This window comes from Urocampus carinirostris, chromosome 3 (genome assembly GCF_059441175.1).
Source record: "Urocampus carinirostris isolate Australia breed hairy pipefish chromosome 3, RoL_Ucar_1.0, whole genome shotgun sequence".
In the NCBI taxonomy this organism is placed as follows: Eukaryota; Metazoa; Chordata; class Actinopteri; order Syngnathiformes; family Syngnathidae; genus Urocampus; species Urocampus carinirostris.
The window spans coordinates 27,405,533-27,549,711 of NC_142351.1; the positions used below are offsets into that span (position 1 = coordinate 27,405,533).

The 144,179-nt window shown below is 38.9% G+C and overlaps 1 protein-coding gene and 2 pseudogenes across 2 annotated transcripts; all 3 read left to right on the forward strand.

The window, feature by feature from the left end:
* The first annotated feature begins 915 nt into the window (after window positions 1-915).
* On the forward strand, window positions 916-59,728 carry LOC148369339 (E3 ubiquitin-protein ligase MID1-like). Of its 2 annotated transcripts, none has more exons than XM_088331324.1 (10): window positions 916-1,029; window positions 32,322-33,097; window positions 44,767-44,862; window positions 50,068-50,175; window positions 52,079-52,227; window positions 52,474-52,601; window positions 54,122-54,265; window positions 56,125-56,286; window positions 56,965-57,172; window positions 59,242-59,728. In XM_088331324.1, exons 2-10 carry the CDS (start codon window positions 32,390-32,392, stop codon window positions 59,582-59,584), a joined length of 2,046 nt encoding a protein of 681 aa, XP_088187450.1. In that variant the 5' UTR covers window positions 916-1,029; window positions 32,322-32,389; the 3' UTR covers window positions 59,585-59,728. The 2 variants fall into 2 exon arrangements, with proteins under 2 accessions (XP_088187450.1, XP_088187449.1); XM_088331323.1 differs by lacking the exon at window positions 916-1,029 and adding an exon at window positions 17,645-17,869.
* LOC148369340 (U2 spliceosomal RNA) lies at window positions 55,675-55,820 on the forward strand (annotated as a pseudogene).
* Window positions 59,729-67,092: 7,364 nt separating the features above from the next.
* On the forward strand, window positions 67,093-67,268 carry LOC148369341 (5.8S ribosomal RNA; annotated as a pseudogene).
* The last annotated feature ends 76,911 nt before the right edge of the window (window positions 67,269-144,179 follow it).

The following is a 144,179-nucleotide window of genomic DNA, read 5'->3' on the forward strand; positions in this document are numbered from 1 at the left end:
CAGGTGAAGCATATCGGTAATCATGACAGCAACTATAAAAAATCAACAGTTTTTTGCTTTATTCTCGAAAAAACAGTAATGCCATTTTCGCATGAGTGTAACGAAATATTTCTGAATAAATTCCCAAAGGGAATACTGCAAAATGACTCAAATTGGGAAATAAAAGTAATGATACTACTCATCGTCTGTCGTTTTCCAGCACAAATACGGCAAAACAAAAATGGTCTTGTTAGGTAGAATATTTGGACACAACTTTTAACCTTATCTGAGCTTTTATGAGAATTTCTTTGGGGACCTATGTAAGTCACAACCCAGCTGGAACATGAATTGAAGGAACCAAAGTTGGACCAATTTTACCTTCTTAACGCGTTTATCATTTATTCCCATCCGGATGGCAAACACGATGCATCGCTTTGAGATCTCATCCCCACCAGCAACAAATAACAAATGACTTGTTTACTGCGGCTCCAAAGAAGTGTCTATTCTCACTGCGTGTCTTATGATGCCTTCGGCGCGCTCACAAGATTCCATGACTCTGAGGAGGTAATCTTTGCCCCGGGTGACACCCCCAAAATGTTCTGTAAATGCTGATCAATAGAAGGCATGCAATAATTATCTCTGTAAATGGCAGGAAACAATGTATTTTGTTGCGTTATTACAGAGCACCGTTAATGGAAGTAGTTAGAAAATTCATAATATGTAAAACATTTTTGGGGAATTCAGAACAGTCCGAAGTAAGTAAAAGCTCGACATAACGGAAGGAAAGTGTTTCTTAAATGTTGGACAAAGCCCTCAGAGGGCTAGATGCACCCACCCCCTTCACGCTTGCCCGAGCCTGAACACACGATGGGCAAAACTGGACGGCTCCATGGGCAGGCGGGAGTGTGAACAAGAATAGGTCCTCAATGTTTAGATTTGTGTGCAAGGTAGATGCGGGACTCCTCCTTCTTTACGCTTATTGTTTCCTTCAGACCACACGACTGTGTGCCGCTCTTTCTTCTGTGTCGGTGGAACCTTTTGAAAGTAACGGTAAGTGCTCTTTTGTGTTGAAGTCACTTTGATTGTCAGCGTTTGTTTCAAGAGGGGGTCACATGCAAAATGTGCTGTCGTCCATTGGCAGGATGATGGGGGCTTTGTTGCTGGATCCAGTTTGAGTGTTGTATTGCAAAGCATGTGCATGCTGCCGCTATCATTCTTCCCCCAACATTTCTTTCAGTTTTCAACTTTGAGTTAAGTATAAGAATTCATAAGCTTGCATGGATATAATTAAATATGGCTCAAGCTCCCGTACCTCGTCTTTTCAATTTACCGATCAGGACACTTTGTAATGAGAGATCCTGATGGCTGGGGGTTGCACCTCTCAAGCAGCAGGTCCAAAGATAACTTGTATGATGGACACCACATATCAGTTAGTTGTCATGCCAATGAGAATGATTGTTATTATAATAAAAACTCTCATTTTATAGTATGCTGAAAATGTATGGAGACAGCAATGATGATAATGATGACTGTAAGATAGCGATGTTGATGATAATGATGAGAAGGTAACTGTGCATCTACAGTACCTATGTAAATATATATGAGGTGTTGTTTCATGTAAATGCACAGCAAATTATTAAGGAAGTCTAAGGTGTACCAGCTTTTCCCCCAATTCAAACCCATTTTTTATGATGCTCTTTATTGAATAGACCGGCCAGTAAGAATGGGCGATACTGGAAATTTAAGCATTGATTTCATCCAAGTAAATACATGGTAGTCTCAATCAATACCAATCCGATACTGATACTGATACTTTTTGGCTGGAAATTCATGATCATTGATTAATTGAACACTCCCTCTTTAATTGGTTTTATAGTTACGATAAACACAGAATAAATACTTTAGAAACTAAGAATGTTTCATTTTTTCTTAAAATACTACAAACTTTAACAGTACAAAAAAAAAACAATATCTATATTACAACTATTTCAAAATAAAGCGTCAAATAAAAATACAGCAAATTAATGAAAATACAAATTTATCAATGTCAACTTAAAAACTATACCTTCGATTTACATTTAGAAAATAAAGTCAGAGAGTGCAAATAGTGTAAACAGGACCTGGCCACTGTGGTCCTTGAGGGCAGCATGTCCTTCCTAATTTTTAAAGGTCTCCTTGCCAGTGCAGCTAATTCCAATCACCAGGAGTGTTAAGAAGGTGGATATCGAGCTGTTAATTTGTATCACCTGTATCACCTGTATTAGAGCATAAAAAACGCAAAAACCATGCAGGCTCTCGAGGACCGAGTGCCCAGGTCAACGGTACAATCTGAAAACCTTTAACAATACATTAAAAAAAAAAAAAACTTTACTAGTCAAGTCAAGTCATGTTTATTTGGATAGCCCTTAATCACTAAGAGTCTCAAAGGGCTGCACAGACCACAGATTATTGCAAACCACAGACTATTATTACACCATCCTCTGATCTAAAACCTACATGAGGGCAAGGAAAAACTCCAAAACCTCAACATGAGGAAAATGAAGAAATCTTGAGACGGAACCCCGCATGAGGTAATCCCCCTTCCAGGATGACCAGGCTGCAATGGATGTTGCAATAACAAATAATACACAGATATTGTCCAGATCCTACCTCTCAGATAGGACGCACTGAGTTTAATATGGTGAAATGACATCTGAGCCCTTTAGTGTTACCTGTGGTGTTCCGCAGGGTTCAGTACTTGGCCCCCTTCTTTTCAGCATTTAAATGCTTCCATAAGGTGATATTATAATTAGAGACTTTCAGCTTAGGGATGAATTGGTCCTACCTTGTTTGCAAAACAAAAATTTGATCAAACTCTTCTAAAATTGAGTCAGAATATGCGCAGACATGAATATAACTCTTCAATATGTCTTATTTTAATTCCCTCAGCCTTCATTTGCAGCGGAGTTGGAGAAGCAGAAAGGCGTTATGCGACAATTGTTACGGATCAAAAGTCAAGTGAGTCAAATAAATAATCAGCAATATAACTAAAAAGCAATTTTGCCTATTTTAGCACAGTGACAACGGATTTACAGTTTTTTGTCCAGGAACAAAAACATTTTTACATTTTTAGTTGCAGCTCATTGCTTTCTGTAGGGACATTTTTCATGTGTTGATGCAAATTTGCCACAGTGGCAGACCATTTTACCACGCAACACTTTTGCTTCCTGTGTGCCTCTGTTAGATTTAGCTTCTGATAAGAGTGAGGAGGGCCCTGTCTTATGCCTGGCAAGCAAGATACAGCAGCTGGTCAGGTAGGTAGAGGTGCTAAAAGAGTGCTTGTCAGGTTTACAAACAGGCATAAACTTGGCTAAGTGCCCTGGATGAGAGAGAATAGGACTTTGCTATCTACATATAAAGTTAGCGTTTGAGGGAATTAATGGAGGGGTGAAGTACCGATCCCAGGGCAATAATATCGATCTGAACCAAGTATCTGCTAAGTTTCGGTGATACAAATATTTGCATTGAACCATCCACCCCTACCAGCCAGATCAAACTGAAAGGGATGGGGCGCTAATGGTTGGTCACCAACCCCAAATAATTGGTATCGCTATTTTGAACTTTTTGCACTATTCCAGTTGATGACTGTTTTTGGTGCATTGTCTATTGCTGCCCACTCAACATCCACTGCACTCTGGTAGTCCAACAATAGGTCCTAGAAAGAAAATTACTGCATTACTGGCCCTTCTAAGAGTTTTCCTTATGCTTAATTTTTTTTTTTCCTTGCCCTATTTAAGTTTGAGATCAGGGTACGTTGTCTAAAAAATCCATTGTCATGGTGCTTTTTTATCTGCATTTACAGTGACAATAGATTATATTATACTATCTATTAACTGCTAGCATGTGCAGCCCATTGGGACTGTGTCAAAGGTAAAGGTCAACAAACGTTTTCATTCGTGGGCTACATAGCATTGAAAAATATGGAAGGCAAGGAGGAAAAAGCAATGACCATTGCAGTCTGCAATACATTGGCAATCCATGAGGAAACAAAGATCAGGTAAACATACCCAGATGTTTTGATATTGTTATCTCAATCTAAAGATAAGACAACTCATTTTCCATCATTTTTTGCAAACATTACATGAATTGATGACAAAGCAAATGCGATACATCTTTTTTAGAATATCAGTGACAAATAAACATGCAAACACCTACAGTTTATATTTCATTTTAATCAAATTGGATTTGGAATCCTTTGGATTTAAAGCTAAATAATAAATTGTGTCAATTTTTAAGCACTAAATTTCCCAATATGTAATGTAAAAGTCAAAACGCAAACGGACTATATTAAGTGATAAAATAAATAGCATGTAAAGAAAAATGTATGGACTGTAGTTTGCCCACCCCTTGTTTAAGGGCTATACAAATAAATGTGACTTGATGTGTTATGAAAGTATTTCAAATAATGTGGCCAAGAGTATGTGGTTATAATGTGAAAGCATGTGCAACGATTTTGACTGGAATCCTACCTGACACTGTCAATAAATAAAACAAAACGTGAATGTACACTATTATGAATAATGCAAGGTTTTGCAAAGCTCCATGTGTCTGAAAAACATGTTGCTGTGTGTGCACAATTAGCCATGACCAGCTTTCTGGTGAACCACATTTCTACCTTTTACATTTTCAGAGCATATGTGTTGAGCATTTGATTATATACAATTTGGAAAACCAAACTTATAAAAACAAATTGTAAATGCAACTAAGCTAAAGCCTGGTTAGGAATATAAAGTTGGATGAGTTTAACGGGACACTGTGTAATATTTAGTTAAAAAAACAAAACATTGAATTTAATATTGAGCAAAAGTACTTGAACAATCATACAATATTATTTTTTATAAAAACAAAATAGGTTAAAAAAAATCGGCACCATATTCTTTTGTCAGGATGCCGCTCAGCATTGCCATGTATGACTGACCCATGCTCCTACCAGACACCACTATGCCATCTAGTGATCAAATATTACACGTTCATTCTTTATATTAATACAGATCATTTTGTACTTAGGTACTTGATAAGTTTATTCTGTTTTTAGTATTGGACACCTGCAAAAGAGATTGCAGAGAATGCAGGTTCATTATTTTTAATATTATGTTTACATCATTCTCAATATCGACCAATGTTGCTGTTCTTTGATACCAACACCTTTTAGGACGGATCTGCTTTTCTCACCGAGGATATTTCATAAAAAGAAAAGACTCAGGGGAAGTATTTTAGAACCGGTTAAAATATATTTTTTTGATGTTTGGACTTTCCACTCTGTTCAAGTTCAAAATCCACTGATGCCTTCTCTCCCTTTTTGATTATCTACTATATGTTGGATGTATCAATATTTTTATGTGCATTTGAAACTTTAAAATATTAAAATTAGTTTTTAAGTTAATTAATTTATTTATTTCCCAACCGCGTTTTCTCGTGAGGCTCACGGGGTGCTGCAGCTGACTTTGAGAATTGTTCACAACTTGTATTCTCATTTTTAACTACACTACAGGTAAAACAATGATAATCCCAAATTGTTCTGTTTTACACAGTACACAGGTCCGCATAATACATCAGGATCCACTTGACACAATACCTAAAATTCCAACAAAACATTATGATATAATAACCTCTATGGCTCCTGGGATGATATTAAGGAAGTAGCATAATACACTTAAGCATTTCGAATTTTGAAAATGCCAATTTTGTGTTTGCTTTAAACCATGGGTGTTGGCATATTATTTGGAGCCCAGCAGGGTTTTTTTTTGAGTTTCAGGCACTTTGGCAGGAGTAACCGCCAGTGGGTTTAATCTTTTTTATACCTTGCCAAAGCCCTCTCCAAAGACTGCTGCTCTCGGCTGGAGATTCAAGAGCTTGGCATTCAAATGTCAGTTTTCCGGGGGGAAAACTCTGGCTCTATTATACCTCACAAAATAAGTTTTAAAATGGGTGACTTATTTGGGGGGTTATGATTAAAACATGAGCTTTATCTCAATGATATCTACAATTGAATTGAATAGATGCATTGGATCTACTAATGACCAGATGTGACACTGATCACCACCAAGACAAATAGGTGAGAACAGAAAGTCCTAGTGATGAGATAATATTTGAATGTGTTTTCCTGAAGGTCCTTTATTGTAACAGGCTGAGGAATAAAGCAATAAAGGAATAAAGACCCCAAAACAGGTTACTGGGAAATCATCAGATGTCCTGGGAACTTGTGTGAAAGCAACACATTTTGTTTGTGATCACAACTTTGATTGAAAGGGTCTTTGGATTTATTATGGGACGCTGGAATTAGGGAGCTAATTATATGTTGATGCTCTATGGAAGGTATTCGAATTTGTGTAGCAATGTCGAGAGCGTTTTTGGAAAACAAAACATTATATTAGGGTGAGTATCTTCAGGGCTGGGACTCACACGTTACAAACGAACACATTCCTGGAAGGCAATCACTCTTCACGATAATGAGAACTGTAACATTTTATTGATAACATTTTCTATCACTCCTGTCATTACAACTTCTCTACTTGCGTTAGAGCAAGATTTTTCTTCTTATATATGTGGATCATTAATTATAGTTTGCTCTTGGTTTACTTGCCCTAGTCCAGTAAGGACAATATCTGAACGGTGTTTATGTCAAATGTAGTTACTATGGAATTGCAAATTTGCTGCCTTTTATGACTAGATCTTAAACAATCGTAAGCTCTGCTCCACAATTCAAATAATTTTAAACATCACAGAACAATCCTTTTTAATTTCCTCCTAACCTTTTAATTTTGTGCTTTTTAATTCTTCTTTTGTGCTATCTGCAATCATTTATCCCCTTATCTATTCTGTTCTGTTCTGTCAGAAGACACTGACAAAGATGTCACAATATTGGGCAAGGTTTCAGAGGCATATATGTATTTTCCTGGTGTGTAAATCATGGGCAAATCTTACATTTGTATTTAATGTTTTTCTCATGTTTGATACCAATGGTTTGTGATCTGTTTCTACTTTGAATCTTTGACCTTGAACATATTGATGGAATTGTTCATATGCATACAAACTTGCTAGTAGTTCTTTTTCATTCCGAGCATACCTGGTCTCTGTCCTTGTCAACATTCTCGATGCATAAGCAACCAGTGACTTTCCACGTAGTGTTTCTGAAAAAATACAGCTCCCACACCGTATTGTGATGCATCAGTTGAGATTCTGGTGCTCTTCTCTGGATTGTAGAACATTAACACAGGCTCTTTTGTCAGAGTTTTTTTCAAGTTTATCTGCACCGCCCATCCCAGCCATCTTCGGGCATATATATATATATATATATATATATATATATATATATATATATATATATATATATATATATATATATATATATATATATATATATATATATATATATATATATATATATATATATATATATATATATATATATATATATATATATATATATATATTCAAAATCTGCAATTCAAAAGCATGTTTATGACAATATGATATTATTAAAAGTGGTTTCTGCTGCTCTGCACATACTAACACACTTATCCAACGTTTGTTCCTATTCCCTAAACAGTCTTTCTCCGATGTACCACAAACACTCGTGTCTCTCACTAGTGAGTGTCTTAGAGTGCCAAATTCACACGTTTTGCTCAGTGTGGGCACAGGTCAAATGGATCTCCTTGCTGTTGGTCATGTGTGAAAAACTTGTACATCTCGAAGGTCATATTTTGCTCGGGAACAAAGTATTCCTCAAATCTTGTCATCAACTGTGTCATAGTCAGTGCTGCTTCGTGCAGCTGCAAACTGTCATACATGTCAAGAGTGTCTTCTGTGGCATGTTGGGGATTAAATACATTAAAAAATGTAGCATTTACCAAATTATTCGAATTAGTTATCTGACTCCATTAACCAAACATAACCTTCATTCACCCAACAGTGCATGCTCTTTTCTTTTCAGGAAAATATGGGCAAAAGACTGGCATTTCCACACGGGGGCAGATTTATTTTCTTAAAGTATTTAACTAGGTGAATTCCATCGAATTAGCCGAATTATTGTCGAATTAGTCTTTATCGAGCCTCCCTCTCGATTGTCCCTCTCAATCGATCTTCTTCTGAAGTTCTTCTGCCCACGTCTTTTCACAAGCCGGCGTGTCGGTCACCCCCATGGGCGGGCCAGAAACGCCCATGTGGGCTCCACCTCGTCACCAACTCGTCTGGACCGGTGTGTCATGAAGGCCCCTCTTGCGCCGGGAAGTGCTGATTATGGAAGTGCTAATTATGAAATCAGGGCCTGGCCTTCTCTGTCAGCGTCCGGTTATCAACAGAACTAAACAAAACATTCGCATTCGGAACAGCGCAACCTGTCATTGACCTTAAGCCCTCTCTGTGAAAAATCTTCATTGCATTCGATGAATGTAACTTGTATAAAATTGTATAAAATCCTTTATCGTCAAATAAACAAAATATAAAATCCTTCGGGCGTATTAGATAATGTGTGTGTTCAGTTATTTTCCACACATGAAATGCAACTAGGTGGACTCAGTTTATCCATGACAGCACGTTGAGGTAAATGAAAGTACTTTGCCATTGGGTATTCTCCAACTCGAGCCCAAGATATTTTTCTCTTTATTTAATCTTGTCTCGCATCTTCTATGCAGTCTGCTGCCTCTTGTAACTAACTCCGCTATCAATTAGCTTCACGAATCATGTTGCTCACGTGACAGAGACTCTTCTGTCTCTCGTTCGCGCTCATTTGACTTTTCGGCGGCTGCTCATGTTCACTTCTGTCACCATGTGTTTTTCTCATGCGTTCGACGATGAGACGAGGTATGTTGCCGTGGACAGAGTGCTTACTTTTGTGTCACTCACAGGTAAACCATATTCATACAATTCTCAACATTAGAGGACACGTCATAATGTGGCATCATGGATAATGCAGTTGTAAATGAAGGCCAGTGACAAAATATATATCAAGTGTCTTGGCTAAGTGTTTGTTTGCAAACCCTCAAGAATGCAGAGGTCAAGTTGTATCTAAGGCTTTACTGCTTCCTGAAATTGGCACCTCTTTTCTTGTCTTTATATTACAATGTGACCCTCTTAAAGCAGTGTTAGGTGGTCGTTTCTATGTGAGTACCTATGGTATTTTTTAACAGAATAGATACGATTAGAGTGACACGCTACTTGTTGGTCTCAGTAATCCGGGGAATATCTGAATTACTTTTTTGCGGCAAAGGTCCCTCTTTGCCGATTCACTGCAATAATTTCGACCTCTGTGCTAACAGAAGTTAAATCAGCATAATTGCTCCCATGTCCCCGACAAAAGCCTTAGCAGCTTAGAAGTAAATTGATTCGCTCCGCTGCTCGGCTTACGACTCCTTGCCACTGTTAATTGGTTTCGTGATTAGTCAGAGCTTGGTCCTAGCATTTGGAGTGCAATTGGATTGATGAGCAGATTTTGTCGGCTTGGGAGAGCGGTGCCACAAAGTGACTGCTTAGAAAATAGAAAAAAGTGCAAATCAGACATCTACAAGTCCCATCAGAATGTTTCCAGCTCCAAAAGATGGCCACCCTCGAGAGATTTGTAATACACATTCAAATTATCAAAGTGTCCTGATTCATGTTCGAGTTTTTCATGGCAAGTTTGATGATATTGGTTCCATTTGGCCTCTAAAGGACTTTATGTTGTTAAAGCTCCAGTACCTTGGATGGAACTCACGTCGAGAAGGCCAATGACCAGTTTCCAATGGTCGATGATGTCACAAGCCATTAAGATTTAAATGGCTTGTGACATCATCGACCATTGGAAACTTTCTGGACTTGGAGGCTAAACAAGGGCTACCCGGGCTCGCTAGCCTATCAGCCTTCTCCCCGTTCTCACTCTCACCTTCATGTGACCACACCACCGGAGATTCGTTAAAGAGAGCCTCAAACTGTTTGCATCCAATGCTGTCATCTTTAGATAATCACAAGGAAAATGTTCACAATTGCCGTTTGGGTGCTGGGGTATGATTTGATCGCGCCATACAAAATCTCTGATCATTCGCTTCGTTGATCAAGTCAGGTCAAATTTATTTATATAGCCCTTAATCACAAAAATGTCTCAAAGGGCTGCACAGGATTACAATGACACAATTACCTGATCTTAAACCAGCATGCGGGGAAGGAACAACTCTAAACCTCAATTCACCATTTTTCAAAAAAACACTACGACAAAAACCACTTGCCTTCTAATCATCCAGATTTAAATAAGAAACGTGCTGTGTTTGTATTGTTGCAGTGTTTTTGTTTTATTGATTTTTTTGTACAAGTCAATCCCGTAGTTTGTTAGATCCAACAACATGTAAGTCTGTTTCGTTAACATTTTTCTTTGTATTAATAATCCTTGTCAAAATGAACTGCTGAATTGATCAATTATAAGTAGAATAACAATTTATGAACCAGGTATATCCTTCAGAAAAACGTAAGAATTTGAGACTGATTCGACATACCTGTTAAAATTATTGTGGTGGACTTCTGGCGTACTCTGTTGGAATATTTGAAAATTGAAAAGGCAGATATCCCTGCCCACAAATTACATTCTAACATGAAACAAATTGAAATCAAGCAAAACCCCTACACACATTACAGTATGCGTTAACCAGAAAGGTGATTGATTACAGAAAGAGCTCAAGGGAGGGCTTTAAAACAGGTTGGAATTCCTTATCAGGGAGTTCTGTCTTCTCCTGTTCTCTTTGCAAGATCAAAATTAATTTATGTTTTCTCTCCTTGTTTTGAGTGTCGACTAAACTTTCAATCATATCAGTTGTCATTTTCATTATTGTGTTATTTTTCATTGGTTGTCCACATTTTTCAATTTCTGAAGTGCGTACTCATAAGAGTTACATTTTGAAAAAAAAAGTAAAAACCAACATTTCTTAGGATTAGCTTCCAAGATTTCCAAAACATAAACATTCGAGGTTATTGAGTGCTTGGACTTGTCCTTTGATTAATTTTATACAATATAAAGCTATGCTTGCCTTCCTACCTGTTCAAGGTGTAACCTCCATCATTCCCTAAAACACCTGAACGTGGCTCGACCTTCACACATGGCCCTCTTGAATATATAAAATAGAAAAAGAATATTGTTTGATCTCTCTGCCATAGTGAGCTTTGCAGTGGGGACGAGTTTAGCACTTTGGTCTAACATTTCAAATATTCTGGATTAACACAACCTAATATCTGTAGTCTTCACTGGTATTCCAGATATATGCTTAAAATGATACGAGGGTGAATTAGGGGGGGTTCAGGCAGCTCAGAAGGCAAACCTTAATGGTAGTGTAAAGTCTTGGGTACTATTGTAAGTAACAAATATGGCCAGTTTTCTGAAAAATTTGAACACCCTTAAGTTAAACCATTCAATGCTAAACATGGTAAATTGAACATGTGCGAGGGCAGACTGTTCAGCCTGGAATTCTTTGAACAGTCTTGAATAAATTCACCCATGCCTGGCGATCAGCATTGCGACCTCGTAGCTCGCCTTTTAGCATTTTTATTTGACTTGCAGGGTCTTGTGAAAAAGCGCTGCTGTGCTGTAAAAACAGTTTCCAGTTGCTTCACCTTTTCACAGCGTTCATTTCCAGTTAGCTTTTGAAGTCAGCATGTTTCATCCGGCAGTGCCTTTTGATGTTATGTTCTTTGAAAACAGCCACCGTCTCCTGGCAAAATAGGCAGACGCAGGTGTTTTGGATTTTGGTAAAAAAAAATACAAACATTTCCACTTGACTGTTAGGGCCGCTGCTTCTTGGTCAACTTTTGTTTTCTTTTTTTTGTATTTATCGTCACCATGTCGGAAATGGGGTGGACTAAAATTCTCACAGAAAGCCAGGGGTATGTGGCCATCATCTGGTGATATGGGGATTTTTATCTATTTGTATTTTCTTTTACAAATGTATAATGTATCTATACTGCTGTCAACATTACTTGCTGGCCTCTGTCCACCAGAGGGTGCCTAATTGTTGTAATTAGGACAAGGGTGTCCAATCACCTCACATCTGTCCTTAATTTTTATAGTTAAATGCAGTCGTATGCAAACGTTTGGGCACCCCTGATCATTGTCAGATTTTCCTTCATAACCCATTGGTTGTTCACATCAGCAATTTCAGTTAACTATATCAAATAGCAGTCAAATACAGTAATCCCTCGGTTATCGCGGTCAATGAAAACAAAAGTGAAAATCCGCAAAGTAGCGACGCTCCTTCCAAAATGCTTAATTTTTTTAAATTATTATTTTATTTTATTATTATTATTTTTTAGACCTGCAAAGCTCTGAACCCGCAAACGTGGAACCACGAAGCAGCGAGGTCCCACTGTACAGCTATATCTGAGAAGCAAAATGAAATTTATGGGATTTACAGAAAATATGCAATAATTGCTTAAACAAAAGTAGGCGTGTGCATAAATTTGGGTACCCCAACAGAAAAGACACCAATATTTAGTAGATCCTCCTTTTGCTGAAATAACAGCCTCTAAACACTTCCTATAGCTTCCAATGAGGGTCTGGATTCTGGTTGAAAGTATTTTTGACCATTATTCCTTACAATACATCTCCACTTCAGTGTGGTTTGATGGTTTCAGAGCATGGCCAGCCTGCTCTAAAGCACACCACAGATTTTTAATAATATTCAGGTCTGTAGGTCAAGGGTCAATGAGCTTTCCAAACAAATTTTGTGTTCCAATAACTAGTGCTAAAGGTATTCAAATCAATTAAACAACAAGGGTGGCCAAATTTATGCACCTGCCTACTTTTGTTTCCGTAATTATTGCAGACTTTCTGAAATCCTATAAAGTTCATTTTACTTCTCAGATATCACTGTGTTTGTCTGCTAAATGATATTATTTAATTGAAATTGCTGATCCGAACAACCAATGATTTATAAAGGAAAATATTGAAAATGATCAGGGGTGCCCAAACTTTTGCATATGGCGGTACAACATATATTGTAGGTGGGATTTCTGTACAAATAAGTTATTGTACTTTGTGCTTGCGACGATGCCACCAGAACTGTATTGAGTTGAGCGGGCCGTAAATTTGACATACCTAATGTAAACAGTCCTTTTCATTTCTTTCTTTCTACCAAGGTGAACAGTTTGAGTTCAACAAGAAGATTTTTTGAGATTTTGTTCACAAAGATATAAACCTGGATTAAATAGATTTTTTTGTTTCAGGTTTTTTTTTTTTTAATTGTTTTACCTTTTTGCATTGTTCTTGTTTGCCATTCTATTGCTTTGGGTCTGGTCTATTCTAGATATTTTTGTCACTGAAAACTAAAAAAGACAAATTAATAAATAATGTAAAAATACATGAACCCATAATATAATTCAATAAATGGAAATGTCCCTGACTGAGCAGAAATTTAGACCTGGTTCTACTCGACAACAAGGTTGAAATGCCAACTGCTAAAGCAGGTGGCACAGTAGGACAATCATTTATTGCATGTATGATTCATGATTTTATTACATAGTACCCATTTCAACATGGCACAGGTTTCTATTTAATAAATATGTATACAGTTCGATTAATGCCACCGCATTTCCTTTTTCAACTACAGCTCGTAGTCTCTTCTGATTTACTGTTTCTAATGGTCGAGGCAAATACATCGCTTTTATAAGAGGAATGCCTTATTTTTTATGTTACACACTCAGGCAAGCTCAGAGATCCTTTCTTCCCGTTTCACAAGTGCGAGGTTGACCCTGGCACAGTAGTATACCTTCAGTGCCCTGCTGAAGCGAGAGCAGGAGCGGTCGAAGAGCCTGACGTTCTCCTATAATTTATTCATCCTCCACTTTGCACACCAAGAGGGAAAAACAGACTTTTCAAAGCTAGGTTACTCATCCAAACTGGCCACATTTGACAGTTACTTTGTGGAACTTGTAGAGTGCGATCTCCATTGAAAGCAACATATGACAACGTTAACGCTAAAGGGATCACATGACAGGGCCAAGTCAGTGAGCTCGCGGCTAGCTTTCTTCTTACTGTCAGTCTGCCATTCTTTCTTAATTTTCAATCCAATATTTACTGTATGTAGTTTTGGATAAATTAAGTGTTTTTTTTTTCAATAGATAGTTATATACATTTTTATTATAACTATAGATTATAATTATTGCTCCTGTTACCTCTGGTCTTGATTACTATAATGTCCTACTCTATGTTTTCCCAGTGTCTAGCCTCAAAAGTGTGTAGCTGGTACAAAATGCTGTAGCAAGACTTTTAACTAGGTCAGGATAGTTTGATCACATTACCCCTAATAACTGAACTGCAGTGGCTCCCTGTCGTGATTTCAAGGTTCTGTTGGATAACATAAAACATTTTTGGATAGAGATGCCAACTCATATTTTTCTGATTGAGATTTCTTCTATGTTCCTGTTTAGAACCTTTGAGAACATGTTGGTCTACCAAGTTATTCCAAGAGCCAAGATGAAAATCTGCAGGTTGAGCCTTGGTGCTGCCCCCCACTGAGATATATTCTGCAACCTTGGTGAAAGTGTTAAAATCACAGCTTATGACACAGTTGCTTTGTTGACCTCATACTCTTGTCCTCCTGTCCTTGTAGGTGTTGGTTGTTGCATTGTGCTTGCATTTCATGCCATCGTACCAGAACTAAGACCCGATGTACACTTTTATGTATAACCTGCTGGATCGTCAAGATTTTGGGGCAGGAAGCTGTCAACTCGAAATTATGTTATTACCTATATTTAATGCCAATGATGGCTGTGTATTGTCTGTTGATGCCATTGCAACATTAATTGCTGCCTGGTCATCCAGACAAGGGAACTACCTCGTGTGCGGCCACTTCTCAAGGTTTCATTATTTTCCTCGTGCTGAGCTTTTTGAGTTTTCCATGGCCCTCGTGTAGGTTTCAGATAAGGGGATGTTGTAATGGTGGTCTGTTTGCCTCTGAGACTTTACAAAAAAACGTGACTGGACATGACTTGGGTTTATACATGATTTCCAATTACTACAAATCAGGACAATATTCATACATTCTCCACTACCGATGCCTAATGCAAGAAAAGACTGCAGGTGACTGTGGCCCCATACTTAATGCAGGGTTGGCGCCATGTTCAATGGTACAGTGGCTGCAGCCATATTGCCGTACATTTGTTTTTCCCTTGCATATTACAGTGTCAGCTCACTAGAGATGGCTTTGTGTTTAGGTTTTGCTTACCTTAAAGCCATAAGTGTCAACTGTAAAAAAGAAACGTAAGCAACCTGCCAATCTCAGCTCTCGGGCTATAACCTCATTACATGCTCTGGTCTAAGCCAGCAAACTTCGACGCATTCCTCTCATTCTTTGTTTCTGAAAAGGTAGACCTCATGCAAAGTGACCTTAGAGGCTCATTTTCTCCAAAGTTCAGCTAGGGGTTTTTCCAGCTAGGCACAGAGAATGGAGTTGGAAATAAACGTAAACCACTGTGCTTAGGATCACATGATGAAGTAACCATGAAATGCAAATGATCAGCTTATATAGATTTATCTTCTGAAAATTACTTAAAATTTGGCCGGACCTAGAGTAAATCATTTCATTTTTACACAGTAAAGTAAGTTGGATTTCTTCAGTTTCATATGGACTGCCCATAGTGACAATTGTGGTCCCAGCTTCAAGCTTCAAGCTTACCTGAAACCCATCAGAAAAACACTGAAAACCAACAAAACAAAAGTAAAAAAAAAACACACACACATCGTAACCAAATATACTAAAAATAATATTCAGTTGTTTAACCCTTGAGTGACAATCACATTGGATTGTAAGATTAAAAATACCATGTGGTACCAAAACAAATATTACAAATATAAACAGTCATGGGTTGATCAGATTTCCTTCAAAATCTAGACTAGAGTTGAACAAAATGAACCTGTTTTGTTTCCAAATCATATAAATAAAAACACACAAACAACACTTTCTGATATTTTATCAGATCATATTGGTATCGGGCAATGCTCTGTTCTGCAATATCTGTACAGAATCGCAAGTTAAAGGGTTGTATCGTGACATCTCTATTTCTTAGATTCAAAACGGTAGAGTAGCGCAGTTTCTGCTCAATTTCGCCTAGCAGTGTTGGGAGTAACACTTTATAAATAACGGTGTTAAACATAAAACGAAGAAAAATAAAACAATCAAATAACAAAGTCTGCATTTGCATGGCCTTGCCATGTGAAGCGTCATCGCCCCCTTGCAAGTGCATTAGGACAATTGTATCATAGAGTGCAAAAAAGAGATACATCGATTCACAATAGGAGAGGCTGTGCTTTCCAGTCATATTAAAGCTAAATCACCGATATTAGTATCTTAACAAGGATTTTTATTTTTTGTTTGCTACATGCTACACCTAAACAGGGCACTATAAAATGTCCATTAGTGCAATGATTATCAATTATAAACATTCATTGAGGGACATGCAAAAAACTAAGGTAGCGTTTCCCAGTGGTAAATTGTATATGGGAAAACATTCCTGCAACTTAAAATGTAAGATATGTATTAAATTATATTTTTACCCAAAATCTATATGGGGCGAGATTTTTCTTAAACAAATATTTACACACGTATTGTTAAGATCCAAGTATTTTTGCGATTTGCACAAGATCTCAAAATCATATGTATTGATAAATGCACACACATTAAAAAATGCAGATGAAATGAAATGAATGAAATGATCTGCATTTATATAGCGCTTTTCAAGTCAGGACTTCCCAAAGCGCTTTACAGTGTGCTTCACATTTCCCAATAGCGGCCATGCAGCTATGTAAGGCGCTAACCTGCTTATTGGGGACTTTAGGGGTTCAGTGTCTTACCCAAGGACACTTTGCCATGTAACATGGAGGAGCCAGGATTCAAACTGCAATCTCTTGATCCCAAGACGAGCGCTCTACCTCCTGAGCCACTGCCGCCCCAGATGATGATTGCAGATTTATTTGTTGATCCGCAAAATGCATGGTTCACACCGGATTTCTTTTTTCAATGGTACTGGAAAAATAATGAAATTGGCCTTGAAAGTGCTTAAAAAGTGCTTACATTTGGCCATGAAAAATGTGTACAAACCATGTTTAAAGGTAGTAAAATTGAGTTGGACATGTGTTCTTCTGCTGTTCACCCGCTTTGGTCGTAGGGAATGCGAAACATCTAGGATGGCGGTTGCAGCTGTGGTGGTATTTGTGTGAGTGATTAAAAGGCTGACTTGCAACTTAGAGATTAACCTAAGCTTCTTTCCTTTAGGGACATTTGAAAAAGTCCTTGTTTTTGATTATCTCTTTAAACAGCTGCTTTTGATTTTTAAGTTGAGAGCAGGGCTTCATTTCTTAGGAGCGATTTTTTGAAACACCTCAGGGTAGGATTTCTGATGCCTTATGGAGGGGCATGCTCATTTAAGGTTTCCGTAGTAAAGAAATGCATCCTTATTTTGATGGCATGCTTGCCCTGACACATATGCCACAAACTTAAAGTTCTGTCCTTGACAACACCCTGAGCGGTCAAGTCATTGGCCTACATAGAGGCAGGGCAGCCCACTGGCAGTTTTGAAAAGAGAAGCAGAGTGGGTAGGCGGAGGGATGGAGGCGTCACACTTTGTAAGCTTCTCATGCTCACTTTCCCCCTCCCTCTCTTTCCAGTGTCGGGATACACTGCTGTGCTAGGGCAGGGTAGAAGGCATGTCATGAAAGGTGATGACAGCCGCCGAGCCGTGGCCACATCACCGCCGATTCTTGTTTTGGGTACCGGCAACTGTTTTTTGCCCCATTCGTTCTCTATGGTCTGTTGGACGAGAGAAACCGAAAGTTAGCTCAAGGTTTTGGCTCTCCTTTTTTCAGTTTGCTGGTGGAAATGGGATTTTAACCATGTTGAAGGTAAGAAGATCACGTAATATTGTTGTTTGTTTCTAACGCCATACTCAAAAGATTCAGAGTAATGCTGACTGTTGAGTAACATAATTGCAACTGCTACAAGTACTGACTTTACAAATAAAGGCAAAAATACATTTTTCCCCAACTTGCTCAAACAGATTTCACTCTTTTGGAAATTAGGGGTGGGCAATAAAGTGACTTTTTGTATCGATCCGATCCAAGTAAAATCATGGTAGTGTTGATCGATAAAGATACTTATTTCTTGAAAATTACGTGATCATTAGATAATTGGACCCTGAAACCCTTGATTGAGTTTATAATTACAATAAACACAGTACAAATATTTAAGGCACTAAAATGTTTTATTGCAAACTTTAGTTAAAAAAAGTACAAAAGTATAAAAAAACAGAAATATTTGTACCACAACTCTTTCTTTATAAAGGCCAAGATACTCAAACTCAAAAAAAAGCAAATAGTCAATTGTCTCTAATCGGCTTTGTTGAAACGGTAGAATCAGATTTAGAGGTTGTTGTTTATTTCAGGAACAATGTTTACATTTTGACTCCAACTAGTTGCTGTCTGCGGGGGATTTTATTTCATGTGCTTATGTAGATTTGTGGTGTTGCCACAGTAGCAGACAACTTAACTACACAAATCACACCTGTCATTGTCCTTTTCTGTAGTTAAAAATGTCCAAATCGCGCTGTGCTTCCTATTTGCCTCTGTCATTTTTAGCTTCTGGTAGTGGAAGGCGCATAGATTTTGCCCTCTCTTCAGCCTGGCAGGCAGGATGCAGCAGCAGACCAGGTAGGGAGAGGTGAAAAATGTGCCTGTCCGGTACACCCGCAGGCATAAACTTAGAGTGGCCAAGGGCACCGCATGAGAGAGAGAATGGCTGCACCATCTACATAGAGAAGTGACGCATTGAGGGGCTTGGTGGAGGGGCAAAGTATTGATCCAATCCAAGTACTATCTCAGTATCGATAATATCGATATTCGGATCAATCCCCCACCCCTGTTAGAAACTATTTTAGGTGTGACTAAGGTTAAGTTCTCTCCATTCCATTCTTCCAGGGGAGCACTTGTAGGGTTATAGGTCACATATGTTGACTCACAGTCTGTATTCAGGTTGCTCCTGAAGGTTTTTCATGGGTTGAGGTCAGTTGTCAAGCTTTTGCAGCATTTGAAGTAAGCTTTCATGCAGAAAACATTGTGTACTTGGAATAGTCATGCTGGAACAGGAAAGGGATTTTCCCAAACTGAAACAAAGGCGTAAGAGGGTGCGATGATGAACATAGTTATTAAGTAGATCATTTGTTCTGCTTTTCAGACAGTACAACATGCTTGTATTTGTTTCTGATACACAAAAAGGGCTCATGATAGGTAAATCATTATTCTGTTTATATTATCTGACACCTGCAAAGATGTTTGCTCAGGATGCCAGGGTTGTTTAGTATTTTGTCTCTCATTGCACGCAGTTGTTTGTTATTTTGGCCCACTGTCCTTTGTACTGTATTGTATCGACTTTAATTTATCATTGTCGTTTATTATTTTAACTTCTATGCGCTATTTACATCATTGTTACGACTAGCCTATCATGTTAGTGTTCTTCGATTCCCACACCCATTATAGCGGATCTGCTTTTTGTAACCCAGGAGATTTAATAGATAAAGGGCTCTGGAGAGGACCTCTCTTGTTCTTTCAAGTTCACTATCCATTGTTGTCTTCTCTACTTATTTTGAGTGTTTTGCAGTACAGTGCTGAATTTTGGCATCGGCAAATCCGCAAAGGAAGGGTCACACATGAGTGTCAGGACAGTGAGGGAATACGAATGACATATTTTAGAGCCTGACCAATGCACGCTGCAGGGCCATCTGTGACTTTGACTAAAAGCAATTTATACATTTGGTAATCTCAGAAGAACAACGACCGGAAATCAAACTTTTTTTTGAGTTCCATCTGTTCATCATATTAGAAAGAGCGTTGGTGTGTGGTTTGACCTATTTTTACTACTTGAATGCCACTTTTAATGACGGCACTTTGAAGGATGCTTGAAAGGAAATCTGAGAATGCTGATTAAACATTTTATGGTTCCGTCCATTTCAAAATGATGCCTCTGGTCATTATAAACATAAGAGAAGGTGGAGAAAAGGCGAATGAGCAACTCTTACGTGTTTGCACTTGGTCTGTGTGTGCTGAGGCATGTGAGGCACAGCTGGACAGAGACTTCCCAGCCCCCTCACCCCACTTACTCACACGCTCAACCAGCTTGGGTCATGGGGCAACAAGGATATTGACGGTGAGATGTTGTGTTGTTAATGCATGGAGGTCTTTAGTAGGTTACTTGGCTTTTGTCTGTGACCAATATAGCATCTATGTTGTTGTTACCGTTTCCTGTTTCCCACGTTTAGCGCTATTGTCAAGTTATCCAGTCCTAGGAAAAAGCATCCCAGCTGTCACATAACTAAGATACGACTAAGTATTGTGACACCATTTCCTGTGAATTGCCTTGTGCATGAATTATGGCACGAGACGTACCTAAATGAGACTTGGATTTTTTATAAACAGTCAAATTTGCTAGAGGCCTAAATATGAATATGTTTTCATTACCCTCTCTGGGCAAGTCCAATTTTATTGCCTCAATAAGCAGTCTGCCCTATTCTGTTGCATGCATGAGCGAATTTGGAAATTTCTTCCATGGTGATAAGAGTATTTTTCAGACTATCCTAAAGTTTAAGTTTATGTGGTATAAGCTAAATTTGGTTAATTTGGTTTAGACTGCGAGGTATCTTGTAAAGGGTTAGCCTCACTGTTCAAAGGTACTGGTTTCAGCAATTTTGGCGACTTTAATCGGGCATGTTTATTGACTGTACTCCCAAATCCTTTCAATTGTGGACTCCCAAATCTACTAATTGTGGACTGAGCAATTCGGAAAAACGCTGGACTGTGTAATGTAAGATCAAACATTCGGGAACTCTGTTTGACCCTCACAACAACGTCATTACACATAGTACTGTACAATTAATTTAGAGGGATTCTCATTTCAGTGTAAGAAGGGATGTAGAGAGCGGCCGGCTAGCTGCATTCTAGCAGCAGGATGACCAACAATCATGATAGTTCCCTTGATAGGTTTAAAGTTTAGTAGACACTCAAAAGGAGCGAAACCGTCAATGAATTTTGAAGTTGCAAGAAGTACAGGGGAGCCCAACCAATACAAAATTCCAACCTCTTCTAAGGACACTCTACTGAGTCTTTTCTTTTTATTACATCTCCTAGGTTACAAAAGCAGATTTACCCTAAAGGCTCTTGAGGTAAAAGAACAGCAGCATGGTTAGCTGATAGTGACAATGATGTAGACCAGGGGTGTCAAACTCAAAACAACTCGGGGGCCACACGATAGAACAAACATTCTGTCGGGGGCCGGACTAGTAGATTCAAGAGAAAGAAAACGAGAGATAAAGAAATAAGAGAAAGAGGGAGGGAAAAGGAGAGAGGGCCGGACAAAGAAAAAAAAGGGAGAGAGGGAGAGAGCTTGAGAATTAAAAGATAAAAAGTCGTGAGAGAGGGGGAAAGAAAGGGAGAGGAAGAAAGAAATCCAAAGAGAAATAGAAAGACAGAAGGAGAGAAAAGAGAAAAGAAAGGGCAAAGGGTAGAAAGAGAGAAAGAGAAAAGAGAGAAAACAAAAAAAAGGAAGTTAGAGAAAAATAAGTTAAAAAAGACACAGAGAGAGAAAGAGACAAAAAGCAACAAAAGAAGAGAAAAAGAGAGACATAGAGAGTGGGAGAAAAGGGATGGAAAAGAGGGAGAGGGAGAGGGAGAGAGAGAGAGAGAGAGAGAGAGAGAGAGAGAAAGAAATACAAGTACAGTGTCTTTGTTCAAGGCACCTCTCTTTGGCAATATCAAGTTGACATATTTCAACCTGCAGCTTGTTTTCCTCTTGCGCTTCTCTGAATGTTGTCTCGCGGGCCGGATGTAATCCCTTAGCGGGCCTGATCTGGCCCGTGGGCCGCCTGTTTGACACCTGTGATGTAGACAGTTCCTAAACGTCTGAACAAACAGCAGTGCACAATAATAATCAAGATCACAACCTGGTGTTCTATGCAATCTCCTTTTCAGGTGTCCAATATTACAGTAAAAACAGAATAACTTTATCAGGTGAGCCTCGTGTTACGTAAAACTAATAAACATTTCTTTAAAAAAATGTTTTCATGTATTTTTGTTTGTTAAATCAATATATTTATATATTTTAATTGGGTACTACTAAAACTGGCAAATAATACACAATGTTCTTTCAAATATATATTTTTTCACATAACAACATTGTTTTTCTTTTTTCAGACCCCGCCTGAAGGATATTAAACTACACATTTTCCAATACAATATACATTGAACCCTAATTTATTGTGGGGATTATGTATCAAAATAACACATGAGAGGCAAAATCTGTGGAAAAAAAAAATCCTTTTTAAATATTATTTATTCAACAAAATACTCTCTTGTACATTGAAATAAAATAACAAACTGTTTTTACAGGCCCCAAAATATATTCAACAAATAAAAGTACAGAATACTGTACCTGTAAACATTTTTTTTTTTTTTTTTTTTTTACCAATACCTTTAGTCTTCGCACAGTAATGGCAAGCATACAGGCCGCGGGCCGGATTTGGCCCATTGGATAGTTTAATATGGCCCGCCATAAATTTCAGAGTATGTGGAAAAAAAAGGTAATTTCTGCCAAAGTAAGATTTTTTTTATTTTCAAAAAAAATATATGCTCTCTGGCCACAAGAGGGTGCTATTGAATTTGTATATTGCTGTGAGTTGGTTCAGGTGTAAAACTGCATTCAGTTACTGTTATGATAAAGCACTTCTCACATTCAATACGAAATTTTAAAATGTTTTCCCCATTGTTTGTAAATAAATGCATACATGCCAACCTTTGGACATTAAAAAGCAGTAGTTTTTATTGCACACTCTATTTTTACAAACGAAAAACAATCTGTCTCCAGAATATTAAAAACAACATGTGCTTGTTTAAAACCGTAAGTGGTAAGCTTTTACCAAAACAGAAAACTTATGTGATTGTTAGATGCACAAAGACATAATCTTGCTTCAAAATAAAGCAGGCATAGACTAAAAGACTTGTCTTGAGGCAATATTTTTGTTGTTGTTGTTTACATTAGGAAAAGAGGTAGATTTTTTTTTAAAAAACATTAGGCGTTTTTAGGGGAAAGAAGATGTGGAGTTGGCAGGTATGTAAATGTGCTGTGTTTAGAAAAGATTCCTTGTCATGTAAAGTACGTTACTGATTTAGGCTTTACGATAAAGCATAATACTAAAAAACCTGAGAACAAAAATTTTAGCTTGGTCCCCAGAGCAAAAAGAGTTTGACATCCCTGGTCTTAGGGGAGGTTTATTCAATTCGAATGTAGATCACAATGCATTGTAATAGCAAAACCGTAAAAGGTGAAGCGCGTAATAGCGACTGATTGCTTTTCATAAAAATAAAAAACAGCACATGACGAATTTTGCAATGTAGAGAGGCTGCTGAATCTGGGCCAAAGTACCAAGGTTCAAAGCCAAGTCATGTCAAATATCCTAACCTACTTCCACTTCTCCTTCCCCCTTCACTTCCTCTTCATCTCCCAAACACAATAATTACTTAAAACAGCTACACACGCACATGCACACCCGTCGCCTTTGTGTAATTCCAGACACAGTTAATCCAAAATCTGTTCCTACCCACGCTGGATTGTGACCAAACGCAGCTTTTCATTTTGTGAAGTGACGGCATGATACAGGATTTGCCAGTGTCCATAAATTGAGGGTGACGTGAATCTTTGCATGTGTGTGTGTTAAATGATCCAAATTAGATATGGCAATGTTTGCAATATTAGATTCGACGTTAAGAGGAAGTAAGGCCGGGCAAGGATAACACGTTTATCATTGATGATGTCAAGAGATGCTGATGTTGTGACACATTGCCTCAGACTTAGCCACAATCCACATTAGACCTCAGCCTAAGAATATTGATTGAGTGTGACACACTTTTTGGCATCTTCCTAATAGAAAACTGCACTAAGATTAGGACAACAAACTAGAGCTCACAATAAATGATTCTTGTATCAAAATAATTAAACTTTTCTGACTGTGCCTAACAATACACAGAACTTTTGTTCATTTTTGATATTCCAAATTATACACAATCCCTGGCAAAAAGTATGGAATCACCAGTCTTAGGAAAGCCCTCACTCTGACATTTTATTCTGTAAAAAAAACTCAGATCACAAACATGAATCAATCGTAAGGTCATTCCAATGTGCAACATGTTGGCATTTAGAAACACTGAAAGGTAAAAGTAAATGTTACTTTTATAGAGCAAGTGCGGGAAATAAATATGAAATCACTTAATTGTGACTTGGAGTAGAAAATAAAGACACATGCAGTCAATTGAGCACCTGGCCCAGATAAAGTCTGCTCGTTAGTCAGCAGTTTTAGTCAGCAGTTAGTAACAGTGCAGTTATCACACCTTGGAGGGCTCCTGGACTGTGGATTGGCAAGAATCATGGCTCCAACAAGAGAGATCTCTCTTGAGACCAAAGACAGGATCGTCAAAATTCTTGGAGTGGGTAACTCTATTTGTATAGTTGCCAAAGATGTGGGCCGTTTACAGTCGGCTGTATTGAATATTTTGACCAAGTACAAACAGCATGGGAACATCAAAACAAACAACTTTAGGTTATAAGGTCTTGAAAACAGAAAATGCACAACAAGACAAATGAAGAGGAATTAGGAGAAAGTCGGAGTCAATGTACGTGACAGAACTGTGCAAATTCTCCTAAAGAAAATGGGATTTTCATATAGGAAAGGAAACCATCGTTGATGCTTAAACACAAAAGAACAAGACTGAAATGGGCTAAGGAGAGGCAATCATCGACTGTGGATGACTGGATGAAGGTTATCTTCAGTGATGAGTCACAAATCTGCATTGGACATGTTGATGATGCTGGAACTTTTGTTTGGTGGCGTTCCGGTGAGATTTACAAAGAGGACTGCCTAAAGAAAAACCTCAAAATTCCCGCGGGCCTTAATGATATGGAGCCGCATGTCAGGCAAAAGCAGTGGGAAGATGTATGAAACAACTTGAAACATTATGTGATATTTAGCACCATTAGCAGTCACAGCCCAAAGACATTAGATTATGGTTGGCGTTTAGGTCCAGACGTCTTTGTTATAACTGGTCAATATTATTCTATTTGGTGCTACGAGATAGCTACTGTCACCAATCCTTATTAGTATAATGGATCAGTATCTCTGTGTGTCATGCGGAACACTGGGGTTGATTCCCAGACATGGAAGCAGACTATGTTCTTTCTTATAGAAACTGCCCAATGGGACTTTAGTTTGAAACAACTTTGAACACCACACCTCATGTTTACAGTAGCACCACGGGTGATCACAGGCAAAAGACATTAGATTTTGGTTGGGTCTTTAGGTCATTATGTTCGGTTAATGCCATTGTGTGTTACGGTACAGCTATAGGCACAAATCCTTGTTACTATAGTGGATCAGTATCTCCATCTGTCATGTGGAAGATTGGGTTATATTCCCTGATCGGAAGGAAAACTATGTTCTTTCTTGTGAAAACCACCCTAGGGGACTCAAGTTTGAAACAATTTGAAACATCACCTCATAATTACAGTACCACCATTAGTAGTCACAGACCAAAGACATTAGAATTTTGTTGGTCTTCAGGTCTAGCTACTGGCACAATCTTCGTTAGGATAGGGGATTGCTATTTCTGCCTGTCACACAGAAATACGTTTTGTTTTAATTTGTCAGCATTATCGTGTGTTTTGGAGAAAATATTTTTCACGGTATGCCCACTGCTCGGAGATGGCTGGGATGGGCTCCAGCCCCCCCACGACCCTACTGAGGATAAGCGGTACGGCTAATGAGATGATATATATACATATATATATATATATATATATATATATCATATCTTTAATACCAAAAGGTTAAGCTTTCCAATTTCAGTGACTGTTGATATCGTGAGGACACGACTTTGTTTTAACAGTCTGAGGTTAGCACCATTATCAGTTGGTTGGTATTTAGGTTCAGATTTTGTAGTTCTACCTAGTTTAAGCTATGCTATCCTGTGTCACAATATTGCTAATAGCACCAATCCTCGTTAGTGTAGTTAATCAATCAGAATCTGAAACATTAAGTCAGATTTGGCACAATTATCAGTCACAGACCGAGTAATTTATGTTTTGGTTGGTCTGTGGGTCCTTATTTTCCTTGTTATGCCCGGTAATGCTTGGCTATTGTTTGTTACGTGATAGTTACCGGCACCAATCCTTGTTAGTATAGTATAGCAGTATATGTCACACCGAAGACCGGGGTTTGATTCTCTGACAGGGAGGAAGAGAAGAGGAAGGATGTTATTTCATGTAAGAACTGCCCTTTGGTACTCTAGTTTGAAACCACCTGATACATTACGTCATATTTGGCACCATTATCAGTCACAAACCAAAACTATTATTTTTTTGGTTGGTCTTCATCCACGTATATATTTTTTTATTCCCGTTAAATGTGATATTATTGTTTGTGACTTGATAGCTACTGGCACCAATCCTCGTTAGTACCAACATTAGCAGTCACAGCTCAAAGAGAATAATTTTTAACTTAGGGTCCAAGCTGCTGGAACTAGTTGTTTAAGGTGTAGTAGAGCGGGACTAGAGTTTGAAACCACCTGAAACATAATGTCAGATATGACACCAACAGCCATCACAGACCAAAGACTATGTGTCCAAATGTTTATGCCTGGTTAATGCTATGCTATGTTTTGTTATGTCCTCTTTAGGAAAGTGGATCAGTGTTTTCGCCTGTCCCACGGACGTCTGGGATTAGATTCCCCTATAGGGAAGCAGACTATGATCTTTCTTGTAAAAGATATCTCTTGGGACTCTCATTTGAAGCCACCTGAAGCATCCCCTCGTATTTAGCACCATTATCAGTCACAGCCCAAAAACAGTGTGTAAAAATAAATATAACACATACTTTTAAAAAGCATGTGTTTTTGTCAAATCATAAATGCATTTCACCACTGGTTTTCTAAAAATATATCTCTTTTTTTTCTCATTTTCTATTTTCATAGAGTTTTACTTTTTCTCCTCTCGGCCTTTTTTTGCCAATGTTTTTAACCCAACACTGCCTGTGACTCAAAGTTTTCCCACCCCTGATTATGTTTTTAATTCTATATTTCCATGGTGACAGGTGAAACAATGTCTCCCCCGACTGCCAGTCAATCAGGGGCGATTTTAGGTTCAGAGGTTTGGGTGTGCTGAGCACCCAGTGTCTGGCTGGTTGGTATATATATATATATATATATATATATATATATATATATATATATATATATATATATATATATATATATATATATATATATATATATATATATATATATATATATATATATATATATATATATATATATATATATATATATATATATATATATATATATATATATATATATATATATATATATATATATATATATATATATATATATGGTTAACAGACATTTGGTATTATGCCATGCCCAGTTTGTACGAATTTATTTCGAATAGAGTACACATACACATGCAGAAGAAGAAGCGTGGAACTCAATAGACAAAGATGAATTCTATTCAACGCTGAACGCTTTACGGATTAAGCTGACTTTGAGAGTTGTAAACCTGTAAAAAAACTTTAGCACAGTTCTGAGGTCATGGGATCGAATCCTCCTGTGCAGAGTTTGCATATTCTCCCAGTGCTTGCGTGAGTTGCTCCGTGCAATCCGGTTTCCTCCCACATTCCAAAAACGTGCATGTCTGGTTAATTGGTCCGTCCAAATTGTCTCTGGCTGGCAACCAATTCAGGGTGTCCCTTGCCCACTGCTCAAAGTCCAGCACCGCGCGACCCTAATGAGGATAAGCGGTGCAGATAATGGATGGATAGAAGTTTGCCTTGGCTCAAAATAGGTTGAGAAACGCTGACCTAAAAGTTATAATCCTTCAATAATTTTTACTGAAACAAATGTCGGAGAGGGTGGGGCAGCCACCAATTGGCAAAGGCTGTGACTGAGCCGGGAAGTAGGTCATCCGTGTTGACCTGGTGCATATAATCTGTATGTGTGTATACTAGTGTGTGTGTGTCACTTAAAACGCTGCAAACATACCATGCGAATATCACACCTGTCAACTTAAATGTTTTCCCTGTACTTTATACAAATATTAATTGTGTATTTTATTTTTGTCCAAGAATAAAAACAAATTTTGGTTCGACCATCTTAGCTCTAACCCGGATTGTCTCGGTCACTGGTAGCATACGGAAATGTAATTGAAGATAACTGGATAAATGCTAAAAAAACGCATATATGAATTAACTAATGCATATGGGTGATATCACATTTTATTGTTGAAAGACACAATGCTCTGCTCTGCCTTGCTCGATCCAATGCCCACAATGATAGTTTTCAGCCATGTAATGAAAGTACCGTAAAATTCGGACTATGATGATTATACATTTTTAAAGGGGAAAACAAATTGTACATACATAAGCCTTACCTGTCTATAAGCCGTATGTGCCCACATTAACACTAAGGTATTTACAAAAAAAGACAAAAAAATATATGCCTTACCTTAACCCCTTAACAATCCGACAGCCCGCCGGTGGGCCTCTGGACTTTTGATGTACAAATACGGGTCACCAGTCACTGAAATATGTCATGCCACATACTATTCGAAACCTTAAACTTTCGGGATTCAAGATATGATGACCCTTTAAAAATATACTCACCAGAGAAACATCACAATCAAATAATTTAAAAAAATAGCTTTGGGGGTGCTAAGCACCCAGAGTGTCTGAAAGGTTAATTTTTTTTCCATTTTAGATGATTTAGAATATTCAACACTGTTCAGAAATGTCACTTCTCATTTGTAAGTGTCAGATTACACTTCAAACTGATCCATTGATAAGTGCTGACAACCATATACAAATTCATTAGGAGGAGGTTTTGTGTATTTCTTTATAGTTACTGCGGGTAAAAGACTCCCACCTGAACACGGAACATTTTTAAGGGGAAAAAAGATGCAAATTTCAATGCTGGTGCTTACACATACACAACAAATAAGCTTAGCCGACCATTGTTGCATTCTATTCAACGGAGCTAAAATGGGCACTAATGTATGTTGATGATAACAAAGTCAAGGGATTGTGTGGTAACATACTCTCACTGTATTACACCGGGGCCCCCACGATTCACGAGCCGACCGAAAGAGGAGCAGGAGGGTGGCGAAAGCAGGGAGAGCGGCAAGTGCTGTGCTAGAAATCACATAAATTGAACCAGGACTGGCCCAAGCCTTCGTGGGGGCCAAAGCAAAATTAGATTTGGGGCCCCCTATTACTTGTTAATTTGCATCCATACCAGAACTCATTCCATGTTCTACTCCAGGGGTGGGCAAATATTTGGAGTTGGGGGCCGCATGTGGAATGTCACAGGCTACTTCTTTTTAAATAGATCACTTTCATCAAATTGTTTTGAAACGACCACAATGTGAGAAAAATAGTATATAAGGTCCCTGTTTTAAGCACTTAAATATTCTTTAAGTGTTTTTTTATATTTCTGGAGTCAGATTTTTATTGAAAATCTGTAGTTTTTCTTTGTTACCGTAGGTTTATTTTTGTACTATTTTCTTAGTATTTATGAAGTTATTTTATGTAGTATTTCCATAGTAGTATCGTTTTTTAGTATTTATTTGGTACTTTTATTGTATTTTGAAGTAGATGTTTTGTTGTATATCTGTAGTATTTTTGTAGTATTTTGTATTATTACAGTAGTTTTATTATTATAGTATTTTTATAGTATTTTTGTACTTTCTCTGTTCTATTGTTCTAGTATTTCCATGTTAGTTTTAAATATGTAGTATTTACAGTGTTACTGTTGTTTTTTTTTGTAGTATTTTTTTGTTGTATAGTTCCATAGTAGAATAGTTCTAGTGTCGCTATAGGTGTAATTTGCAGTATTTTGCTTGTTAGCCTCTTGTAGTAGGATTTTTTTGTAATATTCTTCTAGTAGTTATTTATAGTATAGTATTATGTGTGCAAGTGAGTTGTCTGTCCACGTGTGCCCTGCAATTGGCTGGCAACCAGTTCAGGGTGTCCCCTGCCCACTGCCCGGAGATGGCTGGGATGGGCTCCAGCCCCCACGCGACCCTAATAAGGATAAGCGGTACAGCTGATGAGATGAGTATTATGTGTTGGTATTTTTTTTTTTTAGAATTTCAGTAGAAGTATAATTGAGGTATTACCAAAGCAGCATTTTAATTGTATTTTTGTAGAATCTTTGTAGTGTTTCCATATTAGTATTTTTGGAGTAAATAATTGCTTAGTAGTATTTTATAATATGGTATTACTGAAGGAGTATTTTTGTAGTAATTCTATGTTATTTTAATTTTCAGAATGAAAGCAAATTAATTTAGGAGGTCCCTGTTATTAAACATTATACATTCTGTCGAAGTTTTTTTGAAAGGACACACAAAGTGAGAACGGGGACAATGATAGCACTAAAAAAGTTAAGCACTCTTGGGGGCCTACTAGTGGCCGCTTAGCTTGCTTATGTCTTGGGCTGGCTCTGAACTGAACCATTCCAATGCAGTTGAATTGTTCATTTTCTCTATGTATCACTTTTTCATTTTTTTATTTTGTGTTTTTTCATATATTAGCCCATACTGTCCTTTATTAAGAAAAAGAGAGTTTTAAAAATTCTATGATGTTTGGGTGGAATTTGGAAGTGCGTGAGCCCCCATAAAATGGGCCGGTTACGCTATGCTGTCGTTTAATAATCATTCACCCAGCATTTTTCTGAAGTCCAATTATTTTGCATATGTTCTTCTAAAAAAAGCACAATAGATGTTTCATTTTAACTGTACATCCTGTTGGACAAAAACAGGACCTCACCGGCGCTGCAATATAGTTGTAAGAGGAGGAAGCATCAGTGTGGTTGAAACACTTTTAAGCTTGACTGTACTGCCTCCAAGAGGTCACAAGGAACAGCTGCATGCTCGATAAATCTACCTCCATAATGCTGATGAAATTCTAAGTTTTCTTTTCATTCAGTTGGTATCCACAACTCAATTTACATGGGGGCCGCCACAGGTGGGGTTTAGGTGAGGATGGGTCAGATTTGGTTTTACACAGAAATAAAGCGCGTATTCCGCTGTTCTTTAATGCCTTTAATACAATTTTGTACAAAATAAGATCTTAATAAATAAATAAGCACGTATATGTAAATCAATCGGTAATAATTCCATAATCGCATGTGCAGAATTGAAGAGACAGTATGCGTAATTTAGTCTGTCCTATTGGTCAAAAAACTAACTTATTGATTTAAATAATAAGCAAAATGCATCAACTGTCATATAAATATGGATGTTTTAAATAAATTGTAGGTTGAGAAATTTGTTTTTCTCTGACACCAATTGAGGCTTACCTAAACAGAGCTGACTTAATTGTTGGCCATCTTGCTTCCCCTTTTTTCTTGCTTTTTTCTTATTGTCTTCTTATTTCTCCTTTTCTTGTTATTTCAACTTTTATTTTTTCCCTTTTACGTCCATTTATTTGTTTCCTTGCTTTTTTTTTCCTTTTCCCTTTTCCTCTACCATTTTCTCTTTTTTAACTGTTTTTTCTTTTCTTCTACTCATGTATCTTCTTTTTTAAAGTAATAATGTGTTTTTTGGTCACATTGAGTCTGTCGGGTTTTTTTTTTCATCTGTGCAATGTAGCACTCATTTTGGTTGCACTAAACAATACAGCGAATTTTAGGTGTCAATGAATACACTCTGTCCCTTTAACTTCCATATTAAGGTGGGGGCCTCGAACTATCATCCCGAGGGCCACAATTGACCCAGGGACTGTGGGTTGAGACCGGTCAAATACGGTTGTATAAAATAACTATGACTAAATCAATGGAAACTTTATAATTGAAGAAAGTAAATTATCATAACTAAATATGGGCAGTCACATATTAGCCATTACCCTACATACTAAAATCATCCGTGGTAATTTAACACCTATATCTATATATTCCTTTCTACAGAGTGTAAAGTATACACTAAAGGTAGAGTAACATTTTCCGGGTTGATTTTACTCTGATGATACTGTATTAATTACTTTAAATTGGACTTAGAAGTATTAGCTTTTAAGAGTCAATTTTCTTCACTCAATAGGCAATTTATTCCTAGTGCTCTTGCATTAAATGTAGAATTACTTGTGTGAACTCTATTTTTTTACCAACACCAGAGGAGTTAACACTTAGACGATGCCTATTTAACTATGGTAAATGGTAAACTATGGTAAATGTACTGTGTACTTTTTATTTCAACTGATGTTTATCTCGTCCACAGATACTTAAAGGACTTCCCCGGATTTTGCTGACGTTACATCTCATCCCGCCTGGTTTTGCCTGAGCAGGATGGACACTCTGGAGTCAGAGTTGACCTGTCCAATCTGCTTGGAGCTTTTTGAGGACCCCCTTCTGCTCCCCTGCGCCCACAGTCTCTGTTTCGGCTGCGCTCACCGCATCCTCGTCTCACACTGCGCCACCAACGAACCGGTCCAAAGCATCGGCGCCTTCCAGTGTCCCACCTGCAGATATGTCATCTCCTTGAGTCCCGACCGCGGACTCGAAGGACTTAAGAGAAACGTGACCTTGCAGAACATCATCGACAGAGTTCAGCAGGCCTCGTCTTCTGCCGGCCTTCATCTGCAGCTGCCCCAAAGCGGGCCGAGCTCACCGGCTGAAGAAGACAGCGAGCCGCTGGAACTGATACCCGCCGCCATGTCGGAACCAGGAACTCCCCCCGAACCGGTCCGGTGCCAGTTTTGCGAGCAGGACCCGCCTCTGGAGGCCATCAAGACCTGTGTGACTTGTGAGGTGTCTTACTGCAAGGAGTGCCTCAGGGCAACTCACCCCAACAAGAAACCATTCACGGGTCACAGGCTGATCGAACCCATGCCTGCTTCTCACCTGCGAGGCTTTCAGTGCTTGGAGCACGACGAGGAAAAGGTCAACATGTACTGTGTCACGGACGAGCAACTCATTTGCTCCCTCTGTAAACTGGTAGGGAGGCACAGGGACCACCAGGTGGCGGCACTTAGTGAGCGCTTTGAGAAACTCAGGGTGAGTTTTGAATCTTTCTCCACCATTGTGAAGGACTGAGCCTTTATTCATAGTAACGGCGTAGGTTTGGTCTTGGCCTTCATGGGGCCCTAAGCAAATTTAGATTTGAGGACCCCCTATCCCTTAAGTATTTGCATTCCCCACTATAACTCATTCCACGTTCTACTCTGTCATTACAAGTACACAAAATACTAGGTGTGAGATGTTTTTGTTGTAGTTAGATTGCAATCCACAGTGAACAAGGCTAGCGAAGCAGACAACAGATTTGCAAAATTGCAGAAAAAAATCAATCAAAATAATATTCAGCAAAGAATGCAACTTTTCCTCTAATGGCCACACAGTATTTCAGATTATAAAGCATTTTTACGTATGCTTTGTAATCTGAATAGGTACAAATTTTAACTACAAGAGTGGCCTGGGGTTGATATCGTAAAAGGATTCCTAAAGACATGCAGGTCATCTAAAAGGAACGAAAACAAACCAATTATTTACTGCAAACAAAATCAGCTCCATTATTTGTGTTTTAATCCAACTGCAACAACAAAAGTACAAATGTACTAAATTTAAACCCAAATACTTAAATAAATGTAAAAATACACAAAGATACCTGAAACAAAGTAACAGAAATTATTTTGTTTGATATTAATTGCAACAAGTAATGTACAACAAATAGCTGACCAAAAACACACAGTGAGCAGCCAGGCTAACCGGGAGCCAACAATAAAAAAACGGCTATGGAGACAAACACGAACCTGACTGGAAATAAACAAATGGACATGACAGGCGGGTCGGCTACCAGGACAAACAAAACACTGCTTGCTGCCAATGGAGGCTAACCGGGAGCAAACCTAAAAAGCCTTGACACTAACGGGGGAACACAAAGGAAAAGCCACAATCACCTACCTGATAGGAGGCAATGGCAAAAAAGGAATGCAGGCTGGAACAGCGGCAGGTAAACTTACAGACAAAACTGTGAGAAGGTCCCCAACAAAAGGGTAAGTTAATTTCCCATTTCCCCTGGCAGGAACAAGCAGTATAGAATCACTGTTCATTACAATTGCTGTCTGTTTCCCAACTGCCTCACATTCTGTGTTAATAGGTTTTCCCATGTTGAAAGTGATGTCTTCCTTAAATGAGGTCACAACTCAAAAGGAAAATTGCCAGATCGGTCAACTTTGAGACAAAATTTCCCGAGACTCCCCGCACATGGAATATTTTCCAACATATCTACATTAGTGTGGGGAGAAACACTACAAGTTCTGCGCCTAATTGAAAACAAAATAGTATTTGTGAATAATAACCTCCATTTTGCAAGCAGGAAGTTCACGCTTTTCTCTTGCTATAGTACAGCTACGCTCAATTAAGCCCACCTAACACATAGCAGGTGACTGGCACTCATTAACCTGCTACTTGCTTGAAAATTGCCTTGTCTCTGCGTTAATTAATTGCTTCATACAAGTGCACGCAGTGGCACAGCATATGGGGCTCAACGCGCCAGCGTGGCCTTTGTGATTGGGATAATTGCCTAATGACTCTTGAGATGCTATCAGCATTAAATGCTATGTTGACACCTGTTAATGTTATTCAAAATTCCTGCAAAAATCTTGTTGGGCTCTTTATTTCAGGAATACACTCATGTTTTAAGGTTGGTGTCACCGAAACAATTTGGTATTTTCCATGAAAAAGTCATCTCATCTCATCAGCTGCAACGCTTATGCTCAATAGGGTCGCGGGGGTGCTGGAGCCCATCCCAGCAATCATCGGGCAGTGGGCAGGGGACACCCTGAACTGGTTGCCAGCCAATCGCAGGGCACACAGGGACAGACCACTCATTCGCTCATTCACACCTAGGGACAATTTGGACCGGCCAATTCACCTGAAATGCATGTTTTTTTTGGAACGTGGGAGGAAACCGGAGTGCCCGGAGGAAACCCACGCAAGCACGGGGAGAACATACAAACTCCGCACAGGAAGTCTGGAGCTGGATTTGAACCCACGACAGGTTCCCATGACATGAACTGTGCCGCACAAGCGCTAACCACTGCGCCGCCGTGCTGCCTGAAAAAGTCATGATTATGTTTATTAAATGAGTCCGTCTTTGTTTGCCCATAGTAATATTTTCCTTTTGTTGGCCAGTCTCTGAAATTGCCTTTTTGTCTGCCACTCTGCGTTGAAGGCCAAAAGTTGCCTTTGTTTATTTTCTTCTTTGCAACAAACATCACATCATATAGTAAAAAATCACCTGAAAAAAAAATGGGACGACAGGTTGAAGCCAAAGGTTTGTAGCAGACCTGTCCCCTAAATAACATTGGACACTTCTGCTATCAATCACATAAACAAATTATCATATTATACACGTTTATAACAATCATTTGTTAACCCATTTAAAAATAATCACATTGTTTGAATCACAACATACAGTATTTTACCATTTCTGATGTTTTTTATCGTTTCCCATTCTTCTCCTCCTTACGGTCTAACAACATTACAGAAATCCCTCGGTTATTGCGGTCAAAGGGGATCTAACCCCCCATGAAATGTGAAAATCCACTAAGTGGCAACGCCTCTACATTAAAGCCCCCAAGGGTCAAACTTGTCTCAAGATGAAGTCATTTCCGACTGAGAGTATATGACATAAAACAAGTAATAACTAGATCTACAAAGAAAAACACAGAACTGCATTTAGATTAATGATATTTATTGTTACTATACAATAGTACAACAAAATAGGAGGGCTTCTCCTTTCAATGTAAGAAAGCAATTTAGAAAGTGGCTGGCTGGCTGTTCGCTGGCATTGGGTATGCTTAGATTGAGCCAGGTTTCCGAGATACTTAAAATACAACCATCACAAATGTAGCGATTTTCAACAAGTTGTGGCTCCAGGTCATTCGTTTCATGTGTAATGGATCTAGCATTGTTTGGATACATGCTTGCAGGGTTGGTTTGTTACATAGCTGTAGCAGTAGGCCAGACTTGCAGCACTGCTATTGGTTTCTCTTTTACTGCAGCTTCAGTCCCTTCCAGGACCCGATAACAATCCACGCAGCACCTGTTGGTTATCACCATTTATTCTAGTTAGATCCTGTTCTAGATTAATACGAAAGTCAGAATGTCTCTATCTGAACATTCCAAAAGTTGAATCATGCCCACAAATGTGACGTTTTAGATACTCAACTAGCTAAAATGAAGGTCAGGTAACCATGCATAAGCCTTCTAATGAAAACACAATGTACAATAAGCACATTTGAGTTGCTGTAAATTGGTCTCTTTACATTAAAAATGAGACATTTGCATCCTAAACAAACTTTTACCACCTTAACAATATATGGGGTGTATATCTGATTAGTTTCGTGTTATTGTCATTGAAAAAAATGCCTTTATTAGAATAGACTATTATTAGAAAAGCCGGTTCTTTAAAAAGAGACAGACTTTCACTACACAACTCGATCTCGTTTGACTTGATTCATTTGCCGCTTCGTGATAGTCGATATATTCCGGATGGTACCCATAATTGACTTTTTTCAGTACAGATTTTAATAATATAATAATAATTTCCTTGTATTGTCATTCTGTGTAACAATGTACACAGAACGAAATGTCGATTGCACCTGACCCGATGCAGCCGCAGCCAAGAGAGGGCGCCGCCGACCACTTTTTAAGTCTTAGGAATGACTCGGCCGGGGCGCGAACCCGAACCTCCCAGTCTCAAAGCGGGCGCCTTACCATCTAGGCTAGGGTTAGGGTTATTTTCTTGTACGTGGTACAAGTCTTAAAATGCATAATAAACGTACTTTGTACGGCAAAAACGTACAGGTTGACTGGAATGCATACTTAACCTCACTCAAAGACAAGCACCACAACAATGACGTAATCTCAAATCAACGAGATCTCGTTTGCAGAGATCGACGTGCAGACGAAAACTCGAACCGCGAGACCAAAACAACAATAGCGGATCTGCCTGGCAAAAAGTTGGAGTGCGGTAAATTATTGTTAAAAAAAGGTAATCGGGTAATAATGACAATTTCGTGTCAAAAAAGTTGCGTTGGGGACGCAGGTTGATTTGAGACAATGCGTCCCCAGCAGAAATGATGCGTCTAGGACGCAGGGACGCGGGCTAACGAGAACACTGCCTTCAGGGGACAGTTGGTCATCTAGCCATTATTCTAGTTAGAAAATATTCCCTGTATCACAGCAATTCATAATAACCACCAACATTCTTCTCAGGTCGTTTTTTATTTACTTATTTTTTTATATTTTTATTGATAGACAAAATAATTTCAACATAACAGACAGTCAGTTATTTTGTTTTTCTCCCCATTGCAAAGAAAAAACTGATAATAAAAACTTAAAAACTTGATATGCAATATTTGCAATTATACAATATACTCAATATTCATGAACATTCAAACCCCCAAACCTACAAAAACTTAAAAAACTAACGCAAACAAAAAACAAACAAAACAAAATAATAATAATAAATAATAATTAAAAAGAAGGAAAAATAAATCAAACGAAACAAAAAGAAAAAAAAAAAAAAATATATATATATATATATATATCTATCATATACACGCACATACACATACATGCATATTCCTGTAAACACACACACACATATTATATATATATATATATATATATATATATATATATATATATATATATATATATATGTATATATATATATATGCTGTGTATATAATATTAAATTGCTCCTAAACTAATCATTATAACATCATACCATTGCTGCTTATTTCCCGTTCAGCAAGTCAAACTCAAATGTTTCAGTTATCCAGCCTCGGACCGATATATGAAAGTGTAAGGCGGGGGGAGAGGGGCGCCTGATGATATTTAGAGTTAGGAGTCAACAGACCCTGACATGCAGGTCTATTATACTATGCTTTCACGTGGGGGCATTCCAAAATAGTGGCGCAAGGGTGCCCATTGAGAATAGAATTTACAGTCACATTTCCTGAGAGAAAATTTGATTATTTTTCTAATTTAAGCAAAAAGTGTATATCTTGTAGCCATGTTTTAAACGACGGTGGTTCTGAGGACTTCCACAAAAAGAGTATCTTCCAACGGGCTATCAAAAAGGCAAAGGCTAAAACGTTATCCTGAATAACAGTTGTCGGGAGTTTGTCAGGGGCCCTGCCAAAGATGGCTATGAGCGGAGATGGATTGATATATTTTCCTAAAATATCAGAAATGCATACAATATTCAGTTAGTTTAGGACACGACCAAAACATATGAGTTAGGTGACAAGGACTTTGAGAGCACCTGCTGCAACGTTCATCAATTGAATTGGGAATCAGGTTGTTTTTTTGATGGATGGTCAAGAGCTAGGTCCAAAAGACAGTCGTCGGGCAAAATTAGTAAAAGCCCTGAAAAATTCAGATCAGGAGAGACAGTTTCAAGTTGGAAAGTCCCATTTGTGGCGAAAGATTATGTGTAGCAATTGGGGAGTCCAAATAGTACCTGAGACCAAAATCACAGCTTTTATCGGCGAGACCAAGCCTGAGGTGACACAAGTTTCCGGGCTTATTTTCTTTTTCCCTCCACTTGACTTCTGGCAGCATGTGTTAGCCCTTAAAGCTACATTAAGAACCTAGGGAACTACGTAAGCAGTACGCAGACTGGAAAAGAATAAACAAAATAATTATTGTCCAGAAAAGTTAAGTCCTCTACAGATGACAACATTGTCAAAACTTTCCTTGTTGTCATGGGCCTAATTTAAATGCTAGGACACAAAACATTTACTTGGTACAAAAACATTTAGTTGATGACACACACTACACAGACTCTCTTTCAAGCTAGTATCCACACTATATTTGAATACTCTGCAGTATGCTTGCGTTGAAAATGTTGCACTGATAATTTTGCAGGAAGTGTGCACTTCACTAGATGAATGTATCTGACAGTCACTATCTTCACCAGCACAAATACCATCACAGGCTGTTAATGCTCTCGTTTTTCTCTGGTTGCTATGTATCGTCCGAGGTGAACAGTCCATGTTTCCTCAGGACAACCACTTTCAGCATTTTGACAGACACAATAACAGTGTTCTTTCTCAAAGTGTCATTTTCAACGCGCTCCAAAGTGCTATCGTTTCCTGAATACTAATCTCTTTTCATCTGTTATGTCACGAGACTCCGTAATTATGTCTCAAAGTTTCAGGACTCACTTAAAAAAATAACTTGTTTGGAACAAAAAAAAAAACTTTAAGCCAGAGGTGTCAAACATACAGCACACGGGCTGGATCAGGCCCATCAATGCATTTGACGCGAGACAATGCTAAGAGGAGCATCCCGTCAAACAATGACCTGAAGTTTATTATATGTCAGTTCAAAGTCGCCAAAGCCAGGGGTCACTCCCAAAGCAAACCAACCGCTAGAGCTATATTCGCTGACTACAATTTATCAACCAGTGAACATTGAAGGAAACAGCCATCCTGGTGTTATTGTACTGAAAATTAAAGTCACTGTTTAATGCAATAAGCTTGCACTTATATGTGGTCTCTCCTGACCACAAATTCTTATTACACTATGCTTTTTAGCCCCAATGATTGGAAATTGTCGCTTAGAAACTGGGTTAAAAATAAAAAATAAAAAATCGCATGAAATCGAACAGTAAGGTTACCAAATTCAGGTTAACATTTTTATGAAAAAAAAAGAGCACAAATACTTAAGAATCATCAAATTAATTATTGAAATAATTTGCAATTAATTCAGTATTTGTGTGTTTTTTTTCTTTTGTAGTTTACATTAGTTCCAGTCTTAAAAAAGCTGTACTGGAAATGAATTACATTTTTGTTTTACTTTTTTTACACATTCACAATTGATAAACACGACAAGATATCTAATCCTAATGAAGGAAAAAATATTAAGAAATGAAAACAGATTAGCTTTATGATCGATTATTATACCCCTTAGTCATAATCATAAATGAATTGTAAGGCTACGAAAGATGCTGAGCCCTACAACTAACGGACACTTTTTAAAAAAAAAAAAATGTACCTCTCCGGTCCCTGTGAGAGTGCTTTTTCAACCATGTGGCCCCTGAGCAAAAATAATGTTGACACGCCTGGTTTAAGTTCCTTATAATTTTTTGTGTTACTCATAACAAAAAAACAAAAACAAAAAAAATATTAATTACTTGCAAATCTGAATAAATACAGAATCTACATAAATACAAGGAAAAGTACCTGCCTGATCAGGTATTCAGGTTTTGTACTTCTGAGACTCTGCCCAAAACAACCCCCGCCCTCAGGGTTACACCCTTGCATTTATATTCTGACAAGTTACTTAAAACGAAAAAAAAAATATATATATATATATACACATATATATATATATATATATATATATATATATATATATATATATATATATATATATATATATATATATATATATATATATATATATATATATATATATATATATATATATACACATATTTACGATGCCTATAATGGCTTTTACTCATGGCTCCGATGTTCTGTGAATTTGACATATGCTCCTATTATTTCTCGTCCTCTTACATGCACGAACAAAGTAAGTGGTATAGTCTAATAAGAGCCAAAGGGGTTATTGTTGGAATACTCATCTGCTCTCAACATGAAACATGACTGACAGGTGGACAAGGATGAATTGTGTACAGTTAACCTCTTTGTTGATCAATAATCTGACACAAACAAAGGTGACACGGATAAGGCAAAATTTAACCACGCTTCTAAGAAACCATTTGTGCTGCTTCGATTGTGTCTTCCATGGTCGTATTAAGGTCATTTTTTTAAGCTCTTTGTACACCACCAAACACAAAGTACGCAAATCCCTCAAATCTGCCGTGTTTACTGGTGAGACCCGGATTAAAATGGATCTACATGAGGGAAATACTATGCAGTAATACCTTTATACATGATCTCCTCAAAATACGAGAAATGTCTGAGGCCAAGGCCCAAGAAAACAAAGAGCTTTGACGGAAGGTTATGCCCCAGGCACGTGACGATCAACTAGCGAATCAACGATCAACTAGCGAATCCGACTAGCGAGAATCCCCTCAACCCCTCCTTTAAAGCCACAGATTTCCTGCCACTGGCCACAGGTGTGCGGGGGGACGTTTTGGAAGAAAACGGCACGTCACCAAATACAATGAGTATCAATCATGTCTGATAGTTTTAGCGCCTGGTTGCCAAATTCCTCAAAGTTTGGGTCACAGAGGAAAACAGCAAGCTGCCCTTGCCCACAACACATGCACTGTAATTACAAAACTCAACAATGGCATCTGAAAACATTTATGACGTCTTCTAGTGGAAAAAAAATAAATGTTTGCCAAGACAATTCATACAATACAAAACTGGAGCAAAGCAGGACATTTTACAGTACAGACGCTGCCCTACTACGAATGAGAGATCGTTCGTAAGTTACTTCAGTGCTATTTTTTGTATGATTAAGGTTTATATAAGGATGTTTAAGGTTGTATACGTAACCTGTATTAAAAATAAAAAAAATACAGATTTCATTAAATCATATGCTCTATAAAGATAAAAAGTGAAGTTTAACCTACTTTTGGAAGATGTGCTTCAAGAGGTCCTCCACCGTGATAGGGAGTGGAAAAAAAAAGTGATTCAACCATTTTTTTAACCGCATTAAACTTTCTTATTCCACTTTCATTTTAAAATAAATGTCTGCCTCTTCTTTACACTTTACACCAACCACGGGATATTAAAGAATAAAAACGTCAAAGTTTTAGCGTGCTTGAGTATATCTACACACGAACCAGGAAGTAGAAGCAGAATTTTTTCTTTGGGGTGGATGGTGGGGGACCTCTCACAGCGACACACGGCGGAAAGACGCACTACAGTCCACACATTACAAAATCTAACTTACTGCAAAGTCCGGATATTTTTTTCGACATCCCGAAAATGGTTGAATGGTCATAAGTAATATTATTCAATATTTACTACCAACTCACAATATTTCAGTATTTTCAGACACAAATCAAGTCCACAATAATACACACCCGAAGTGAACAGAAGTTATCGTTGGAAAACTCTAGAGTTCTCTTTCTGTTTAATTCATGTAATTGTTAATCCGTAGTTTCCTTTAATCATTGGGAACGATGACGAGCAAATGCATTTTGGTCTATTATTGATGAAATGGCAGCAAAAGACAACTGACAAAGAGAAACAGCTGAAAAAGGCTTCAGCGGGGTGGGAGCATGGCACTGTTGGCGTTCTGCAGCCTAAGGCGTTGACGCCAAAATGCCCACACGGTTTGCGTCAGGCTTTCTGCGGAACAGGACATTAACCCAACCCCATGCTGCCGCTACCTCTGCACTGCCCCTGGACTTTCAAAACAGCCGCCGAGTACACAACTCCTTCAGAGATTAATTATCTTATTGCCGTATTTTTATGTTCAATCAGTGTTTTAACGTATATTTAGTGATCAGGAAGATGTGTTTCCAAGCTTTTTATGGTTAACTCGGATCTTTATGGGAGGCTAGAAACGGATTATTTTTGGTTCAGTAATTTGGTATTGGGAGGATTTGCTTAGGATACGAGCAATCCTAGATACGAACATTTTACGGAAACATATTTATCTCGTATGTAGAGGTAACACTGAATTTAATGAATTGCGAGTTTGAAATGTTGTTAAACCCCAGAGAACCCACATGTTATACTTCAGGTTTCGTACAGCTGTTTGAAAACCTTGAAAATGCATGAATATTTATGTTTTGCCTTTCAAGGCTTGTGTTATAGGTCAAGTGCTTGTAAATGCTTGAAATTGTTTCTTAGTCTGATTTGATCAGGCTTTTCCGAAGGTCTTTAAAACTTGAAATGATCTTAACTTTGATAACAGAGAAATAAGGCATTAAAAAGTTCTTACATTTTATCTACAAATCTGAAGTTTAACTTTAAAAGGTTTTAATTTTTTCCTGTCTTATCTGTGTGATTACGCTAATACCTATATAAGTAAACGAACAAAAGTATGGAATATTTTGTCTATTTTCATTTTCTTCAAATGACGTCATCGATTTCTGACCGGTAAATGCAACGTGTCGGTTGGAAAATCCAGTATTCCGCATTTTCAAGAATGCAGCATCACCTTGGAGGTTAACGTACAGTCAGTCTCTAACTGGCTGTCATCGTCGGAGTAACTTTGGGATGGGAAAGTGTAGGATTCATCCATTGTGGTTGCATTAATTATATCTGGGTTCTGGCTGTACCAGGGAATGACTGGAACGGGTCGCTCACCTGACGGCCGAAACCCTTTGCGGCAGTGGGTTAACGATGATAATTTAGTGCGGACATCCATCACGGGATCCCCCTAGCTGACGCTTGAAACCCATCACGTTGGGGGCGTTGGGTGCAGCCGGGATAACGGCAGTCGGGTGCTGACATCCGTCAACGGGTCACCTAGCTGACGAACCGGTCACGGCGGTTCTGGTTCGCCCCCACACAGTCACCGACCTCTGCGCCCGCCCACCCGGAGCCTAACAGGATCGATAGCTTGCGCGTGCTTTGGGTTTGGGGACGAGCGGTTACCTCAACGTGCCGTTGCAAACGGTCGTCATTGGATCAAATCCAGCTACCAGCATTCCTGTGCAGTTTGCATGTTCTCCCCAATCTTGCGTGGGTTTCCTCCCACATTCCAAAAATATGCATGTCAGGTTAATTGGCCAGTCCAAATTGTCCCTAGGTGTAAATGAGCGAGTGAGTTGTCTGTCTCTTTGTGCCCTGTGACTGGCTGGCAACCAGTTCAGGGTGTCCCCTGCCCACTGCCCGGAGATAGCTGGAATAGACTCCAGCATCCCTGCGACCCTGCTGAGCATAAGCGGTGCAGATAATGGATAGATGGATGGATAATAATGTATTATTTCTCATTTTAATGGGACTAGAACAATTGGAAAGTGGTCTTTGAATTTCAGAAAAAAAGAGCTTGAATTTGGCCATAAAAAAGTGTACAAACCCTAATAATTTCACAAAAAAGATTAGTGTTCTTTGGTTCTCCTGAGTTAAAAATATGCAATCTATGCTGTTGTACATGCAGCTGTTTGTGAAAAGCACTGCACAACATTCATCTTGGATTAATTCGAAGCGGGAAATGAAGTTCTGTAAGGGACACACACGGCATGAGATTCACTCAAGCTTGTTCGTATAAACAACTCAGCCATTAGAAATAAAGCAGACAGCTTGCGCCCTGGCTGACCACAAGTACAGAGATTATGTGGGTGGCTGAGGGGGATGGGGCAGGAACGGACCTAGGAAAATAAAAGATTAAAAGCAGGAGGATGGCGATGATGTGCCATTACCTGCAAGGCGGTTCGTTAGCCTCGAGCACTGCATGCATGCGCTCATGGGAGTGCAAAAAAGCTTTTGAAGCCTCATTTACCGCTTGGCCGGGTTTGCGCTTGGCTTTCTGCTCAGCCAAGTGCTGTCCCACTCGCGTCGGGTTGCTTGTGAGGCTCGAACGGGACACCATGAGAAGGCAGTGCAGGGATGAGGGTTACCATCCTCGGGCAGAGGTACCCAAAAACGGCTTGCGGATGTAAAATGTACTCTAGCTTCTGAGTACAAGGACCATACGGCGCTTTAGTTCTGTTTGAGTTCTGCTTGTCTGCTTTGCTTTTCATTCATGTTAACTCAATGGTTTTTTTCATCCAGGGCGCCTTGGATTCAAACCTGAGCAATCTGATCATGCGAAACAACGAGTTGGAGTCGCTAATGGGGAAACTGATTCAGACTTGCCAACATGTGGAGGTGAGTGATGTCATCGGTGATTAGATGCATTACGTGGCGGTCTTCGGGCCAAAGGATTAATAATGTCAAGGTAGGAAGAGAATTATTCTATTGTTATTTTTAGTTGCAGACCTAAGATAATTCGAAATGACTTTGTAGAAAATGTCATTCCTAAATGCAATTATTAAGTGCAGTCAAAGGTAAATTCCACGTTTGTGGGTGATTTTAAATCTCTTATTTTTCATGGGTTTCCACCTAGTAAAAATATTCATTTATTTGTTTATCTAATTATTTATCTCATCTCATCTCATCTCATCTCATTAGCCGTACCGCTTATCCTCAGTAGGGTCGCGGGGGGGCTGGAGCCCATCCCAGTCATTTTCGGGCAGTGGGCAGGGGACACCCTGAACTGGTTGCCAGCCAATTGCAGGGCACACGGGGACAGACAACTCACTCGCTCATTCACACCTAGGGACAATTTGGACCGGCCAATTCACCTGAAATGCATGTCTTTGGAATGTGGGAGGAAACCGGAGTGCCCGGAGGAAACCCACGCAAGCACAGGGAGAACATACAAACTCCGCACAGGAAGTCTGGAGCTGGATTTGAACCCACGCAGGAGGTTCCCATGACATGAACTGTGCCGCACAAGCGCTAACCACTGCGCCGCCGTGCTGCCTAATTATTTATGTATTACTCAAAAATATTTTACAGACTCAAGTATTTCTTTAACAGATAAAAGTACTGTACTTTATAAGGGTTTATTCAAAGAAAAAAAAAACCCTTCTGTTCTGTCAAATTTCAATTTTTAAAAATAATCTTGATTTTCAAAGCACAATTGTATGGATTGAAAACACGATTCACTTTACACGTGCCACCATCATGTGGAAGTTATGGAAACATTGCATTTACCTCCTGGTTCTGCCTTAGAGAAACAATATAGTTTACCATTATAAAACATTTTTGAAAAAGCGCCCGGCCGGTTACTACTTGGGTGCGCAACAGACCTGCATGTTGCCCCAGAGCAAGTTTAGTGAGTGGTGAGCTCCAAGTACATTGGTGAAAGAAAGCATCTTTCTCTGTTTAGCCAATCAGAATGCAGAACACAGTGCATGATGTAAATCTGCAAATTAGTGATACCACGATAATTAAACCAATATATTGCAAGGGTTTATTGTATTGGTTTTTTTTAGATTAGAAGGTTTAAAATATATGAGAGTTATTCATTCATTTGAGTATCTTTTTTTTAAATTTAGAAACAATGTAGATACCTCTTTCCTCCAGTGCACTCATAACACCATCGATCCACGTCAATCGTGACCTTCCAATTTAGAGGTTTAAATGTAGTGGAAGCTAGAGCTCTTGTTGGTGATAGGAATGAGTGGAGAGATGTTGTGAAAGGATAGAGGGATGTTTGGACGTGTTCTAAGGAATGGGCAGGGCACCTGTATGATGTGGCAGGGGTAAACCAGTGAAAGCTGTCAGGCCCTGCTGTTGAACAGAAGTGTGTGTTGTGTCACCCTGACTCAAGTGACATGGCCGCTTTCTTGTGTCCTATTTCATTTGGAGGGACAAATGCATGACCAACTTGGGTGCCATGGGCAATTTTTTTGTGTTTTTGGCTACTTTTTCCATTTTTTCTTTTCTTTGTTTTTGTGTATGCGTTTGTCTTGCTGTCTGTCACCCCTCTCGAGGGATATGACATGGGTAGATAGATAGATACATAGATACATAGACAATGTAGAACATTAATTTGAGTCGCCGTTGCCATTTGTTGGCAGCTTTGTTTTAAGCCTGCACTCTGGCATTATGTAGACAAGAGCTCAAAAATGCTGTTATTTATTTACTCAGTAATTATTATTTTATAAAAAGCAATGCCCGTGGGTTCAATGTCCAGCTAGAGCACTCTTGAGTTAATGGAGGTCGACATCTTTGCTTGACACAGCCTTTGGAAAACCAAGCATTGTGCTTTCCGTCAGATGTTTCAATGGCACTATAAGTTGGTTTTCCCTTGTTGATAAAGATTGTGGTCTATACTTTGCGGGGAAATTAAGAATTTTGAAGGGATCTGGGGACTTTAAATGCCGTCCTGGTCATAAAAAACAGCTATTAATAAGTGATGCTCTAAACAAAGGATGAAAAAAACTTTTTCCACTTCACTGTTCCCTGCAATAGCTCGAGGAGAGTGCATTTGAATTCTCTTGTGCGGGAGGGCGCTTTGATACTGGTTGGAAATGACGTGCTGTGTTATGTGGGAAATTCACTGACCTGACAGTCCCTGCAGTCCCTTTTTTTTCTCATTGGCTTTATTGCTAAGCTTAGTTCATATGCATTGTAAAATGGTTGAACGCTTGCCAGCTTATAAATCACTTGATCGCTATGCCATGTTACATTCGGTCTCATGGTCCACTAGATTTTGCCAACAGTCATTAAATACTTCACTTTTGCGTGGTGCACACACAGTGCTCTACATACCAACTATCTGGAAGCATCTGCGGCATTTTCACATGAGTAATATTTTGAAAATTGAACTCCACTTTTAGACATGCTTTATGAATATGAATGCCCTTTGGCATCCATTGAAGGACGAGATAGATGATGCAATATGTGAAGGTCATATTCAATCACTCAGCATTAAAATGACATCTGAATTTCATGCCCAAAAAGCCCAGACATTTGGTAAACATAAATTGGTAAAGTGATCCACAGGGTCCAGACCCAAAAGAGACTATTCAATCAATGAAACAAAACAGCAATAACATTTCTGGGGAGATAGTATGATAACTCGTTCACAGATATAAAACAAAGTATCTAGAAACAGAAGAACTGGCAATGGGATGATTAACTTGAATGCTATAAAATAAAAATATATTTCAGAAACATTGTCCTTGAGTGCCAAAATGTAAAAAAAAGTTTTTAAAAAAAAATGTATTTTAAGCTATTATAAATGTTTTGATGCTGCTATTTAGTATCAAGTATCTTGGAATAATTACCGAATGATAAATCACCATTAGATGACAAGAGTGGCTTTAATCAGATCTTTGTCCACACACCAAAGAAGCCGTAATTCCTAGTGTTGCTTCCTGTATCCAGCTTTTGAGGGTGTGTTGGCAGCCCCAGATGTTGAGTAGGTGTAGTGAAGCAGTGTAGTGAGAGTAGCAAATATATGAATAAGTAAATACAGTTAACACATCAACATACATTTCTTTCTTTCAAAACAATAATGACGACGAAGTAACTTCATTGTCAGGGCAGAGAGGGATGACATTTCATGCAAATATGCAGGAATGCGATCACCGTGGTGACCAAAATCGTGTGATCACATCAGCAGCTGCTGAGAAGTTCTTGCAAAATTAATGCATATGTTCCGTGTTCTTGCTCTAAAATGTAATATTGCAAACACACTTATGTAATAATCCTAGTTGTTCCACCACTCCTGGAAAGGTTTGCCACTGTTTTCTCCATTTGTGGATAATGGCTCTGACAGTGGTTCGCTGTTCGGATTTGAAGAGGTGAGCTTATTCTTTTAAATTCATCCCGCTTTTTGGGACCATCACATACATTTTTTAGATACTTTTATTAGGAAACGGATGAAAAACTTCTTACTTAATTTTAAATATTGGCTACAACACAATTTAAAGTGAATGTATTATTATTATTTTTTCAAAGTTCAACATACTTTAATCAAAACACACACTTTCAGATTTAGGGAATTTTCTTTTCTAATCATCTACAGAGGGGAGTCATATTCATTTGTTTAGCCAAACACGAATAAGAAAAAAAAAAAGTCAGAAAGAAAGAAATTCTTGGCTGACACCATTAGAATATAAAAACAACATAGTTGGCTTAGCTTTTACTCGAAGTAGAACTTCAAGCAATGGGCGTTATTGTAATTTTAAAAACTGAAACATTTTAAAACTATAGTGATTTAAAAATACTGTACTCTCAAAAGTATACAATGTCTCAAAACTTATTCACATAAATGTAACAGAGTAAACTTAACTCGTTACTACCCACCTCTGCATCAGTGTAAGGGTCACGCTAATAAACAATTCAGCAGCTGGCTTGGGATTCCGCAAAGTTTTACCTCATTACTGTGGACCTTATGCATCTAGTCAGCTACAGTTACTTTTTTCTTCAGTGGTGCAGGAATTAAAGGCTGCAGAAAGAAGTGCAGCTAAATATATAGACCGTGTTCATGAATGCAAAGAGAATGGATGAAAAGTTTGTCTCTAACCAGTCAGGGTAGCTGGAGAGGGTAGGGAAGTTGACCCAGAAGACATCCATAGCCAGGGGAATGAAATAACACAAAATGAGTGCAATGGTTCATACGTTGACTTTAGAAAAGGAGGGAGTAGTTCAGCTATAGTTGAACGATAGGATAGTGACTAAGCCATCATTGCTGAGCCACCAACTGGAGAGTGCTTTGGTTCACCGTCAAAACATCAATTGGAGGTTGGGCACCACCTGGCAACATACTCTCCTGGTTAACAGCAACAGCCATGGAGGGGTCTCTTTAAAAGATATCATGCATGTAGATGTTGCACTGATATTAAAAAAAGAACATTCCACAGCCCTAGATTGTTTTTTAGATTTTGTGTAGAACATTTTAAATGAAAATATTAAGAATTAATGCGAAAATCAACCATTCAGTCACTAATAAATGTAAGTTTCTATTGTAATGGAATCAATCCAAGGCTGTGTTTTTGCAAGGGTAGGGGACATTGGCATGGTGTACCAGACCTCCTGCCCACACAGTTTCTCATTTGTTAAAATTGCGTGTTTCTCTTCTCAACAAAGTCATTTTTTTCCAGTTGAATAAATGTTCCTTGTCATGTAAATAAACATATTTTGTCAGTATAAAACCACTTGCATTATTTGTTAGTGTGTCTCTACTATTTTCCTTCTGGACTGATCAATCATTGTCCATATCAATAAACTAAAAAATTGATAATGTAATGCTAAAATTAAAATATATTTAGAGTATTGCTTACTTCATGATGAATGCTAGCCCCAATAAGAGGTCATTTCGGTAACCATCGAATTAAATTCTGAACCAAATGCATATAATTTAAAACAATTTTCTCTAGAGTGGTGAAAAATCTCTTTTGTTTTACCCCTTTCTGGGGTACTCAAGTGTTTCCATGTCAAACGTTTACACAGCGATATACTCATCAAGGTTAGAGAACCACTTAGACGAGTGTGTCATTGCGTCTTCTGTCGCAGGTGAACGCATCCCGCCAGGAGGGCAAGCTCTTGGACGAGTGCGACACTCTGATCGACATCATCCAGCAGAGGAGACAGATAATTGGCAACAAGATTAAGGAGGGGAAGGTAAGGGGACTTCACAGTGGAAATAGGTATTGATCATTCAAACACTTGCAACTACTGAGCCTTTTTGTTAAGTCGAATGGTGTGTTTTTCTTCCTAACTGCCGACCTATTTCTATGGGGCAGCATCCAAACAGACTGCCCCAAAATAGATCGTGTCGCATCCAGAAGAGTGACTATGCATGTACTATAAACTTCATGATTCATTTAATGAGACATTCACCATCTAGAGAACCATTTTAACAAGTAGGATCCCAGGGCAGTAACAGCACATTTTTATTTGATGCAGCACCAGACAGGAGAAATGCAACCTCAAAAAACGTATGCAGTCGGAGAAGGAGTTTGTATTCCTCAGATCTAAACGGAGAGTACAATCTCATGTCAAATTGCCAAGAAAATGTCCTTGACCTAATTCATGTTTCACCTCAATCTGTCTATTAAGATCTGTGTGTAGTGACTAAGCATGGACTTGGTTGCTACATAAAGGTCTTGTTTTCAAAGCAGATATTCACAGATTGGTCTAGAATAGAGAAAGAAATGTTGGCTTGTATTTGAAAATCAATCATATCAACATACAAATTCATAACTACTGTATTTTGCTGCCTATAAGAACATTGTCTTCTTAATAATTGTTGATTTTACAAATTTGTGTACAAATAAATAAATAAAACTACTATCCGTTTTTCCATATTGAATGGCTTTCTGTGGCACATCAGTCTTACAGTTCTCGGGTCACGAGTTAAAATCCAGCTACGAGCCTCCTTGTGCGGAGTTTGCACGTTCTACCCTTTGCCTGCGTGGGTTTCTTCCGGTCACTCCAATCTCCTCGCACATCCCAAAGACATGCATGGCATGTCAATTGGCCGTTCCAAATTGTCCATAGGTATGAATGTGCATATGAATGGTTGTATGTGTCTGTGTGCCCTGCGGGTGACTGGCAACCAGTGAAGGGTGTCCCCTGCCCACAGACTGAAAACAGCTGCGATGGCCTTCAGCATCAATGCGACCCTAGTGAGGATAAGCGGGGCACAAAATGGATGGATGGTTGGATATGCTTTCATATTGGAATAGTAAATACGCAGTATGTCAACTTACTGAGTTTAATCGTACACTATGTAAAGTACAAAGGAAGTGTTGCGATTTATTTAAAAAAAGATGTTTACGATTAAGACTGTACACAGAAAAAGTTAAAGGTGTTTTTAACATACCTTAACTTTTTTTCAAAACAGTCTGTTACATGATGGCAACAAAGCAGTGAGACAGCAATAACAAAGCACCAACCAGGCACTTAAAGCTGCATCAAAAGCATTTTTTTTCTCTAGCATTTTCCACGATTAATATTCCAAACTGGCATCTAAATCGACACATTAGGTATATTCTCCCTAGACTCTCCCCCTTTGTGTTTATTGCAAGATTCTAAAGAGTGTGAAAATCAAAGATTGGTAGTGATAGTGTCATCGATGTTAACATTTCATAATAGTTAAATGACGTACAATAGTGCACAATAATAATAGTCAAAATAACCAACTGGCATCATATGCAAGCTTTTATTCAGGGGTGCAGTATTTAAGAGAATACACTTATCACAGGTTCAAACTCAAAGGACGTCTTCTCTCCTTATTTTGAGTGTCAACTATAAACTTACCATACCTGCAATTCTAAATAAAGTTGAAAATGAGTCAAAGTGGTTCGTGATTAGGATTACGATTGGACAAAATGTTCAAAGGCAATTCATCTACAAATTGTAGTTCCTTATCAAAGTACATATTTTAGGGGAGCTGAAATTGAATTTGAAAGTATGGAGAGACTGGTTAAAGGGCTTTTAAAAACTCATATCTATTTAGAATAATTACACAGAGGCATCCAGTAATTTATCCTTTTTCACCATTCCTTCCACCCCGATTTAGGCGCAAAGGCTATGCAAGCTTACACAGCAGATCTCCAACTGCCAGCAGTGCATCGAGAGATCCTCAGCGCTGATCACACAAGCTGACCAGATGCTAAAAGAGACAGACCACGCTCGCTTTCTGCAGACGGCCAAGAGCATCAATGAGAGGTCAGGCAACCACACGCTTATTGCTAAGAACTGTGGGGAGCTTTGTGTGGATGAAATGCCCACACAGGGATTACATCTACTATTTAACAGAATCCCATCACACTTGTCTGTTTAAGCTTGACTTAATCCATTCAATTGATTTAAAGGCCCATTCCCAAAAATGTGCCACCCTTAGAGGAAACACAATAGCTTGGAAAAGTCGGAGTTCCATTAACGGTTTTGAATTTTGAATTTGCTCTGTCTTAGGGTTTCCATGGCAACGGCATCAACCCAAGTCCTTATTCCTGAGATCCACCTGACAGACACCTTTGACAGCTTTGCCCTGGATTTCTCCCGAGAGAAGAAACTGCTGGAAAATCTCGATTATCTCACTGGTAAATTGGAACTGAAAGGAACTCTGGTCTTAAATGGCTCTTAAATAATCAAATCATAAGGTCCAAGGTATTTTTCTTTATGTTTATGGTTAGCAATATTATTCGTATTACTCTCGTAACCCTCATAATGGCTTTAAAAGCAAGAGATGGGTCTATATCGAATCAACCATTTTACTATTCTCAAATATCTTTTTTTCTACTCAAAATGAACTCTAAGGACAAAAAATACTGTAAAAAGGGCTAATAAGAAAATACATAAATCAGTAATAGGTGTATGATATTAGGGAACATAAAAAAGCAGATATTGCATGTGAGTAGAAAAATTCAAATTAGTCTCTCTCTGCCTCTACCTCTCTGTTTCTCTCCCTGTGTCTGTCTCTTTCCCTTCCTGGCCTCTCTGTTTCTCTCTGTCCCTCCAATTCTCTTTGGCGCTATATTTTGCTCCCAGTCCCTCTATTTTTCTATCTTTCTCTTTCTGCATATCTCTTTCTTTGTCCTTCCCTCTCCCTCTCTCTGTCTCTTTATCTATGTGTCCGTCTGTCCTTCGCTCTCTATCAGTATTTGTCTCTTGCTGTCTCTTTCTGGATTTAACTTTATCTTTTTTGACTCTGTCCCCCCTTCTGTTGGTCTGAGTTTATGTCTGTCTTTTTGTCTCTGTCTCTCTATCATTATTTGTCTGTCTGTCTCGGTCTCTCTATCTTTGTCATTCTCTCTACTTTGTCTGTCTGTCCGTCCTCCTTTTTACTTTGTCCATCTGTCGTTTTCTTTACTTTGTCTCTCTCTCTCTCCCTCTCTGTTACTTTCACTCTGTCACATGCTTTCTACAAGAGCTGTAGCCATGAACACTGATTTTCAAATACCAAGCTTAAAACACACTGCAGGTGGAACTTGCACTTTACAAGCTTGTGCTTTTTTTGATTTGACACAGTAATCGTGGCACCATTTGGGAGTGTATTGTGTCTTATTTTAAGGCCCGCCTAAATAATTACAATATAGGTAACATCCATATCAAGCTTGCAAGTGCCGCACTGATATTAAACTTTATTATTAAGGTGGAGGCCTCAAAGTGCCTTCACGGTGGCCGCAGATAACCAGCAAGCCATGGGTTTGGAACCCCCACTTCAAAGGTTAGCTTCGCAAAACTTACTTTATTTCAGAAAATTTTGAACTGTCTTCAAGCAAAACAAGCAAGCTGCAAATAGCTGAAAGGAATATGTTAGTGTAGTTGCCCTTTTGTTCAATAATAAATTAAGCCCAAACATCAATAAATATACTGCATATAGTGGGAGATTGATATATGAGGACAAACAAAAGCTTCAGATGTCAAAACCAGTCAAGTAAAATAAATAAAGATGTACAAAAACAAATAATTCAAAGACTTGTTTAGTCTGGGCTTCTTGCTCTCGTATCTCGATAGATCAGAGACCCTTGGTCCTCCATGTTCAATCGAGGCATAACTATTATTCTGGATCATTGCCAAGTTTACTAACAAAATTTTTCAATTCATCTTACTTACACAGCTCCATCTGCTCCTTGCATCAGAGAAGAGCTTTGCACAGCATCATATGACACCATAGCAGTCCACTGGACTTCTGATGATGAATTCGTAGTAGTGTCGTATGAACTCCAATACGCAATCTTTACTGGACAGTCCAATGTTGCAAGTAAGTACTGACTCTTAAGCAGGGATGGGCAAATTGCGGCCCGCGGCTCACTTTCGCCTAATGTAGCCCATTGAATCGAAAAGTAATGAACATTTTATAAATTCAATGTGTTGTTTAGTTCTTAGTAACACATAATGTAAATAATTTAATGTAATTGTTATTTTTTAAAACCATGTATTTATTTTGTGGTACAGCGTCTGAGTGGTCAGCTCGTCTGCCCCCAGGTGCAGTGGTTCAAGGTTCAAGTTCCTCCCACATTCCCAAAAAAATGCATGGCAGGTTGATTGGGATTATTAAATTGTCCCCAAGAGTTAATTAGGGTGTAAATGGTTGTGTGCCCTACAAGTAGCTGGCAACTAGTTCAGTGTGTCCCCTGCCCACAGATGCTTGGAATGGGTTCCAGCACCCCCGCAACCTTACTGAGGATAATCGGTGCAGAAAAAGGTTGGATGGATGGATTTATTCTATTTGTAAATATATTTATCAGAAAAAAATAATATCAAATCATATTAATGTTAAGTGTTTGTGATATTTTAATAAACAAATATCAGATTAAATTTGACATACACATTTATTTGTAAATGCATTAAAAAAAAATTAGATTAGCCTCCACAAACCATTTTTTTCCAATTATCATCAGAAACATGGTTACAATAAATTAAAGATCAACAGCTTTGATAAACAATTGACAAAACAGAAGAAAAAAATGGCTGAAGGGAGAAACCCAGAGCTTATCTTGGCCCCATTCCTCTTTGTCCTCATGCATTTCTCCGGTGTTGGTATCGATCTTTACTTTCTATCCTGGCTCCTGTCCCTCTGCCATTTTCCTAAACTCATGTGTCCCACTCTTCAAAAAGATTGCCCATCCCTGCCCTTTAGTTATCCTGACTCCGAACAAACAGCCTCGTCCATATGTGTTATTGAATCTTATGCATTTCTTTTTCACATATATGTATGGATTCAGGGCAGCACGGCGGCGCAGTGGTTAGCACGTTCTTAGGTTCACGACAGTTCTTAGGTTCACGACAGTTCTTAGGTCGTGAGATCGAACCTCCTGTGTGGAGTTTGCATGTACTCCCCGTGCTTGCGTGGGTTTCCTCCGTGCACTCCGGTTTCCTCCCACATTCCAAAAACATGCATATAAGGTTAATTGGCTGGTCCAAATTGTCCCTAGGTGTGACTGAGCGAGCGAATTGTCTGTCCCTGTGTCCCCTGCCCACTGCCCGAAGATAGCTGGGATGGGTTTCAGCACCCCCCGCGACCCTACTGAGGATAAGCGGTGCAGATAATGGATGGATGGATGTATGGATTCATTCTTTCGTGATTTAAGATGAGTGTAAATTGATGCTAGGTCCTTAGCTTGGCCTTGATGCTAGGTCCTTAGCTTGGCAGCAAGGCTTTGATGCTATGTCCTTAGCTTGGCCTGATGCTAAGTCCCTAGCTTGGCCATCTTGGCCTTTTGATTTTTGCATTCCGGAGATGGAATAAGAGCTTGCTCTGTCCACTCCACGCATCGGCCCGGTATTGCAGTACCTCCGGGAACGGTGCATTCGCAATGATCGCAACAAGGCTTTAGGGCTAGGACCTTAGCTTAGCCTTTTGGCTGAGAGTAAGTGTCCCGGCTCCTAGGCTTTGTAGCGTTTAATGAACTGACCGGTAACGGATAATGGATAATGAATAACGAAGATAGAACAATAACCCTTAAAAACCCCCATACGATTATAGTACACTCAATAGTCTAGTTGAAAGACTATTTCAGGGGGGAAGCACTTCTGCCTGCAGAATATGTTCTATTAAGGACAGCACCCAACCCAATCCATTTTAGTGATTATGTGCTTCATTCACTTCTTCCCTGTTAGGTCTCTGCAATTCATTGGAGAGCTGGATGATTGTGCCCAACATCAAACAGAACCAGTACACTGTTCACGGCCTGCAGAGTGGCACCAAATACATCTTTGTTGTCAAGGCCATTAACCAGGCGGGGAGTCGAAGCAGTGAACCGGCGACTCTGAAGACTAACAGTAAGTTGCTGGCTAGGCAGCACTCAAATTTACATACTGAAAATTGATCAATGTCCTTTTTAAACATGATTTTTTTACTCATATAAATATGGATACAGGCATTTTCTCCTCCGACCTTAAATTCAAAAATAAATGAGCTGTTCTTTGAGGTTACTTGTGTAACCACAAAGCCTTTCCCAACTTGCCCATTTGCTGTCTGCTAAAAACAACCCACAATACTTTGATACCAATGAAAATAAAAACCGTTCAATTCAAAATTTGCGAAGAAGTGAACCAGCGCTAACCGAAACACGGCGTAAGCTGCAACACTGTACATGCATAAACAACAGCACACACAATTCAAGCAACTTTTCAATTAAAATGCATGACAATGTTACCATAAATTATGGCTTTTTACTCAAAGACGAATCATCATTACATGCAAACCCTTTGTTCTTTTTAACCTTTTAGCCAATATGTAAAGCTATCTAAGTGTGCCATTTCCTGATAATAGCTGGGACTTGGTCATTCGGATGCCAATTTGAATGGCATAGTTCCTTCTTTTTGACATCCTGTCTGTAGCTTGAGGGGTGGGGGTGTATTCCTGGATCAAATTTGCAAAAGGGGACCACTCTACAGTTGCCTCTCATAAAACCCAATGTGGTGACGTTGCACAAATGCTATACCTGCTCCTGGCAGGTCAGCCCTTCAAGCTGGACCCCAAATCTGCTCACAAGAAGCTGAAAATCTCACACGACAACCTGACAGTAGAACGCGATGAGAGCACGTCAAAAAAAGGCCACAGCCAAGAGCGCTTCTCCAGCCAGAACAGCTACGGCGTTGTGGGTAACGTTTACATCGACAGTGGGCGCCACTACTGGGAGGCCATGATTGGGGGAAGCACATGGTGAGTTTGAGGAACAAGGATTCTATTTATGTTTGTATAAGTGAGTATAAATTGGCTTTTTTCCATTGCCTTGCTTTTGTACCAAGATATACTCCATAATCATTTATGCAATTTCAGCAAATAAGTAGTTATGCCCTAGTTTCATTTTTGCTTTTTTTTTTCCTTCAAATTTTACAGAGAGCCACCAGAGGGCACTCTTACCTATCGCATGTAAAATAGGCTGACTGAGGCGGCCCAGTAGCATGCTTTGCAGGCCTGAATAAAATTCTAATATAAGGAATAAGGAACTTAAAGGAAGAAAACTGATACCCTAAAAATGTATTTCAAATGTTTCTTGACATTTGTTTTTTCATTGTTAATGTGGAATCTTTCTGTTGTTTTGTCAATAAAATGGTGGATGAAAGGCATGGGGTCCAAGACTTGGCTTTCTATAGCCACAGTGCTCCACATTTGACCTATATTCAAGGTCATCTTTTAGTAATATTGTATTTAATTTAGATCACTTTAACACAAAAATGTAGGTGTTTTGCCCAAAGACACAAGGACACAAGACTCAAAGAAGACCTGGAAACCTGATTAGGAACTCCCCAGTTGCTGGATCACCTGCTCAAACCCTGAGCCACGGCTGCATTAAGAATGTTTTTTCCTATAAATTGCATTTTTTTGCCTAATGTTATTCATAGGCAATCCCTAAGGTTTTTTACTGGATCCCAATTCATTTCTTACAGAAATAATGTCATAAGGTGAAAACCAACCAGTCTGGTAACAGGCGACATTGGTGCGTAATAAAAGTCGTGCAGAAAAACAACACTGAAAGATGAAAAATGTCCAACTTTCTTCACTGTCTAGGAAAGCTACAACGGACGTGTGATTGATGAACAAATAATACAAAGCTTGTGGTTCTAGGGTTTATTTGGCCGGTAGTTTTCTTAAGCATTTCTTTAACATTAAAATATAATATTTCACGCTCATCTGAAGTAATTTTTCGATTAAAAGAATAGAAAATCCTCGAAAAAAAGTTATGATTTCGTTAAATCCCAAATTGCAGCAAAATTATTACCTGAAATGCAAAACTTTCTATTGTCCATTTAATTACAGCAATAATTTAAACTAAAAAAAACACAACATCAACAAAAACTTTACACTCTGCCGAGAGATTATTCTTAAGCATTTTTGAGAGACTGTGTGCCTCGAGATATTTTATCAATAGCCATTAGTTTCTATTTTGGCAAAAGTAGGCTAAGTTTACTCTGAAAAAAAAATAATAATAGCAATTTCGTATTATTCGCTCAACGGAGATATTTTTTAATCTGCAATTGGATGGAAAAGCAATAAACTGCACACATCAATTGAATAAAAACAATGCTACCTGCAAGGAGAAAAAACGTACAGGAAAAACAAAAACATTAAACAAATCTGATAAAAATCTAAATATAACTGGAAGTACATGATCAAGGCGAAGGAAATTAAAATGTATTAATGTTAAAAATTATAAAATGAATTATTCCAAATGTAAATGAGGAATTCAAAATTATGAGGATCATGTAAACATTTTCACAAATGTTCAATATGTGCATTGACTGAGACACTGCATTCATTCTACCAACCAACCCACCACCCTTGACTTTGACCTACATCCATTATTCCGTTATCTGTCAGTTGACAGAGCTGAGAGAATGGCGGACGTCAATATTTTCACAACACCTACTCATCATATTTTTCAATTTACAGTAAATATAATAAAAAAAAAATGAATAAATTCTGTTTGTCTTTGCAATTGTTTTTTCACATATTGTTGGTTAAGTCAAGTCATATTTGTATAGCCCTTAATCACAAGGAGTCTCAGAGGGCTTCACAGAATGTCAACGCCTAATGCTTAGCTTTTCAGTACTATTTTGGTTCTTGGAAAATATTTGACAATATGAAAAGAAGTTCTCGAGGGGTTGAACACTTTCACTAGGGACTGTATGTGATCTAGTCACTTATAGTCTCAATATTCTGGAGGCTTTTTTTTTTTTTTTCCTTGGTTACTCCTGTGTCAACATCTGCCGTCAATCCTGCCCCTGCAGGTACGCTGTGGGTATTGCATACAAGTCAGCGCCCAAGCACGAGTGGATCGGCAAGAACTCGTCCTCGTGGGTGCTCTGCCGCTGCAATAACTCGTGGGTGGTCCGCCACAACAGCAAGGAACTGGCCATCGAACCGTCCCCGCATCTGCGTCGAGTCGGGATCCTCCTCGATTACGACGCCGGCTACCTAACTTTCTACGACGCGGTGGGGTCGCAACACCTGCACACCTTTCACGTTTCCTTTGTCCAACCCGTGTGTCCCGTCTTCAACGTTTGGAACAAGTGTCTGACAATCCTCTCGGGCCTGCCCATCCCGGACCACCTGGAAGAACTGGAGTCCTAAGATTAAGCACGATCTTGCATAAAGATAGTTCCTTATCATATGATTTACATCTGAGCGATTTGAGTAGTAGCGGCCATGTTGTATGGGTGCATCATTTCTTATTATTTTGATTAATCTTCATATAAAGACGGTACTATGTTCAGATTCTGCATCAGTTCTTGAAAATATTACATTTTTTTACAGGAATTGTTACACGGCGTACACAACTTGAAATGATCAAAAAAACGTATAAAACACAGGGAAACATATGGTATGCAAGACATTTTTTACCAGATTTTGCTTATTGAATTAAAGTAGTAGGTAAAAAAAAAGTTCATGAGGAGTTTAAAGGTTTGATGCACCATTTGAAGTGTCCTTAAAAAGTTGAAAGTAGAATATTTTCTCTATTAAGTACGTGTTAAAAATGCCCAATTGAGGTAAAAGAACCTCCATGTTTTTTTCCCCACCACGCCTTTTTGCTTTTATCTTACTTTTAGCACCGCTGTTATGGAACTCGCAACACATTAGGAAGCATCAAGGTGGAGGGGGGTAGAGGGACAGAGAATGATTTCATGCTCGGGGTTTTGGGTAAGTGTAGTGTGAAAAGTGTAAAAGTAATAATGAGCTTGTTTCAAATACAGTTCAAACTCCAACCCAAATCGCCCAAAAGATGAAAAAACAAGAGTATATTATTACTTGAGGAATGGACTGACTGAGGCAGCTATCATGACTTTAAGCCAGGAGATGGTGCAGAGAGTAGCAAAAAAGTAGCAAAAAAGTTGTGGCACTACCTTTAAGGCTTAATATTTACAATATGTAAATGAGCATTTCTGTTTTTGACTTATGTGGAGAGATTCAAAGAAAAGTACAGATAGTTGTTACCTAGCTTCAGGAAGAGACCCAGTGCTATTAATGCTATAGCTGGCAATTAACAGGAAAAAATAAATGTCTGAAAAGTTACGTTAAGTTACCTGTCAAGGCAAAAGACAGGCAATCAGAAATTAGACTTTGTTTCCTTATCATTCATTCTAAAATGATTTTGTGTTCCTGATCACCTTCAGTTTATGACATGTTCAGAACAGATTCACATACAGATACGATTTGGGAGTTGGGTCTGCTCTACTAGGCCTCGATAAACATGTTATTTGCCCTAAGAGGTAGCAATACAAGGGAGATGTCTTACACCTTCCACTTTCTTCTGAACAGCCAATAACCAAACAGTGTAAACCCTTGATAACATCAAACCGCGTCTGTTGGACCCATCCAATATGGCCGACTGTCTACATATACATGCGTGTGTCATCACACGAGAACTATTTATTTCCACCACACCCATAATGCACTTAATATCTCCTTTTACCTCTTCTAATTTTGTTTTTAGGAAGTCTCCCTGAGAGTCTTGTTAAAGTTGCTAGTTTCATTGTATGTTATGTTGTCTTTGCGTCAGTCTCAATCTTAAAATGGAAAGAAGGTCAACCGCCAACTATTCCAATAAATAGACCGCAACAGTTATTCTTACAAAGACTTAAAGGCGTTTGCACTACAAAGTTTAAAGTAATACTTGGAATTTGGTAGCGATCCGTTCCAAGTAAATACAGCGTGATATTAACCGATACTGATCTGATAACGATACTTTTTGCTTAGAAATGTCATGGTCATTGAAAAATTGGCCACCACCCTTAAGTTAATTCATCATTTTTATGATAAAAACAGCACAAAAAATTAAGCTCTTAAAGTTTTTCGTATTTTATTGAATAAATACAACTTTAACGGTATAAAATAAGACATACTGTAAAATTCGGACTATGAGGTGCACCTGGTTATAAGCCGCAGCCAGTATATTTTTTAAGGAAAAAACATTTTGTACATACCTAAACCACACCTGACTATAAGACCCATGTGCCCACATTGACACATGAGATATTCGCAAAGAAAGACGGTACAAAAAGAGTTTTAATAATATACGCAATCTTAACTTGTGGGCTGCCTGATCTTGATATAATGTGTCTGTAAGATATCACTGAAATATGTCACACCACACATCATTGGAAAGCTTAAACTCTTTGGATTCAAGATATTCCAAAAATCCTCATCAGCGAAATATCACAATCAGTCTTAAACAAGATACCCCAAAACTATAAAGCCGTTGAACTCCCCAGTACGTCCCCTGGCCATCTTCAACTTCTTTGAATGTCCGAGCAAAGGGCGTATTACATCCAACCGTGTAAAATATTTACTCCTAAACACACAATAATGCCGACAGGTAAAAATAAATCTACCTTAAACATATGTGCTTCAGAGAATGTTGCCTCTTGTAATCCATCTGTCCGTCCGTCCGTCCGTCCGTCCGTCCGTCCGTCCGTCCGTCCGTCCGTCCGTCCGTCTGTCTATCTATCTATCTATCTATCTATCTATCTATCTATCTATCTATCTATCTATCTATCTATCTATCTAACTTGGTCATATCCCTCAAGAGGGATGACCGACAGCAAGACAACGACGTACAATAACAAAGAAAATAAAAAGGGGGAAAAAAAATCGCAAAAATCACACACAATCATTTTGGACCATGGCCAACCCAAATGCCCAAACACCCAAACAAGTTAGGCACCTCGGCAACTAAGTTGGTCATGCTTTCGTCCCTCCAGATTAAACGAGGCACAAGAAAGCGGCCATGTCACTTGGGTCAGGGTGACACAAAACACTTTTGTTCAACATCAGGGCCCGACAGCTTTCACTGCTTTACCCCTGCTGCATCATACAGGTGCCCTGCCCATCCTTTGGAACACGTCCAAACATCCCACTATCCTTTTATAACACCTCTCCACTCATTCCTATCACCAACAAGAGCTCTAGCTTCCACTATATTTAGACCTCTTTTCTGCAGTGCACTCATAACACCATCCATCCACGTCAATCGCGGCCTTCCTCTTGGTCTCCTTCCATTGACTTCTGCTCTGTAAATTAATGGCATAAAAAGTGTGCTTTAACTGTAGGGTTGGGGAATATTTGATGGCTCACAACTAAATTATGATTCGGGGATATAAGATTCGATTGTAAAATGATTATTGAGGTATTTTTTTATCAATATTTTTTCCTTCTCCAAGATGTATCCTCTTTTAATGTTTATCTCCAGTGCATTTGCAAAAAAAAAAAAAAAAAAAGAATTATTAACCACTACAGTTCTCGTGCAAACTGGAAAAAAATCAGCACACAGTCACTATTTTGAGTGCAAATGATTTAAATGATTTGAGATTTTTTTACTTTTTGTTAATGGAATTTGGAAAGTTCGATGTTAGTTTTCATATCTATTATAAAAAGGAGTAAAAACTTCCATCAACTCTTTAACAAAGACGCACAGCTGCTGATTCTTATTTTTGTATTTTGCAATCCAAATGCCAACCGATAATTTCAAAACATGTGGATGAAAAGCATGGTTTATTAGCAAATCTTGCAGTTACGATAGAATCACATGGGTGTAATTGTATTGCCTTAAATAGCGACTTCTCGTTTAAGTAAAATAACATCACGATGGGTGTTTCTCTGGTTGATAAAATTTAGTCAGCAAATACAGCTACAGGAGGGGTCTCCAACGCGGTTCCCACGGGTACCAGGGTGGCCTCTGAGGAAAAGTAAGTTGCCCGCGGAAAATCGATCACCAGTGCTATTATTTTTAGTGGTTGACTGAGTCTATTTGGCCCTACTTCCAATACTTAACCTGAAAATAAGATAGTAGCAACATGATAAGATGCTATTTTATAAATGCATATCAAACTGTGTGAACCTTTGAGCTAATTAGTAACACAAAAATGCTCTGTTTAAAAAGGTTAGAGAGCCTTGAGCTACAGTTTGTGGTCTTCTTTGGGAGTGGTGCCTCCCTTTGTTGACATCCTGTGGACATATTTAAAATTGCAGGTCATTGCTTGATGTGATGCGTCCCATTTTTCTCTAGTGCTTCTCTCAGCATTCTCTCGCGGGCTGCATTAAATCCTTTGGCAGGGTTGATCCAGCCAAGGGGACTGTATGTTTGACACCCCTGTAAAACTAAGACTTAAAGGTAAATGTTTACAGTAAAAACTGTTTTGGTAATGTTTTTTTTTTTTTTTCGAGAAACACCACATTCAGTGCCAAACAACTTTGCATTTGTTGTCGTTCTTTTTGCTTTTGTAGAATAACTTGATTTTGCTACAAAACAATTTGAAATGTCACTTTTTTGTCAAAGAAACAGAGATACATTTTAGATTCTATAACCTCCTATTTATTTTTTTCACGAGGACCACTTGTATTTGGAAATAATTGGTTCCATGTATTGATAAGGCAGTCTTGTCATAAATCCCAGTTAAATTTAAAGTGTGTGAATCCTGTGATTCCACGAAAAACGATATTGATACTCTTAAACGATTGCACTAATAATTTGACGTGTTTTGTCTGCATGTACATTGTTGGAAAATGGTTTGGGAGTGTTATCTTTTTAGTTCTCTGTAAAGTATCTTTAAGAAGATAAAAATAAACGTCAATTTGAAAATGAAAGACGGCTACAATGTTTTTCCCCCCCAAATTTAGGCTTACAAAAACATCCTGCCAGATGTCTAAAAAATGTCTAAAAAATAACTCTAGATATATGCCATATAAATATATAAACTCATACATAAATCCTGTTATACCTAAATATATGATATAAATCCAATTAATATATTCATGCATTTCATTGTGTATTTTGTCATCTATTATGCAGTGTATTATGTTATCATGTCATGTATTTAGTTGTGTACTTTGTCACAACAAAGTGGTATTCAACTAAGGGGCGGGTCAAACTAGCTGGCGTTTCACCAATTGGTTGATCAGTGTAACAGCCAATTTGTTCATCACTGATCAACTAATAAGTGAACCAATAGATCAAACTTTCTTGCTGCAGCATTTTGTACCAGGTCTTGGTTTTTAATATGGGCTAATCAGTCTACTGAGACAGCCCTGGCTATCACTGTTGCTGCTGCTGGATCTCAGTGCTGCCTTTGACACTGTGGACCACAATATCTTACTAGATCGTCTGGAAAAATGGACTGGTCTCTCAGGAACTGTTCCCTCATGGTTCCAGATCTTACCTCTTTGCAAGTACGATAGCATTCTCCATTCGGGCCCCGGTGCTGTGGAATGCTCTGGACTTAGATATTTGATCTGCAACTTCAGTGGGGGTGTCTTAATCTTGGCTTAAACATTTCTAGTTTCATTTCAAGTTGTCTTTAGGAAGCTATCAACCGAACACTCTGTTATTACTTATATTTCTTTTTTATGATGTCTATGTAATGTCTGCTGATACCCTTGCAACATCTATTGCAGCCTGGTTGTACTGGAAGGGGGGATTACCTCATGCGTGGCCCATTCTCAAGGTTTTTTTTTTTCATTTTCCTCATGTTGAGGTTTTTGAGTTTTTCCTTGCCCTCATGCATGTAGTGTACAGCCCTCACTACTTGTGATGATGGGCTGTATAAATATACATGACCTGACTTGACTTAAATACACAGCAAAATTCAAAAAATAAATAAAAAATGACAAAATGCTTAACTTAATGAATACATTTCATTGTATGTTGTACTTTTGAGTATTAAATCAAGTCAAGACATGTTTATTTGTATAGCCCTTAATCACAAAGAGTCCCAAAGGGCTGCACAGATCAAAGACTATTGCAAACTATTATGACACCAACCCCTGATCTAAAACCTACATGAAGGCAAATAATACACAGATATTGTCAACATAAAGTATAGGATATTCATATGTTATAGAATAGAAGTGTGTTTTAAGTTTAGATTTAAACCTTTCCTCTGAGGTTGCAAATCGAATCTCAGGTGGAAGAGCATTCCACAGCACCGGGGCCCGAATCGAGAATGCTCTCGAACCTGCGGATCTCTTCTTGGCTCTTGGGATCACTAGTAGACCAGCATTTTCAGAGCAAAGGCTCTGGACCATAATTTATTTATATAATCATTTTTATATCGCATAGAGTATATTTGTAAGTATATATTTTTATATATACATTGATCACTATATGGCAAGATTGGTCCTCTATATATGCATGCAAGGTTTTCCATAATTACAGTCCTGCACAATGCATTTGAAGAAGAGCAAAATAAAAAAAGGCAGTGTATTTTACACAATATACTATAAGTTCTTTTTTTTTTTTTTTACTGGGTGTGTTGCTGTGTGAAGTAGCACATTTTCAATAAATATATTTTTTGTCGTCTATTTCTAATGGCAAAAGAGACAATACTTAAAATCATATATTGCAATTGTATATTTCCACTACATAATTGTAAATTATCACTTAATTTTATTGCAGTTATTCCAAAGCTAGCACAGCTTTATTCATAATGCACGCTTAATAAACACCCATATCACATTCCATTACCAAAATAACAAACACTACAACAAAGAGATTTTCAGGTGGTCTTTGTGTTCGACCTCTGCTCACATGTGGCGCGTTCAATGACGCGCAGCTAAAGTGCAACACATTAGCATTTAAAAATGGACCCGGCAGAGCTCACAGCATCAGCCTGCTTGCCTTTTTGGCTTCAAGGAGACCTTGAGTGGAAGTTTTCTGGTCAGAACAAGGATGAAGACCCCTTGTTTGCTCACTTCCTGTGGATATTGGATCTTGAACCATTGACCTTTCAACACAAGAACACCCCTTTGTCCTCAAGGCAATCACTGAAGCCGCTGCCAGTCCAACCACGAGTTTGCACATAACAATGTCCAGCAGATGTCACTATTAAATCTCAAAACGATCAACATGGGCCCTATTAAGACACAAAGTGTTATACTGTATACATAAAACTCAGGGGCAATTTTAGGTCAAGAGCTTTGGGGCCGCCTGAGGAGTGTCACTTCCCATTTGTGAACATCACATTATAGTTTGTGGTTAGCAGAAACTCTTTAACTTTGTTTATTGCCCAGTTTTTACAAACATATTTCTAATAGAGTACACACATACATACTGAAGAAACATGGAATTTATTATACAACAGTGCTGGAGTGGCTAATCAGAAAGAATGGCCGACTCATCTTTAGGTCGATGTTGGACTAGCTAAGCGAGAAAAAATATTTCAACATGTATCTGTCGCTTGCACTATCTACCCTTATACGTGCATTAATTCTCTAGTCAGTTATTCGGCTACATTCAGCGCAACAGACGAGGTGAGTTTTACCATCTCCCATATTTGAAGTTGGAATGGCCCACTAAGAGTTTTTAAAAAATGCTACCATTATTAGGGGTGATTGGCTTGAAGCACCCCTAAAAATGTGCTGGTTGTGCCCGTGTACATAGATTAATAAGTTTTCGCCGGCCTCCGCACGGAGCGCCCGACCCGCTCGCCGCGGTGTCGTGGGTATCGCGCCCGAAAGTACCCGCGCCGCGGGTTAGGGGCTCGCTCGCTGGAGCGACCGAACGGCACCCGCGGTGCGGCGCAAGTATAAACCCTGTCGTGAATTTGTCTCCGATCGTCCCGGGCGGACGGAAAATCGCCCAGCTGTACGACTCTTAGTGGTGGATCACTCGGCACGTGCGTCGATGAAGAACGCAGCTAGCTGCGAGAACTAATGTGATTTGCAGCTGCGATTGGCTGGCAAGCAGTTCAGGGTGACCCTTGCCCACTGCCCGGAGATGACTGGGATTTTTTTTTGTTTGTTTTATTTTCTTTTTGAAGGGGCGTCGCTGCTTTGCAGATTTTTACTTTTTGTGGGTGGTTTTGGTCCCCATTAAACGGGTCTAAAAAAATAATAATTGAAAAAATTTTTTTATACATACTGTATATATATATATGTATATATATATATAAATATATATATATATATATATATATATATATATATATATATATTTATATATATATAAATATATGTATATATATATATATATATATATATATATATATATATATATATATATATATATATATATATATATATATATATATATATATATATATATATATATTTTTTTTTTTTTTTTTTTTTTTTTTAAGATGCACCGCTCCTTCGCGGATTTTCACTTTCGCGGGTGGTTTTGGTCTCCATTAACTGCGATAACCGAGGTCCCACTGTAATTGCGTTCCTTTGTAACACGTTAGCCCAACACTGCTCCAGAGTAAACCCTGACATGACCATCAATCACTGATACTACCCGTAAATAAAAAAAGAGACCGATGCAATGTAATTTGCAAGTCAGATCTGTATAATTTTCCCATTAAACTGCATATAATTCACAGTCATTTTATATGTAATTCTAATTTATCTCTCCCTGATCGTAAACTAAATTATATGCACGGCAGTAAGGGCAAAGCTGGTTTACGGGAAGATAAAACAACATTTACCTAAAGAATTAAAGTACAAAAACATCTTGAGGAGCGCTCTTCACAAGCTTTAATCCAACAGTGTGTATCGGCCAGTGAATTGCTAAACTGGCAGTTTTTGTGTTAATGGAAAAACAAAAGGATTTCAATTCTCTCTGCGCTAAGGGAGAAGCTAATGCGCAGCATCAATCTGAGGGCAATCGATGCATACTGCCTGCAGGCATCTCCAGGTAACAGCAGGGTTGTTGACTTTGTTAACCTGCAATTAGCCTGCGCACTGTTGTGTTAATTGCAGGTTAGATGCAAGTATTCCATGGTGGTCGTGCTGCTATTCCATTCAAAATTATCCGAATGCAAAAAACACTTCCATATAATGTTTTTTTACAATATAAGGCTTTTTGTCAGTTTGGTTTTTTTATGTGCAGTTTAATTGTTTCACGATTATTCAATATGTTTTTGTGCTAAAATATATTTTAAATGTCCAGAATTCTAAACTATTTAGTTTACTTAATTTTCCTAAAAAGGACAGTGTGTATTTGTAATCGCCTCCTAGTGAGAAAAAAAAAACCCACAACACATTGATTTCTGAATAACAAACAGAAGGACACAAACCGTCATTTTAATATATGTTTTTATTTGTCATAACATGAACTTAATCAAGAGGGAGCTGACATTTGTCATCGTAATGCTACGGGTAACCCCAAAAACTCAAAATGGCCAGGCAAAAAAACGACAAGTAAAATAGTGTGTTTTGGCTACTTTTATTCTCAGTACCGTATTTTCCGCACTATAGGGCGCACCCCCAAAAAATAGTTTTTGGTCCTATATCTTCCATAGATAAGGCGCACCGGATTATAAGGCGCTACAATGGGAACGTCGACAAAACAGTCAGATGATTCAGTCCAACGTCTTACCCCCTTAACATTCCCAAAGCTTGCAAAGAAGCAAATACATGTCGTAGACACGTGCGGATGCGGTGTCTGTACGATGTCACTCAAATGCATCATTTCAAATATCATTCGGAAGGTTAAAGTCTTGGGATTCAAGAAATGCCAACCATTTCTTAGTTTCTATTTTCTTTTTCGCTCGCAACTTTACTGTGCATATGACAATAAACACTTGGAATTGAGTTTACCGTATTTTCCGCAGTATAAGGCGCACCTAAAAGTCTTATTTTTTTTCAACAGCTGACCATGCGCCTTATAACACAGTGCGCCTTATATATGGCTCAATATTAAATTCGCAAGGTCTCGCAACTACAAGAAACAGCCGCCGACTCCATTTTTCGCGCTGTGCATACTGGGAAATATTAAACGATTGGTAGTTGCCGGGGCTCGTGTTGTATTTGTTTACTAAGTGGCAAAATGGCTACCCCATTAAACTGCTTAATTCATATTCAACAAATACAGTATTTGTCTGAATCCAGGGTTATGACTGGTGAAGATGTAAAGCACAATTTACCTTAAACAAACGCAGAATTATTCAGAATGTCACGTTTGACAGAGAGAGCGAGAGAGAGAGAGAGAGAGAGAGAGAGCGAGATTCTCTTTCATACGTGCATTTGTATAAAAAATGGCTCCTGTTAAGAGACACGCGTACAACGCCGAGTTTAAACTCAAAGCGATCAGTCACGCAGCACAACACGGCAATAGAGCGGCAGCGAGAGAGTTAAACTTAAATGAATCGATGGTACGGAAGTGGAGAAAGGATGAAGATAAGCTCCGCCAAGTAAGGAAAACTCAACAAAGTTTCCGTGGCAATAAAGCAAGATGGCCAGAGTTAGAGGAGACACTTGAACAGTGGGTTGTTCAACAAAGAGCGGCAAGCAGAAGTGTCAGTACGATAACTATACGTATGAAGGCAACAGCGCTGGCACAAAAACACCGGACGTGTTGGATGGCCCATTCACTGAGATATGGTCAATTCGAACACAGCAGAAGAAGAATTCGAGGGATTCGTCGATGAGGAGCTTATAGAGTGATCTTTGTTTTTCTTTTGTGTGTTTACGTTTTACATTTTACAGTTATTATGTTATTGCTTTGCACTCGTTGTTTTTGCACATTACGAGTGTCACTTTATTGCGATTGCACTAACGTTTCATTTAAAATAACAGTATCAGACGTTTTTTTCTTTGCGTGTTGACTAAATGGACAAAAAATAAAATGATATGTCGATGTTGTTCAAAGATGTCAAAGATGTGTCACGAAAATGCTTTACCTCAGAGAAAATAATAAAACGGCTGTTTATTTATTTTGGGAGTGAATGGAGTTGTGGAAAGCTTGTTTGTTAATAAAGTTTGATCTTTTTGAATGTTTTGTTGACATTCCCTTGAGCGTGGCAACATCTAGAGGTTGCATAACGTAACTACATTCTCTACTGTAGTCAAGTCGTCACATTTATTTACCGTAAATAGCCCTTAATCCCAAAAATGTCTCGAAGGACTGCACAGGATTACAATTACAAAATTGCACAATTACCTGATCTTAAACCAGCATGCACTTATAGCGCCTTATAATGGGGTGCGTCTTATGTATGGCATAAGTTTTAAAATATATCATTCATTGAAGGTGCGCCTTATAACATGGTGCGCCATATAGTGCGGAAAATACGGTAATTCTCTCAACTCATCACAGCAACATCAAGATTGTTCTAAAACAAGATACCGGGAAAATATAAAGCCGCATAGCTCACCTAAGTTCTCACGTTCAATAATGATACGCAATCATGGTCTTCTTACAACCGTGAGTGTAGTAAATCCAGGTGAGTAAATTATTTGCAAATACAGACTAATAAAACATGTTTCTTTATGGTGTACTTTAGCAAGCTTGCTAAGCTTGCTACGCCATTGCTAAACTCGGCCAATTGCAGGGTTTGTTTTGGCCATCTAGCCAATCCGAGGCTCCGAATAACTTCAGCCAATAGCGATCGATTTAACAGATGATTGACACATCTTTTTCGGCCAATTGCAGGGTTTGTTTTGGCGCTCTAGCCAATCCGAGGCTCCGAATAACTTCAGCCAATAGTGATCGATTTAACGGATGATTGACACATCTTTTTCGGCCAATTGCAGGGTTTGTTTCGGCCCTCTAGCCTATCCGAGGCTCCAAATAACTTTAGCCAATAGTGATCGATTCAAATGATGATTGACACATTGCTTAGCCAATGAAACGCCGGTATATAAATCCCAGCATACACCGCGGACTACTCCACGTTCGGGGGAAAATCGAGTCGGCGGATGTTGCGTAAGTTGCGAGACCTTGTGTTGATCCATAAATAAGACACACTGTATTATAAGGCGCACGGTCAGCTTTTGAAAAAATTTAAGACTTTTAGGTGCGCCTTATAGTGCGGAAAATACGGTAATTAGCACTTGTTTTCAGTTGCATTTCATATTAGGGAAGGGTGAAACTCAGAATCCGATCCAAGTAAATACAGGGTAGTATTGAGCAATTCTGATCCAATTCTGATATTTTTTGCTTGGAAATCTTACGGTCTTTAAATAATTGAACTCCCCCAACCCTCACAAGTTAGTTTATAATTATGATAAACATGGCACACAGACTCCAAAATGTTTTTTATTCGATAACAATTAATACCTTATTTTGTCACTTCTGGGTTCAATTTTCGTCTTAACAGCTGCAGTTACTTGTCCTGATTTCCCTCCTATCATACTTCTCCCTTCTCACTATATAAATACTCTGTACTCTTGGGTCTGTGCTAGTCTGTTGCCTTCTTTGTAATGTCCCAAGCTTCTTGTCTCAGTCTTTTGTTATTTCAGTGTACTGAACTTTGTCATCAGAATCAAATGTACTGCCATATAATCTTTTGGAATGTCGCCTACACTTTTTGGACTTACTGGAACGCAGACCCCTCGACTGCATCTTGGATCATTATTGTTGCCTTGCCTACCTAACTTCTTGTGTACTGAACACTGTCAGGGAAAAAGGTCACCGTTTGCTGAACTAATCAGTCTCCATACTCTTATTGGGGATATTTTCTAAAATCAAATGCATTTTAATTACTTTTGTAAATATCAAAGGGAAAAATATCAAGCTTAAAACCTCAATGAAGCAAAGTCACTGGCTCCAAAAAAGGTTTCTCCAACCTCAAAGCTGATCATAGTTTCCTATTGTGATTCATAGCAAGTGTCAGACAATGACAGTTACTGTTGGCAGCAATTTTCAGTCCCACTAGTTTGAGTACAGCTTAAAGGTCATACAGCAGGTTTAAAATATTTATTACGATCAAATTATAGCTTGAAAAACATTACGAGGTGAAAATAAAAGGATGAAACTCTCAGGAACATCAATCGATGTTGGGGTAAAATATGTCCTCTTGAAAATACTTTGTCGATTATTGATTTGGCTTAAATAATTGGCCCGTATTTCCCAGTGAAATTGGAAGGACAAATGACAACCGTAAAATTGTACTGGAAGTTGTCTCACAGTTCATTACAAACCATCCATCATTCCAGGCTCTGTGTGCCATTGTTGCTGTTATTGTACAATGTAAAAAAAATGTGTGTACATACAAAAGCGAATGCTTTAAACTGCTTTAAACTTCAAACATGGCGGCGCATGAATGCCTGCATGCGGCTAGTTGCTCTCCAGCTAATCTTCTATTCATTGCTGTTCTCTTGTCTTTTTTGCTTTCACTTTTGGACACTATTTACAGTAGGGACGAACTTATTCGGTTGGGTGGGCGTCTTAATTTCGACTTTTCGGGCACTTTTTATACCGCCTATGCTATACCGAGCGAACTTCAAAGAGATCCGGCATCCTTGTGGACAGCTATTCCTCCTAATAAACGACGACAACGGCGCCGTAAAGACAGAAAACAGAAGCGTGGTTGCCGTGCAGGTAGATGTGTGAAGCGTGCGAAGTCTAAGGAGCAAGAAGGACGCGAGGATGTAACTAGTTCCACCATTCATTCCTCGCCGGACAACCGACGCTTTACACTCAGCGCTCACAAACGTCCCCAACAGCGGCATCTTTTGACGATCTCTACAAAGACTACAAAGACTTCAGCTAAGTCAAATGATTCAGCAAAGCTAAAATTTGGTCTTTTAAATATTAGATCGCTTGCTCCTAAAGCTTTACTTGTTGATGACATTATTCGTGATTATAAACTAAACTGTATGGGTCTTTGTGAAACTTGGTTACGCCCGGATGAGTATTTAGCGCTAAATTATGCTTCACCCCCTCACTACGAGAGTGGCCATGTAGCACGCACATTGAAAAAGGGTGGCGGTGTCGCGCTCATTTCTGAAAAATCGCTCAAATTTAATCCTCGTACCTCTAATAATTACAAGGCGTTTGAGGCTCTTGTGATGCGGTCCTCTCTATTGTCAATTTATGTAATAACTATCTGTCGCGCACCTGGGCCATACAACACTTTCTTAGACGAATTTGCTGAACTTTTGTCTGAACTAGTAACCTATGCAGACAAAATTATAATTATGGGGGACTTTAACATTCATATGAACTCCCCACTTAGTTCACTTACTATTGCGTTTAGGTCTCTAATTGATGCATTTGGTTTTAATCAACTGGTTGATTTGCCAACCAATAAAGATGGGAACACGCTAGACTTGATTCTGACTCGAGGAGTTTTAACCTCAAACATTATGGTGTTACCGTGTACTACCGTTATCTCGGAACATTATTTAGTTACATTTGAGGTGCTAGCTAAATGTAGTGTTAAAAAAGCGGAAGGATTTAGCGGACGCAATATAAGCACTGGCACAGTTTCTGAGCTCTTTGAACTCCTTCCTGGAGCAGTTGCGTCCATTCTGTCATTCAATGGCTCGATTGACTCACTCATGAATGAATTCAATACCACCCTGACTAGTGTCCTGGATTCAATAGCGCCCATAAAGCTAAAATCACGTCCTAAAAGACGCACGCCTTGGTTTACTGATGAAACTAGAACCCTTAAACAAGAATGCAGGAAATTGGAAAGAAAATGGCGCGCTACCAAGCTTGAGGTTTTCCATCAAACCTGGTGTGACAGCTTGTTAAAGTATAAAGCGGCCCTTGCCTCTGCAAAATCGGCCTACGTTTCGAAGGTGATTGCGTCTCAAAAGAACAATCCCAAAGCCCTTTTTGACACTGTAGCATCGCTTACAAGGCAACAGACTATCGCAGATAGTTCGACACACTCTGCTCATGACTTAATGGTCTTCTTTACTAAGAAGATTCAATGCATACAGGAAGAAATTGCTAAAGAAATTATTAATACCACACGTATTAAAGGGCTGAAATCTACAGATGCACGACAGGGTGGCTGTCCTGGGAAATTGTCCGGTTTTAGTGAACTGTCACTTGATGATCTCAAACAGGTGGTGAATGCGGCCAAACCGACAACTTGCCAGTTTGACCCGCTCCCAGGTTCACTTATTAAAAGTCTTTTTGGCGTCCTTGGACCTTCAGTTCTAAATATTATAAACATATCACTCTTCTCAGGTGTAGTTCCAGCAGCTTTTAAGTCCGCCGTTATTAAACCCACACTGAAACGACCCAACCTTGATCCAGAAATCTTAAGTAATTATAGACCTGTGTCAAACCTACCTTTCCTTTCTAAAGTACTTGAAAAAGTAGTGGCACAGCAGCTGAATTATTTCATATCCGAGAATAACCTTTTTGAATCTATGCAATCAGGATTCAGGGCTAACCACTCTACTGAGACAGCTCTGATCAAGGTAACAAATGATCTTCTACTGGCAATGGATTCTGGCGCTTCATTACTTTTGCTGCTGCTGGATCTTAGTGCTGCTTTTGACACAGTGCACAACAATTTCCTACTAGAACGGTTGGAAAAAATGATTGGTCTCTCAGGAACCGTCCTCTCGTGGTTCAGATCCTACCACTCAGATAGGACGCACTGTGTTAAATATGGCGAAATGACATCTGAGCCCTTTAATGTTGTTACCTGTGGTGTTCTGCAGGGTTCAGTGCTTGCCCCCCTTCTTTTCAGCATTTACATGCTTCCATTAGGTGATATTATTCTAAGTACAATATCAGCTTCCACTGCTACGCAGACGACACTCAACTATATCTTCCGTTGGAGGAATCTCCCAAACTAAACTGTGGAAATCTGGATGTCACTCAATTTCTTGCGTCTTGACTTTGAAAAGACCGAAATGTTAGTCATTGGTCCATCTAAATGCCGTGACTTATTCTCAAAAACTGCTGTGAACATTGACAAATGTCACATCACACAGAGTGACTCAGTTAAAAATTTAGGTGTCATATTTGACCCTGATCTATCCTTTGAAATGCATGTAAAGAAAATGACTAGAACCGCTTTCTTCCATCTTCGTAACATTGCTAAAATCCGTTCAATACTGTCTCAGTCGGATGCGGAAATTATAATTCATGCATTTGTTACCTCCCGTCTCGATTACTGTAATGCACTACTCTCTGGTCTTCCGAAGTCTAGAATCAAGTCTCTTCAGCTGGTACAAAATGCCGCAGCGAGGCTTTTAACTAGGACAAAAAAGTACGATCACATAACACCGATTTTGGCTAACCTGCATTGGCTCCCAGTTAGCCTTAGATGTGATTTCAAGGTTCTCTTAGTATTATACAAAATCATACATGGACTTGCTCCCTCTCATCTTTCAGATCTGATTTGCCCCTATGTCCCGGTCCGAAGCCTACGATCTGAAAGTGCCGGTCTTCTGGTGATCCCAAGAGCAAAGAAGTGTTCTGCTGGTTCGAGAGTGTTCTCCATTCGGGCACCAGTGCTGTGGAATGCTCTTCCCCCTGAGATCCGATCTGCAACCTCAGTGGAAATGTTTAAATCTAAACTTAAAACTCACTTCTACTCTATAGCCTATGAAAAACCTACTCTTCTCGTCGGCTGAAAAATAGTCTGTGTAATATAGTGTAATAATCTGTGAAGCCCTTTGAGACTTCGTGATTTAGGGCTATACAATTAAAAATGACTTGACTTGACTTTAGTCAATCGTGGATTGTGAGGGCCTGCAAGGCCTTCTCTTCTGGCCAAGCTGGCTTCAAAAATATCTGAATCATGTAATGTTGATTGTATTTAGTCCATCAATACTTAAATAATCCAAACGATTCTGTCAGCTTTCTTCCATTGTTTCTCCCTGGTTGTACTGCTTCTATATGTGTGCTTTCATACATAAGCATTTAACTAATCACATTTCAGCCATTAGTAGTTGCAAAGTTCAGAAATCTACCCGGAAGTCCTCACCAAAAATCCTGAAGGAAACCCCAATGTTTGATGAAGCTGTTTGTTTAGCCAATCAGATTCCAAGTTGGAAAGTCAGCGCCTGCTAGCGAACATTGGAAAACGTCATCCGTTTCACAAACTATGATTGGCTAGAAGGTTGTAATTCACCAAAGCAATGGAGCAAACAGTTGTTAAGCTTGAAGAGACCAAGCTGCACAAGGAAATAGTTTGTGTTGATTTAATAGTGAAAGGTTGGACAATTTGCAAAGGAGCATGCCTTTCGTATGCGAGAAAAGGTTGTCCACCACATTCCACCGAGAAATTAGTTTTTATACGCGAGTCCAAGCCTAAATGTCAATCATTTTGTTTCGGTAGAGCCGAGCTTCACCCTCGCTAGCTTTTTTTTAATTATTATGGTAAACCCAACATGGTTCATCTTTGTCTCTGCTGATACAGTCTTGTTTAACTTTGATTTTGTTACAAAAAGGAGCCGTCAACGACCTGATCTGCTTCAGTATTTCTAAAATTATAGATTAGTAGATACTGTAAGATAAAAATAACCCTCACACTTTAAAGTTCCAATGTTCCTCGCCTAAGCCCTTCCTTTTTCATACATCTCCGGAGTCTGAAAAAAAGCCCTAATCAGTGAACAGCAACATGATTGGCTGGTAGTGACAATGATGTAAACATTGCATTATGGTCAAATTAAGTGAACAGTAATAGTAAATATACCAAACAACCTTAGTTTTTTTTAGCAATCGCCTTTGCAGGTGTCAAATATCAAAAAGAAGCAAGCAGAATACATTTAACCAATTATGACAATGTACACTTCTGATTTAAATGTAATACATAAACAAATAATATGGGAATAGTTCCTTCTTTTCCAGGCTAAAACCGGTGTGACTCTACTATTCGTCACTGATAGAATGTTCTGATGCTACAAGTAGTTATGACATTTATTCAAGCGCTAACAGTTGCAGATCGTTTTTAACAAGCAATTGTGCATTTTCCCCCAAAATGCATGAAGATAGATATAATGTAAACCAGTAATTTATCTAAATTCACCTACACATCGACTTTAATCAGGCTTGCTTAAGGACTGTACTTCCAAAATTCTTTCAACACGTTAACTGTGCAACAAGGAGGGAAAAAACTTTGGACCGCGTATACAGCAACATCACGAACGCATATGAAGCTTCCCGCCTCCCCCACATGGTCAATTCCGATCACCTATGTCTGTCCCTCACCCCCTCATACACCCCCATCCGGAGAAAAACAAAGCCTGTAACAAGGACAATACAAACATGGCCTGAGGGAGCCCTCTCTAAACTGCAGGACTGTTTTCATCTGACTTGCTGGGAATTATTTGAACACCATGACCTCCAGAAATTCACTGACACTGTTTATCCTACATTCGATACTGCACGGAGAAGTCACAGTAAATAAAAAAATCAAGGTCTACCCAAACCAAAAACCCTGGATGTCCAGCGAGGTACGCAGCCTCCTCAAACACCGCAATACCACCTTCAGGTCTGGAGACAAGGCTCTTTACAGTGTGGCCTGAGCTGACCTGAAGAGAGGCATTGAGAAAGCAAAGGCTGCCTACACGAGGAGGATCGAGCACCTCTTTGCTGGAAATGACCCGAGGAGGATGTGGCAGGGTCTTCAACACATCACTAACTTCAGAGGCCACAACCTGGCAACGGTTGAGGCTGATGCTTCACTAGCTGCGGACCTTAATCAGTGCTCGCTTTGAAGCTGGAAGGCCACAAACACCAACAACCAGCAGCAACACACTCACATTTCAGGAGCATGAAGTTAGGCGTGTGCTAAAAACTCTAAACCCCAGGAAGGCAGCTGGCCCGGATGGAGTACCAGGCAGGGTAATAAGGGACTGTTCCGATCACCTCTGGAGCATTTTTCCGTCTGCTGCTGTGCACCCAGCATACCACACCGTAATGCAGTATGTTAGAATGCTCTCCACTGTGGTTTTGTAAAAGGACACCTGCAGCTGCTGTTTTAGATGATTTTTCCTGAGCACTCTCAGGAAATGTAGTCGCTGCTGGGCCTTCCCTACCACCGCTCTAGTGTTTGCAGACCAGGAGAGGTCGTTGGTGATGTGCACACCCTTCTCTCTTCACCCATCTCCACCATCTTCACGACCATCTGCAACCAGTCCATGTCACAGGTGACCGTCCCACCCTGCTTCAAAACCTCCACCAACGTTCCCATCCCCAAAAAGTCAGCAGTGGAAAGCCTCAACGACTACAGGCCTGTTGCTCTTCCGCCTGTGGTCATGAAGTGCTTCGAGAGGTTAGTGTCCCAGTACATCAAAAACTCCCTGCCACTCACACTGGACCACCACCAGTTTGCCTACTGGGCAAACAAACCGCTCCACTGACGACGCCATAAACACAGCACTTCACACCGTGCTGAAAAACCTGGACCACCGGGGGAGCTACGTCAGAATGCTCTTTCTGGACTTCAGCTCAGCCTTCAACACCATTATCCCGGAGATCCTGGTGGAGAAACTCTCACACCTAGGACTCTCTCCCTCCATCTGCCACTGGATAATGGACTTCCTCTCAAACCGCCCACAGCCCGTGAAACTCGGTAACCACGTCCCTCCCACCCTAATACCGAGCACTGGCTCTTCCCAAAGTTGTGCACTAAGCCCCCCTGCTTTTCACCCTCTACACCTCTGACTGCTCACCGACCCACCTCAAAACACAATCATTAAGTTCGCTGACGATACCACCTTGATTGGCCTCATCTCTGAAGGGGACGAGGCGGTGTATAAGGATGAGGTGGAGTCACTTTATCTTCCCTATTAAATACATTTTACAAATCATCCTTTCCTCTTATGTCTAATGTAACAAAATCTCTTTTTTTTATTTAAATTTGAACACATGGATAGTTGGACATTGTTTGATATCATCTTGTAAATTATTCCAAAGTTTGACTCCTCACACAGACACACACATAGTTTTCCTGGTAGTTCTGACCTTTGGGATTTTGAATTTACTACACCCCCTCAAGTTATAATTTCCCTCTTTCCGAGTGAATAATTTTGGGACGTTTTCTGGCACTATGTTTTTGTTGACCTTAAATAACAGTTGTGAAGTGAACAATTTTATCAAATCATCCAATTTTAATAATTTGGACTGCGTGAATAAAATATCGGTATGATCCAGATATCCTACCCCGTGTATGGTTCTTATTGCACGTTTTTGAAGGATAAAAAGGGGCTGTAGTGAACTTTTGTAATTATTGCCCCAGACTTCTGCACAATATGTTAAATATGGCAGAACTAGATAACAATATAATAAATACAATGCATTATAATTTAAAATAAATTTGGTTTTATTAATTATTGAAATTCTTTTAGATACCTTAGTTTGTATGTGTCTGATGTGTGTTTACCAACTTAATTTATTGTCTATTATGACCCCTAAAATCGTAATTTCTGATACAATGTCTATCGCAACACCATCCATTTTTACTTCTAAATCTTGATTTGCCTTACGATTACCAAAAAAATATGACTTTTTTTTTTGTTTAAATGTAAAGATAATTTATTATATCCATCCATACTTTTAGGTTAATTATTTCACGAATAATGCAGGTTACCAAATCAATATAGTTATCATTTGAATAGAAAATGATAGTGTCCTCTGCAAATATTACGATTTTCAATAGTTTTGAAACATTAAAAATATCGTTAATATATAAATTACATAGCTTTGGTCCCAGGATAGAACCCTGTGGTACTCCACAACAGATGTCCAAGTATTCAGATGACAAGACTCCCATTTTTACATATTGCTTCCTCCCCGTCAAATAACTTTGAATCCATTGCAAAGCCACTCCCCTGATGCCATATCTCTCCATTTTTTTTAATAGTATATTATGATTAATGGTATCAAATGCTTTTTTTAAGTCAATAAATACCCCAGCTGCATATCTCTTCTTTTCTATACTATGGGTGATTTCTTCTACTGCATCAATAATTGCCATTGTTGCTGATCTGTTTGCTCTAAAACCATATTGACTTCCATTAATCAATTTATGTTTATCTACAAATTGTTCTAGTCTATTATTGTAAAGTCTCTCTAATATTTTAGAGAACTGAGGAAGCAGAGATACTCACTTAACTTTTGAGATGAAATTTTTTTACATGGCTGTTCAAGCCCAAGTTCCAGCTCTTCCCTCTTCTTCCATCAAAATCAATGTTCACTTTAATCTTCGTCAGTGTCACGTAAAGTTGGACAGACCCAACCGCAGGACCCAAATCATTTAAAACCAGTGACACAATCAAACCCCAAAAATTATGTGTTTATTTAATATTATGAAAATCACTACTGACAAGGAAGAGCAGGATTGGAACTGCTGAGGAGGGTAATCTTGGGAGATAAAATTTGAGGGGTGTATTGGGGGGGGGGAAAGTCTTGAAAAAATATTTGAGGAATATCTAAATGCAAATACCTGGAGAAGAATGTCTTGGAATAAAGAGCTTGTCTTCTTGGAGGGAATATCTTGAGATGTCTCCAATGGCGATCCAGAAATAACAGTGGGAGACTGCAGTATTCATAGGGAGGGTTCCTAATGATGATTGGGAACACCAGGACCGGGGAGTGGCGAGGGAGACTGGGAACATGGGGCAGTGCTGCCATCTCTTGGAGAAGGAGAAGGAATGCAGGTGCCAAACCATGACAGTCAGTCCTTGTCAAATTTCAATATTTTTGGGGTTGTTTTCATAAGCCTTTAGTGTAAGATCAGGCCTTAAAACAATCCAGCTTGACCCAAGCCTGCGGGTATTAAAGCCCAACCCAGCCCAAGCACGACCAACTAACTTGATTTAAGGGTCTGAGCCCTAACCAAACTTGGGAGGACTCGGGTTGAAATTTGGCAGAATCTGGCTCAGCTCCCTATAGGTGAGGCACATGATAAATAAAATAAATAAACATTTCTACACATATGGGTAGGTATTTAAAAAAATCATGTTGATATGATAGTTCATGAATCTTTGCTTATTTTTTTAATAAATAATATACATTTTTAATGGATTATGTTTTTTACCACAAGGATCCACTAAATAATACACACTGTCCCTTTAAGTGAAATATTATAACATGAGAACACTTGAATTTGAATTTATTACAATACATTTTTTTGAAACATTTAAATTTAGATGTTTGTTTTTGAAACAAAACAAAACAAAAAAAAACTGTCAAAATCCTACATAGGATACCTTTAAAAAGTGTAGTATCAGTACTATGCTAACACACAATTGCGTACACACACATGTGTATAAAAATCTATATTACAATATAATGTAATAAACAACACAAAATTTACTGCAAACTGGAAAACTAAAAACTATTCTTGAAAACAATTTTGTGTTGTTTATTTGGTTAAAAAACTAAAATTGTTTTGACAATTTTTTTGACTCTCTTGCTGTGAGTAAATAGGTGCCACATTGTATGGGTAAATGTATTATCTTTAATTATCGGGGATTGCAATCATTTATAAGGGGATCAATACGCTGAGGTTGACAGGAACGTAAGATATCTGTTAATATCTTTTTTTAGAATGAACTGTTGAAATTGTGTGTGGCATCCCCACTCCTGCAGACAATATACAGTAAATATATTGTTAAAAAGGTTTTAACTACTATAATCAACTGTGACGAATCTGGCTGACTTCAAGTGAATTTGTGTTCAAGTTCTAAGACAACGCTGCAGTTTCCACGGTTTGGCCAGCAGGGAGCAACATCTGCATTTTAGACAAGCCTTTGCAAACAATAGCTGTTCCTGAGCCAGCTTTTATCAACATTTGATAGAAGCAGAAAGGTCCATATCTGCAACATGTGAGGACCCGCATTCAGCCTCTGCCGATGCTCCCACCTCTGCTCATTGGGAGATGGAGGCTGTTACATGACATTCAACTAACAATGGCAAGGAAAGACAATGCTAAACAAGATGCTTGGGGCGCTTTCCTTGTCATATTCTTCCACCCAGTTTGTTCCTGCAGCAAAGGAGGAGACCGCCCAAGGTGGGGATTTTTGACGTGACATTCATCTTTCGGTTCTATTTATTTTTTTGAAATTCAAATCAATCAACAATTGCATACTGTACTTACTCGTTTCTGTTTCCATTTTAAAACTGGAATCAAAGCTATTTATCCTGCTATTTGGTGTACAGCAGTGTCAAACTCATTTTAGATCAGGGGCCAAATGGGAGAAAAAACACTGACAGGGCTTGGACTTGTAAATTAATTCCATAAAAAAAGTGTGCCTAAGGTCAGGTGCAGGGCTGGGTCGATCTTTCAATCGCTCACAATTAAATTACAATTATGATCCAGTGGTATAAGAATTGATAATAATACAAATGTTGCGATTTTCCCCCCTCTATATTTCTTTTCACAAGATTTTAAATCTTTTTGTAGTATTAATCAACTGTGCATTTGTCAGATAAAACAAAAATAATAAAATAACATAATGAAAAAGAAAAAAAGCTAAACAATGATTACAATACTAAAGATCAATTAAAAATCGTGCAAACTGAAAAGTGACAAAAATAACAAACAATCACATATTTTAAGTGCTAATAATTTAAAGAAAATATAACACTTCTTTCTGCTTTGTCATGGAAATATTTATCTGAATTTGGGGACTTCTGTAAGGTCTGCTGTCTGTTACAGAATGTGTAGAAGTCCAACTTTGTTAGCGATGGAAACCATCTTCCTCTGCCTTTATGTGCTTTGTCAGCCCATAGCTTTTTTTTGACATAATGTTACATCAATTTTGGCCTGGTCATTCAGGAAGGGGGATTACCCCTTGTGTGGCCCCTTCTCAAGGTTTCTTATTTTCCTCATGCTGAGGTTTTTGAGTTTTTCTTTTTCCTCATGAAAGTTTCGGATCAGAGGGTTGTGTAATGGTGGTCTGTGCAGTCCTTTGAGACATTTTATAATTTAGGGCTATACGAATAAATGTAACTTGACATGATAGCTTTTACAAAAACTTGAAATTGAAAATTATGTATGCCTACATAAAGCAGCACGGCGAATGAGTGGTTAGAGCGTCCACGGCACAGTTCTCAGGTCATGAGATCGAACCTTCCTGTGTGGAGTTTGCATGTTCTCCCCGTGCTTGCGTGGGTTTTCTCCGGGCACTCCGGTTTCCTCCCACATTCCAAAAACATGCATTTCAGGTAAATTGTCTTGTTCAAAATGTCCCTAGGTGTGAATGAGTGAGTCTGTGTCTGTGTCCTGCAACTGGCTGGCAACCTGTTCAGGGTGTCCCCTTCCCACTGCCCGAAGATGGCTGTGATGGGCTCCAGCTCGCCTGTGACCTAACTGAGGATAAGCGGTGCAGATAATGGATGGATGCATGGGTATGCCAACATAATATAGGGTCATCAAGTTGGTTTACGTACATGGACAGCTTAGACTGCAATGCTATTGACGCATAGGGAGGCACAGTCAAGAAAAGAGGCGGGGCAACAGTTTTTCCCATCAGAATGCAGAACACGTGAAGTAGCAAAACCGAAAAAAAACAACAAAAAACTGGGATATAGTGAAGGATTAGTGTAATTTCCGCAGGTTTAGTGAACATGAGTAGAATGTATATACAAAGGTGGATGTTGATTGGACAAAGCACTTAACCTGCGTTCCATTTGCCCTACTTGGATAGTAGTGGTTTGAACCCCATAGTCTTCAAGTTAAATATAAATAACCAACATAGCTAATTCGATAATAATGTTGGAAATTGCGGTTCTTGTTAGAGAACCTTCTCTTTTGGCTCCCAAAAGGCTTTTCAGACTTGTCAATACTTTAGTCAGTATATGACAACTTATTATCTAGCATCCATCCATTATCTGCAACGGTTATCCTCAGTAGAGCCGCGGGGTGCTGGAGTCCATTATTATGTAACATTATGGACAAAATGGCTTAACAATTTTAAAAAGGGACAATAATACAATTTAATAGCATTTATCGTTTTCCCTCTACAGTGAACTTTTACCTCATTTAAACCTTCAACGTTCTATACTAAGCAGCTTTAAAGTCAAGCAAAACACATTACCTGAAAAAAAAAAGACATCAAATTGCAAATTGAAAACATATGCTGTTCATCTCAGCAACAAAAGAACTATGAAAATACAACAACAGACTATCAATTTGTTTTGTAAAAAACAACAAAACCTGAAAGACATTATCCATAGGTAATGTCATGTGTTATATGGATCCATGTCCAAAGATTCAATGACAGTTACTGGACTAATACTTTTTGTCCGTAAACACAGCCTTTAAGACGGACACATTGAAAGTTGAGGACAGCAGACGATCAGGAATAGCCTCATAATAAAGATTGTGTGTACATTGTCAAGCTCAGTGTCACATATCTGTCAGGCCATTTTTTTATAACTCTACTACCACACATTTACAAAGCCCAAAGGTGTTGATTTTATGATCCGTACTTTCCAGATAATAAGGCCCTCCTAAAAACCCTAATTACAGAGAAATTTAAAAGTGCACCTTATAATCCGGTGCGCCTTATATACTAGAAAATACAGTGGCTAAGATTGGACATTCATAGGTACAACTAAATGATACCGCATACGATAACCGTTCTGCCTTTGAGAAACATAGCATGGTCTTTAAGTGCCCTCTCGAGGTTTACATGTTAATTGTACTATCATGTTTCCAACGTTTCAACCAATGATGAAAGTGGTTCTTATAATAAGCCAGCAATAATAATAATCTAGCAAAAGTATTACTTTTGTCTGTATTCAATTTTCAATTATTGGAGAGCTTTTCATACAATAGTTTCTATATTTTGAATTGTGCATGTGTAATCAAATAGATGAAAACAAATATTGTTTGGTTCACAATCATTTATGCCGGTGTGAGGTCAGTTCTGTCTTTGAGAAAATTGTAGAGTGGTTTTAGAGCACCCTCTTTTCATTAATTGTTTGTTGCTAAAAGGGGAAAATAAGAAAAACAGAGTACTCCGACAGCAGCACAGACCCTGAGTTTTGTATGCTCGTTGCAAATCCTTTTTTGTTGTTGCATGTTCTTTGCTAGCTGTCTAGCTGGCAAAACGTCGGAGTGAGGATAGCGCAGTAAAACATTAGGAATGAATAATTAATTTTAGTGTTGAAACCAGATGCCGTAATGGTAATAGAATAGAATAGAATATACCTTTATTGTCATTGTTACAAATGGGTTGAACATATTGTGACAACGAAATTGGGCGTGGCACTCCAGTTGCACATTTAACAGTGAAGATAAAAGAAAACAGAGAAAATAAAGGAACAAAGAAGATAAGATCATAATTTACACAATATAAAGGAACAAAGATGATAATGTTATAATGTACACACTATTTACACAAGAAATGTGGGCATGTAGGATGTTACTTACAGTTATGGGATTGTATTAGTGCAATATGTGTTAAGTGCAAAAATAGTCAACATTGTGCAAAAAATAGTCAATATTGTGCAAAGTGAGCATAGGCATGAATACAATTTGACATCTTTATAAGGTAGTGTGTCTGCAAGAGTTTCAGTTTGTTGTGCAGTGTGTGTTAAAGGTGGTAGTGGCTCTAGGGAAGAAACTGTCTCTGAGTCTGTTTCTTTTTGTTTGTGACCTGTAGCGCTTGCCGGAAGGCAGCAGGTCAAAGAGGTGGTGGCTGACGTGACAAAAGTCCTTGATGATGTTTTCTGCTCTGCTGAGGTAACGAGAGCAGGCAATGTCCTCCAGACTGGGTAGAGAGCAACCAACGATTCTCTGGGCTGTGTTGATGACCATCTGAAGCGTTTTCCTGTCTGCTGCCGTGCACCCAGCATGCCACACCGTGATGCAGTATGTTGGAAGGCTTTCCACTGTGGCTTTGTAAAAAGACACCAGCAGCTGCTGTTTCAGATGATTTTTCCCTGAGCACTCTCAGGAAATTGAGTCGCTGCTGGGCCTTCCCTACCACCACTCTGGTGTTTGCAGACCAGGAGAGGTCATCGTAGATGTGCATACCCTAGAATTTGAATGAGTGGACTCTCTCTACACAGTCTCCTTTTAAAATGAGTGGTGCTGGGTTCCTGCCTTTCCTCCTGAAGTCCAGTATGAGTTCTTTTGTTTTTGTGGTGTTCAGTATGAGGTGTTTTTTCTAACACCACGTTGTCAGTGACTCCACCTCATCCCTGTACGCCGCCTTGTCCCCTTCAGAGATGAGCCCGATCAAGGTGATATTGTCGGCGTACTTAACGATTATGTTTGTGAGGTGGGTTCGGTGAGCAGTCGGAGGTGTAGAGGGTGAAAAGCAGGGGCTCATTACACAACCTTGGGGGGAGCCTGTGCTCAGTGTTAGGGTGGGAGAGACGTGGTTGCAGAGTTTCAAATAAATTATTTAAATTTCAATTTATTTATTTATTTGTATACAGCCATAGCTCTTACCGTAGTTTTAATTCCATGTGCCTTAAAGTCCAATAGTCCCAAAAATGTTATTTTTGGGGTTGCATCATGGAATCCCGTGTGCCCTATAGTGCAGAAAATACAGTACATTTTTGGAAAAAAATAATAGTGTGAGGATTTTTCTAGCTTTAATTTTGAAAATTGTTGGTCCGTAAACGAATTTTCCTCTAGGTGTTGCTTGTGCTCTACAATATCTTTTTCTCTGAACGCCGCTAGAATTTCCGACACTGACACACAAATTTAATTTACCACTTATCACTATAAGTTATTTTGAGTTTTGATATGAATTACTAATTCCATGAAAATCAATGAACCAGGCTGATGAAAATAGCACACATATGGTAATTTATTAACACAGAGAATTAATGATAAAGAAACAAAAAGGGAGGGGAAAGCGCCTAAGATTATGGGAGTTTTCAATCGCTGAAAGTTACTAGCACCAAAAAGAAAGTTTCCCGCTGTAATGCTAGTCGATTTGGGGAGATTCAGATACAGAAAAAAACGCTCATTCCCAAGAACCAGCAAATATGGTGTTACATTTGAAACTGTTCAGATTTGATATCGTGCTCCGTATGGTCACAACGTATGGCCTACGTGCATCTCAAAGCCGCAGTGTAGGCCCTCACGATCGTGTCAAGTGGTTGACTTGCGATGAAGCAAGGAGCCGATCTATCGATTCCGACTCCTTTGTCTTTGGACCATGGACACTTGACCAGGTCATGCCTCTTAGGGTGGGGTCATAGGAATCTGAGACCACCAGAATTCGGATGACGGCGATTGAAGTTGCTAAACTTGTTAGAAATCCAAATAAGTGGGAACTGCGTAATTTTCTGTACGTGAAACTGCCCTTCCAACCGACATAATTACGTATGGTTAGAACATTATTTCATCAATACATAGCCTTGCATGTTTTAATTACATTAAATTTTCATGCTATCAGATTTCATTAAGGTACATTCGGGAACTGTCCAAAAGGGGACGCAATCGTTTCATCCGTTATTTGGAAGTGAATTTTGTGCTGGGCTTATTTGCTCTACAATAGATACACACATTTTATAATTTTGTACATTAGTGCATATGAAAAGTGAATTTCCCTTCGGGGATGAATAAAGTATCTATCTATCTATCTATCTATCTATCTATCTATCTATCTATATTATTCTATGTTTTTCACAGTCTTTAAAAATACAATTTTATGCTCAATTTCAAACATAACGGAAAAGTCTAACCTCTCAATTACCTCAAATGTAACACACATAAAAACAAGAGTGTGAAATTGCAAACTACAAGATTATAATGCTAGACACCTTCTTTCACTGGCACATATTTAAAAACAGCCGTTTCTTCTCAGTTCAGGGGCTTTGAAACTTGTGCTGATATTCCCAACTAATAAAAACCTTTAATCACTTCGAGGATACTTGGGGGGGATATATTTTAGTAGTCTAATATAAGTAGCAATTTCCAGCCCAGTCAAGTGTCCCTTCAAGCAAACTTGTAAAAAAAATAGGAGCTTTCAACAACAAAAACTCACAGTCTGCAGATATAGGTCTTTAAATAGCAAGACGACAGTAATAACAACAGGAGAGTTCTAATTCCTGTCACACATTTCTCTCATGCTTCGTATATTATTGCCTTTGAAGATGTCTGCACCCCCACTTCCTCACTACGTTAAAAGCTTTCTTATTTCATTTGTCTTTGATGGATTTGGACAGGCTGGGTTTCCTTTTTAGCTATTTTTATAAAACTACAAAAGCACCGGAAGGCTAGTCATGATTGATCAATGTTACACTATACATTTCAGAGACATATTACCAGGGAAATGTAGTTTTACAATAAAGCCCAAATGGAAATAGTCACGCGAAAAAGAATGATCTAACAACGTCAACGTTTTAAAACAATGATTAAAAAGAGTCTATGTGTGATGTTAGGAATCAAGCCAAGCATGAAATTCCATTTACATTATGTTTATCAACCCTAAGGGGCCGGTCACACAGACATTTGCGGCTGAATCACGGCCAGAAATTTCTGCCTTTGAGGCGGACGCTATTGGACGCATTGAGATCGCCATTCAGACGAGATACAGCGGTGCTTAACACGAGGTCGGAAATTTGCGCGCGGGTGGCAGTGCGAAACTGTTTGGCGCTGCTCAATTCTTCAGAGCGCGGGGACACAGCTTTTCACGAGCGTATTGAGGCTGAACCACGGCCAGAAGTCTCTGGCCGTGAGGCAGAAGCTGTTGAGCGCTGTTGGACGTTTTGAGACCGCCATATAGACGAGATAGAGCAGTGCTTTAGTCGCGGTCGGAAATTTTCACGTGGTTGGCCGCGCTCAAAAGTTTTGAGCAGCTCAAAAGTTTGAGCACGTGTTAAACCGCGTGCCGCACACGTGGTCAACACGAGGAAATGACGCGGAAATGACGCGGAACGACGTGCTCTGGCCGCGGCCAGGGCGTGCTTACACATGGGTACGACGGGAAATTTCAGCGGGTAATCGTGGGTGGAGCATGGTAATAGCATGTTCTGCGCCTGTATCGCGGTGTTATTACGTGAAATTAGCGTGTTACGCGTGTGACAGTCAAACGCCTTTCTCCGCGTATAAACAGCGCGAATGCCGAGCACACGTCAGTTGTGCTCGTGACGTCAAGGGGGTGAACATGGATCCCCGTTAGCGTAGTTTCTCTTCATTTCGAATAAATCTTTCGGTGCATTCGCAATGGTCGCAGCAAGGCTTCAAATCTAGGACCTTAGCTTGGCCTTTTGGCTGAGAGTAAGAATCCCGGCTTCTAAGCTTTGAAGCGTATAATGAACTGATCGATAATGGATAATGAATAAAGAAGATAGACCAATACCAGTTGACCCGACCCCCGCCCGTCAGCGTAGTGACCTCGTCTTAATCCATTCTTATTTCTTGACATTTCTTTTCAAGATAATACAATAAAAATGATGCCATAGCTTGAAATCTTGATCTTCACGGGACTGTGTCTTGTGCGGTTATGATATCTACAGCCCGGTGTCGAGATTTGCATCCCCTCGCTAATAAAACCTTTTTTACCTCGCTTTATCTCACTTTTAGGGAATGTAATGGCGAACATATAACCAAAACCACTTCGTCTTGCATTTGTTGGAAATGTAATACAACTTAAACCATTCCGTCGTTGTTTTTGTTGTGAACGTAATCGAACGGAAAATCCTTCCCCCCTCGCGTGAATGCGCATTCTGCTGCGCTTCCAACGAAAGCGATCGTATTCTATATAAAACGCTTATTAAAACTATAAAGCGAGCTAATTATAACAATTGGGAGATCCTAGTCTATATAACGCGTTTATTTAAACAATAAAGTGCGATCGTATTCTACAAAATGCGTTTGTTAACGTGGATGAAAAAGTCACGCGAGGGGGTGGGGCGGTGTGGGTGTTGCGTAGGAGTCGGATTTGGGCACAACACCGGCTCGGGAGCTTTTATACCCGTGGTCCACACGAGAAAATGACGCAGAAATGACGCGATGAGGAAGCGGAACAGTCGCCGGCGTCTGTTTTGCGGGCATACCACCGCTGAACAGCGGGTTGGCCAATTTTGCGCATTTTCCATCCCGGGCAACCACGGGCAAAAAAAACCCACAAAATTTTAGCCGTGATTCAGCCGCAAACGGCTGTGTGACCGGCCCCTTATCATTGTATAGGCTGGTATTTAAACATGGTAATCAAAATTGAAACAACATTTAACAATAATTTTGCCCATCCAAAACAGCAGAGAAGTATATAGTGCAGTGTTTTGAGAAGGACAGTGTGTTTTATTTAGCACCCCCTTGTGGTGAAAAACGACAAGAAATATGTAATTCAATAAATACATATTTCTATTTGATTAAAAGGGCAAAAAAACATGAACTATCGTATGAATGTGCATTTTTAAAAATTATTATTACACCTAGGTCATGAAATATGTTTACATATTATTATTAGTTTGTTGTTAATTTCCTTTTTGCTTTGGATTTATTATTTAAGTTTGAGTTTCTATTTTTTCTGAGTGGTGTTGGTCCCGATTGATTGTGGGAACTGTTACCTTGGGGTGCGCTGCTATCCGGCCAGGGCAGTTGCCACTGCTTGTGCCAACCTGGGAAGGTTGTCCCTGGAGGACATTGGTGCTGTGGCCTCTAGGACATCACCCCTTGCACTTTTTCCATGTTTTTCAGCGTATATGTTGCCTCTCACACACTACGCGGCGATGTCTTCGGTTTAAGACTTCTCAATGAGGTTTTTTTCTGATGTTACTCATGACTAGCCCGGTATTAGTCATTCAATGATTGATGCACCGCCTCTGGCGGTCAGGAGGCACAAAAGAGAACAGAAGTTACAAATTTAAGTACAGTTCCATGAGTCCCATACGACTGCCGGAGCATCTCTGAATCCTTGTGTTCACGCGGGAAGATTCAGAAGGAAACGAACCCGTCATGAGGCTGGAATTTATAGACAATCCTGGAACACAAGTGTGGTAAATTAATGAGTAATTTTGGTACTTTTCGAACTGCGCATGCGCAAAGGTAATTTTCATTGCTTGAGGCAATGGGTCTGGCTGTCGTACGGGACTCCTACAACCGTAGTTACATTAATAGAATAGGATAAAATTTCCTTTTATTGTCATTCTTTGTAACCATGCACACAGAACTAAATGTCGATACACCTGACCCGTACAGTTAAACTGTAGCGAGCCGATGCAGCCGCAGCCAAACAGGGCGCAGCCATTTTAGTCATTAGGTGACCAAACCCCCCAATTCCAACCCTTAATGCCGAGCGCCAAGCAGGGAGGCAATGAGTACCAATGTTTGTTGTAAGTCTTAGGTATGACTCGGTCGAGGCTTGAACCAGCGACCTCCCAGTCTCAGAGCGGGCGCCCTACCATCTAGGCTACCGAGAGCGCCATCTTGCACAAGTACAGGTGTGTAAAACAGCTCATCAGTCTCTGCTATTCTCTGAAACCCCTGAAAGAGCAGCTTCTTCGATTGAGGTATCGTGTTGCTGTATAACTCATAGATCTTTTGTCTTAGAACAATGACTGTCACGAAACGGGTCGGGAATCAGGAAGTTGGAACTCATTTGCGTAGACGATCTGTCACTTTAATTGAGAAGAAAAAGTTGTCCAACACACAAACGGACCAAAAACAAACCAAAGCAGGCTCAAAGGCAGGCAAAAATTACAATCTAGGCATTACTCAGATCAAACAGGCATGAACAGGTTTTCAACTAGGGTAAACAATGATCTGGCAAAGGGCAGTTCCAAAAGGAACGTTTAAGTACCCATAGGAGTAATCGGGAAAACGCAGGTCAGCAGGTGTAAAGGGGCGGGGCCAGCTGGGCGCCATGACAACCGTGCAAGACATGACGATGAAGTAATAGAGGCTTGAAATTGTGGACACATTCCTTTAAAATATAGAATGGGAGAAAAAGTATTTTTTGAATTATAATTAGAAGGAATGAGAAAAACAAAATGAGTAATTGTCGAAAAACACTATGTTCGAGAAGAATGGATGCATAGGGTCTATACAATTATTCATGACCAAACACACAGTGGTTAAAATGAAATAAAAATGAATAGGATAAAATTGTTACAAACAAGTACTGAAGGACATGTCAAAAAAGGAAAACTAAAAGCACAACATATCTATATAACATCAGAAAAATATCTGCATGAATTTGTAAGTGCAATACAGTATATACAATACATTTTAAGCAGGTCATGTAGACAAAAAAAAAATCATCTGCATTGTGAAACTAAATAAACAAAAGCAAATGACAGACAAGAAAAAATATGCAGTTGTGAAAATAGGTACAGTGTAATTTTGTATAAATAGTATAAAGTATAAATATAATTATAATTAGCAACAGGGTGTCAAGTGAAGTTATATGTATGGCCCTTAATCACAAAATGTCTTAAAGAACAGCACTGGCCACAATTACACCCTACCCCGATATGAAACTTAGGAAGTGAACAAATAAGGATCCAATTGGGCAACAAGTAGTTTATTTTTCAGTGTAGTGATTAAACCAACAAATTAATGAAACATTATTATGTCATGGTGAAAGGGAGGTAATGCTTAATCTATTCTAGGTAGTTTGAGAAGACTGAACATTTGGCAAAGCAATCAAGGTATCGACCGAATATCTCAGAATTCCAGTGTCTAATGGGACGAAGTGATCTGCCAATTTTAGAAATCCCCAGTTTTGTCAGGAAGTCAGTTTGCTGCGACGTCACAGGGGCCGCTGCCCGTCAAAGCCAAGGTCGTGCTCATCTCTTGAGAGCGGGATGACGCTTTACACCCCAAAACAAGGGCAACCAGATGATGAAGGTGCTGTATCTGAGTCAGATGAGGAAGCTTCTTCTCCTACTGGAAACGATGGAAACCAATACCTACTGTTCTATGTGGGAGGGCAAACTCCAATGCAAAAAAACAGCAGGAGTGTGATGGGCCAGGCTGTTGGAGTGTGACTTCATGCTCTTCACTGCAGTATTTTGTTAGTGTTGCATGAAAATGGGAAAAGTAAAAAAATGCCTATTTCAAGTACAGTCAAACGATAACTCAAATTTTCCCCAAAATTATGTTGCTTGACCAACATAAGGAGCTTGTCACATGCTGCAATGATGGCGCATGCAAAATAAATTCCAAAGTTTGCACAGCATTTTTAAATTTTTTTTAAATATGAAAATATTTTGCCCTCTTTTCATTTTGTAATCAGAGTTCAACTGGGATTTCTTATTTTTTTTTACCGATCCAAATGAATTGTTTAAATGCCTTGTGACAAAGGGATTCTCTTGAATACATGGCGTTTGCGAGCAATCCGATTGGGCAGTTCCCAATCAAATGTTTTAAGTTCATTTTGAATCCCAAAATGTCGAATTACAGGAAGCACGCATGATTAAAAAGAAAGAAAATAGAAACAGAGAAGTAAGTAAATAAGTAAAGTCCTTCAAAAAAATAATTTATTCTGAGCCGCAAAATCTTAAAACCGTAAATGTGACTAATGAATATTGCACTGTAGGGTATAGACGTCTAGAGTGACACAAAGAAATTTGAATTACCTTGATGCTTTGAAGATCTCAAGCTAAAGTGACTCATCAGGCGAACAAGTGCAATCAAAGCTTTCCAAGCCTCCGCGAACATTGAGAGCCCTTCTAAATTGGATGATGATTTTTTTTCTTTCTCCCATCCAGAATGCGGCCGGTAAATAACCCAGTACTTTACAGAAAAATAGCCCTCGTAAAAAGCCCTTCTTTCTTATCAAATCAAGCCATCTTTTCTAACTTCACTCCTTCCCTAGCATCTCACCTACAATGGCCAATCATGGTCCATTTATGACCGGTTAGAAGTTGTTTGGACAAACTGAAGTAAAGTGGGAAAGGTGCCATGACCTGGTAGACCTGGCACTTGGAATTTACTTTGTGGAATCTTTGTAAAGTTTCCCCTGCTTATTCTGTGTTTCCAAAACCTCCAAGAGTGAAAAAGAACTGTGTGTATTCAAACAAACAAAATATAACTAAAATACCTGATCAGCCTGGATCAGTGTTTATCAGCTTTTTCTAAGTATGTGTTAACAATATCCAACTGAGTTCCAAGAGTAATTTTTCCCTCTGTGCCTATCTGCTTTTATCCTACTTTGATCAAGGCAGTTCCTGGATAAGTTAGAAGGGAGGGGGGCTTTGTCAGTGTAGCAAGGAAATGGTTAGAGTAAGAAACGGCCTATTTCATAAAGAATCGAAAAAACAATCTAAACTCCTAAATAGATGGAAAAGAAAGAGTTTATTCGAGCGTGTTTAAGATCTGCACGTATAGTCAATAATGACTGACTGAGACTACGATCGTGACCTTAAGCCAGGAGATGGCCGCAGAGAATGACCAATATGAAAGAAACACAAAACAAACAAACCCAATACACGAACAGCAACAACAGCAAATGAAAGAAAGCCAGAGGTGCATTTGTTGGCCAACCATACACAGTAACAGTAACGCGTACCAGCTCGGAAGAACAGTGTAGCTGTTTTGTTGTTGTCTGTTTACTGGCCTCATCCACTGTTTAATACGAGTCATTGTGTCATCACATGGCTAGGTCAGAGGGTCAATACATTAGGCAAGAGTGTTAAGAGAATAACACATTTTTACAATTTCGGACAACACCTTTAAAAACTGTCGAGGCACAAAGAAGATAAAAAATAAATTACCTGCCCCAATTTTAGGTTATTTCTTTCATTTATTTTTATTTCCTAGCGAAAACTATCGCTTGTCCAAAACGAAAGTAAAAGGTTTTTGTTAAAAATCAATGGCCAAGAAGGTATCACAGGTTATTTATTTTGGTTAATAATTGTGCTGTCATTCGGGCTTTTTTTAAAATGTTTTTTTTGCATATTTTACTATATCTTTATCTTTTTCTTCTACAAAATTAGCAAACATTACTTCACGGATCCTTTAACTGCCTGGGTTGCCGGGGGAACCACTGAGGACGCAGCTCTGCACAGCTTTCTCCGCTTCCTATGGTTCCTGGCATAGTTGGCACCAGTATACTCCTTTATGTTGATGCCCCAGTTTTTTTTTCGGTTCCTTTCCTTGGACGGTGTCCTGAGGAATTATTTTGGCCAGTCCTGATGATCTTGTACCGTGACCATACCATTGCAGTTTTCATCAGTGCATTGTTCCTTGTATGGTCACACATACCTGTAGGCTATGTAGCTGATGCCATGAAGTTTCCTGTAGAGTTGCATATCCATGGCCCAGATTTTGACATATTTTAGTTTTTTTCTGTACTGATTTCCATTCCATACTGGGTTGATGCTTTGTACAGACGATTGACCAGATCTCTGAATCTGTTCAGCAAAAGGGAGGTTTGCAATCTTATGTCCTCCAGAGCTGACTGTACCTTCATGTTTGTCCAGGGCACAAGTCATGATTCTCTTCAGGAAGATGTTAAATAAAGTTGATTAGAGAATGCAGCCATGTCTCACACAGACTGTGGTTTAAAACTATTCTCCAATGGTGCCATTGATCAGTACAGTACTGCCGACATTGGTATTCAGCTGTTCAACGGTCTGAGCTAGTTTCTGGCCCATGTTGTACTTACATATTTTCTGCATGGGTTCTTTTATTCATTCATTTTCCAGCCGCTTATGCTGGCTAGTTGTTGTGGGGGAGCTTGTGCCCAATCCAGCTGACTTCGGGCAGTGGTCACCTAGGACTGGTTGCCAGCTATTCACAGAGCACAATGAGACACATGACCATTCAGCTACACACTCAATCATTATACCTAAAAAAGGGAAGAATTATCTGCCTGTGGGGCCAAAAAATATAATCAGCAAAATTATGAGCAAGATTTTCCCTTCATTTTAATTACTTTTGCAGCACAATCTTAAACAGCTTTTTCTAACACGCTATTAAATGTATTTCCCTGGTTAGTATGAACCGAAAAAAAATGTACTGTCACCTAATTAAAAGGTACAGTCGTTCTGCTCGTGAATGGAAGGAAGCTAGGATACTGGTGTGTTTTTTGTAAGGATAAAATTGGGCAATTTTCTGTTGCTCACTTGACAAGGTCTCGTGGCAAATGATTGTGCCCCCACACACTGGTAGAAAAACACTACCCTAGATTTCCCATTTCATCTTTTTGTGGACACGTTTTAAAAAGCTTTTCATTATGTTTCATGATATTTTAATCAATTTCACTTGTGGTACAAAAAATATATATAAGATACATTTAAATGAAATTACAGTGGGACCTCGCTACTTCGCGCTTCGACGTTCGCGGATTCAGAGCTTCGCGGGCCTAAAAAATAATAATAATAAAATAAAATAATTTAATTTCTTTTTTTTTTAAGCATTTTTGAAGGGGCGTCACTACTTCGTGGTTCCACTTTCGCGGGTTCAGAGCTTCGCAGGTCTAAAAAATAATAATAGAATAAAATAATTAAAAAATTCTAATAATAATTTTTTTTTTTTTTTTAAGGATTTTTGAAAGAATAATTTTTTTTTTTTTTTTTTAAGCATTTTTGAAAGGGCGTCGCTACTTCGTGGTTCCACGTTCGCGGGTTCAGAGCTTCGCAGGTCTAAAAAATAATAATAATAGAAGAAAATCATTTAAAAAAAAAAAAGGTTTTTTTTTTTGTTTAAGCATTCTTGAAGGGGCGTCGCTACTTCGCAGATTTTCACTTTTCGCGGTGGTTTTGTTCCACATTAACCGGGTCTAAAAACAATAATAATAAAATAATATATATATATATATATATATATATATATATATATATATATATATATATATATATATATATATATATATATATATATATATATATATATATATACATATATATAATATATGTATATATATATTTTTTTTAAATTTATTTACCTATTTATGTATTTATTTTTAAGGTGCGCCGCTACTTCGCAGATTTTCACTTATCGCGGGTGGTTTTGGTCCCCATTAATCGCGATAACCGAGGTCCCACTGTATATATTTAAATATAATTGGTAGTAGATTCAAATTAAATATCTAATATGCTGAATACATTTAATCAATATCCTGATAGTGTAGTCTTTCTAAAATGAAAATGAGTAAATACACATTTTCATACAAAGGTGTAGGCAGATTTTAGGCCTAATTTGGGTTAGTCTGCCATTTAAAATGGACTGTTATCTTCTCAGCCTTTCGAATCTCACCTCTCTTTATCATTTAACATATGAACAATTTAAGCATTTCATACTGAAAGTTGTCTCCCAGGCCCTAAACAAAGAAATTGAATGAAAAACAAACAAATATCTGTTCCATGTTACAGACCTTGAGCACTCATTTCTTCTGTAATGAAGCCTCTGGAGAGAATGTTCATGTCTCACACAAGATGCAGTTTGAGCTTATACATCGATCCTGATATTTTACTCGTCACCATCGTGGTAGATATGCAATCATCTACAATCTCTTGGGGCCCCACAAGGAATGACACCCTGCTGCTGAAACTTTGAGGATTATGCTCTTTGACTTCTCAAGGCCCTACAGCACCATCCTCTGCTGCTGTTAGAGATCATTCACATACCTCAGGCTACTTAGTTCGTCTCTGGCACAGTTTTTCCTGGCCAATGGTCTGTGCATGGATATTTTTAGCAGTTTTTTATTACCTGTTCCTCAAATAAGCTCCTCGATATTCTATTCCAGTGTTGGGCTGTGCATTTCACACCTAGGCCTTCAGTAACATTTAAATCAATTCTTCCCTCAATAACTATTTTATGGCTATAAAACAATTACTGTAGCTACAGATATGAAATGAAATGAAATGATCTGCATTTATATAGAGCTTTTCAAGTCAATGAGTTCCCAAAGCGCTTTACAATGTGCTCCAACTTTCCCAATCGCTGCCTTGCAGCCATGTAAGGCCCTAACCTGCTTATTGGGGGTATTAGGGGTTCAGTGTCTTACCCAAGGACACATCGACATGTAACACTGACTAGCCAGGATTCGAACTGAGATCCCTTGATCCCAAGACGAGCGCTCTACCTCCTGAGCTACTGCCGCCCCAGATGTAACACATGATGATCTGATTGAATGATTGTTTTTTTTTTTAATCAATAAATAAGACATTGATCCGGTTACTCAGTACTTGAGTGATGTTTTAACCAAGTACTTTTTTTTTTTTTTACTGTTTTTAGGTAATTATTTTGATGACGACTTTTTACTTCTTATTGAGTCTTAATGTTCTGAAGTAAAAGTATATTTACTCAAGTAATTTTTTTGGGCTATTCTAACCACCTGGGACAAAAACGTTTACCCAGTCTTTGAGTTCTTTTTTTAAGGTAAAAGAAAATGTGCATCAAAATGCTCTGTGGTATTGCTCAGAAGATTGGACTAAAAGTGGACCCGCCAACCATAGTTTGACTTTTTTTGCTGGTGTTTCAGAAAACAGAGTCATTTGAGGTTGATTGCTAGCACAAGCACCACCATCCAAAGAGGAAGAGTGTCTTCAGTAGTTTACGAAAACAAAAATGGTCACGGTTGCTTTTTATAAGATCTGCTCCAGTGTCATTAATTCTCAGATTCCTGCTCGAACCCATTTTTCCTCACTTGCTACTTGGCCCTCTGCTTGCCTCTCAGGGATCAACTCTGCAATAAATTCAATGAATTCTTGGCCAGAGCACAGTTCCTACTCAATAGGCACATTGTCGCAAGCACAAGTGCCAAAAAAGACAACAAAGTCTCAGGAAGTGACGCAGAGACAGGACGCTAAGAGCCCAACGTATTGGATGATGCATATTGACATGCCCATTTGTCCAAGCCTAGGATGACACACCCTGAAGAAAAGCGTGACGGAAATGAAACTGAGAAAAATCAGGAAATACAATAAGGTGCAGTCATGTAAATGAACCCTATGCAGAAAAGATAACAAAATTGAAAAATTGATCAAGCAAAGCTTTTACTTGACAGCAGGGGTGTGTGATTCATCATCTCATCGGCTGTACTCAGGAAGCGTGGTCTTTGTGTAACGTTCGACACCCAAATTAAAAAGGAACATTTGCCTCTTAAAACAAACATCTATCGACATATAGTGGTGCGAATAAGTATTTAGTCAAGTTCTCCCACAGGCCTGTAATTGTCCACATGGGTAAACCTTCACCGTGAGAGACAGAATGATGAAAATAAGAAAGAAAATGACATTGTTTAATTATTGAGGAATATATTTACCTGTAGAGGGATGGGTGCCACCAGGCTGTGCTTGCCCAAGCCTCAGCACAAGAAATGGTGACCCCACAACCCTAGTGGTTAAGGGATCCAACAAACCAATCATTAGCAAAATATGGTCAATACCAAAAGTTCATATCAGTACTTTGTTGTGTACTAACCAAGTTTGTGGTTTGTAGGGGTACCCGTTGCAGCATTTTTTTAATTTTAACCCAGCCATTCACATAAATGTAAATGTTCTGCATTTATATAGCGGTTTTTGAGTCAATTTAGACCTCCAAAGCGCTTTACATTGTGCTTCACACTTTTCCCTTTTACACTTTAACTAACCGATAGCAGTGTCAAACCTATTTCTGGGGGCGTGAGGCATTCAGTGTCTTGCCCAAGGACACTTCGACATATAACACGGAGGAGCCGGGGATTGAACCTGCGACCTCTTGATCCCAAGACGAGCGCTTTAGCTCCTCAAATAGTTAAATTTCAATATCGGTCAAACTACACTCTCATTTGGATAAAATGTACAATACTCCAGGCTCAAGAGCCAATAGTTGCTGCTCCTTAGCTAATGGTTTCTGTTATTCGGCGTACCCTTAGAGATGGCAGATTATATATTTATTCTGCTTGTATCTGTTGTTATTGTTGTACATCACACAGGAATTTGCATCGGATTCCAGTTTGTTATTTTGACTATTATGCGCTGTTTACATACAGTAATTGGCCAATAATGTTGTCGTTTGATTTCTAAACCCTTGAGGGCAAATTTTCTATTAGTTACCTAGGAGAATTAATAAAACGAAAACGATTAGGAGAGGGCTTTCAGAACTAATGTTGTATTATGAGGGTTTGTTTGTCCACTCCGTTTTTTCTTGCAAGTTCAAAACTAATCAATGCATTTTGTCCTTATTTTGAGTGTCAACAAAACTATAAACTTATCAGTGGGCAATCATGTTTTTATGTGAGCCTTATGTTGTGTAAAATAAATAAAGATTTTTTGACCTAGAAGCATTTCCCCAAAATGGATTTTTATATGATAGTTTATGTGATTTTGCCTATTATCAAACCTAATATTGTATTTTTAACGAATGGAGTGCCAAGTAATACACAATGTTTAAGCTACTTGGTTTTGTGTTGTTGTTCATGTTAATTTATTTTTGCCCCTTTTGTCAATATATCTTTGGAGTACAGACATTTTTACTTATTGTGCTTCCCCACCGGTCATGACAATAACAACACAATTCATTTTATACCTGACACAGCACCATATCAGAATAATTGAATTGGCTTTATTTAATACTAAAATGCCTCCAATCAATATTTACATTTTATACATTGAACGTTTTACATATATTAACGTTGATTTCCACGGCCTGGATTTTCTTTTCCAGCTTTTCTGTGAGAGTCCATGTCTTGTAAGCGTAGAGGTAGATAGGAGTAACCAGCACTTACATAAGTCTGATCTATGATATCACTGATATGTTCTTGTCCGTCCAGATGGGTTTAAGTTTGGCAAGTGTTTTTGAGCTATCCTGGCCTTGATTTCTGGTTTTGACCCCTCTTTGACAGCTCCAGGATATACAAATTTGGTGACAGGCTGTAGCTCTCTATGGTTAATGGTGATATTTGTGGTGTTACCTCGAAGGTTGTTGTTCATTACTTTTGTTTTTTCTGTGCTGATTTCTATCCCATACTGGCTTGATGCTTTGACCAGGCAATTGACCACATCTTTGAGTTCCTGTTAGTCTCCTGCCAATCCGGCAATATCATCAGCAAAACGGAGGTTAGTGACATAGTGTCCCCCAGTACTGACTGCACCTTAATGTTGCTCCAGAGCTTCGGACATTATCCTCTCCAGGAAGATGTTAAATAAAGTTAGAGAGAGAATGCAGCCTTGTCTCACACCGACTGTGGTTTGAAACTATGCTCTAATGTCAGGTTGACACTGTTGTCATTGGCATATAGTTGTTCAGTGGTCTTAAATAGTTTCAGGCCCATGTTTTACTTCCGCATGGTGGGCCATAAAGCGGCTTGCCATACTCTGTGAAACCCCTTTTTGAAATCACCAGAAACATTATAGAGGTTTCTCTGGTCTTGTTGAAACTTCTCACGTAGGATGCACAGATAAACAATAACTTCTGTGGTGCCTGTACCTACACAAAATATGTAGACAGCATAGAAAAATACAATATACATTTAATGAAATAAAAGAAAACATTAAAAACTTTAAACATTTACTGTACATTAAAGAAGCTCTTACTTGTTAAACGTCAGTTTCGTATTTCACAATAATTTCCTTCCTCGACTCAATCGTTGTATTCATTGTTTTCCATTTATCCTTACCCTTATCACTAACATTCTTGATACCGATAATTATGGTCAAAAAAGGCAATAAAACGCTCTAAATCACAGACCCTTACACGGACTACCAGCTTTGTTGAACAAAATATAAGGGAGATTGGTGGAGACAAATTGCAGTTACCTCTGGTACACACTTGATACTGCCAATGGCCATTTTATAATGATCCAACACTCTTCTGAAGGCCGCTGCATAACAATTTATAAACGTCTGAGTCTTTGCTTTGACAATCACTAGTTTGACAAATTCACACTTTGGTAGAAAGAACAAACACAAATTGTATTCAAAAACAATGGGAAATAACGAGAAGCATGTGGAGTTATTGTAAGGGGAAGTGCCAAAACCTCCATTATTTTCTTCAACAAATATTAAAACACTGCATTTACATAAATACTTTTCACACACTTTTAAACTGCATGCACCTTTCACATAGGGGGGCTCAATTGTTTTAACTTTTCATTGGTCTATAACCCTTCGACTTATCCTTGTAAACTTGAGTATTTCCATCCCTATCACACAGAGTAACATTTCAACTGTCAGTATTCTTAAATCTGACTCACTTTAGAATAGTAATATTCAAAGTGATTACAATTGAAAAGCTCATCATTGGCCTATGCCCTCTCTCTAATTAAATATTGTGGCTTTGGCATAATATCTTAACCTTGGCAGGAGCACAATAGTCTTACCTCACATGCCTCCTGAGGTTATTCATCTGTTTTCTGAGTGGAGGGAAGTTCCAGCCTTTATGAAGGATTTAGGTTTGTTTTTAGATAAGTGCTTTTCAACATGTTTCAAGCCAAGGCAGACTTTCTCTATCAAACTATCTCAGGGCACACCATTTGTCGAAAATGTTTATAAAATAATGCTTGGAACCAGTTTCCCGTTTTTATAAAGCTTACATTATCATGTTGCCTGAATTAAGAGTGTGAAGCTTTTTTTTTTTTTTTTTTTTTTTCAACCATTTGCGGTCACCGTGGCTCAGAAGGTAATTCTGGTTATTTATTTTGGTTAATAATTGTGCCATAATTTGTGAGTGTTCTGTATTTTAACCCGTTTTAGACTACCGTTTTATTACATCCAAAATGTTTGCTCATACAATGCTAATAATAACATTCATGCAAATTTTATATATATTTTTTGACATACCAAACTACTGTTTATCTGGCATTCTAAATTTTGGCTTTGTATTACGGGGCAAAACAGCATGCGTCAATTTACTTCTAATCACGTAACAATTCAGTTTTTCAAGAAATTGTTAGCAACCCTAGCAGAATGTTACCAATAGTTATGATTGTACACTCAATGTGAATGCTTGGTTCATATGTTAGCCAGTGATCCTGAATCCTAAACAAGTTAAAGTCATAGATCATTAGATACATACAGCACATTCTGATGAGATTATTCTTTTTTTAATATTGGACAACTGCAGAGGAGATTTCAAAGGATGCCAGTTCGCTTTATTGAGCATTATTCGATGTTTTGACTATTATGAACGTATTTACAGCAATTTCACTATTGGCCATACATGTTGCTGTTCTTTAATTCCCACATTGTTTAGGGCAGATCTGATTCACAACCGAGGACGGGGGTCGGCAACATGCTTACCATTAGCACTGTCGAGCGGCTCCCTTGGGCGCTTTTCAAAATATTTACAAATTAAAAAAGATGGGAAATATATTTTTGTTTTATTATGGTTTTTTTAGGAGGGCAAACATTTTCCAATGCATCAAAACACGTAAATTAAATACTACATTTGAACCTGGGGTGTAAACCAGAGGCAATTTTAGGTTCAGAGCTTTGAGGTTGGTGAGAATGTCCCGCTGGTTAAAAATATTTTTTCTCATTTCACTTAAAGTGATGTAAGATCACTATACAGTGTTTCGGGAGTGTCGCCATATACAAAAAAAATTAGGCAGAAGTTTTTTGTAATTCTTTATTTATTTCCAGTTGCTGTGGGTAACAGACCCTCACCTAGACATGGTGCTTTTTTTCTTCTTTTCATTTCTTTTTCTTTTTTTTTACAGGACAAAAACTGTTGATGTTAACAAAGTCATGGTATTGGGTGGTGGCACTAGCCAAAGCCGACGTGAAAGCCCGTCTTTTGTAACAAAATCTAAGTTGAACAAAACTGTATAAACGGTCAGGCTTAAGCTCTTACTTCAAGACTAATTTTTGCGGACAACACATTTTCCTGCTTGCGTAAGCCCTTGTTCACTTTGGATATGTCAGACCTTTTGTGATCAACACAACAATGTATTTTCATGTTCAGCGGCTAGATTGTTTTGGTGAATTACCACCACCTATGTTTGTAAAAGCAGTACCGTTTCTGTATGCCTTCCACAATCCACATTTGAACCAACTCAGGATCTGATGGCTAAATTAACAGTTATATTCTCACTCTTTTGGTCCCATGAGAGGGCCTGCAGATCCTTATATGCAGGCTTCAGGGTAGATTTCTGAGACTAACAACAAGAAATTGCTTAAATATGATTGGTTAAATGCTTAAATATGAAAGCACACATCTGGAAGCAGTGTAACTAGGGGGAAACACCAATGAAAGGAAGCTGACAATTTGGAATTATTCAAGAAATATTGATGGGCAAAATATAATTAACATTACATGATTCAGATATTTTTAACGCCAGCAGAGAAGGCTGGGCAGGCCTTCATTGCCCACTCCTGCCAAACACGGGATGGTTATGCCCATGGTGTAAACTATGAGACAAAGTGGGTATGAGCGCATTTCTCCGCCTGTTTTCCTTTCTCCGGTATTGCCTGTTCAAGTGCAGAGGAATGCAGCCCAAGCACCGCCCCTTTTAAAGGGTCAGCATCACAAACAACCCGGTCGCTGTTTTTAAAACAACCCGGCGGGTGTGTGCTTGGTCATTGTCCCCAAAGGTAAAAAGAGAAAAATAACTGCAATGAAATTATACTTAAACTGGAATACTATGTTTTAATTATATTTAACTTTTTCAAAAAGCAGCGATTTTACTCTTGATGAATGTATGCTGCATTTTATTGCACTCCTTGTGTTACCCAGAGATAGGCACATTTTGCTCGTTCCATTTTTCGGATCCTCAATACAAAAACGACATCAAACATTTGGAAATTATTTTTGAATTTCTTTAATCTTATAAAAGCAATTAAACAAAACCTGCCAGAACATGTGTTGCATTCATTATAAGTCTTTTCATTTTATTGCAGTGCCACCATTTTTCATTTGTTTTTTCAGCCCAATAATGCTCTTTCAAGATTTTGGAATGACGCCCCTTGACCTAGGATTTTTATTAAAAAAAAAAAAAAAAGGCTCAGGAGAGAGATCTTGTAAAACAGGATGGAATCTGAGGTCTCCCCTCTTCTCTTGGCAAGTTCAAAATCCATTGACGTCTTCTTTTCTTATTTTGAGTGTCTACTAAACGTTATACTTATCACATATATGTAATGATCGTCATGAGACACCCATCCAATTATGCAATACTTGTTTCTTTGGCTTACTACCAAGTGCTCTGCACTGCATATTATTACAAGCCTCAGTTGTCAGGTCACCATTTATTTTTAATTAACTGAGGGATTTTAATGCCGGCAAGGTGTAGACACAAGATAAACATCTGGCTTGAAAGTAATTACCAATTCAACAAATTCTCCAGAGAGACGAGAAATAAAGGTAAAGAAGTCTTTTGGCACATGACATATACTTTGTTAACTCCCTTATTGCCTTTCACTCATTCAATGTCATTGTCCTTGAGTGCCATCACGTAAAAATCATTTTTTTCTTGTTTTATTTTAAAACAAAAACATAATGTATATATTTTGAAGAGTTTGGCGCTGCTCATCCTTAAGTATCAAGCCTCTGGGATTTAAATCACCATTAGATGGCAGGAGTGACTTTGAACAAATCTTTGTCCACACATCGAAGCTCAATTTCCTAATTTTGCTTCCTTTTACGGCAAATTAATGTGTGTAAGCGACTTAATATGGTGAGTAGGCTTAGTGAAGAAGTGTGGATCGAGATGTTAGGCATAGATAAATGGTCAACAGGGCTTCAACAGAGTGACTGGCTACTGAGATTGTGTGATTGCTCCACACGAAAAAAATCGTACGCCGAAAGGTTCTTGTAAAGTCCATAAATCTTGCAGTTAAAAATTATGTTGCAAGGTAAGTACCCCTCTGTTTAATAAAAGCACTGTTTCGACACTGGCAATATCACAAATGAAGTGAAGTACAGGTTCTGCTTGAAATGCATCGTCAGAAATGTTGTTTGACACGAGTATTTTTAAGAAACTTAGCAATGTTTAACAGTTACTAAACAATGGTAAAAGCTAGAAAAAAACGAATAAAGATAAGGGTTTAAGTTTTCTTTTCTTGTTTGCTGTGCCTATACAGCCACAGAACCATTTTTGTTGGCCTTCATAACGAGTTAAAATGGCAAAAATTAGCTGGCAGTGCCTCTCCCAATTTGAGAAAACCATCTGTCATATAATGAGTTAAACTCAGGACTAATTTACTTACTTTTTAATACTATCTTCCAACGTGTGCTTGAAACAAACTCTTGGTTCGGGTCATCTGGTGCTGACAGCCTCCCGCTGAAACACCCGCTGCTCCAAAGACCAGACTTGCGCTTTCGCCGGGTGACAGCTCCCAACTCTTGATGGGCGGCCTCTGTTTAGTGCCAAGCCACCCGCTAGGTGAGCTTTCGAGGGGAAGCAGGATGGCAAGATTAACGCAAAAGGTAAGCATCCACAAAGGACCAAGCATGTCCCTAGATGTCAAAAGCATTCACTTCGTATACCCCTATTTAATGTTGCCTACCTTAAACAATTTTAAAAATCTTCAACCATGATGTGCAAGGGTAAGACTGGAGCAGTTTTTCAACCTTGAAGGAAATATACAAAGCTGTGGTCAAAAACGTATGGCTCACCTACCAAAAATGGTTCTTTCATTGGTACATCTGGCTCAGACATAAAAAGGGCAAAATAAAATGTTCTGTTATTTTCTAAATTTGGTGTATACAAAGACAAATCCACACAGGTACTTGTTAGAGAAGTCCAAAATATAAAGGGCACAGTTTCAGCTACAATTTAAACTCACAGTGTTACAACAACAGACCCTGTTTCAGCTATACTTGCCTTTGATATGGAAGCTCATTAAACAATCTACATTCATCGCTGAGAAACCTATGACAAAATTTCACAACAGAATCTGTAAACAGCTGAAAACGCCAGCCAAGCACCAACAGCAATTTGATTGGGTGAGTAAATCTCTGCACACATTTAACACTCCCCCAAATACGTCTATGTGCTTCTTGTTTGCAGTATTTTGTGACGTGTTTACAAAATAACTATGCTCGCACCTGGTTTCAAACCATTATTTAACCCTAAAAATGACAGTCAAAATGGGCAATACAGCGGAGGAGTGGTTATCCCTACTGTGCGGAGGTTCAGGGTTCAATTCCAGCCCTGAAAAAAACATCCGAACCCACCCGGGCTGAGCTTGCATGTTCTCCACGTGCCTGTGCGGAGTTTCTTTAGTTTTCTCTCACATTCCAAAAACATACATGTTAGTTAACCTTCAAGTCTAAATTGCCTCTAAGTGTGAATGGGCAAGTGTGTTGTATATCTCTGTGGCAACTATTTAAGGGTGGCTCTAGCAGTCGCAGCAACTCTAGTGATGAAAAGTGCGGAAGATAGATTGAAGGATGACGGTCAAAATGAGCCTTATCTAACGATCTTAACTAACTGATGGAGCAAAACAAATTTCAAGTGGCATATTTCTTGATTGTTAATAAGAGCTACCATTTGGATATATATTTCCAAATTAACGTTTTTTAATTAAAATATTGTTTCTATTTTATTACCAGGTTGTAATAATTAGAGGTTTAGTCAACCACTAAAGCAAATTACAAATACAATTGACTCGAAAATCGCGATGACTTATTTTGAATAACATAAAAAAATGTTCCACTGGCAGATATTTGTTTCTCATTTAGAGTACTTTTTCCCAGGATAAATAGAATAAAAAATGAGTTTAATCTTGAAAAACTGGTAATAAATATAGTAGAAAATAATCCATCCAACCATTATCTGCACTGCTTATCCTCAGTAGGGTCGCGGGGGTGCTGGAGCCCATCCCAGCTATCTTTGAACAGTGGGAAGGGGAAAGCCAGTGGCAGGGCACACAAAGACAGACAACTCATTTGCCCATTAACACTTAGGGGCAATTTTAACCTAACCGGAGTGCTTAGAGTAAACCCACGCAGGCATGGGGAACACAAGCAAACTGCACACGGGCAAAGTGTGGTAGCTGAACTTAAACCCTGAACCTCCACACCGTTGGACTGCGCGCTAAACACCCAGCCGCCCCTGTAAAATCTATTTTAAAAAAACAAAATATTTTCTACGGATGTCAATATTTTTTCATGAAGAAAATGTGCCTTCACTCAAAAAGCTTGAGAAAGACTTGTGGCTGTCAAAGTTTTTTGGGTCCTCACTCAGTCCAAAAATATACATTTTACCTAATATTACCCTCAACTGCACCGGAGAAAAAATCAAGCAATCTATTTTTACAATATTACAGCAGATAATCAGATTAGTTGTTATACATTTGAGGTCATTAAATCTGTTTATTGAGTCCATCATGTGGGTGGCATGCAGTAAGTTTTGCTATCCATGGGGTGTCAGTATTGAGTAATAAAGTATCCGACGGAGCCACACAGTGTGTTGTTGTGGCAACACGCTACGTGGCGCCTCATCGCCTCTTCACTATTTTTCCTTTATTGGTCTCGACTGCCTTGCCAAGCAAATGATGAATAAGACGATGGTTCATTTATTTGTAAACCTGACTGTGCCTCACCAGACACTGACCTTATCGCACGCCACTGATTTATTGAAATCTTTCAATCTGTTTTTTTGTTTTTTTAATGGCGCTTTAAGCTTTGAGTACTTAGACTGGCATGCTTTTTGCACACAGCATACATAATATTAAGATGCTAAAAGATTTTAGGTTACACACGTTTGGCAATAATTATGGAAAATACTGCCGTAGTGTTTGACCTTAAAGGATGACTCTCAAAATGATATTATTCATTACAGAGCCTTTCAAAGTACCACTGATTTAATGCTTAGAGGAAAGGCTTAGGTATATTACATCATAGATTTGCTAAGTGGTAGAAACAGTCACAGTAATGAGGGAAAATGGGGAGATTTGGGAAGTATTTACAAGAAAATAATTTTAAATGCTATTTTAATATTTGCAAAGCCGAGCAGTTTGGGTTGATTTGTGAGTTTGGGTCTTAATGGAGACAGTCACGTACGACACCACCGTTGATCAACATTTTTGCTTTTGGCGTCATGTGTGCGGTGGGAACCCTTTGATTGAAAATTAAATCCTCTATTTGTACATAAAATTGAAGTTATCTATTAAACACGCTACAGCTGTTTTTCAGCATCATCGGCGTCAATGCCAGGTTGCTGGAGTTTCAACATTTCAAAATTGCATTTTACATTTCCTTTAGTTGTCTCTTTGTGAGATTAAAATTGGTTTGATGATCTGAAACCTTTGGGGGCTATTAACATACAACAAAATAAAACACAGAAATCCGGAAGGGGAAAAAACCTTTTAATGGCACTATAGTAACTGTGACGAATTACTTTTTTTCAGTAACGCACCCAACACTGAAGGTCACATGATATTTTGAGCAGTGATAATAGTAATATTGTCCTAGAGACTATCCTTTTCAGTTGAGATGAGATTAACGGGGGATGGTATGAGAAGCGATTGACTTTTGCGCAAAGTGGAAGCGTTACGTGCGTCTGTGCGGGGAAATGCCCTCAGCAAAAATATGCAAAACTATTTGTCTCATAAATTTTGGTTTTATACTATACGATTAGTGAGGCAGGAAAAGCATTACTTACTAATTTGGGGGCATGATAGTTGGCGAGAAAGATTTACTTGCCGAACTGAAGAGTTTTTTTGTATTCTCTGTTGCCATGGTTACTTGACTAATCAGGGCTCAATTGATGCTGTCTTTTATCGAGCACCGGTGATCCAATTGAAACTACATCGACTTCTCCCTGATAAGCAGGTAGGCTCCCTGCATGGCTGTTGCCGCTATCGGTGTGTGAGAGTGTGCGTGAATGGGTAAGTGTGAACCAGATTGTAAACAGGGTTGGGTAGGGTTACCTTAACTTAATTACTTTCAATTACTTTTGGATTACTCCAATACCAAATATGCGAATAAAAGACAAAATAAACTAAATATGTATAAAATTATGACTCACAACACGTGGTAAGCTTTCTCTCCTGGCTTTGATCTCTTTGATCTCCAGCAAAACTAACATAAAATGCGACAGAAACAAAATGAAAATAAATCCAAGCAGCTTGCCAACATCATTTTTGCCGTTCCATGTGTTCCGTTACTCACCAAGCCTGCACAAAATTTAGTAATTTTATTCATATTTAGTTTATTTTGTCTTTTTTTAGCATATTTGGTATTGGAGTAATCCAAAAGTAATTAAAAGTAATCGAGTTAAAGTAACCCTACCCAACCCTGATTGTAAAGTGCTTGTGGATGTCGTTAGTGACTTGAAAAGCACTATATAAAATGCGAAGCATCTACCACTTTCTTAAACCTACTCAAATCTGTGGCCCTGGAACCAAAAACTGTTTTAGATCTCAGACTGGGGCAAAACAGAAGTCAGGGTTAGATTTAGTGCTTGTTGAACCTCCTTAGTGAAACAGACCCCAGTCCTCTTGACAAGAATTCCCATCAAAACTTTATGTCACAAAACGAAAATTCTCCTCGCAGCAGGCAGAAACAACAGTGTAAAAGAGCTGCGAAGCAAGAGAATGCACTTAATCCTGTAAAATTCCCACTGTGTTAGGTTTGCAGTTTAATGGAGTATATGAATTATTCATGTGGGCTGGTCGAAAGGTTTGTACAAATGAGAAAAAGCAAACGAGCGTGAAGCAAAGTTTCCCCTCCTGTGATGGATGAAAATACACATGAGGCACTGCTTATGAATATTACGATAGGGAATATGTGTCTGCTACGTGTCCGTTAGATCAGTATATTTACCTAGACTTCACATCACAGTTCCTACTGAAAGCACTTAGAACATGCTGCTGGATAGTTCAACTACAAAAATAAGACAAAAAATGCTACTGTTAATACATCGCCGCAATGCATAGACATTCTTAGACACTATGCCAATCGTCTCCCTCTGGGGTCTAAACCTTTACACTTATGTGCAGTTTTACCAGAGGCCTAGTAACTGCTGTTTGTTGTACTTGCATCAAATTGTTGGAGTGTATGTTGATAAAAAAAAACCTCTTTGGCCCGTTACATAATTCTCCAACATGCTAATGGTAAAACTGTAAATTCCAGACCGCAGAGTGCACCTGATTAAAAACTACATGCTCAAATTTAAGAACAAAATTCACAACTATATTTTTACAAGTCACATGGGATTTTCACCCGCAGGCTTAAACAGCCATAAAATGTATCTAATTCACGTCCATTTCACATATTTTGAGCCCACGGTATACCTGCCGCCAACTGCATAGGAAATTTGCGTTTCAGTTCATTACAACATTATAAAACCAATCAACTTATACATGTTTAAAAGCAGAAGTGCCAAATTTAGATTTGGGAATAATAAATAATCGTATCCTGGTTGTTAACCTGGTCTGGAGCAGGGTAGGTGTAGAAAATAAATCAACATATTAATTTAGCAGAACTAATTTTACATGCTTTCGTGCAACCAACTCAATGATATATTCTGATAGGGTGGTCGTTTTGGTTGTAACATTTCTCATATTCAGCCTAACAACAGTAGCTGAGAGACGAGCACTGAAAAAGCTGAGGTCAATCATGGACAATCCATCGCATCCACTACACAGCATTATCTCCAGACAGAAGAGCAGTTTCAGCGACAGACTGCTGTCACTGTCTTGTACTACGGACAGACTGAAGAGATCTTTTCTTCCACATGCCATGAGGCTCTTTAACTCCACCCGGCAGAGTAAAGGCCCACATTAAACCACACCACCTACATTGGATATTACCGAATCTTACTGCAATATGTATTCTGTGTAGCACTATTTAGCTATTCTATACAACACGCTACAGTGGGCAATTGCATGTCACACTGGGTATTTGTATATTGTATTCTTTTGGCTTTATTATTGTACTGTTCTCAGCTCAGGGATGCTGCTGGAAATGTGAATTTCCCTTCGGGGATGAATAAAGTATCTATCTATCTATCTATATATCTAAGATGATAAACCTATCCCGGCCTAATCCCTTTTCTTGTATTTGTAAATAAAGTAGTAAATAAAAACAAACCTACGATGGTGATTGGAATGAACATGGAAGCGAAAAAGTCGCAACCTAGTGTGTTGTCCAAGCGGAAGGCTTGGGATAAATAGAAATAGGTGTGGGAAGATTGGGCTCAGTTGTGTGTGATTTAGCAACCTCTGTCCAGTTTGGCGCCCCTTTGCGGATAGGTGGCATACCCTACTGTGGCAGTCTTGACAATAACATTTGCTATCTTTACCCAACAGAAATGCTTTCAGTTTTGCTTTAGAATGTGAATGAGGTGCTTTGATAACTGATAACAAAACAGAACTAATGCCTGTCGCTCATCTAGCGCTGTTTAGATTTACTCTAAGTTGTTTACCTCACCTATTTTTGCAACCAAGGCCTCAGAAGTCATCTTTCGTGATGTTATACATTTCTAAATGGCTGGACTCCAAATGGAGAGACGTGAGATTGAAGCAAATTAACATGGTTTGTTTATAATTAGGGAGCAGGCAGTGGAGGCACAAAGGTGGAGAGCCGGCAGGAAAGCAGTAATACAAAAAAACTGATGTTGCTAGACGAGAAGCAACAGGTCAAAATGTTACGAATGCATCTGGAGTCGCAAGTTATGCCTCGCACAAACGGGGCGTGGTTAAATGGAGCCCGTATCGAGGTCCGTCTCGTTTTTTCTCATGTCACGTGACGAAGGCAAACAAGGCCCTGTTTTTAGCGCTCACGTGACTGACTCACGTTGTGATTTACATTCAATAAATAGGCGCGGGAAATCCAGAAGGAGTCCCCTGCATGACCGTCTGACGTGACTCTTGGATCATTGCTGCGTTACTTCGACTACTTGAGAATGGAGCCACACAAAAAGCTTTACGAGTTTAGGAGCATTTTGAACAGATATCTCCCAAAAAGGTATTAATAGACATGTTTAATTAAGCACAGCTCTCTATATGATAATTACAATTCATTATATAATATATGTCACAGATGTTATTTCTCAGTGAAAATCAATAAAATGCACTATTCCCTCTATCATATGTGTGTCCCGGCTATACCAGCACATCAAGTTATTGAACGACATATGACAATATTCAATGGACAAAACATCCATCATTTTGTGCACACATTTACTGGTTTGTTGCCTGTTAACAGGGTTGGGTAGAGTTACTTTAACTGGATTACTTTCAATTACTTTTGGATTACCCCAATACCAAATATGCTGATAAAAGACAAAATAAACTATATATGAATAAAATGATGACTCACAACACGTGGTAAGCTTTCTCTCCTGGCTTTGATCTCTTTGACCTCCGACAAAACTAACATAAAATGCGACAGAAACATAATGAAAATAAATCCAAACAGCTTGCCAACATCATTTTTGCCGTTCCATGTAGTCCGTTACCCCCCAAGCCTGCACAAAATGTAGTAATTTTATTCATATTTAGTTTCTTTTGTCTTTTATTGGCATATTTGGTATTGGAGTAATCCAAAAGTAATTGAAAGTAATCAAGTTAAAGTAACCCTACCCAACCATGCCTGTTAACCACATAACATATGTGTTACATCAAATGACCACCACTGCTAAATGAGCTATTAAATGAGACCTCGATTGATCAGGGTTTTGGCAAAGCTATTGGCCCTAAAGACTTTTTGCGGGGCTTCATCCCGTCCCCACTGGCGATAGGTAGGTATTATCTCACCGAGGAAAAAAGCTTTTATCTGGCTGTGGTCCTAAACGGAGATGAAATGTATGATTCAGGACGGAATTCAACAGCGAATTTCTGCTGCGACAGCCAATCTTATATAATTAATTGAAGAGCTGATGAGAGCCAGGTGTGTCGCTTCACGCAGCAGCCAGCCACGCCCCCTGGCTGCAGTATTGGGAATGACAACGTTCTAAATAACACCGTTACGTAACAGTGTTATTTTTTCCAATAACGGTAAATTGAACTTATTACCTTTTCCGTTATTGTTCATGACGTTCAAAAGCGGTGCGTTACTTTGGCTGCAAATTGCAAATGCCGGCAAGCTTCACGGTTCTTATGGAATCATGTTACTATTCAAATTAGCAACCACTATATTGTTAGATATCAATTACGAATACAGTATTTACAAAAGCGACGAAAGAAAAGGTGAATCGGTGAATGTGGCAACCGACTCGTGTAGCTCGTGAACGAAACGGCTCTATGAGCCGGCTCTTTGAAGTGTGATCTGGCTACCCACCAATCGAGACACTACCTTTCTCTTGTTATTGCTCAAAATTCATTTTTTGAGGGATTCTGTGCTGTTGACGTTAACTTTTTTGAGTAGACAAAATATTAAAATTGTTTCGTATTTTATCTTTTTCTTTGTTAATTTATAATTATTTTGAATTATGGTTCCTGTGTTTTCCAGTGTTTAAGTTTTAATTTAGCCTTATTTTTCAATTTTTTAAGTTATTTGTAATTATACATAATATATGGTAATATATGGATTTTAACAAAAGAATCAACCTGGGAGCTGGAAGAGCCGGCTTTTTTAGTTAGCCGAGCCGAAAAAGCCCTTTTTCTAAAAGATGCCGGAATTCCCATCTCCACAACAGACCATTTGAGTTAGATTTAATGTATTAAACTCACTTTATATTGTCTACTGTTGATTGATATTTTATTATATTGTTTACTGTTTATTTTTGTTGCACTTCAAATTTAGGATAAATGTGTTGCTGGTGAGGTGCAATAAATATGACAAGAATTGTCTGTTGTTCACTATTTAACTGACTCGAATACTGCTGCTGAATTTATTTGACACAAAGCACTTTTTTTCAAAGGAAAGGAAATATTTATTTCATTGTGTACAACACAGCCTGCAAGTAAACAAAGAGTGAGCAAAGAACTCTAATAAAAAACCCAGAATGTAACAGTTGTCAATGTTGGTTGCTGCGGTAACAGGACAAATTGCATTTGCTTGTCATCATTCCTCGTGGATCAAGGCGCAAAAAAAAAAACAAAAAAAAACAACCAACCATATCTGGCCCTATTTGAAAAAACCCTAATAGCCAGTTGGGCCACCTTTGGCAGTGACAAGAGTCAAAAATATTACGCTAATTGGTAATGAGTCTTTCACATTGCTGTGGAGGAATTTGATCTTTTACCATTGTGTAGTTATCAATAGTTGAACATTGCTCAGTTTTTTGAAAATACTCGTTTCTAAGAAAACTTCAGACAAAAAAAAAACATTTTCTTTAGAGGATGCCTTTCCAGAAGAACTTTAACTTTGGTTCTTTCTTGTTAAATACATTTTTGATCCCTTCAATATCTAGACAATGTTCTCATAAACACAAGGACAATTTGCTTGCAAAATAACACTGCAAGAACACTGAATTTATGCATGAACGATGCATGAACTTATGGGGACTTATGACATGATTTGGGTCGTCATAGGGATTGCAGACGACTGACGTTTTTTTCCAGAAAGAATAAAGCTTTACAGCGTTAACTGTCCATATCTATGTTAAATCTTTGCTTTTCTCACTTCACTTGGCGTACCCTGCAATTGGCGCAGCGCACACCCTGCCATACGGTGTCACACAGTGGAAACACGAAGCAAAACTGGGTACTATGTGCGTTCACAAAGCTATGATCAATGTCATTCCTGCTATTTAATGGGGATTTTTCAAACTGAAACCATTCCCAGAGGCTTGATAATTACTAAGTAGTAAGTACAACTCGGGTTCGATTCCACAACTCTGGTTGGATTCCTGTTGCAGGCAAAGTTTCTTAACTACTCAATCATTGCACAAATAGGGTAATATACTGCAGTAAAAAATATGTATATTATTTTTTTGGGGGGTTTAAGATCAAGCGATGGTATAATTGTAATCCTGTGCAGTTCTTTGAGACATTTTTGTGATTAAGGGCTATATAAATAAATGTGACTTGACTTGACTACATTGTGCATCCAAACTTTGGATAATTTTTTAATAAAAAATGCAAAAATAACTAGTATTTTCTAACATTGCATTATGATTCTGTTGTTTATTTGTGAAAAATAACCCAAAGTGAAATATTTCACAATTTGCGACACATGTTCCTGTAATTAAGATATATCCTAGTAACACAACTTGCAACAGATGCAAAGATTAGATAAATAACCAGAGGACTGGTAAAAACCTTGAAATATGGAAGAGGGAAGCGATTATGACTGCAAACCTGACCACACATATGCTCCTCATGCACTAAAATGAACAAATGCTGCGTTAGCCATAATTTGGAAACAATATGACAGTGCACTAACATCTGCAAAACTTGCATTCCCCTCAGTCTGTCTGAGAATGTGTCCAGTGTTCGTCAGCACTTTTGTAGAAATCTTTTCACATACTAACTCAATAAAGCCACCACTGGGGATCTCAGGTGGGTAGCAAAGCTCTAATCCACTTTCCGTCTAAGCGTATTTTTAACCAGAGGTGGAGAGATCTGGGAGACATAAGTTGTCCACCACTCCCCACCCAGTCTGCAGAGGCGTTAACACAGCATCAATATAAAGTGTGCGGGCGGATTTTATTGCCGCCAAGGTATGATGAGAGGAAAACAGATACATTTATAAGTCCTTTTCAAACAAGAAAACATGCCCAGCCTTTTTTAAACAAAAGTGCCACCTTTTCTGTCAGGTGATACTGGCAATATTAGTATCGTTCCGTTTCAGGTAAATACATGGTAGAATCGATTGATACTGATCCAATACCAATACTTTTTGCTTGGAAATGTCATGACCATTGAATAATTTAACCCCTCCCGGTGAACGAAAAACAGCACAAATATTTTAGGCAGTATACATGTTGATTTTGTTTTTATTAAGTATCTACAATTCAAACTTAACAGTGTAAAAAATACAACTATTTTATTACAGCTGTCTCAGAACGAAGGCAAATAGAGTAACACAAAAAAACAGGGACATTACGAAAGTACAACTACAACAAGGTCAACATGTCAACTATAACTTCCAGTGAACTATATCTTACAAAGTCAGGAAGTACGAGTAGTGTAAATAATACGATCTAAAAACTTTAACAGTATAAAAAATAAAATACTTCTACCGCAGGAAGTGTCACAGAGCAGAAGTCAAGAGGGTCAAACCAAAGATATCAGCAATGTAACAAACAAGCCCTTTTGGCTCTGTTGCCATAGATTTACAGGATTTTGTTCCGGAACAGTAACATGTTTACATTTTTAGTTGCCGCTAGTTCTTCTCTGTAGTGTAACCTTTTTAATGTGTTCATGTGAATTTGAAGACCACCTTATCACACAAATGATACCTTGCATTTTCATTTTCTGTTAGTGAAAAAAAAAGCCTACAACCCGCTGCACTTTTGGTTTGCTTCTGACTTATTTAGCTTCTGATAGGAAGATAATAGGTAGAGAGAGGTGCTAAAAATGAGCATGTTAGTCACATAAACTTAGAGAGTGGCTGAGGGCGCTGGGTGAGAGACTGGAAGACTGCACTATCTACATACAGAAGCAACGCTTTTGGAGAAATTGTTTGACAATAGCATCAATCCTATCCAAGTACCATATTTTAGATAGATAGATAGATAGATAGAGCAGCATCCCTGTGCTGAGAACAATAAATAAATAAAACAAAAAGAATACAATATACAAATACCCAATGTGACCTGCTAATCCCCTCTGTAGCGTGTTATACAGAGTATCTAGATAGTGCTACACAGAATACAAATTGCAATAAAATACGGTAATATGCAATGTAGGGGGTGTGGTTTAATGTGGGCCTTTACTCCACCGGGTGCAGTTAAAGAGCCTCATGGCATGAGGAAGAAAAGATCCCTTCAAGACAGTGACAGCAGTCTGTCGCTGAAGCTGCTCCTCTGTCTGGATATAATGCTGTGTAGTGGATGTGATGAATTGTCCATGATTGACCGCAGCTTTTTCAGTGCCTGTCTCTCAGCTACTGTTGTCAGGCTGTCCAGCTCTGTGCCCACAACAGAGCTTGCTTTCCTCGACAGTTCATTGAGACGAGAGGCATCCTTCTTCATAACGCTGCCTCCCCAGAACGCTGCCGCATAGAAGAGGGCGCTTGCCACAACTGTCACATAGAATATTTTCAGGAGCTTTTTGCAGATGTTGAAGGAGGCCAGCCTTCTGAGGAAGTAAAGTCGGCTTTGACCTTTCCTACATAGAGCTTCTGTGTTGGCAGTCCAGTCCAGTTTGCTGTCCAGCTGCACACCCAGGTATTTGTAGGTCTGGACAAATTCTACACATTCTCCTTTGATGGTTACAGGAACCGGGTGAGTTTTAGTTCTCCTGAAGTCCACCACCATCTCCCTGGTCTTGGTGGTGTTCAGGTGCAGGTGGTTTGCATTGCTCCATTGGACATTGGAAGTCCTGAATCAATATTTTTATATTTATTATTATTATTTTTGTATTATATAAATATATAAATATATATATATATATATATATATATATATATATATATATATATATATATATATTCTCATCTCATCTCATTAGCCATACCGCTTATCCTCAGTAGGGTCGCGGGGGGGCTGGAGCCCATCCCAGCAATCATCGGGCAGTGGGCAGGGGACACCCTGAACTGGTTGCCAGCCAATCGCAGGGCACACAGGGACAGACAACTCATTCGCTCCTAGGGACAATTTGGACCGGCCAATTCACCTGAAATGCATGTCTTTGGAATGTGGGAGGAAACCGGAGTGCCCGGAGGAAACCCACGCAAGCACGGGGAGAACATACAAACTCCGCACAGAAAGTCTGGAGCTGGATTTGAACCCACGACAGGTTCCCATGACATGAACTGTGCCGCACAAGCGCTAACCACTGCGCCGCCGTGCTGCCTATATATATATATATATATATATATATATATATATATATATATATATATATATATATATTTAAATATATTTTTTTTAATATTTAGATTTTTTAAATAATTTTATATGTATAATTTTTTTTTTTTTTTCATAATTTGGCAGGCTGCGCGACTTATACTTATGCTCTGTTTGCCTATTGTATATGGAATTATTAACATATTATTGCTGGGTGTATCATTTTATATATTATTTTCACACTAAACTACAAGAGGGCATTCTAGGCTTATGTTGATAATTGTTACCTTGCTGTGGCGTGGCGAAAAATGTTCCCCTGCGTAAAATGTTCCCTTTAAAATATGTGACATTCACAAACATCACTAAAATGACTTTGTATCTATTATTTTTGTGGAAATGTAATAGAAGAGTAACGCACAAATCAATTGCACCTTGTATAGAAATCACTTTTGAGCAAGTGGAAAATATTTTGGCGAAATGAAAAAAAGTTTTCTTACATAAACTTTCAGAAGCTAAGGCGTTATTGTGTCAAAGTAATATTGTTTAACTTGCTTAAAAGGGATTTTAACACAAGGTGTGAATGCTTTGTGCTTTACTGTTGTATTACATCTCTCAAAATATGAGATACAAAATCGTTTTAGTTACGTTTGGGCTAGTGACATGAGCGTGCTCTTGCTAGGTGGGATCTTTCACACGTGGGGAATTTTTTTTGGCATGACAACAGTAATTTTTGAAAAACAGTGAAATGGCACCAGAAAGAAAATTGGATTCTGCACGTTATGAGCTGCAAATAGTGAAATATCCAGCCAAATAACAGAAAGAAAGTTTGAAGTTAGCGAAAAACTTGTAAGGGACTGGCTGTCATGAACCAGGACGGAATCTCGGACCCAATTGCGTTTGTTTCAAAGGAATCTTTATTAGAAAGAGTTGTCGGAACTGGCTTTGGACGCCGGCGTCTGTCGGTCATCAGCCGCTTCGGACGGAATGGCAGTCCCGTGACAGGTAGATGGAATCGATTCAGCTTAGCGGGCATGTCGATGGCCAGGGCGGGAGAGCAGGTCAAATATGTGGAACGGAAACAGATCAAAACAAGAAGGCAGGGAGGAATCAAGCAAGAGTAGTGTTTGGTAATTGGTAATCTGGCGAAACACACAGGAATACAGAAGTATGGTCTGACGTCCTTCTCTGGACGCTGACCGCTTAAGAGGAGGACGTCAGCCAATCAGAGAGCGCGGTCCAGCGTGCCCAACGATTGCCCCCAGGTGACTTCACTTAGGCAATCATGACACTGGCGAAAAGCGGAGGTGACGGGAAGTCTGATATAACCAACAAAGAAGCGGAAGGTTGATTGTCTACCGTGACACCAAGGATGAAATTTTCATTTGATTTAGTGATTTGAAGGGAATATAATAGTTTAATAAGGCTATTCTTTGTGCTAGATTTATCTGAGTAACTCTTAATATGTTACATTGTTACAGAATTTAATAGGCATGTATTGTTCGTATGCCATACAAACTCATTCAGCCTGTTTTCTATTTTATTTCAAATTACTTTTCAAGATTACATGTATGTTTTTGGTGTTGTATTCTATCTGAATAATTTCCCCTAAATATGCAACTTATACTTTGTGAGACTTATATACATTTTTTCCTTCCTAATTATGATTTTTGGCTGGTGGAATTTATACGTCCCAGTGACTTATAGTCTGGAAAATACGGCACTTACATAGTATCCATAATATTGATATTTGGATCGATCCGCCCACCCCTACTCTCAAGCTACATGATTATACGTGGCGCTATTAATGCGTTCATGTTTGTGCGTGAGAGAGTACGTGTGTTTTAGTGAAGGATTGCCGAGGCACATTCTTTCTGAGGCCTTATTTAGGTTGGAGCAGGATTAGCTGATGCGCACAGAATTAAAATTTAAATGAGAACAAGGATTGCAGCAGAATGAGTACAACAGGACAAGTATGAAGCAGCAGCAGCAAGTTGTAAGAGTTGATTAATTTTATATGTAGTAATACCTCGATTTAACATGGTTCACTTTTCACGTTGCCACACAGATTTTCAGCGTGCATTGTTTTGCATTCTGATTGGCTAAACAGTCCCTATGAGAAGTGGTTTCGGTAATAAATGAATAATATATATATATCACTCACCCTTTGTCAGTCCGTCAATGAACCTCTGCACCCGCAAGACGTGGGTTTTGACTCTGCTTGTTTTTCCTGTCCGGTATCGTTCCTGTCTATTTTGTCATCGATCTACAGTTTCGTTCCCGGCTATTTTGTTTTGTCCGATATCGATCCCCAGTGTATGGTAGCGTTCCCATCTAGTTTGTCCTGTTTAATTTTGATTTACGATGGCTGGTATTGTTTCTGTCTATCTTGTCCTGCTTGCTATTGGACTCCAGTCTTCAGTGCCTGATATCAATCTGTCTGTCCCGTCCTGTCCGGTATCGACCCCAACCGTCCGATATCTGCTTGTGCAATTGGCATCATTCTTGTCGGCCTCTGGCTTCCTGTCATTCCACGCCAGACTGCTGCCTTACGTCTTCGGCCCAACGATCGCCAAATCACTGGCGTTTGGGTTAACGTGCATGACTCCCCTATTTCCCGTAAAGTAAAGCTTGTGTGAGAAACGTCACTCATTTGGGTCCTCCTCCTGTTCCTGTTCTTGACATAATCATATCTTTTCCCCTCCTGGTACAGCCCTCTGCCATTGGACATATTTCCCAAACAGGAAAGAACATTTCTCTAAATGTGTATGTTAATTTTGAAATGTCAAGGGGAACATCTTGGTCATGGTCAAATTATTTTTTACTTGACGTTTATAAACAGGCACTAGTTTCATTCCACTATTTTATGATATCCTATCTATCATAATATTATTATTTTTCTATCTCATCTTTTTCTTTAAAGTTTTTATAACATGCGCATCATGGAGTCTTATCTCATTGTGATCAACGTACACTACATTGTAGTCAATAACACCAAAGAAAATTCTAATTCTAAATTGCACTTGGTGAAATATTTCAAAGGGAAGTGGTAAGCCTGTACTTTTTAAACTCTAAGAAAACCATCTCTAATTAAACAATTGGAAATGCAAGACAAACACATTCATCTAGCTTGACAGACAAAACCAAAACAACCGGAAAATTCGACTATTGACCACTTAATCAACCATTGTCAGTGCTTTAAGTCTAGAGTTCTTAATTTGGATCACATTCAACTATTGACTGCTTGTTTTGCCTTGTAATTAATTTATTTCACTGAGCTTTGGTCAACAAGTACTTTGAATTATTCCCGACCTTGATATAAATTATACATTTCTATTTCCACAACACGATTTATATTCGAGGACAGAATGGCGGCGCAGTGGTTAGCGCGTGTGCGGCAAAGTTCTGATGTCATGAGATCGAACCTACCTGTGTGGAGTTTGCATGTTCTCCCCGTGCTTGCGTGGGTTTCCTTCGGGCACTCCGGTTTCCTCCCACATTTCAAGAACATGCGTTTCAGGTTTAATGGCTGGTAAAAATTGTCTCTAGGTAAGAATGAGCGAGTGAGTTGTCTGTCTGTGTGTGCCCTGCGACTGGCTGGCAACCAGTTCAGTTGTTCCCTGCCCACTGCCCGAAGATAGCTAAGATGGGCTCCAGCACCCCCCCGACCCTACTGAGGATAAAAGGTGCAGATAATGGATAGATGGATTAATATTCGCCCTTTCAAGGAAATATCAGTCAAACCTGTGGCAGGGATCAGGAACAGGTTCTGGTCTCTGTGCTTCTATTGTCAGTATGATAGACAGACTGCAGCGGTTGGATTACGGTTTGTCTTTTCATCTATAATAGTCAATTAGTACCTTTTGTTAAGAAATTTGCAGTGACCCATCCCTTTCGATATATTTTCAAGGTGGATAGTAGACCTTCATTCTCAATTCACAATATTCAATTTAAGGAGTTCTTAGAATTCAGCAAATGTATACCCTTATGGAAAAAAATATTAGACACAATCTCTGGAATCGTCCATCTAAATAATGTCAGGAGCAGTCAAAGACTCAAAAAAGATGGAAAAATAGCTGCATTACCGGTATAATCGATTAATTGATTGAGTCACTTTTTTCACCAACTGGTATACATACACATGGTTTCAACAAATTGAATACACAAGTTTGATAAACAATTGACAAAACCGAAGGAAAAGGGGCAGAAAGGGAACATCTTGAGCTTATCTTGGTCCGGTCCCCTTGACAACCAAAACACTTTTCACATAGTTCTTGTCATGTAAAAGGATTTTTATAATAAGGCACTTTGAGTAACATGAAGCATATCTCATTATCACACCCCCCAAAAAAATTGTCTATATTTTCTCTTTCGCTCTCTCTTTCTTTCACACAAAGTCTCTCTCTCGCTCTTTCGTCTATTTAATCTACTAGCAAGGTCCCCGTGAGTTTTTTTTTCCAAACTACGTGGCCCCCGAGCTATAATGAGTTTGACACCCCTGTGCTTGGCCCAATAAATTCTTTGGTCACCAGGAAATTTCTCCAAGTACCACCTTGTAAATCATTTTGTATCTTTACCCTGACATTTTTTAATTATCTTTTTTCTTTTATTACATGTTTATTCTGGAGTGCCATGTTTGATATAATAAAAAAAACTGAATAAAACCTCCATTTAATGATAACATGACAGTTTTTTTATCAGGGCCATCACCACACCAAACAAACGCAAAACTATGAAAAAGACATATTTTGCAAACAATGTGTACTCATATCTTATTATCAACTTATTTGGGAGTTTTCTCTGCTGCTAAATTTCCTTTCACTGTTGCGACAATCAAGTATTTTTACAACCTATCTATCCTGACTTTATTTTATCTGTTCTTTCTCTTTTAAGTCTTTATCACATTTATTTCCTGGAGTGCCACCTGTCATCGCATTGCAAAAAATGTATTGTGTTTGGAGGTGGACCCAAACGCAGGAAGCATGGCAAGGTGATCAAAAACTATGGTATGTAATTACACTATTATCAACTAAGTAACACAACAATGTCAATGAAGCGTAAACAAAATATCCAAACCAGAAAACAAAAAACACAAACCAGGATGTACCAGGGGAGTTGATTTGGATTGTGAAAATTGATGATGGTGAAAATTGAATATGAACCGAAAATGGGCTCTGTCCAAAATGTCCTGATGAAGGGTCAGGGTGATTAGGGGAAGTTGTGTGCTTATTGGAAACACATCTACCTATTCCTAGCACATTAGGCGCCCTCTGGTAGATGGAGGCACACTGGCCGCCAACACAATGTTTACTACGATGTTTTTTATGAATTCTTATTGTATTTTTAAGGATTTTTTTATTTTAATTGTGTTGTTAAATAAATAGTAATGTTAGCAAAAAAAGGATACAACATTTTTTTTTATCTCTCTCAGTTTATGTAGAAGTGAGATCTCACTGATCTTTTTAAGATGTACTCACACTTTAGTACCCCTTGAAATGCTTTCAAGCTCCCCCAGGTTGACCACTAACCCAATTTTCATAGCTGTAGTGTTATTCATTGGCTTAACAACATTGTAGGGTTTTATAACAGATGAACTGAGAGGCAAGACATTTCCAAACAGAAATTATACATGTCAAATTCAAAGCTGTGCACACTCAAATGCAAACAGCAAGGGATCATCAGAGCCAATCAAACACACACATTCGTCCACATGCACACGCGTGTGATGACAGTATCGGATGCACACAGTATCGGATCTTCGTGTGATTAAGGCGACAAAGACAGAATGAGGCTTGTCAGCATCTGTGAGTGACAAGAAGCCGAGATGAGGATGGCCGGATTCACACCCAAGTTCGTTACATGACATCTCTCGATCTGTCAGTTTGTCTCTCCCTCCTATGCCCAGGCGTTTGTTTGTACTTCCATCTTTTAACCCTTTTCTATCGTTTAGCTTCAAAACCATGATATTTTTCCTCCCATGCCGTCAAGGTTGACGGGTGGATTATTTTTATCTTTTATCCACATCACACTGTGCCAGCATCCTTCACTCAGGTTCCCTTTTTTCTGCAGGTTCCCCTGCCAAATTTAACTCTCTTACCTTGTGTGGTCATGCACTTCTGGGTTCAATCATTGCCCTCACAGCTGGCCTTCACTTGCCTTGATATCCCTCTTATCGCGACTCTTCCTCTTGACTTTTCAGACAATGTCTCTTTGGCACTGTGGTAGTTTTTTGGCTTTTTTGGCATGTCCCAAGCAATCTTGTCTCAACCTTTTGTTGTTGCATTTCACAAAACCTTGCCTGCCTTTCCAGATTACAATCCGCCCGAAAAACTCTGGGGCTGTCAATTTTGCTTGTAGAGAAAATTGTCTTAGATTACATTTATTTGGTTCGGAATCTTGTTCGGTGATTACTGATTCGGCCAGCTACCAGCTAACAGTTTTCCACCCGAATAAATTCGAAATAGCCTCATATTGTGTTAAGCATTTATCAAGCAATACTCTAAACACACTTTATTTTTAGCCTTAAATTATCGACTTTTAAGTTTATTGATATGGATAATGGTGCAGGAGCACCTGGCCTCACATGTAGATGAAGGGACCGATGTCGCTTTTCCTTTTGGACTTCACGGCGGTTGTCCGCATCCAGGGGATATGAATAGCCACAACCAGAGACTCTTGCAGCCTCGCTATTCTGGTGGAACCGGAATCCAAGCTAGGAGACTTCAGTCAACCCCGTTGATCCAGGCCCCTGCGTGGACCTCCCACTTTGGCAGGGAGTGAGTGGATGGCTGTAATGTGAAAAGCAAGATTACTGGTGCAGAAGAGAGGAAAAAAGCTGCTTCCGTGTCTGCTTTGAAAGGGTGATGGAGTCACGGTCACCGGAGGCATGTTCTGTGACCGGTCAGATCCTGTTGAGGCGTTTCAACATAAAGTTGATTATGACTATTACAATCACTAAAATTGTTGTTAATGGGCAGCATTGAATTTTAAACACTGAGTGAAAACATTCCTGACATGAACATGACATACAGATGCAGAGCATTCATTTTTTTTTTTTTACAAATAAACAGTGGGTTTTTTTTTCGGATTTGTATTACACTGCTGTAAAGTATAGTCCCTTCCTGTAGAGCAGTTCTGTGGGCGGAGCCGGCTGGGTGCATCATCACTACAGAGCAAAGGCATGGCTACGGCTGAATCGACCCAGCGAGCAAGCACGTTCATTTCTTGTCACGTCCCAAGCACTCTTGTAATAGCCATTTTTTATTCCAGTTTACCAAATTTTTTCCTGCATTTTCAAATCATAAATACTGTCACGTTTGCTGATAATGTTTACTGGAACACCGACTCCTCACCTGCATCCTGGACCATGTTTGTTGCCTCGCTACCTGACTTCTGTGTACCTAATTCAGTTCGACTAAAGACCCCCGTTACCACAATGATCCGTTCCACACCACCCTGGTGGATCCTTGACACACTGCCGAAATAGAAAACATTGGGTGAAGGATGAATAAAGTTCAGGGAACCTCTGCCCAATTTACTTTGGCAGTGAGCGAGGTTTGTTGGTGCCCATGAGTTTGGCCGGTAAGCAAATGGGGCAAAATTGCATATTTCTGCTCAGACCATTAACTCCAGGCCTTTCTCTTGCACTGGTAGAATGAGATTGGCATAAAGACCCCTCAAAATAAATTCTTTCAACTCGATTTTGAGGCACTAAGCTTTTTGCACAATTTCAGTCATTATGTATATTGTTGATGTTGACTGTGTATTGACTGTTGATGCCTTTGCACATTCCATTGCAGCCTGGTCATCCTGGGAGAGGGAAAACCTCAGGTGCAATCCCTTCTCAGGTTTTTAAAATTACCTCACGTTGAGTTTTTTCCGGGGCAGCACGGCGGAGCAGTGGTTAGCGCGTGTGCGGCACAGTTCTTTTGTCGTGAGATCAAAACTGTGTGGAGTTTCCATGTTCTCCCCGTGCTTGCGTGGGTTTCCTCCCACTTTCCAAAAACATGCATGTTAGGGTAATTGGCCGGTTCAAATTGTCCTTAGGTGTGAATGAGCGAGTGAATTGTCTGACCCTGTGTGTCCTGCGATTGGCTGGCAACCAGTTCAGGGTTTCCCCTGCCCACTGCCTGATGATAGCTGGGATGGGCTCCAGTGCCCCTTCGCGACCCTACTGAGGATAAGCGGTGCAGATAATGGGTGGATGGATAAATTTAATACATTTTTTCTTATAGTTTTTTCTTGCCCTTATCTATTGTATGTTTCAGATTCGGTTATGATGTTTTGGTGGTCGGTGCAGCCCTTTGATATTTTTTGGTGATTAAGGGCTATACAATCAAATTTGACTTGACTTGATCTGTAATTTCACGTTTTTCAATGTTCTTTCTTTTTTTTTTCAATCTTTTTTCCTGACTGCATGTGAGTTGAAAACAGGATGCTGCTTATTTGTGTCACCAAATAGAAAGTTTACCAAACAAGGTCCCACTCATTATTCAAATACGACAACAACTGACTGATCTTAAATTTAGAGTTTAGTAGACATTTAATGTAAGGAGAGAAGACATCTGTGGTTGTTAAACAGGGAAAACAGGGAGATGAACCTACATATATGAAATTCCAACCTGTTCTAAAGGCCCTCCCCAAAACTTTTTTTAATAAAATCTCCTAAGTTACCAAAGCAGATCCATACTTAAGTGTGTGGAAAAACAGACAAAGAAAAACAAATGGCCGGCAGTGGCAATGCTATAAACGGTTTATAACTGTGAAAACAACAAACAATAGTGCGCAATAATAGTCAAACTAAAAATACTGCATTTAATGCAATCTCCTTTGCAGGTATCAAATATTATATATATATATATATATATATATATATATATATATATATATATATATATATATACAGTATATAGAGAGAGAGAGAGAGAGAGAGAGAGAGAGAGAGAGAGAGAGAGAGAGAGAGAGAGAGAGAGAGAGAGAGAGAGAGAGAGAGAGAGAGAAAAAAACTAACTTATCATATTTCTAAACATTTTAACAGTACCAGTTTAAAGACGATTTTCATAATTATGGACTATGATGTGTAGAAAAATATTTGTTCATGACAAGGGCAATTTTAGGTGCAAAGCTTTGGAGGTTCTGAACATCCATGGTGTCTGGCTGTTTGTTTTATAATTTTGATTTAAAGTGATTTAGGATCAGTAAATACTCTACTGGGGTGTCACTTCCAGTTTGTGGACATCACATTACTGTTTGTGGTTAGCAGAAACATTATTACTGCACCATGCCCACTTTTAACTTATTCATCCCTCCCATTATCTGCACCTCTTATCCCCACTAGGGTTGTAAGAAGTTTTTACTTATTTATTTCTAATATAGCGGGGCAAGGGTGGTGCTAGAAATCAAATTGACTGAACCATTTCAAGGCAGTGGAGTACTTCTGATGCTGCATTGTTCACATTTTTGTTTTTGTTTGACTTGTTTTCATGTGCCCCCAAAAATGGGCTGGTTCTGCCCATGGTTCCTGCAGGTCTCCCACAGATCTTTGAAAGGTCTTAAAAGGCATTAGGATTCTTTGTTCCAGAAATGAGGCCCTAATTGGCATTAAATTGTCTGAGCTCCAATTTAGGAAAGTCTTACAAATGTGAACATATTAATATGATTTATATTTGTTTGAACTAGAAGGATTTAGTAACATTTATCAAATTTAGTTTTTAATAATTCACCAATGAATTGCGTGGCCACAATAACGGAACTATAAAAACGGGGATGTGTTTTCAGTAGGATGCATGTGTGTATAAGGCACGATCTATTATGTACAAGAAATATTATTTTTTTTTGTTTTGTTTGTTTAAATTTAGTTTTATTTGTCGACTTGGTCCTTAATTTTATTTCAAAAAATTACAAATGTATTTAAAAGTCTTGAATTTAACTTCCCTTAAGCTGTAGGAACCTGTCCTGTGCTTTTTCTGCCTGGTTTGTTCCCTCTCTTTTAGAAACAAAGACCGTGAGATGAGGGTGGTCTTTTCTGACAGCAAGGGCAGCTAAGCCCTCTGAGGTTGTCATCCTCCACCGCTTTTAACAACGTATCATATTGAGTGACCGTGTTGCAATACGTGTGTTCTTGCCTCACGCACCGAATCTGGCGTGTGTGCAAAAGCTTGCTTGTTAAACTGCTAATCACCCTGAGCTCTCCACCCTCCAGCGCTTTGACATGTTCTTTTTACCCTTACAGTCGACACTTTATGAAAATGAATAAGGTTTCCAAACTGACTGTCACAATCCTGCACTCCGAGTTTTGTTTTATGTCTGTTCCCTCTCTTCTCTCCCGCCCTTCCTTATTTGGTCACACACTTACCGGTTTTACTTTCCTCCTCACAGCTGCAAACTTTTTTGATTTTTCTGCAATATTTCCGCCTATCACAACTTTTACCCTTTCAGTACTCTGACTTCTTGGTTTGGTGCTAGTTTGTTGATTTTGTTGTCATGTTCTAACACCTATGTCACAGAACTGTTTATAATTTAGTACACCAAACTCCTGACTGACTTCCCGTATCGTCCTTCCAGTACCCTCAGGTAAACTATTCAACTGTTGACTTCGCTTCTTGGGTATCCAGCTATTGCACTTTGTCTGCCTCTGTCCTCACTGCCTTCCTTCCTGTGTTCTGAACCCTGCCCCAATAAAAAAAACTACTGTTCAATTGTTTTAATATGTGCTTCTGCATTGATCTTCTGCACCATTATTCCATGTGAGTTCTTCACAGTTTTGAAACATTTGAAACAATTGCTGTTTTTCATTCATGAATATAAGTGGGCCCCTTGCAGGCAATAGGCTTTATGTTAATGTAAGAGAGAGAGGGAAATGTTACAATAATAGTGCATTATATTTCTCATTGTTTTTTATTTTAGGAATCTGAAAGTGCTTCAGTGTAAAATATGTCATGAAAATTAAAATGAATGCCAACTATATCAACTTACATTTGACTGATGATACTGAGAAAGCACCTGAGGTGCAAAACAGGCTTTACGACCAAGGTAGCAATGAAGAGAGACTTGTGAGACTGAAATATATTAAGTATACCAAATAGTGCATGAACTTTCTTCAATTGCTGTGGCGCTCATCTGTATTTGGCTAGTCCGTGACTTACTAGCCGCTGCTGTGTAGTAATTTCCATATAAATCCATATCTATTGACTCTCCATTAAACATATTCCCCTTCTCTGAGAATTCTCCCCTCATATCATTTATAATTCCTGATGATTGGTTTACTGCTCTCTAACGAATAGTTGGAAGACTCCAAATGTTCTTCTTATCCAAATTTGTATTGAACAGGATCTGCCATCTAAGAAAAAAGACAACTGACAGCCCATAGTCAGCCAGTCAGGAGATAGAAGTAAATACATTGCAGAATACAAAGGTGTTTCTTTGTTAGCTTCTGAAAGCTTGCATATCTTTTGTGATGCTTAGCGTTTACTTGATTAACTTTGATCTCTAGCAGGGAATTTCCGTCTTCAAGACCAGCATGCTGAGGTAGCAAACTATCTATCTATTCCACATACTGAAGCCATATCCCCCAGTGGGAGGAGGCTAAAGTCAGGAACACACACATTCACCAAACATGTATTCCCCTTCAGTCTTCCCATCCTGACACTGAACATTAAGCCCACAGCACAACTAGAGGGAAGTTGCTGTGCAATGCAACCATTTACTATCAATCTACAAACAGTTTTAGAACACAGGATTGCAGTTCAAGAAAAGTTCTTCTTTGTCACTATACAAAAGTACATCGTAATTGGGAGGGCTTCTCCTCTCAGTGTAAGAAAATAACTTGGGCAGGTTCTGGCGAGCTGCAAGGTTTTCATGGATTGAGCCAGGTCTCAGTGATGATTAAAATAACAGTTCCTAAATAAGCTGCCTCGCACAAGTTGCAGCTCCAGGTCCTCCGTGTCATGGGTAGTGGATCTGGTGTTGCTGAGATACAGGCTTGGCAGGGGTAGGTTGTGAGAATTGTTACGTAGCTGAGTTGCAGTATGCCATACTTGCAGTAACACTGTTGCCGCCTCTCTTGACACCGCCTCAGTCTCCTCTCGAACCTGGTAACAATCCACATAGCCCCCACTGTGACCACCATTTCTTTGCGCACTTCTGAATTTCCTCAGAGTTTGATTTAATTGATGAATTTCTTTTCAACATATTGAGACAGTAAGAGCTAGCTGTCACCATGCCTTGCAGTCTGTTTTGATGGCCACATTGACTTGTGCGCCTGCCCCGGTGTTTGACTGACAACACACACCAGCCTATCACAGTTGACAAAAAACTGACTTAAGGCAGTGCCCCCAAGCTGACTGTGAACCCCCCCCCCCCCCCCCCCCACCCCCCAACAAACCCTTTTTTAATTGCGCCTCTGAATTACACTATCCTCACTACAAGTGCCGTTGCTAGCCATTTGGGTGCCCTAAGCACAAATGCTTTATGATGCCCCCCACCATCATCATTATAAAATAAACAAAAAAGTCTCAGTGCAATTTATTTATTTACATAACAATGTCAACAAACATAAGAATTAAATAAGTTATTTTCCTTTGTTTCTTTTACAATTTTGTTGTTTTCTGGTGTTTTACTTTGTGATAAATACAACAATCAAACTAAGTTTTGTTCCCTGTGCTTTTTTTAAAATTTCATCTTTTTATGCACATTTGAACATCAAACATACCACTGGGGGGTGGAGGGGCACCATTTGACTGGAAATAGGTCGGGGCACAAAACAGATTGACCCCTTTTCTAAAGAAATTTGGTTAATGCTGCTTTTGTATTGTTTAATCATATTAGTGCATACTGTCAACACTTTTAACAAGTTATACTTTTTTTTCACAACCCTTGTTTCTTTTGGTGCCCTCCTGGGCACTTGATGCCCTACGCAGTGCGCTTTATACGCGTTTGCGTGGCAATGTCTCTGCTTATCACCATATAAGAGAATAACAAAGAAAGAAATTTGGAGAAACTTACAAGAAGTGGCCTTATTAACTGTAACAGAAAAGATTAACAGTGCATTTGAAATTAAAAAATGATATCCAATTCCTCAAACTATAAACATCTTTTGACTGACTATGTCAAACCTTAAGGTGCTGAATAACGAAATTAGACCAAATCAATAGATTATTACAAACTGACTGCCAACATTAATTTAAGAGAACAATATTTAAAAAATGTTAACCAGCAAACTGAAAAACAAACATTATAACTAGTCCAGATAGTTTGTAATCAAAAATGATGTCTGCGTTAATATCTTGAATGAGCTGGTTTTTCTATACGTACACAGCATTTCGAAGTGGGATTTGAGGGGGGAGACAACAACTCTCAAGATATGACACGTCACCAACGATCGTTCCAAATCTTCTCATTTGCTATGCACGTTCAAAAAAATTAGAAAAAAACTCATGCGGCTTATAAGTGTGATTGGAGTGTAATGTCTTTAGGTGACAGCCTAATTTATTTTTCTTCATGCTCTCCGCTGCCGAAGCACATTTTTTTTCTTGTCCGTTGTCCTTTTAACATTTCCTCATTTATGCTTTAGGGAGGGCCTTTACTCCTGTTTCTGTTCGCTTGTCTTTTCATCCCTGTTCAATATTGGGGTTCTTTTTGTTTGTTTTTTACTTGATAGAGATAATCATTCAACTTAAAAGGCAATCATACATGTTTTTGTTTTGCTCCCCATTACAAATAAAATATTGATAACTATATGTTTTCATCGTGCATCTGTGCAGAGCGCTAAAAGTAAACAAAACTTGTTCACCAGAGCGCACACTCTGTCTATGAGAGCACTACTGACCCTAACGCAGTGTGGGCACAATTGCACATTATTCTTAGACAGAAACAATTCCCAATTTACCCCCCTCCCTGAGAAAAAAACTTAAAAGAAGAATGTGTAATATTTGACCACTACCTGTTGCTGTACTGTGTGGTGCGACGACAAATTAGTGCTATTAAGCACAAGGAAGAATGCTTTTTTTTTGGGGGGGGGGGGGGGGGGGGGGTTGTCCATCGATACGATGATGACCATCTTCTTTTAATTGTGAGTCTGCTGATGTTTGAAGAGTCCGATCCTGGATCCACAGATGCGGTTACAGACAGAGCATGTGAAGGGGGTGCTGGGGGGAGCAGGGGTGGCCTGGCGAGCATGTCTCTTTGCACGCTTTGCTGCACGGTGTTGCATGCGCTGTTCCTCCATGTAATCCACTCCATGTGAGCAGTGGGAGCGCCAGAGGTCTCGGCAGGAAGCAAGTTCCTCCAGTGAGGAGGGGTTTATCCGACATCTCTTCAGGATGTTCTTCATTTGGTCTTTGAACCGCTTCTTCTGCCCACCAGCACTGCGTTGGCCTAGATGTAACTGACCATAGAGGATACGGCGTGGCAGTCTGTGGCTGGGCATTCGAACAACATGCCCCAGCCACCTAAGTTGGCGTTGGGCCATAATGGATTCCATGCTGCAGCTGCCTGCCCTCTCCAACACCTCTGTGTGCGGCACTCTGTCCCTCCATGTGATGCTAAGGATCTTCTGAAGACATCTTACATGGAAGGTCTCGAGGCTCTTCAGATGGCGGCTGTAGATAGTCCATGCCTCACATTCATACAGTAATGTCGTGATACATACAGCTCTGTAGACCAGCATTTTGGTGTGGAGTCTAAGGTTGTTGTTTTGAAAGACCCTTATCCTTAGTCGACCGAAAGATGCTGATGCTTGCTTGAGGCGGCTCTGGATCTCATCATCCAATGAGCAGGTGTCAGACACTATGCTCCCCAGATATTTGAAGGTGGGCACCATGAGCAGGTGTTGCCCTGCTGCTGTGAGGGTTATTGGGTTTGGTAAGAGGTCAGCACTGGACTGACAGAGTACCTCTGTCTTCTGGGTGTTGATCGTCAGTCCCATTCTGGTGTATGCAGTTACAGCTGCCGAGAGAATGTTTTGCAGAGCCTCCGGTGTATGGGCAACCAGGGCACAGTCATCAGCATACTGTAGCTCAATGATGGTCTCTGAAGTCAGTTTGGTAGTTGCCTGTAGCCTCCTGATGTTAAACAGGTTACCATCAGCCCTGAAGTTGATGGTAACTCCAGCCTGCTCCTCCATCCTTCTACGTAGCAGTGTTGTAACACAGACGAGAAAGATGTTGAAGAGAACTGGAGCCAGCACACAGCCTTGCCTCACTCCAGTTTCGACGCCAAAGGGCTCTGAGCTGTGTCTTCCAACTACCACTCTGGCCGTCATCCCTGAATGGAACTGTGCAAGAATGGTGAGAAACTTGGGTGGACACCCAAATCTCTTCAGGACTTGCCACAGTAGGTCCCTGTTCACTGTGTCAAATGCCTTTGAAAGATCGACAAAGGCGATGAACAAGTCCTTGTGCTGCTCCCGGCATTTCTCTTGGAGCTGACGTGTCACAAAGATCATGTCGACTGTTCCCCTGTCCTTTCGAAAACCACACTGTGACTCTGGGATGACGCGTTCCGATATTTTGGAGATGAGTCTGCGGAGCATGACCTTGGCAAGGACCTTTCCAGCAGTGGCCAACAAAGAGATACCCCTACTGTTGGAGCAGATGGATTTATCTCCTTTATTCTTAAAGATGGTCACAATGTTCGCATCTTTCCACAGTTGCGGGACACACTCTCGTCTCCACACCTCTGAAATATATTGAAACAGTGTCCGTGTACAGAGGTAGCCTCCTACCTTGAGAAGTTCAGCTGGGATGTTGTCAGGTCCAGGGGATTTATTGTTTTTCAGGGTTTTGACTGCATGCAGGATTTCATTGAAAGTTGGCGGGAGGTCGAGGTCTGGCAATGTAGGATGTTCAGGGAGCTCTGAAAGGACAGTTGGGTCCACTGGGGTGGGCTGGTTGAGCAGGGTGTTGAAATGCTCAGCCCACCGCTCCACTATCATAGCCTGATCCTTGATTAGAGATGTTCCATCAGCAGATCTAACAGGTGCCAGTGAGCAGTGTCTGGGGCCATAGATGGTTTTTACTGCATCATAGAAACTGTGCATATCGCTTCTATCAGCGTGAGACTGGATTTCATTGGCTTTTGAGATCCACCACTCATTTTGCAGTTTTCTGAGAGTTCTCTGGGCCTCGGAACGAAGGGCTTGCCATAGCTTTTTATGGAATTGAGATTGTGGGTTGTTCAGGGTGGCTCTGTGTGCCTTGTGCATTCTGTCCAGGAGGGTTGAGATCTCTCCGGCATTCTGGTCAAACCAGTCCTGGTGTTTTTTAGTTTTAAAACCAACGGTTTGGGCTGCAGTGTCAAAGAGGGTGGTAGATATATAGGTCCACTTCTCATCCATCCCAGCCTCTGACATGACCAGCTGCTCAATGTTTGCCAGCCTCTCAGCTAGAGAGCAACGGAAGTTGTCAAGGGTGTCGCTACTGGAGAGTTTGGCACAGTTGAGTGTCTTCCTCTTTGAACCACCATGACGTGCTAGGGGCCGGACATGCATTCTGACCTTTGTCAGAATCATGCGGTGGTCGGTCCAACAGTCTGCCCCACGCATAGCTCTTGTAATGAGCACGTCCTTCAGGTCAGCCCTCCTCACGATCGCGTAGTCAATCAGATGCCAGTGTTTGGACCTGGGATGCATCCAGGATGCCTTATATTTATTCTTTTGTTGGAAGATGGTGTTTGTGATGGTAAGGTTATGTTCCGCGCACAGACTAAGAAGTCTCATGCCATTGGAATTAACTTTTCCAATGCCATGGGCACCAATCACACCATCCCAGTTTTGCAAGTTCTTTCCGACTCTTGCATTGAAATCACCAAGCAGCATGATTTTGTCATTCCTCGGGATGTGACTGAGGATGTCATCGAGTGCCTGGTAGAAGCGATCCTTCTCTTCATCATTCGATGGCAGTGTTGGTGCATAGGCACTAACTAATGTGACATGTCTGCATTTTGCAAGTGGGATGCGAAGAGTCATTAGTCTTTCACTGACACCCACTGGTGACTCTGTGAGCTTTAGCAGTAGAGTGTTCTTAATTGCAAAACCAACTCTGTGAAGATGGTGTCCGCCCATGGGGTATCCCTTCCAAAAGAATGTATAACCCTCCCCCTCTTCATTGAGTGAGCCTTCCTCAAGGAGTCTGGTCTCGCTGAGCGCTGCCACATCCACATTATATCGCTTCAGCTCGTTGGCAATGAGTGCTGTTCTGCGCTGTGGTCTGTCCAGACTGGTATCCAGGAGTGTCCTTATGTTCCATGCTGCAATTCTAAATGCTATTGTTTTTCGACCGCATAGTGGAATGTCCCGACAGGCGCGGTTTCCTGTCCGGGTACTGTGCTGAGTGGGCAATCTTTAGGCCACCTTTTCTAGGCCTTTCCCCAATTGGGGTGAGCAGTGCGGCCACTAAATAGTGCTGCTCAGACGCACAGGGGTCTGCCGGAAACAGCTGCCACTCAATCCCAGCTGCTAACGACCCTTGCCCTGTGCCGCTGACGTGCAGAGGTCCAGCTAAGAGCTTCCAGCTCATTCAAACCTGCTCCCGTCACTGGTTACTCCATCGCCGCCAGACTTTTGTGGTCGGGGACTCAGGTAAAAGAAGATACCTGCGCAATGATGGTTTTTAAAGTGGCGTAAGGGGTGCGCTTTCCCCAACGCCACTATCTTGATTGTAGAGAAGATGGATCCAGTGGCAAGGGAGACCCTAGACGACCGGCATCTTCCCACAACTGCAGGCGGCTGCCGGAATCCAGGTCTGTGGGAAACCGCCTCAAAGCGTGCCGCCACCAGCTTTTGGGATCACTCTTAGTCTGGACTCTACCCTTTGACCTGTTCGGCTTGGGTAACCCTGCCAGGAGTACGAGACTCCCGCCGACATAGCTCTAGGGGTCATTGAGACGCACAAAGTGCCCCACCACGATAAGGTGGTGATCCGTCGGGGCACACAAGGAAGAATACAAACTATGGACACTCAAAGTGACCAAACTGCACTATTTTTCTTTTCATCAATGTAATTGTGTGTGTGTGTGTGTGCATGTGTGTGTGTGTGTGTGTGTGTGTGTGTGTGTGTGTGTGTGTGTGTGTGTGTGTGTGTGTGTGTGTGTGTGTGTGTGTGGAGGGTGAGGGAGGGGGGTATTTTGCTTCAAGACTGATCAATCATTATTTGTAACAATTAACTGAAAAATCAGTTTAAAGATAAAAATAAAATGTGTTTTGAGTATTGCTTCCTTTATGATAAATGCTATACACAATATAACGCTATTACAAATTAATTCGAGTGGAAAACTGTGAGCACTACTTGTTGGCAGAATCGGTAACCACCAATTAGATTCTGAACCAAGTAAATATAATTAAAGACAATTTCTCTATATTCGTTAAAAAATATATTTCTTTAAATAATTTGCAAAAATACTTAAACTATCTAACAAATGTGCCTTTATGAAAAAATACTGGTAGGTCAAGACACTTCCATTTATTTGATATACCTCGAGGCAGAAGACAATGATCCGCCATCTTGCTGCTACAGGTTTCTGAAGGAAAAAAAAAAAAAAAAACTGGCGAAGGCTTGGGGAAAATGGTGCTCTATGATCTCTTTGAGTCACTGTAGTTTGTATTTTTGCCGTTGATTTTAGCACTCTATTTTAGTTGCACAACAGACTGCAGTAAATTCCATTTTGTCAAATAATGCACACTGTCCTTTTAATTTTCATATTAAGACAGGGGCCTCAAACTATTATCCTAGTGTCGCATTTGGCCTTGCGAGTATGAGACAACTTTTACCAGAATACATGATTCATTACTTCCTTATAGGTTTGGCCAAAATCATGGGAAGAAGCGCTGCTTGTGCGCACTCAGGTGCCGGTAAACCCCCTTGACACTAAATAAATAATTCAAAGTTTGAGCAACTGACCTAGGTTGAAAAAGGTGTTGCTATTTCCAATAAAGAGACCCCTTGCGACTGTGTGCTTCAGTTATCGCTGGTTCCCTGCTTTGTGGAATAATTGAATTGAATTGTTTTTTAATCATCGATATAGACATATCGTGTATGGTGTCCTGAGCAGAAAGCACAAAGCAAATGCTATCACGCAGGAAGGTTAGGGAGGTCTTTATGTGTTGGGAAGGCGTGACTGCGTGCACAACTGTAATAGGCTTTTGTATGCTGTCAGTCAAACAGCGGAGCGGGTGCCTGGGTCAATGTCACCACCCAAAACAAACTGAATTTTGACAATGGCAAGCTTTCAATGGCTCATTTCATTGAAAATACATTAATCAATTAAATAAAACGCTGAGGAAAGTCAAAAAAACGGTGATTAAAGGCGGGTGCTCTGTGGATTTTTACCGGGACCGGGAAGCAACTGAGGCGGCGTTTGGAGAAAAGACTATGGCAAGGCTGCAGGTTCAGCCTACTGCAATGGCTTATCTTTACGACAAACCTCACAATTTACCCTGGCAAAATCTGTATCTCTCAAGCACCAGATCCATTACGCATGAAACTAATAACTAAAACCTCTGTAAAACCGCTACATTCAGGCTGGTTGTATTTTAATCATCAAGAAAGACCTGGCTCATTTCGAGGTTACCCGATGCTCGGATGCAGCTAGCCAGCCGCTCATGACATAGCTTCCTCCTTGTATAATGACAATAAATACATTCATTCAACTGCAATTTTGTGTTTTTTATTTGTAGATTTAGAGTTTTTTTTGTTACAGTTTTATACTCTCAGTCGGAAAGGATGTCATCTCGAGGTAAGTGGGACTTTTGTGAGCTTTTGTGGAGAGGCGCTGCTGATTCGCAGATTTTCACTTTACTCTGAAGGTTCTCTTTTAAAATGTTTTTAAAGCAATCAACATGGATTTCGAGAAGTGTATAAGTGTGTACAGAATAAGTCTTTTTTATCTGTCTTGTTACGTTTATTATTGTTAAGATTCAAGGTCCTGTACTGAACTCGCTCGGTGTGTAAATCTTCATTTCCCGTTTACTTATTTAAATAGTTATATATTTATTTGTATAAGGATTTTAATGAAACCGGTTTATTGAATTACTTATTTTTTTGTATTTTCAACGGAACTATTTTAATGAATTGTTTATTTATATATTTTTTAAAATTTCAAATCATTTTTTATTTTTTTATTTTTGAAATAACGGAACACTCTGTGTTTAAACCAATATTGGGTTCTTGATGTGCTCTTAACTCAAACTAAAACCGATCATATTTTATCTGCCATGTGAAAAAGAGCATTTTATTTTCCGTAAATTCACTATATTAGGTGGTTAAAATGTGATCACTTTTTGTTGGAATACAAGTAACTTCCTAATCTTGGTTTCCTCTGTTTTTATTCAAAGTTACATTGATCATTCATCTTAAATTTTTTTTTTAATTTTGTCCTTATTAGCATATTTGGTATTTGTGTTATCCAAAAGTAATTTAAAGTAAATTTGATATTATTTTTCAAAAGATAATTAGTAACTGTATCATATTACATTTCCCAGCCCAAACCCTGCTTATCAGACCAGATAACAATCCACAGAGCACCCGCTGGTAATCACCATTTTGTTGCGCTCTTTTGACTTTCTCAAGAGTCTGATTTCATTGATCCATATCTTTTTTCACGCTACGCAGTTTGTTTTGAATGGCCATTGACTCGTGGGGCCGCCAATCCCTGCTGTTTGACATACATCATATACCAGGCTATCACAGTCTCGCATAGAGACAGTCATGGTCACCCAACACATAAAGCCCTCCCTAACCTGCCCCCATGATAGCATTTGCTGTGAATTGTCTGCTGCAGAACACAATGCACGATATGTTGGTGCAAATACAATTTAATTCAAAATCTGCCGAGTAGTGAACCAGCTATAACCAAAGTGCGGACTAGGGAGGTCTGCTTTCCATTGACTGGAGATTTAACTTACCTAACCACTTTACTTAACAGGTCCAATATAATGCTTGGCTATGTAACAAGAGAGAAGTTGGCAAAAACTTTTTCTCCAGATTGTAACGGATCGTTAACTCAGTGAGCACTGCTTCATAGATTCATTCCCCTCCCTCCCCGGCACAAAATTGTACGCCCACACACCATTTTCCTTTTCTTATCAGACAAGGGTTCTCATCTCTTGGCTTGATAATGGTATGTGCTCATTGAATTTGTGTTTGTTGTTATTGCACACCTTGTCAAATTGCATGATTTGTTTTATTTATTTTAGAAAGTGCTCTACTGGAGGGCCGACAAAATTATAGATCAGAGCAGCGGTGGGCAAACTGTGGCCCACGTACCACAAATGAAAATGCTAATATGATTATCTAATAAATGTTTTTTTTTTTTTTTGGTTCAAAAATTGTCATATTGTTGATTTGGTGGCCTTTATGGTGTGCACTTCACAATAAAGGATTTATACCCCACTTGAAGTGCAACAAAACTAAACAGTAACAATATAATTCAATAACAATCAGCAGTAAACAATAGTAAGTGAGTTTAAAAAAATCTAACTCTGAAAACCTGAGATAAGTAGTCAAGTAAACATATGCTTTTGTACTTCAAATATTTTTTCACAACAAAATTAAACTGTTCAACAATAAAATACACCACAAAGTATGTTTAACACGGCGGAGTAAATCTAACAATCAGAGAAAAATGAGACATTCTGTGCTTCTTCCATCATGTATCCAGCCAACCAGACTATCATGTTCCCTATCAAAACAATTGATTGTATTCTAGGAGTAGAATCTTCTTAAAACCCGCTCTAGATAGCCTGTTCCTAATCACAAAAACACTCAAACCTATGGTTAACAACAAACCAGCTTTTGCATAGCGCAGCAGTCAAACAAAAATATTTTTGTATTCTGAAACGTATACAATTTTTATTTGACATATGATATGTACTCTAAGTCGAACTAAAGTTACAATGATTTTATTACTGATGCTGGCTATGACCATCGGACATAAGCAGCTACTCTAAAAATGGATTCGGTTTATCAGGATCTTCATAAAATCTGGGAAAAAAGTTTGGTCTGATGATTTCTGATTAATTTCTTAAGAAAAATCCATGCAATTTCGAGATTTTATAATCCGTATCTTCAGGTTTTCCGGATCAAAATCCTCATCATTTCGATCCATTACTATGCATTTTGCCACGTCTATTCCGGATTCTTATTCCAAGTTAACATGCTGTCTTTGACGTCTCGGAAAAGAAGGTTGTTTTTATTTAGTTGCGGCGACAATATGGATTAAGTAGTTTTGACTACTCTTCATTTATTTTACTGAAACAATTTTTTAGCACAATAAGAATATCGTAATGACAAGCGACCTGCAACTAACGGAAGAACCCACGACTTGACCATTAACAACAGTACATGGCAGTGTTGTCACTATGATAACTGCAATCATGGTGCATGGTGGTATTATTGGTGAAATATCTAGTCTCCGACTGGACGGCACGGTAAACACAGTTGGCTGTTATCAGAATGAATGGAGACACACAACTTGAAACCAGATCATCGGGTTTACTTTGACATGTAGGCAAAACAGCACTTGCAACTGTATACAGTATTTACTGGAATTTCACACAGCACCTGCTAATTTCTAATTGCTTTGCTCCAAAGCAGCACTTCTCAATTATTTTCTGTCATGATCTCCCTGGAAGAGAGAAACAAAATCGTCTTGGATTAGTAATGACTTAAAAAAGGGGACAAAAAGCATAAAAAAAATAAAATAAAATAAAAATGTGAACAATATAAAACCACAAAAGGGAAATAGGAAGAAACTAGACCGGTTTTTAAGGGTCCCCTCAATCAGTATACTACCAATAACGATGATCCATTATGCACAAAATGAATTCATTCAAAACCATTCAAAATTCTACCAAATGTAGTAACATTTATTTTTTTCACACTACCACAATATGTCACCTGTGCTGTAACTCATTCTTTATATTACGCTCTCTCTATCTATACATGTAACCGCGTTGTACCTGTCCCACCAAAGATTCACATTCACGCTGGACTGGATGATGATAATTTTTTTACAGTTGCTGCAAATGAATGAGTCACAACACAACACGTGGTAAGCTTCTCTGCTGGCTTTGATCTCTATAAAGGTAATTAGCATTCTAGCACAACATGCGACGTCCGGCAAAACTAACATAAAAGTCGACAGAAACAAAAAAAACATAAATTATAATAGCTTGACAACATCAATTATATTACTGTGCATGTTGAGAGATTTGTCAGCTGTGGTTTTAATTTTCAAAATTAACTTTTTTTGCGGAGCACCAAAAGATCGTGTCTTACCGTTGGCAGCTCGTTGTAGACTGCCAAAAAACCCCAACTTCCTGTCGCAAAGTCTAAAGCCAAACCAAACCTTACCACATACCAGCAGGTGGCACTGTTGGACTCATCATTGCAGGACACTTATACAGAAAATATACAACATATTTCAGCAGGAACTTCAATAAAACAAAAGTTATTATTACACCCGTTTTATATATATATATATATATATATATATATATATGTAACCGCGGTGTACGTGTCCCACCAAAGATCCACATTCACGCTGGACTGGATGATGAGTGTTTATTATTACAGTTTCTGCAAATGGATGAGTCACAACATTAGCTTTTTCTGCTGGGTCTGATCTCTTTGATCTCTTTGTAGTTCTCTCTGGTAAGACTTACAATAAAGCATATCAAAGAGCTTTCTTTCCACTTTACAGAAAATACATTTTAGAATATCACAATACATTTTTACATCTTTACATTTTAAAAAGATACTTTTAACAAGAGATCGTATAGTGGATTTTTTAACGTTTACAATGAATTCAAGATGTTTTTCTTTAGTCTGAATTTTAACCAACATCATCCTTTTTTAATGTATATGAGAAAATAGGAATAAAAACAATAATGATTATAAAAATGGGTACAATTTACCTGCAAATGGATGAGTCACAACATTAGCTTTTTCTGCTGGGTCTGATCTCTTTGATCTCTAGAAGGTAAATTAATATTTAGTAAAACAGAAACAAAACGAAAATAAACCTAAACAGCTTGACAATATCAATCACATTACTATGCATGGTGAGAGATTTGTCAGCTGGGGTTATAATGTTTAAAATTAACTTCTTTTGTGGAGCACCAAAAGATATGTCTTACCTTTGTAGTTCTCTCTGGTAAGACTAACAACAAACCCCGCCTCCTGGTCACATGTTAGAAGCCAAAACCAAACCCCACCCCATACCAGCAGATGGCACTGGTGGACTCATCATTGCAGGACATTTACCAAAAACTATACACATATTTCAGCAGGAATTGCAATAAAACAAAAGTTATTATTACACCCGTTACATATATATATATATATATATATTACGCCCCTTTATTAACGTCATATTATTATAACTTCAATGTCAACTTCAAGTAATACAAGAATACACTTTACAATTGCTATGTTAAACGCAATGAATAAAAAACACAGGAAACATGAATTGAAATATTTACAGATGTACAAATAAATAAAATCCAAACCTATTTTAAACTTTTTTTTTTATACCCGGCAATCTAAAGTCAACAACACAGAATCCCTAATTGACAACACACTAATTCAGACTGGAGTGAAGACATATGTGTAAACTACACGGTTCAACACTGGTGAATAGTATACTTTATCTATAATACTGTGATAAGTACACAAAAACCCTGTATCCTTATTAACGTATAAGAGAATAATAAAGTGATATGGACCAACTTATAGCTTTATTGACTTTAGCAGCAAATATTTAAAGTGCCAAAAAAGGGAACCTGTAATTGAAAAAAATTAGTATCTCAAACTTTAAATAAATTGCCCCAACTCTTACGCACCCCCTTGACGCAGCCCAGCACCCTCCCAGGGGCCCTGCTATTTATTTGAGAATCACTTCCCTAAAGTGACAAAACAAATGTGAATGAAACGTATTGATGTTTTTATCAGTTGACAGCTTCAGCCTGAATGAACTAAAATTGCACTGTAAGATTGGAATCACCAAAAGCTTTAAAGCCAGAGTTAGTTTTGATGTGGTTGCAGCACGACATCAATCAAATTCTTTGTTCTAAAGATTATACAACACAAATGACACCTGGCATTGCATTTAAATTAATCATTTTCTTGACTGCATTTCAGTCGTGTTACATCAAAAAATATAAACCAAAGAAACACTTAGATAGTTAATTTCAGAAATTCTCCTAACTTGTTACCAGGGGTGAGCGGATCAAATATTGAAATATTGAAAATATCGATCTATGCAAGTATTTGGATCAAATCAATACTATTGTCCTGGGATCAATACTTCACCTCCACTAATTTCTTCACCAAGTGCCGCTTCTACATGAAGATATCCAGTGCAGTCCTTCTCTCTCTCACCCTTAGCCCTCAATCACTCCATAAGTACGCCC

What these genes read in the sequence shown, in the direction of transcription:
- LOC148369339 (XM_088331324.1), top strand. Translation starts at nt 32,390, where the DNA reads ATGGACACTCTGGAGTCAGAGTTGACCTGTCCAATCTGCTTGGAGCTT. An exon ending in AGCGCTTTGAGAAACTCAGG is followed by an intron (nt 33,098 to 44,766) that starts GTGAGTTTTGAA and finishes TTTTTCATCCAG; the next exon opens with GGCGCCTTGGATTCAAACCT. An exon ending in ACAAGATTAAGGAGGGGAAG is followed by an intron (nt 50,176 to 52,078) that starts GTAAGGGGACTT and finishes ACCCCGATTTAG; the next exon opens with GCGCAAAGGCTATGCAAGCT.